Source organism: Mytilus trossulus, chromosome 2, assembly GCF_036588685.1.
Source record: "Mytilus trossulus isolate FHL-02 chromosome 2, PNRI_Mtr1.1.1.hap1, whole genome shotgun sequence".
Taxonomy (NCBI): Eukaryota; Metazoa; Mollusca; class Bivalvia; order Mytilida; family Mytilidae; genus Mytilus; species Mytilus trossulus.
The window spans coordinates 64,970,623-65,093,642 of NC_086374.1; the positions used below are offsets into that span (position 1 = coordinate 64,970,623).

The window sequence follows — 123,020 nt, forward strand, 5'->3', positions numbered from 1 at the left end:
AAGGACAATTTACAAAGTGTTACGTCCATAATTAATACCATAACATGCATGTTGGGAAAAACAACTTTTTATAAATGCATGCAAAGTATTTGATGCAGTATGATCTATTGTTATAGGTATCTAAAAATGGATCCCACCAGAACACAAAGACTAAGTCTATGAGGAAAATAAAGTTATAGATCAACGACTAAAAATTGTCATGAAGAGATAAAATATGAGATAGAGATAGAACTGGTATGAAAGGTGACAGTAGAACATTGAAATAATTTGAAAGGTAGGTATATATATAGTTTTACACTCAATTATGATTTTTTTAAAGTAAGTATTTGCAGTTATTCCTATAATTTTATTTCAATATCATGAAATGTTGTAGTGTGTTCATATGACAACAAACCAACAACGAGCAAGTTCAAAAAAATAAAGAGTAGAAATACAATTCTTCAACAATTGAAATATATCATTAAAGTTAACAAAGAAGTCTACGGGAAGTACATATCCGTACACACAACTTCTCATTTAACTGTTTCACAGATTGCATTGATATTGTGCTCGAATAATCAGATTATATTAATACATATGTGTTTTGTTGCCGATCCAAAGATGTCAGAGTGTTACAGCAGGACATAGTTGAACTTAGGAACCTAAAGGAAATATAAACAAAGATCTCCTTCTCTGTAACCGAATAACAGATTTAAAAGATAGTGTTTTATTATAATGAGAATTTCTACTGGTACTAATAATGAAAAAATTCACAAAAAGAATACTTTTATTTAATTTTTAAACTATTGCATATGTATAAAAAGATAAAAAGTTGTAGGATTGTCACGAAGACAACTATCAACCAAATTTGAGACGATGTGAATGTGAACAATAATATACAACTGTGCAGACTTCAACAATGAGAAAACCCATACCGTATTGTCGGCTACAAAAGACCATGACATAAACAATATATGAAACAATTTAATTCAGAAAAATTAACGACCTAATTTATAACAAAACAAATTAAAAATGTTAAAAGTGCAGCCCGTATTGAAAACATGGATATTTGCCATGAACCCAGACTTGGGACGCTAAAATTCTTCTCCAAATCGTATAAGATCAGACCCTGAAGTCATACAAAATTTTCTCAGTGCCAGGAGAAAAAAAATTGTGGTCGAAAATTGAAATCCAGCATTTTGATTGGTTGATTTGCTGATTTTGGAGTTTGCGTAAATAACTGACTCGAAAGTTTAATGACTTCAAGGCCAGTTTTCAAGTAGGTAAATCAAACATTGTTCCATTTTTTTTCTTTCATTTTTCTCCCTGTATAATATAAACCTTGTATAATTAACGTTATACCACCTTAAGCAATGCATGTACACTGATTCACATTATGTCATGGTTGACCTATGTTTAATCTTATTATTGGACTTTAACAAAATGAGAAATGAAAAATGTTATAATCCACTTTTTCCTTTCCAGAAACAAGTTGGCAAAGATATATATCACATGCATAGGAAGAGCAATGGGAAATAACATTGAAGCAGAATTATGAAACAGTTATTAAAAAAACCCATTAAATTGAGAGAGAGAAAACACATTTTTTTACTTTTTAATGCTGTTCATTCTTAAGATTACTGTTTATTGTATTTCGATAGAAGTTATTGCAGTTGATAAGAAGATAGAACAAAAATTTGAGTTCTTCAGCTTGTTTTATTCAGTCAATAAAAATTAATTTTGAAAAGCAAACCATATATGACCTCCGTCAGACATTAATCAGTCTGTTGGAAATCTTTCTTTAAATTTTCATGCTTATTTTACAAAATGAACTTTTGTTTGTATGTCTGTAAGATTCAAATCAATCAGAGATTTCTGAGGAACTACAAACCAAGAGTTTCTGAAAGTCATCAGTCCTCATGTGAACATGCTATACTGAGTAATGTAGTTCTCACCCTTTCAACTCCCCGTTAACGGGATGCCTAAATATTGAAGCACTAAATTTCATATATTCTTTTCGTAAAATACGCTCTGCAGTTTTATAGGAAAGAGTACAAGAGTTATGCATACATGTATTTAAGTTACTATTCACAATACACTCATTACAAGTGAATGAAATTGCAGCATGATTTATGTATACAAAAAAAAAAGAAATCTGTCAATAAATGTATTTAACCATTAAAAATCTTACATTGAGCATATGATTGGAAATTTATTTATGAGAAGTTAGACTAAAAAAAGTGGTCGTATTCTGAATATTCGCTCAGCTCACAGTAAAAGGAGAAAAACATACACTGTTCAGTCTGAAGGTACCTGTTCATGTAGGGGGACATGTCTTATAGCAGATTCTCTCCTTGTGGTGAACTAGCATGTTAAAAAGGAGCTCAGTGCATTATTGGTCTAGTTCTGTACAAAATATGTTAATTACATTGTATTTATATCTGAGTATCATGTCCTCTTCCTGCACTTAACTTGCCACTGGATCACATAACATCAATCCATCCACCCATCTTCTCAAAAGTAATATATCGAGTTCCAATGTTCAATATGTTCTGATTTGACTGAAGCAAGATATAAATACATGTAATATGGTATTGTCAAATAGAAGTATTAATAAGTATTAAAAACATAAACCTTGTAGACCACACAAGATGCAATTCTGACAATAAATATGACATAAAGCCAGAATATTTAAAAAAAAAAAGCTAAAGTAACTGTCGAGGAGCTGGATCTAAAGCTGAACCACTTCAGGACAACAAAAATCAGAGAAATAAAAAAAAACATAACGAAAACATTAACATGTCACGATAAAAAAAATAAATGGAAATGGGGTAAGTGTCAAAGAGAACAATTAACCCACCCCAAGTATACAAAACAACTAGGCATCACTATACAGATACAGTCTGATTTAAAAAGTGTTATAATGAAACAGTACTGAAGAAATTAGTAACGAAACACTACTTACAAAATCAGTACTGAATCATTACTGACGTAATCAGTACTGTCAAAATCAGTACTGAAACAGTACTGTCAACATCAGTACTGAAACAGTACTGACAAAATCAGTACTGAAACAGTACTGTCAAAATCAGTACTAAAACAGTACTGTCAAAATCAGTACTGAAACAGTACTGGCAAAATCAGTACTGAAACAGTACTGTCAAAATCATTACTGAAACAGTACTGACAAAATCAGTACTAAAACAGTACTGTCAAAATCATTACTAAAACAGTACTGTCAAAATCAGTACTAAAACAGTACTGACAAAATCAGTACTGATTTCATTGAAAGTATAACATTATAAGTTTTCAGTCTTTCCTAACAGTACTGATATGCACGAGGGTAGAAATGTACCAAAAAAGTATAGGTAAATTATTGGTAGTGTAGTATGATAAAGTGTTCATTTTATATCATCATAGTTCTCGTATAAGAGGAACACAACGATATAACAGAAACACTGAACTGCTACAAAAAAACACACGCCATCATACAAAGAAACAGAGTATTCGATACCAACTGTCATATGCCTGACTTGGTACAGGACATTTGAAGAAAAATGGTGGTTTAAACATGGTTCTAAACCAGAGTTCAAATGCAAAGTTGAAATCAGCCCTTTGAAAATTTCATGGACGCCACTACGAGTTGGTTGACAATTATAAGATATCTGTTTCGCCAGATGACGACTGATAAGTTCCATCGACGTAACCAAATTGCCGTCATCTCTGCCGTGAATTACACCAACCGAATAAGGCTTGGCACCGAGTTAGGAAATGAGCCACAAGACGGGTAAAAGAGAGCAGTGGTGTAGTGGTTAGTGCATCGAACTACTAACACAAAGGTTCCTGGTTCGATTCCCGTTCCGTGATGAAAATTTCAGGGACTGAATTTTCGGCTCTACTAGACACCATTTGTGAGTATGGTCTTAAAGAAACAATGAAAGTCCATCGGAAGGGGACGATAAATGGCTGACCCGTGTAAAGAGAGAGAGCCATATCTGTTGCACGTTAAACACACGTTTGTAGATTTCGAAAAAGAGCAAACTTATGCCGCTACAAGGTAGCACTTGCTCACGCAAAGTGAAAAAGAGATTAATTTAAGTTGCAAAACTTGTTTCCCAATCCACTATAAATAAATATGTTTAAAGTAAGACGGTTGTCACATGTGGAACATAATCTGCCTACCCTTTGGGAGCCCAGAGTTCACTCAAAATCTTTTGGGGAGATTGTGTTACTCAATCTGTAGCTTTATATGTTGTGTTTTGTATACTGTTGCTTGTCTTATTTGTTTGTTGCCCGGCTTTGTCAGTTCGTTTTTAATTATGAGTTTGATGTCCCTATAGTATATTTCGTCCTTATTCAAGTAGTGAAAGGTTTTAAATGATAGATTAGTGTAGCTAAATGTATCATGATAACGATTTGGTTCTATATATATATCACCGTGAGCAAATTAAGAACTTAGTATTTTCGCGGATATTTGTCTTATTGCGTTTATCTTCTTCACTTTACTTTGAGGAGATTTTTGGCCGATTTTCATTACTGCAACTTAATGTCTTTAAAGTAAAAAAAATACCAAAGGGACAATCAACATATAAAACCATGAATCAAATAAAGTTAATTAAAACCATGAACAAAATAAAGTTAAAGTCCAAGAGACGAACAACAGTCCACAAAACACAGTATACCATGAAAACGATCACTCCTAAAACAGCGAATGATCTTATAAGGTAAAAAAGAGTATTTAACTTTGTCACTTTGTTATTATACACTGATTATAGTGTTTTACATCCACAATGACATGCTTATGTATTTTAAAAGCTTATGTAGAAATTTCTCAAAGCATCTTTTATTCAAATAGTTAAAGCGAATAAACTTCTAAACACATTTAATATGATTTAATATATCACGATTTTAAACTAATTAAGAAACAGCCTCATTTTATTTAGTTCGTTTACATCACGCTCTAGACAACCAAGTGTTTCTAACCAAGGTTACTTATTTCAATGTTGCCTACGATTTAGTAGCAAAGTCATGTTTGCATTTAAACATAATTACAAAAAGTAAAAAAAATTGACTCAGTAAAAAACAGTTTAACCTCAATTACCTCGCATATATTATGTTCTAACTTTAAATATCCCTTCTTTTATTATGAAATCTCATTCTCCTCCATGATGTTCTCAATAAGCGATGTGCTATTTTAACATAAATTAACAAAATGATCGCTTTTTGAAGATGGTAGATTTTTGGGCAACTGCAAACACTTCAATAGAAGGCTGTTCCATGAACAAAAATAAATAATAACATCTTAAAATTACAAAACAAATATTCCTTGACCTAAAATATATACATGTGTCTATTTTTTAGCATACAAATATCGATTCCCCAAGCTATATTTTACTTTTTGAAAAAAAAATCTTTTTTTTAGGATTTGTGATAAATTTCAATTTTCGGGAAATTTTGCACATCGAATTTCTTATTTTTTCATTTGATTTGGAAATTATGTATCATGTTCTATAAAGTTCATATGATCTTTTGAAAAAATTTAGGGTACAAGAATAAGAAAATAGCGTTTTATTTAATAATCGTAAAAATTGGAATTTTTTTTCATGACCTTTGACCTTGATTTAACAGAAAATGCATCGAACGACTTTTTTACGACCGGGCAAAATAGAAAGTACAGATTATCAGCTTTCGAATGATATATAATACAGCCGTATGTTAGGTGGGTGCATTAAAGTCGTTAACTAAGCGTCTTTTTGAAATAAGTCACTCGCCTATATGTCATCACACAAGCAACACGATGGGTGCCACATGTGGAGCAGGACCTGCTTACCCTTCGGGAGCACATGCAATCCTCCCTCGTTTTTGGTTGGGTTCGTGTTGTTTATTCTTTAGTTTTCTATGCTGTGTCATGTGTACTATTGTTTGTCTGTTTGCCTTTTTCATTTTTAGCCATGGCGTTGTCAGTTTATTTTCGATTTATGAGTTTGACTGTCGTCCCTTTGGTATCTTTTGTCCGTCTTTTATAGCTTCCTTGTTAGCAGCAATCTTCTTTCAAGGAAATACTGATAGGAAATACAACTTCGGGAATATTGTTTCAATTGGAAGGTATATACTCTGTATGCAGGCGCTGCAGGAATGTAGCTACATAGAAATGAAAAGTTCACAATTGGAAAGCTAAAATAATCTCTTTTGTCGTAAAGTTTTGTTATTAACCGACCCTCATTGTCAATTTCTAGATGTGAGTCAAGATATGGGGCAGACTTCACTGTATCTGTAGTATCTTTTATCTCTAGTTCAACGAGATAGATTCGTTCAATAAGTCACCAAATTTTGAATTATATAGTGAGATAACATCATCTATAGCTAAACGTAAAGTAAAAGTTATTACTGACTTCTTATATTTCTTCCTAAGAAGTTCCGGTATAATGTCAGCCTTGTAATAATAAAGAAACAAGTCAGCTAGTAGAGGGGAACAACTGGTTCCCATTGGAATGCCAACAGTCCTTCAAAAGTAACAAATATGTTGTCAATCATCTTGATAATGTCAGTTTCAGAGAATTTTTTCAGAGTGATTCTTTACAAAGTAGGATTTATCCCTCCCTAAGACAAGATACTTGTATCTACATTCACCATTCTTTTAAATGAAACCAAGTTATAGCAACTCTTTCAATTAGTCTTGTAGTTTAGAATGGGAAATACTTTTGTAAAGTGTAGAAAAGTCAAATGTTTTAATACTATTGCAAGATGATAGCGTCTTAGAATTATTCTAAAATATCTTTGGATTTTTTTAGTATCCACATCTAATTCACATCTCCTCTAGAATATGCAGTTTTAAAATTTCAAATGTGACGTCCTTTGTTGCGTTGGGGTTTTTGGCTACCTCGGCTGTGTATATTTATGTGCTGGTTTATATTGTTTTGTGTTATGTATCCGTTTTTATTCTATAGTTAGTCACTTCGGTTTTGTCATGTATATCTATTATATAGTCTTTTTTTATAAAATTTACTGTTTGCAAAAGTGTGAATTATTCTAAATACATTTTAGTAAGGATGCTCTTATCCAGGCAGAGAACGCTAGCCGTATTGGGCCCAACTTCTTGAATATTTTGGTCCTCAGTGCTCTTCAACTTTGTTTTGGCTTTCGAACTTTTTTCATCTGAGCGTCACTGGTTAGTCATGACGAAACACACGGCTGGCGTATTAAATCTTAAACATTGTACCCTTTTGTTTGCTGTTATTCGTGTGTTTCTCTTTCTTATATGTTCTCCCATTTATTTGTACTGTAGTTTCTGTCATTTTAATTTTATATTCAACGTTGTCATAAAAGCCGGAGGTTTGACATGCCACAAAACCAGTTTCAACCCACCACTTTTTTTTCTTAAAATGCTCTATACCAAGTCAGACAAATGGACATTGTTATATCATAGTTCGTTTCTGTATGTGTTATATTTTAACGGTGTGTTTTTGTTGTGCCGTTGTTCTCACCTTATATTTGATGTGTTTCCCTCAGTTTTAGTTTGTAACCCGGATTTGTTTTTCCTCAATCGATTTGTGAGTTTCGAACAGCGGTATACTACTGTTGCCTTTATTTACAAAAACTTTGGAGCCCGTCTTTGATTGTGGATAAAATAGATGTTAAGCTGTACCCTATTTAATTGAGCAATCATAATTATTGAAGAAAAATTGTTGAGGTCTATGCGTTTTAAATACAAATAAAAAACGACTTATTCTCATTTAAAAAATCATTTAAATCAAGATTCTTCCGAGTAATGTAATATTTTAACTTTAACGAACAATATTTCCAAAAAGGAATTGAGTTTAGTACTGATTAACTGATTGGTTGGTGGAAACAAAGTTTAAGCATAAACATTTGGAGAATGTTAGAAAAATACACCAACGTTGTTAATAAATCCCCAGCCTGATAAGTTGTATTTGCAAAAAAGTTGACATTAATGCAATACTTATGATGCCAGTCATAATTATAAAATTCAAGGTCAGATGTTTCCGCTGTGATACTTAGACTCTCTGTGGTAAGTCAAGCCTAGTCTTTGTTGCTTTACTATTTTCGTTTAAACATTAAATTACATAACCATTTTCCTGTCCATTTGCTAAAGGTCGAAATTATAATTTATGTTGAAATTGAATGAGTTCTTATCACGATTCTTACTTAACTCTTCTTAAATTATCTGTTTATAATTTAAAAATTATGATATAACAAAACGAATTCACACTTTTCTTTGCGCAACAGTTTACTGTATACTAGGCCCGACTTTTGTAATTATTAAAATGAAGACCAGATTAATTCGTTTCTTTAAACGCAAACCAGTCCACCACCCTCTCACACTCCTGTAAAGGAAATTTATCGTGCCCTAGTACGATTCTAGTACGTGTAAGCTACTTTATTTTCAATGTGTCTACATCAAAGTACTCTTTTAAGCGGATAATAAAAATATTATTAACTCCATAGTATATTCAAAACAATGGGACCACATGCATATGACATTTGCAGGTCTTTACAACTTAATTAAGGCACCACTACTATTTGTCATATATATACATGTGAAATATCATGTATTCTAAAAGTAAAAAGGAATCTGTATTTACTTAAAGAGTGCACAATGATATATGCTACTGTAATGCGGTACGTTTTCCTATTTTTCATGTGATAAACAAATAAATAAAGCAAATTCACCTGAGTGTTACATGAAAGTTATTGATTTTGCATCGTTTTATTTTAGGTAATTTTACAAAACGTTTATAAATAGCCTATGCACACAGGCACTTGTCTCAAAAAAAAAAATTCCTATATACCTTAATATAACACAAGGTACTTAACTAAATTTTTAGAAAATGACACCCAGTCCCGAATTCACGTCATTTTTTTTATTTCTCAGTTTTCAAACCTACTTAAACTTAATATGCCGTAAATCTAAATTGAATTATCTTCACAATGGTATATGACACGACTATCACTGTTGTCGGGATCATTAGTAGCAGGCCTCATAAGTCGGTCAACGGGATGTTTTTTTGCATTCGTCTCAATTTTTGGCAACACCCGGTCCGCATGTAATTTTATACTGGTTTCTCATTGGTCAATCGTCTGGCTAAAAATAAATGTGGGAAATTTTGGTCAATTTATAACTCTACATTAGTGTCGTTGTGTACACGTGTGTTTCATAACAAAGTTATTTGGGTTTGTTTCACATAATCTGTAAAGAATTTACAATAAAGGTAATAATTCATAGTCAGAGGGAAGCTAACAGTTTTTATTTTAATATTTTTTTATAATAATTCAATCACTGCGGGCTGGGTGTTGCCAAAAATTGAGACGAATGCAAAAAACATCCCGTTGACCGACTTCGAAGGCCTGCTACCAATGATCCCGACAACAGTGATAGTCGTGTCATATACCATTGTGTAGATAAATCAATTTAGATTTACGGCATATTAACTTTAAGTAGGTTTGACAACCGAGAAATAAAAAAATAACGTGAATTCGGGAATGGGTGTCATTTTTCAAAAAAAATAGTTAAGTACCTTGTGTTATATTAAGGTATATAGGGGAAAAAAATTTGAGACAAGTGCCTGTGCCTATGCACAAGGATAATAGTTACGCTGAACGGTCATGAATCGTGACATAGGGCGGTCTATAGTCTCGATAACCCAGACGCATATTTATATATAGCGTCTGGGGTGATTAACCGGACTGGTCAGATATTTATAGGGGGCGTAACAAATAATTAAATATAGAACATATCTATAAATAGCCCTTCCGTTATCCCCATAATATTTAAAAACAATTAATACAAACGGTAAACAGTGTAATGTAACATGTATAAAAAATACTAGAACACACCCGCGAAATCGCGGGCATTCAGAGCGTAGTTTAAAGTATGCAAAGTGTTGTTGGAAGAATTTTGTAAAATATTGAATGACTGGAGAATTTCAGCAAAAGTATCATAAGTCATAGGTTATTGGGGACACAATGATTGGGGAGTGTAAATGCTCCTCCTTTATTTCCAATATTCCCATTTTTTTTTTGGTTTTCTATCAATTTCAATATGAACATACATTTAGTATGTTATGAACATTCAAGTAAGGAGCCTGTAATTCAGTGGTTGTTGTTTGTTTTATGTGTTACATATTTGAGGGAGGATAGGACCTCCGGGATCGGGTGTTTTAAAGCTCGGGATTTCGAGATTTACCTTTTCGGGATACGGGAATTCTTTTTTTCGGATTTCGGGACCTCGGGATTTCGTATTTTTAATTTCGGGATTTCGTGTTTTTAAGCCCGGGATTTCGGGATCCCGACCCCTCCTATCCCCCTCATATTTGTTTTTCGTTCATTTTTTTTAACATAAATAAGGCCGCTAGTTTGAATTGTTTTACATTGTCAGTTCGGGGCCTTTTAAAGCTGAGTAAGCGGTATGGGCTTTGCTCGGTGTTGAAGATCGTACGTTAACCTATAATTGTTAATATCTGTGTCAAATTGGTCTCTTGTGGAGAGTTGTCTCAACATGGCAATCATACCACATCTTCTTTTTTTTGTTATCAATGAATTTTGTAAAAGATTTAATGACTGGAGAATTTCAGAAAAGGTATCAAAAGTTCACATGAATATTTTTAGCGCTTATCTGTATATTATGAACATTCATTACTATATAAATATAGTGTATTTATTTTCAATTCTAAGTTTACTGCTGGTGGACGTTTCGTCCCCGAGGGTATCACCAGCCCAGTAGTCAACACTTCGGTGTTGAAATGAATATCAATAATGTGGTCATTTTTATAAATTTCCTGTATACAAAACTTTGAACTTTTTGAAAAACTAAGGATTTTCTTATCCCAGGCATACCTTAGCCGTATTTGACACAAACTTTTTGGAATTTTGGATCCTCAATGCTCTTCAACTTTGTATTTGTTTGGCTTTTTACTTTTTGGGTTTATAAATATATTTGATTTGAGCGTCACTGATGAGTCTTATGTAGACGAAACGCGCGTCTGGCGTACTAAATTATAATCCTGGTACCTTTGATAACTATTTACTTATCGATCCATAGTGGTCATTGATTTAGTATACAGACCCTCTCTATTTAATAAACTCTGTGACTACCGTGGATAGTAAACTTGAAGATGATAGCAGATAGAATTCTGAAAATACACTTTATTCTTTGTATATGTATGTTCAAAGTATACAGAAAAACGCAAACCGGAAGTATAATCTGACTTAAAATTTCGTCCAATAACGGGACAATATCCGGATGCCTTTTTTCTCGTTTTTCTCCAGAAATAACTCAATCTGAATAATCATATGAATGGATGACAAATGGCACTATGCACTGTACCTATAGGACACAGAGGCGTGTTGATCAATTAATTGTGGAAAGAAGAGAAGCGACACCCAAAATAAGGTCTTCTCGTTTAATAGTATAGATGTGATTATTAAAACTGACATTTTGTAGTTGACCCTATTTAGCCCAACTTGCAGATGGGCAATTTTAAAAGAACGATCAAAAACTGTAATTAGCGGTGGTCATTTTCCTGGATTTTGTGACACATGTGAAAAAAAATATTTAAGAATTCAGACAGGATTTTTTTTCGTGGGAAAAATTTTGTTGATTATGTTACTGTAGGGAAACAATGAAGCATGACTGTAGAGTGCCCTCCTTATAACAAGGCCTGGATCAGCCAATGTGTGTGTATAGGGGATACCACGCTCCACCGTGAGAGTATAAGGGATACCACGCTCCGCTGTGCGCCAAGTCCAGGGATCCGTATAGGTGGACCGTTGTACATAAAGCCATACAATATATGCCAAATTTCTGGTGATTTATAGTTCCTCCTATAATTTAGGACCTCATCTTTATATTTGTTGTATTTTTTCCCTCATGAACATTACCATTATTTACGACAAGGCGATAACAAGGCAACCCAAAATCAATCTATTTGTATAGTATAACACACCACGTTTAATATTATCTCATCTTCATACTATGAAATGCCATTTTTCTATATTTTTGTATCACAGCATACACTCTCTATTCTATGAAATATTAGCCACTTGCCGTTAAGCAACCAAAAGTCGGTATATTGATCTATATTGCATCCACATTAGTCTGTATTCTTTATTTTTTCCCTTTTTCTTAGTTTTGTATCGTTATTCTTATTTCTGTAAATCCTTGTTATGATTTATGCTTTCCTTTTTATATAATCTTTCAGATATCTGACGCACTTACCTTACTCGAAAAGCCCACATCAAGTTACGTTTATGGAAAGAAAACCAACTCATAAAAATACTAAGATTTCAATGTAGAAAATCATCCATAACAACTTATTACTGACAGATCAGTGAGATCATACAATGAGCCAACTCAAATTTTAATTACAAAATTAACTGATCTTAAAATTGCAAACGACAGAATAGTCTGAATGTTTGACAATAATCTATATCGCCTATTCCTTTTGGGAAGAAAACATTTAGGGACAAATCTTCACACAATATATACCACCTTGCCAGTCTTCGTGTCCATGAAGAAATACATAAGTTAACCAGTCATTCATGAAACCCAATTTAATACTCTTTGAATACATGTTTGAATCAATCACATGTACATGTGAACCTTTATATAAAATAAGGAGATTGATATGATTGCTGATGAGGCAACAACCTAGCAGAGTTCAAATGACATGGATGTTCGCAAATATAATCACTGCTAGGCCTTCAAAATTAAGAAAACTCCATACCATATAAATAACTGAGAAGGGCCAGACATGTAAATGAGATGCAATTCAAACGTGAAAACTGTTAAATTTCTTATATGATTTTTAATTTGTTTAATTCTCTGATATATCTGACAACAATGTGATTCTTGATTTTTGTTTTATTTACTTAATGAATGTCTGTGTACCTTTTTTCGCTTTATGGTTGCTGTCAGAATAATGTTTATACTGTGATTATAATGATTGCTGGCAGCTTCAGTAATTAAAAACAAATCTTTGAATCTTTTTTTCTTATAAAATTGGAGCTGTTTATGATACAATGAAAATTCAAGTAGTATAGATTTATTTTTAATTCTTTACATTTTACACATAATATCTGTGTCCAGAAATCTTCATTGGTTTGTCTACAAAAGAAAGTAAATGTTAAAATCATATTATTTTTTGGTCACCAGCATAGCATATATGAAAAACAAAATGTTTGAAAAAAATTTCATACATAAATATACATTTTAAAATGTGTTGGTGCAAGCTGAACCCTGCTTCGTCATGCGAGATTATCTCGCTGTGTTGATGACACACCCCTTTGGGTTGTTTCCTGTTCTTTTGTCGGGGTTGATGTCTCTTTGACACTTTCCCTGTTTGTATTCTCTATCAAAATCATGCATGAATTTTTATCATTATTGAAGACCATACAGTTGCCTATTATAATTGATCTCATCCACCTCGTTTGAACTTGGGATGGATAACTGTCTCATTGGTATTCATATTGCATCTTTTTGTATAATGTTGACTTTTTGGTACTTTTATTCTCAATTTTTGTATGACCTCTTAATCATGTTGATGTCTACTTTTGATAATGTATATCACTGGGATCACCGGTTGTTGCCTCATTGACACCTCCTTTCATTGATTGAAAGTTTGATGTGCTGTTATTTTCCTTCGCGGTGATGGAAGCCATGCTGTCTGGTGTTTTCCACGACTTGTATGTCGTCACAAAAAAATATAAATAGCTTTAAACAACAATCGGTACACTCGGACTTTTCAATACTATTATCGTAATGTAATTTCTTCAGAAGTCAATAACCCACTTCTTGGTTATTCGTCTTGGACATTATCTTTAGATACAAGCTAAAAAATCCGATACTATTCCGAATGTCATAAATTACCATTTTTATATCACTTGTCATCCAGACGCTCTACTTTGAAAAATAAAGCGGCTGGATGATCGAGACTAGGCGGTCTACGGAATCCCCACTTCCGCTAAAAAGCGAAAGTAAAAAAGCTTGGTTTCTAATCGGATAAAGAGGTCAGTATAATGGAATTATGATTGTTTTTTTTAGATAGTATCTTATCATTCAAATAAACTAAACATTGATTTGTTCATTGTGTCTTTAAGTGTCTGGATGTATATTTAAGTACCCGGAAACGTCCACTTGTATTTTTGTCCATCTGATGAGTTAAGCCTTTTTCAACAGCTTTTTATAGTTCGTTCTTATGATGTACTGTTATAATACTGATACTGTCCCAAGTAAGAGGAGGGTTGGGATCCCGCTTATATGTTTAACCCCGCCACATTATTTATGTATGTGCCTGTCCCAAGTCAGGAGCCTGTAATTCAGTGGTTGTCGTTTGTTTATGGGTTACATATTTGTTTTTCGTTCATTGTTTTTTTACATAAATAAGGCAGTTAGTTTTCTCGTTTGAATTCTTTTACATTGTCTTATCGGGGCCTTTTATAGCTGACTATGCGGTATGGGCTTTGCTCATTGTTGAAGGCCGTATGGTAACCCATAGTTGTTAATGTTTGTGTCATTTTGGTCTTTTGTGGATAGTTGTCTCATTGGCAATCATACCACATCTTCTTTTTTATACTAAATGATATTTAAACAAAAATTAAGGAGCGATTCTGTTTAGAATTTTTTCTTCTTTTTGTTTCAATGATATTTTTGTGATTCTAGATCAATCAAATTCAAACAAAACAGACAAAGACTCAAATTTCTAATTGTTATCAAAGGTACCAGGATTATAATTTAATACACCAGACGCGCGTTTCGTCTACTAGTCTAATCAAAATAGATGATTAATGTGGCCAACCTCAAAAAAAATGCAACATAATTTGTTTTGGTATTTTTCAATTCTAAAAGGCTTTCTTTGTAACATAATAAAAGTCTACTAAGATACCTAAGTGGGAAAATTGAATTTTTGGGTGAAAAATAGCAAAATTTGTCAAAAATAGTAAAAAACTGTGAAACTGTTGTTAAACATTTATTTTAAAAGATAATCATTTGAAACCAAAATTTTACATCAGTCCATATAGTGTTTATAAAATGACATCATTGAAAAAAAGTTAATTTTATAAACATGAAATTTTAGGTGAAAACAATAGATTTTTTTATATAATTTGAGAATCAGAAAGCGTAAGTTTATTACAAAAACAGACAGGAATTTTTTTTTTTAAAGTAATAGAAGTTCATTTGATATTTAAAAAAAAAACATTGTGATAATCATTTCAAATTTTTACAGCAATTCTCAGTTGGATAAATAATGTTTTTGGGTAAAATATAGCAAAATTATCCAAAAATTGTTAAAAACTGGAAAAAAAACAATTGGAGTTTTCACAGTTTTTTAAATCATTACAAAATAAAAAAAAATACAGCTCTTGATATAATAATAATCAGATCAAACAAAATTCTATGTAAAACAAATATGAAAAATAACTGATTTTTTGTGAATTTGTGGCTAGTAATGGTCAAAAACCGTTAAAAAAAATAAATTCATAGTTTTTCAGAAAATTACTAAAGATGTTGGTTAAAATCAATTTATATTCTTTAAATGAAAAGTACAATGCTTAAATTTATACTATTTCAACCAACATGATAGTTTAAGCGAAAATCAGAAATGTGTTGACCATGCATTATGAGAGGTAAAAAGTCTAATTGACCAAAATGGATGATGATCAAAAAGTAAATGACACAATATATGGGAACATTTTTTTAAAGACTGTTTCATAGTTTTCTACATACTACAAATTTCTATTCATCCGTAAAGTCAGATTTAGCAATGGGAAAAGAATTAAAACAATTCATACAATGACGTTCAACGCTTCCTAGGCTACCTACAACTAAAGACCATTTTTCTACATGCACATCATTTGATGTGGAAGTTTTGCCGACAGTTGTATATAATAATGTTAAGGCGTTCATCAGATGCAAGAGGAAGTTCCATCAAAATTGGACAAAGTGTTCTACGTTTGATATCCAAACCATAGTCTGCAGGATCTATTGTCAACTTATTCTGACATCCATTTTTGGCACTGATATTACACTCTGAGACTATTAAATTGCCCTGAATCTGATGTTGCTGGTGAACTTTTCACCTGAACCGATGTGATTCCAGTAACTCTTGATGTGAATTTTTTCCGGAGAAGAATTTGAAGTCCTTAAAGAGGAAGTCCTCCATATAAACACCTGAGCAATTCTTCTCCTGCTTCCCAATAATCCTTTAGTCTTGGACATTCCATATTTTCATTTTTTTTTTTTTTTACTGTCATATTATCAGATTTAGAAATAACTCTTTTGCATTGCTGATTCACATGATTAATAAATAAGACTTATAAGTCCGCATAGCTGTTAGCGCAAATAAAAAGATCTGCATCATCAGTTGCATTCTTACTTCTAATGTCATTACCTTAAGCTTATCACAAAGCATTTTAATATGAGCTTGTGTGTTAGGACTATGAACATGAAAAAGTCCTTTTTGGTTAAGGATAACAGATTTTTTTTCTTCATCAATACTTCATACTTAGTAGGACAGACCGTAAAACCAAGTACAGAGGAAGGGGCGAATCCCAACAAGCATAATCGGTACTATCTATGCCAGCTTGTGCAGACTATAACAGTGCCATTCACTGGTGTTTGATACTGTACTAGTAATCAGCACAAATAAGCTACTGATACAAGGAAAGAACGAGACAGGGTAGACACTCTTGCGATTCTTGAGTTCTCAGTAAAAGAAATCCTTTTACTTATGATGTTTTATTTATAAATGGAACAGGTGTTGAGGCAGAGCATAATGTTAACGTTGAAAAAACGGAAAGTATTGGAAATAAAACGTTAAAATTGATAAAAGCGATGTATTCCAGTATGAATTATCCAGCGCTCCTTCTTCTATGTTTGAATGCAACTGAGACATTACACAAACTATTTTGACTAGACTATACATAAGTATAAAGCCAAATAAGTACAAAGTTGATGAACATTGAGGACCCAAAAAGTCCAAAAAGTTGTGCCAAATACAGCTAAGGTAAAATATTCCTGGCATAAGAAAATCTTAAGTTTTTGCGAAAAATTCAAAGTTTTGTAACAGGAAATCTTTATCAGATTTTTCTTTGAAATTTTCTCAAATAGGAATTTTCCGGATGATAAAAAATTTGAATATCAATTTCATTTTTTTAGGACTGCCATTATTATTCACATATTTAGTTCTCTTTTCTGATAAATAAAAGCCTTTATAAATCACACAGCAATCAATTGTTTTAATATGATTAAAGTCATAAGAAACGAATGGTCGGTTAAAAAATAACGTTCTTCCAATTCTTGAACCAATGCATACAAACCTCATAAACTTAGTCTGCAGTACACGAATTTATATTTTTTTTCGTGTAAATTTCGTATAATCGTCTTTTTTTCAATCGGTCAGTGTTGTTGTGAAAATATGGCAGGTAATTAAAGTTCGTATTTTGAAGCTGAAGTCTAACGATTGTCACCTGTTTGATAACAATCGGCAAAAAATATATAAAAAGCATGGAAATTGAGCACGTGTTTAACATGTAAATTCAGATAAGAGTTTATTTTAAGGACATCCATGCGTATTGCGATCACCGGATTTTTACGAGATGGGTCACACTGAGGTCACTTTTGCATACGGAAAATATATGTCGGAGGAATTGCTTCCTATGAGAAAGCAATTGAAATAAAGCAAACTTTTTTCTAAATATGAATAAATTAAGGAATGTTCTTCAGAAAAAAGTATATGTACATCAGTTTTATAATGAAAACTATCCATTGAGGTATAAAAAAAACATATGCATTATTTTTTTTAATTTTAGGTTTCTTATGACTTTAAGTACATAATATTCAACATCTTCAATTTTGTATCCTATTACAAGATTTTTTTGACAGAAAACATGGTGACCAATATTAAGATACATAGATATTTTGTGTACTAATGTCCAATAATTTTTTGCCCATGTACATTCAAAGAAAATATGATTGTAGCTATCAGATTTAAAACATAGCATACAGTTTTCACTATTGATTACTTTACAGCGGTACAGATTATGGTTGATAGCTAAAATTTAATGCAGTAATTTCAATCTAAACATTTCTAATCTATTATATTTCAAAAAAAAGAGAAAAAAAAGAAAGGTAAAATATGGATTTTTTTAAATAAAACAAATAACATTTTCGCAAAATATTTTTTTTGGGTGTTTTTTTTTTCATGAGCAAAAACCTACTGGAAGCTCTTTGTTTGACCTGATTATAATATTACAAACAAAAGCAAACAAACAAATATTTTATTTGCCAATCACGGCGCCCAGAATGAGCAGAATAGTTATAATATAATTTTCAAACATAATGTAAAGTAAATTCAAAATAGGTTAAACAAAGTACATAATATGATTGATTTTGATTTAGTTGATTGATATAATATTAAAGAAAATGAAGTAGGCAATTTGTAAATAATAAACATATATAATACAATATGACCAATAGTCTGTTATTCTGGTCCCTTTATTGGACAGCACACCTCGTAGTATATACTAATAATTTATCAAATGTAAGAGAAATAACTTATGTAAATGCATATTTGATCATACATAATTTTATATAGAGAAATCTAATTTAATATTGTATTTCTGTTTATATTTAAAACCTCTAATAACTGACAAATTATTATCAAAATGTTTTATCTTCATTTCCCATTAGCCAAATAAAAAGAGATTTATTATCAAGTTTTGAAATATTTTTATTTTTACTATATATTTTGCTTAGAAAGGGATTTCTAACATTATCCAGAGTTTTACATGTTAAAAGAAAATGCATCTCATCTTCTATTTTCTCATTACAGAGTTTGCATATTCTATTTTCTAATTTAATATTAAAATAACGACCTTTTTCTATTTCAAGTTTGTGAGCTCCAATTTTAAATCTTGTTAAAACGCATCTTTGAATATATGGTAATTTCAATAAGTAAGGCAAATCTTAATCATTAATGAAATGCAAAAAAGTGAAATAATAACCGATTTTAGCAGCCAGTATGGTTCAATTTTGTCAAAATAAGCTAGAAAACATTTATTATGAACTTAGTAGCGACATTTCAACTGCAATCACCTACATCTTCCAAAAATCACTCGACACAGGAAAAATCCCAAAAGATTGGAAACATGCAAATGTCTGTCCTGTTTTTAAAAAAGGTGATAAACACAACGCAATAAACTATAGACCTATATCTCTCACATGCATACTTTGTAAAATCATGGAACACATAATAGCCAGCAGTATGATGGACCACCAAGAAAATAACAAAATCTTGTACGACCTTCAATACGGATTTCGAGCATCTAGATCATGTGATCCAAACCAGTATCATTCATCCAAGAACTAGCAAAAAAAAACAACAGTAACATCCAAACAGACATAATTGTGATGGACTTTGCCAAAGACTTTGACAAAGTTCCTCACAAAAGACTTCTCTACAAACTGAAACATTATGGCATTGATCACAACACTTTAAAATGGATAGAAGATTTTCTCACATCTCGGACACAAACAGTGATTATTGATGGTGTTCAGACAGACAAAATAAACGTAACATCTGGTGTTCCCCAAGGTACAGTTTTGGGTTCGATCCTGTTCCTTGTATATATAAATGACTCTAACTAATACATCAAACACAGTACCCTCAGATTATTTGCAGATGATAGCATACTTTATAAAACAATACGAAACAAAACAGACACACAAAATCTGCAAGAAGACATCACATCAGCAGCAAAATGGGAGAAGGGCTGACTCATGTCATTCCATCCAGACAAGTGTTCAGCCCTTCAGATAACAACCAAGAAAAACCCATTAAAATTTGACTATACTCTCCATCAACATGTACTTCAGAAAGAAACATCCCCAAAATATCTTGGAATAACTATACAAACTGATCTAAAATGGAACAAACATGTAAACAATATCACAGCTGCAGCCACACAAAAGCTGAACTTTATTAAAAGAAATTCAAAAGCAGTCAAAGAAAAAGCATACATTGCACTAGTAAGACCAAAGCTAGAATACAGCAGCCGCGTCTGGGACCCACACACCAAATCACAAACACACCAACTTGAGATGGTCCAGCACAAAGCAGCATGGTACACATGCAACATATACCATAACACAAGCTCAGTCACTGAAATGCTGCAAACACTTAATTGGGTCAAACATTTGAGAAAAGACGAATTAAAACCCGCATCATTTTCCTCTACAAAATAATACATCATCTTGTTGCCATATATCCGACAGACCTACTTACACAATCTGATATAAGAACACGACCATATTCACATATTTATTCTTTCAGACCCATAAGATAAGATTATTTACACTTCTGATATTCAGGCCGAGAGATACTTCTTTAAAAAACTGTTTAACACTGTATTGCATGTGATACAACTGAATTCGGATATTGTGTTCTTGTGTACAATTTGGAGTGAAGTATGGCGTTCATTATCATTGAACTAGTATATACATTTGTTTAGGGGGCAGCTGAAAGACGCCTCCAGGTGCGTGAATTTCTTGCTGCATTGAAGACGTGTTGGTGACCTTCTGTTGTTGTCTGTTCTATGGTTGGGTTGTTGTCTCTTTGATCCATTCCCCATTTTCATTCTCAATTTATTCTTATTCAGTTTGCCTTCATTCAACTCGGTCGTTAATAATTCAGTATATTTTAACTCCCATGCGATATGTACACCATGCAGGTGATTAAGCCCCTCCAACTGGGCTCTGCTCACCTGCGTTGACACATCCTTTCAATTCAAATAAGACCTCATACACGGGGGTAACTTCGATATTTTTTTGGTAGGGGTGTGCCATTTTTGCCTCAAAAAACGTACCCATTTTAATATAACATTCACTGAAATTCAGTACCTATAGTTATATAAATATTTAAGAAAGAATGACCTATACTTATATACAATATTTAAAATATACTAGAACACACCCGTGATATCGCGGGTCCGTGACTGAATTAAGGTATATAACTATGCGCAAGCCTTATTTTAGTATTAGTATTGTCATCTGATAGAGTCATGCCGATTATAAGATACACAGTATTTCTCTGCTTTCAAATCTTTCTGTTTGAACCCGTCTAACTGGAACGGATCACTTATTGGTAATATTAATTATTTGGGAAACAAAAGGTCCTGGAATGGAGTATTTTTTAATCAACAACATTGTCCTATATTAGTTATGAATAAAGATGAATTCTTTGATTCGCTGTTTTACGTCATGTATGCCCACTAAAAAATTGAAAACTGTCCCTCATTTTTAGTCTTGTTATCTTAGAAAGTCTTACTGTATAGGTAGCTATTTGACAATTAAGTAGTGTCAACCCTGTGACTATGACCCGTGTATATAGCATATTAACCCTGAATACACCGTTTGGTGGTGCGCCTGTCAGATGCGGAACGTACAGATTAGGTAATAGGTAACAGGTGAATATACTATTGGTATCGGTATCGGACTCGACCCGGAACTTCTTAATTATTGGCAATATTAATTACGTGGTAAACAAAAGGGCCTGGAGTGGTGTAATTTTCAATCTACACCCTTGTACTATATTAGTGATATATAAAGTTGAATTCTTTGATTCGTCGTTTTTACGTGATGACGGCTGAAAAAATGGACTTCGTAATTTTAGTATTATAGATATGATATTTTTAAATGTCAAATACTTCCATGCAGAAAGGTGCACATTCAATCAGATTTGCAGAAGAATAGATTGAATTTATATATGATATGTAGATCATACCCCAGATCAATATACAGTTATCAAACGTGAATGCATTTTAATATAGGATGTCATTAAAAAGGAGGGTCATTTTTATATAAAATCTCGCAAAATTATGACCCATATTTTTGGCACATCCCCGTATACCCAATAATAGGAAGTTACCCCCCCCCCCCGTGACCTCATAACTTAAATTAATTACGATCAAAGCACTATGATTGTCGTATGGTAGTATCGGTCAAATGTAAATTATTTATAAAACCGAAAGTGAGTTATCGATCTATATTTGACCGGAAGTGATGTTCTATTACTATAGCTAGACAAATAAACCTTCATTCAATTCACCTAGTAACTTTGTTTTATAAAATACAAGCAATATGTTTTGCAAAAGGGACCAAACATATAAAGTATTTTACATGGACACACGCCATTTTGAAAATCAAAGATGGCCGCCATGATCGAATAGATTTTTTTCATGGCTACCCCCTTTATATGATTAAGGGAGCTCGCGGGTCTAAATCAACATTTTTTTCTAATATAGGATTTCGCTAATTTTTTCTTTGATTAATCTGTAACTTATACCTAATAAAAATATAAAATAAAAATATGGGGTCACCGTTCATTTAAGCTCACAATCTGCCTCCGACAAAAGCATACATTTTTTTTAGTGTCCTTTTTTTCTGTTGAACTAATAGGAGAAATATTGGTAATATCGAAATAAAAAAAAACTTAATAATAAAGAAATCGCTTAAATTTTTAAATTATTTAGTTGATGCACAGCTTGTTTGAAAACAATGATAAAAATATAAAGGTCACCAATGAGTGAAAAATTATATTTCAATTTAAACGTAAAAAAATTACATTTTTGCATCAAAGGGAGATAATTTGGAGCTTTTTCAATGATATAAACATTTTTAAAGTCATCTGTGGCCAAACCAATGATTTGTCCGGGTGATATTCGTATCATAGCATAAAGTAGTAACTACTAAAAAGTGTGATAAATAAAATTTGTAATGAAAAAAAAATGTTTTAATTTTTAGCTGATATGTTTGTACCCGCGAGCCTTGTTAAATACAACTAAACACAGGCGCTTGGGTATATGATACATTTTTTTTTTTTTTTTAATTAAAATATTCAATTTTTTATATTTATAATGCATATCTATCACTTCTATGCATGTCTCCCCTAGTTTCGAGTAATTTAAACGACTTAGTGAAAATACCAAATTTTACTATCCATACTAAGAAATTTCTTAGAATGGATAGTAAAATTTGGTATCTTCTCCAAGTCGTTTAAATCACTTATAGTGTAATAGAAATAGAACAAATCATGAAAACTTGATATTGACCAACGAATAATGAAAAAGAGGTCGATAATTAGATGAACTCTGCCCGACAAAATTGTTCACCTAAACAGCATCCTATTTATCAAAGAAAATTAGCCTCGTTGCTAATAGTGTGTCTGTATCTGAGAAGAAACTTAATAGCTTAGCATTGACCAATGAACCATGAAAATAAGGTCAAGTTCAGAAGTATCATTCCATATTCCAAATATAGTTTACCTTCTGCTTACAGTATCCAAGAAACTGGCTTATCGTGTAACTTTAAACTTGATCACTGATCAATGAAATGAGGCTGAGGTCAGGCGAGCTTTGTCTACTGGACATAAAAACATTGCAAGGAACTATAACTTCAAATAGATTTATCGTATTATTCATAAGATTTTTTTTTTAAATGACGTAATAAAATATAAACTTTCATCTCATAAACATGCTTAACCCCGCCGTAATTTTGCGTCTGTCCCAAGTCAGGAGCCTTTGGCCTTTGATCATCTTCAGGGGCGGATCCAGGATATCCAGTTATGAGTGCGCAAAGTTTTATTTCGCCGATCGGATCGATGCGAAAGAATTTTGGAGTTTTTTTTAGGTAAAACTATTGAAATATTCTTCTAAAGGGGTGAAATGTAGATATCTCGAACTGTTGTGTGGTAAAATTAGCGAGAAATTAACAAGCTGAAACCGCCTTAATCCACACCTGACAACAATCTACAGATAGACAGGCGGACAGACGGACGCAAAGTGAGACGAGACAGATCACAATTGCTCACCTGACCAATATATTTTTCAAACGAAAATTTCTACTTTTACCAGCATTTTTTAATTGTCCTTTCATACTATCTGTTTTTTACTTTTTTGATTTTCGGAGGTCGTGTCAGACTTCACTGTGTTCACCACAAACAACTAAAATCAGAATGAGATGCATTTACGCAGTTATATTTATTTTCTTGGGATCCCAATCATACAGAAATACGGTACAGAATTCAGCTAAACATTTAGGTTGCAAGTGAGAAATAAATAATATAGACACAGAGAAAGTTCAAACAAATTAGTAAACTAACCTTTCGCTAGGAACAGAATTTCAATCTTTCATTACGGATATAATAAAAGAATCTCACTGTTTTCTTGACCGTGTCATGATGAAATTGTGAAAGTGAGTAAGGGATGTTTTGGAACTTCGATTATCAAACAAATTGATTATAAAAACCGCAAATACAATGTAACATTTGTTTTTACTTTAACTGCTAAAACCTATTATATTTGTCATCAAACGCAGCTACGCCTTTGACACCTTCCTTTGAAGTTATTTATTGAACTTTAATAAAGCGTAGGTCAGTTGATTAATAATCACGTTGATTATGTTAAACTGACTGCTTTATATCATACTTTGAATGTTAACAAAGATTGAATGGTCTCTTCTGATACTTAAATATGTTGAAGTCAACCCATGCTTTGCAAATTTAAGGGGGGGGGGGGGCACGCCCACCACGCCCCCGCCTAAATCCGCCCACTACAGTACATTGAAAACTAATTTTAAAAACACAAACCCATCCAAAATCCGGGGTTGAATTAAGGTGATTCGTAAATTAAAAAGATACTCTCTCAATGTTCCACCCGTCGTGTTGCTCCTGTCAAGAACATTAACTCGCTGTGTCCTGGGAATATCGGAATGAACAGTTGTGACGACGATATTCTATGATGGTCAACCAAATTATGATTGCTTCTGTAAAACTTTCCAAAGGGATGATTTCGATTTTGCCACCAGTAACCTATTGGTCGGTAAAATCTTTGAAGAATAAAGTAACAAGTAAGCAGGAGCCACAATTGGTTCTCATATGGATGCCAATTGATTTTTGAAAAACTCTTAATTTGAAAATAAAAGCCACATGCATCATGAGGGTGTCATTTACTTGAAATGTTGTTTGAATCAAAGTTTATGGTGAGTATTTGGCAGAAAAGCTATATGTATGTGTTGGTAGGGATATTAATTGGACAAAGGATGGTTTAGTATGCAACATGTGTGAAAAATAGTTGTATGCCCTTTTAAAGTTTGACTCTAGATATAAGTGCGTGAAAAGTAATTTGTCTTTAAACAAAACAATTTCATATTTATTTCAGATACAAATAATGATTGTAATGTGCAGCGACTCAATTTAACCCAACCACTTGAGGTGTTTGCTTCATCTGAATCGACAGCCAAGAACTGTAACTTAAATTCATATCTAAAGGAAATATTTTGCAAAAGAAGAACTTATACCAGATTATGCCATTCCTAATTTTATGGATCTTCAAGTAATACATCAAAATGTACGAAGTGTTTATTCTGTATGATGATACAGATGGATTTACTCAAAAAACTCTTTTTCCTATTTTCGATAACCAAAAGCTGGAATATTGTTCATTTAATCATTTTCCAGAAAAGACAAGAAGGGACAGCATAAAGACATTAGATTCCTTTCCTGATAAAATACTTATCATATTATCTGAGGAGTTATGTCAAAATGAAATTGAAAAATATGATATTCATAATGTTCTTATGTATGCCGTCGAAATATACGGGAATGCTAGTAAAGTTTCTAATCGGGTTATTACTTATAAAACTACTGGATCAATAACTAAAGAGAATGGTTTATTTCCACTGTTGAAAACTACTATCATTTGTAACATATCAGATGAATCCATCAAGGATCTTGTATTGGAGATCAGATTAAAGATCATGCCATTTTGTAACATTCTGGCTAAAAATGAACTTGTTGGAACTTTAGGTATGCATGGATTAAGCATAAAACATTTAGAATCACAAATATTTGGTCTTACAATTTCAACACAAAATCTCTGTTTACAAATAGACTTGGATGAATATTTCAGATATCGCAAAAAACACCTAGATCACAAAACCGTAGACGTTTTGGGACAAACGCAAGTTTTAAGAAGTCCTTATACTAAAGTATTGATAATAATAGATAATAATTTAGACAGATTCAAAGAAGCCGTGTCCGATATTTCTGATATATGTTCATCTTTAATTAGTTGTACAAGTGACTTTAAACCTATGAATTTAGTGTGTTCTGTTGCTGGAAAGTATGATTCTGCTGAAGAAAACTCTCTCAAGGGCATTTACCCAAATGCATGGTACGCTGTTTCACGAAAAGTTGTTGCTGATTTTGCACAGCCACGTTTTGAAAAATATAGTTGTGTTGAAGAAAGAAAGAATTCATTTCCTTCAGTATGGATTGAAAATGATCTAGACCAGGTTAGCAAAATAGCCAAAGCTGGTTTTTTCTACCCAGGAGATGGATTAAATGGACAATGTTTTTCTTGTAGTTGCAGGCTTACAAATGTAAAATTTTACACAAATCCGCTTACTAAACATGCTTCCCAACACCCAGACTGTAAATTCATCAAAGAAACTTTACCAGAGGAAGAAATACAGAATGCAATTTTGCAATTCAACGATGTTAATACCAAAAATTATTTTGCATCTCAACTTGAAAAAACGTATTGCACTTTAAAATCTAGAAAGGAAACCTTTAAAGGTAGTGTTTGTAATATAAGTGCATCGGATGTAGAACGATGGGCAGAAGCTGGATTTTATTGTGTTGCGTTGAATACTATTCAGTGCTTCAAATGTTGTGTTAGACTCTTTCACATTCCACAAAATGTAAACATTTGGACAATACATGCAAACATATCTCCAACATGTCCGTATGTATATGAAAAGAAGGGAAATGAATTCTTATCAGATTTGCGCCTTTCCAAAAAACTTTCAATTTGTCCAGAGCAAACAATCATAACGATTAAAGGAATGCATGACAGTACTCAAACTGACACTGAAGATGAGAATACCAAAACCGAGACTGGGGAATATCTTTTCAGACCATGGTAGTCACAACACAGGTCATAAGATAGCAGAGATATGTTTAGTTTTAGTTTGACTGTTTATAACGCTTAACGCTTACATACCATATAACTAAGATGTATAATGAAATTGAGAATGGATATGGGAAATGTGTCAAACAGACAACATCCCGACCATAGAAAAAACAACAGCAGAAGGTCACCAACAGGTCTTCAAAGTAGCGAGAAATTCCCGCACCCGGAGGCGTCCAATGAGTATGTTTGTGACTTTAAATACAATAGTAGGCTACAACCAAAACAGAGAACCTTATCAATCCACTTTCATCATAAAATGGAAGAGAAAAGATTATGCATATTGGATTAGGATGCATATATTGAACAGCAGTATACTACTGTTGCCTTTATTTACAACTATATGTTTCTATCCAACCTTCAAAATGAGACAAAACCATAACTTATTTGAAGCTTTTAAAAGCCCTGGCAAGACAAGTTTGCATCACATCAGCTTAATGGTTTCAGACAATTTGAAATGTTTGGAAAATGAGTAAATCATGTTTGAATCATTATACAAGATGTGTTATGAGAACTAACGATACAACTCTTCATCCCAGTCATAATGTGTAAAAAGAAAACAATTATATACATAAGATAACGTTTGATTAGAAAACTAAAGAAATTAAAGTATAATATGTCGTCCTTATTGAGCCTTATAAACAAAGCCGTGTTCTAATTGCACAAAATATGTTTGACGCATGTGAACAAACTTTCTGTTTATATTTGATTATTTTCATTGTTAGACAGTAAAATATATTTAGCAGCAGGTACTTCCGTACATTTCGACCTATTAGAATACTGCATTTGTCCTTTTAGAATCGAAATAATTCCGTCATGTTCTGTGCTCATTTTTTTAACATGGGTAGGCATTATATTTGTCGAGATTTTCTAAATAAAAAACATCATTATTTCAGTTGGATGAGCACCCCAGATTTTTTTTATTATGGTTTAATGCATTTTTTAATATGAAACTATTAAACTATTGTTATCATTCAACAATAAATAAACAGAAAACATAATATAACTGTATTTCAAACTTTACATATAATAACAAATCATACATATACATAAACTATTTTGTTAACAATGGCATTACTAGTCTCGATGCACCAGAGTTATCGTTCTTACAGCCAACATTACAGTAAAATGAAATAGATAGATAGAATGTCTCGAAAATCACCAATTTTATTATATCTGCACCAAATGTCAGTTCTGTGAACTCTTTACAATGATTGAAACTGAAAAATAGATAAAAGGAAACATGAATTTCAATCAATTGCAAAAACGAGTAAAAAAATAGAAAAACAATGGTGGTCTTCCTCTGTCGTTAAAATTGATCTACTATCAAGTGTAATATCTTAGATGTCACATTTGGATGACAGGTGGTCCCTGTAAGACATTTGTGTACAGCTTACAATGATTCATTAGAACAATTGAGGCTTGTTATTGTAACTGACTGTGTTGTTCACTGCTATTTCTTTTCTTTCTTATATTTTTTTTTCAATTAAATCAGCCAGGTATCAGTGGCTGGTGGTGCCAATTGAACTATCAAGTATGTTTAGTACTGCCAGTTATCCTTATATAGAAATTATTATAAATTAAGGAATGTATCTCCCTCATGCAAAGCTCTGATTCCTTTTAGGATTTGGCTATACTTTTTTGGGCCTTTTGGATGATAGCTCTTCATCTTTTATATGAGCTTTGGATTTCAAATAGTTTGACCACGAGCATCACTGAAGAGACATGTATTGTCGAAATGCGCATCTGGTGCAGAAAAATTGGTACCGTTAATGTTATTATAGATAGAGTTATCATTAACCGTCCATATATACTTATTTATATAAAAGTATAACTTTGCAATTTTTCCACCACATTTGTCTGTGTAAGCTTTTTAGTTCTTGATCTGACCATATCTGCATGGTCACTTTAGTTTTCTTTAAATAAAACTTTTTTTAAAGATTGATCTAACAAAGTTATAATTGTTATTGATGTAAAAGAAATCTTACCATGAATATTTTGTAAATGTGGTTTTGTCTACATGATCGCTCTCAGGGGCGGATCCACTCATTTGTAAAAGGGGGTTCCTAACCAAGGATGAATGGAGGTTCAACCCTACGTCCCCACTCGAATGCATTGGTCGTCCAAAAAGGGGATTCCAACTTCCAAACACCCTCCCCCCACTCCCTCCGGATCCGCCACTGGCTTTTTATCACAAATTTAATAAATTCTAAAACAACTTAAGAATAAATTGCTTTGACGAGAGCAGCTGAATACGACCACAGAGATCCAACCCTGAACAGTTGGGACAAACTTGGAAACAGTATTCGCGATTAATACAGGTCTGAATTATGATTGTTTTTAAATATTTGACACATAATAGGTTTCTGACAAAGAACAACTGTAGTTTTAAAAGTATAAAAAAATAGTTTTACCCCCTCTTTTTACCCCCCATTTTCTTTTTAATGTATGAAATCTTGAGAAAACCGGTCCCCCAATATTTTCTAACCTCAAATCCTTTTCAAAACAAACAACTTCCTTCAAGATATGGTCATTTGCCAACGTAAATTTCCAACGGAGTTTCAATTTAATACTGTTATGATTTATTTAAATGGGATTTTATTGTTGAAAACTTTTCAACCATAAAACCCCATTTAAATAAATCATAACAGTATTAAAATGAAATGACACACATAATCATAGCTAAAATTAATATACAGTTTGTACCTTCATCAGCATTTAATAGTAACTTTAAAAATAAACTGACAGCTAATCACCTCAAGACAATACAACATTTCTTTACAACAAAACCATTGTAAGGAAGGTAACTCGTAATGCCAAAAAAAATTATATTGATTACAAATAATGAAATTTATTACCACAGATAGTTATCAAAGGTACCAGGATTATAATTTAGTACGCCAGACGCGCGTTTCGTCTACATAAGACTCATCAGTGACGCTCATATCAAAATAGTTCTAAACCAAACAAATACAAAGTTGAAGAGCATTGAGGATCCGAAATTCCAAAAAGTTGTGCCAAATACGGCTAAGGTATCTAAGAAAATCCTTAGTTTTTCGAAAAATTCAAAGTTTTGTAAACAGGAAATTTATAAAAATGACCACATAATTGATATTCATGTCAACACCGAAGTGCTGACTACTGGGCTGGTGATACCCTCGGGGACGAAACGTCCACCAGCAGAGGCATCGACCCAGTGGTGTAAATAGTTATCAAAGGTACCAGGATTATAATTTAGTACGCCAGACGCGCGTTTCGTCTACATATGACTCATCAGTGACGCTCATATCAAAATAGTTATAAACCAAACAAATACAAAGTTGAAGAGCATTGAGGATCCAAAATTCCAAAAAGTTGTGCCAAATACGGCTTTCGAACCTTTCGATTTACACTATCATTATTATATAATATATACTTCCAACACAGTATTTGATTTTTTTTAGAAACAGCAGACAACTTTACCTAATTTAAAAGCAATGTAGGAGGAAGTAATTGAAATATAACATTGTAACTATCATTTTTTTCTAAATTTCATGTTAATTAAATCAAACAAAACAAATTATATAGCCTAAGGAACAAAATGTGGACCAGTTAGAAATTGAGGCCAACACCAAAATACACATTTAATTCAGCAAATGAAAAAAGGTAATACTAATAGCGTGAAAAATAGCAATACTTAATAGCAAAAAGTCCAAACATAAAGGAAGCTTTCTCAAAATCAACAAAGAGCAGTTATCCAAAAATATTGTTTTCTTCTATAGCTTAATTGTACAAAATCTATTTTATAAAGATCCAAAGACCAATACTTACGTAATACTAGTAGTCCATAAACTAGGAAACCCTTATTTTCCCCTTTTTTGCCCATAATCCCTACATAGTTGGAGCCATAACCCCCAAGGCCAATCCTAACCATCCGTATGTGGTATGGAAACTTATGGTACAATTTCAGAGAGATCCATACACTGTTCAACCAGTTATTGTCTGAAAACTAAAACAAAGGCTTATGTTGGCCCCTAATTCCTGTTAGGACCCTAATTCCTATTGGGACCATAACCCCAAAATCACTCTCAACCTTCCTTTTGTGGTTTCAAACCTTGTTTTTGAATTTCATAGATTGTTATCAGTGGCGGATCCAGAAATTTTCATAAGTGGAGGCCCACTGACTGACCTAAGAGGGGGCCCGCTCCATTCAGTGATTCCCCATATAAGCAACCAAATTTTTTTCCCAAAAAGGCCCCCCCCCCCCTAAATCCGCCTCTGGTTATTTACTTCATAATATACTCAAGTTATCAATCGGATGACGCTGATGCCGCCGACAACGACTACGTCTGGCAAAACAAGCGTTGGACGTCAGATAATCTCGGACTAGGTATTTATCAAATATGAGAATTTCAGACAAATCGATGTACATAAATTTGAAAACTAATTACCCTTTAAATCTCCATTCATTCAGTCAGTGATTTTTAAATTAAACTACCCGATATTTACGACCCAGTTTGTTATTGAACCGATTACGAATCCTTATAGTGCGGAGTTGGCCGACAATCATTGTTTGAATTAATCACTGCATTCTTTGAGGATAAGGTGAGTACTCCATGATGTAGTAAAAACGATATGATATTAGATAATTTATCTAATCAATTGAACGAAGCACTGGTATCTAATCAATTTCCAAAGAGGTCAAGCACTGACATGATTTTATTTGTTGTTTACGTAGTTACATTTCTGAACACTATTTATGTTTCGAACCCCGTATGTGTTAAATATATTTACAGTAGTATATATTCTCTATTTAGCTTGTTTATTCCTCTTTTAAAAGGATATAGCCAAATTAGTAATAAGACATTTTTTTTTAAATATTTCTAAAAGCGATATCGATTTATGACTTTGAACAGCGGTATACTACTGCTTTATCACATATTTTGTACTGATATGTACGTTTTTGCATGGCCAATAATAGCCGGAAGTCAAAATTGGTTATCAGCCCTCAAAATCCATATCAAGCCCCCGAGTTTAACTTCCGGTGACCTGTCAATCAAAGGCTACTTGTAAACAAGTTAAACACAATGGAAAGAAATTTAGAAAGTTACAAATGTGCTGTAGAAGAATTTGTAATGTAACACTTTAAAGTCGTTTAATATTTGCAATTCTTAGAATTAATATATTTATTGTTAATTTATTTCTAAAACTTTTCACAAAACGTTGTTAACCAACTGTGATACGAACTTTTTTTAACTCAACGGCACAGTGATACATTTATTCATTGTTTTCGTTAAATATCTTTTTGATTTTTGATGAAATATCAAACATAATTTGGTGTAAGCTATTTGTTTTCTCCTGCTTGAAAATATGTGATAAATAGATTATAACATGTCATTTTCCATATGGCTGCCATGTAATAATCTATAACTTCATCCCATCTCCCTTGTTCTAACAGTAAATCGGAGTCGGATCATCCCGACCAAATCACCCAACTTTGAGTTCTTCATACTTCTTTTGTTCTGTAAAATTTTGTCGGGAGTGTCAAACATACAATAGTTAATAAAAGTTTTCCGCAACTTTTGTCGGTCGCAGGCGTGATAAGAAACGAGAAACGACAGGAATGGAAACAATGGTGTACAAAACACTACATGTAAAATGATTACAAGTACAAACTCCATCAAAACCGGGGATGACAAAATGAGTACCGTAAGTAAAAGACGGTCATATCTCCAAGTCACACCCTTAGTGTTATACCTGAGACAATATCTTGGTGCTGTCAAAATTGAGGAATAAAGAGCGGGATTGATGCTACGACAGTTTTGACACAGATATTCCATCATGGTCAACCAATTCAAGATGGACAATTAATTCATAATGGCGTCCATAAATCTTACGAAGAAATAATTTCAATTTTACCACTAGCAACCAATGATTCAATAGCGTCCTATAGTAAATTTATAGCAAAAATATATACGTTGCATTATGCTAGAAAACTTAATCTCTAGAAAACCGTGTCCTGGAGATACATTCTTATATGCAAACGCTGCTGGATTGGTGCTTCATAGAAATGGAAAGTTCACATTCTTGAAAGCTGAAATCATTTTTGATCGAAGTTTAGTTTTCAACCGACTGTCATTATTAATTCTAACTGAAATTCTAAATATGATAGACTTAAATGTGTATCTGTGGTTTGGTGGGGAAATGCGTTCAACAGTCATAAAAATAGTCAGCTATAAAAGGCCCCGAAATGGCAAATGTAAACAATTCAAACAAGAAAACTGACGACCTAATTCATGAACAAAATAATGAACGAAAAAAAAAAAGTAACACAATGAATTACAGGCACCTGACAAGAGACATGCACATACAGAATGTGGTGGGTGGTTAATCATATTAGCGGGCGCCTAACCCTCCCCTGACCGGGGACAGTAGTGTTACCGTACAACTGAAGAACAAACTCTAAAAATCTGTTGAAAAGGATTATCTCATCATATCTTATCTTTTTCCGTTCCTAAACAAGATATACGAATCTACATTGGCAATCATTTTATAGGAAAGAAATAAAAAAAAATCGCCAAATCTTTCTTTAAATTTAGAATAAGGAACACTAATGTTAAGACTAGAGAAACAACTACTTCTATTGCACAAAAAAATGCTTAAATGTATGTGACATAGAGGGAAAGATACCAGTGAAAATTCAAACTCATGTCTAAAATAAATTAACATGGCTTGAAAAGAAAACTTTGACACAAACATACAAACAAAAAACAACATAGAAAACAAAAGGCTGAGCAACACAAACCCTACCAAAAACTGAGGAGATCTAGTGCTCTGGAAGGGTATGCAGTTCCTTCTCCACATGTGGATCTTTACAATTTTATCTGTTTCACTCATCTCTTGAGTATTATCTCACCATGCAGTACTCTCGCAACTAGTTTTGATAGATGTAACAAGACTTATAAAGACGTTGCGAGAGCATGTTGTGATGATATAATGGAATATTCGTCAAAATATATATATACATGTGCATTAAATCTTATTTGTCACTAAATAAATTAAATTCATTTTCTTTTTAGTCACAGAGAATACCGGATATCTGCGGTAACTCGACTCCGTTTAATCCAAATATATTATAAGGTGTTTGCTTCATCTGAATCTGGACGTAAATTTAAGCGATTATCAAACGATACACAAGAAAAAGAAATGTATGATGTGTTTATTGTATATGATGATAAAGATGTGTTTACTCAAGAAACTCTTGTTCCTGTTTTCGAAAACCAGAAGCTAGAATATTGTTCATTTTATGATTTTCCCGGAAAGACAAAACATAGCATCTTAGAATCATTAGACCCCTTTCCTGATAAAATACTTGTCGTTATATCGGACGAGTTATGCCAAAATGAAATGGAAAAATATGCTATTGCATATATTCTGTCGTATGCCTTCCATATTTACGGAAATGCCAGTAAAATGTTTAATCACGTTATTTCTTTTATAACTAGTGGATCAATAACTATAAAGAATGGTTTATTTCAACTGTTGGAAACTACTATCATTGATTACAATTCAACAGCTGCCATCAAGGATCTTGTATCAAAAATCAGATTAAAGCTAATGCCATTTTGTAACATTCTAGCTAAAAATGACATCGCTGGAACTTTAAGTTTGCATGGATTAAGCTTAAAAGTTTTACATTCACAAATATTTGGTCTAATAATTTCATCACAAAAGCTCTGTTTACAAATCGACTTGGATGAATATTTCAGATATCGACAAAAACATCAAGATCACAAAACTGTAGATGTTTTGGGACAAAGTGACGTTCTGAGAAGCCCTGAAACTAAAGTTTTTATCATACTTAACAACAGCTCGAATAAATTTAAGAAAGCTGTGTCTAATATTTCTAACATTTGTTCATCTTTAATTGGCTCATGCAGCGACTTTAAACGTTGGAAACTAGCATGTTCTGTTGCAGGAAAGTATGGTTCCGCCGAAGAAAACTTTTTGACGAATATTTACCCAAATGTGTGGTATGAAGTTACAAGAAACGCTGTTACTAATATTGTGCAACCACGTTTTGAAAAATACAGTAGTGATGAAGAAAGGAAGAATTCATTTCCAACAGCGTGGATTAAAAGTGATCTAGATCAGGTTAACAAAATAGCCCATGCTGGTTTTTTCTATCCAGGAGTTGGATCAAATGGACAGTGTTACTCTTGTGGCTGTTTCCTCTCTAATATACAATATCATACAAATCTTCAAACATATCATGCTTCCCAATATCCAGAGTGTAAGTTTATCCAGCAAACTTTATCAGAGGATGAAATACAGAATGCAATTTCACAGTTCAATAATGTTGATAAAAAATTGTCTATTGCTTCTAACCTTGAAAAAATATATTGTACTTATGAATCCAGATTGGAAACATTTAACAGATATAATATAAGTGTATTGGATGTAAATAGAATAGCAGAAGCTGGATTTTATTGTGTTGCTTTAAATATTATTCAGTGCTTTAAATGTTGTGTTAGACTCTTTCGCATTCCACAAAATGAAAACATTTGGGCAATACATGCAAATATATCTCCAAAATGTCTGTATATGTACGAAAAGAAGGGAAATGAATTCATATCAGGTATGCATGATTCTAAGAAACATTCAATTTGTCCAGAGGGAACAATTATAACAATTAAGGGAATGCATGACAGTACTCAAACAGGCACTGAAGAAGACAATACAAACACTGAGGAATATTTTTTCAGACCATGGTAGTCATAAAACAGGTCATTAGATAACAGAAACATGTGGGGATAGCATGGCAAATGCAACAATTTTATTTGGATAACCCGGTCCTTAACTTATGTTATTTTATGTATTGTTTGACTGTTTAAAACACTTTACCCTTATATAACATATAATTAATACGTATAATGAGTATGTGTTTGTAACTTTATACACACAACATCCAAAACAGAGGACCTTATATATAAACATTCTTCACAAAATGGAAAAAAGATTATGGATATTGGATAAGGATGTGGATGTTTTCGACTATAGGTCACTATACAGCCTTCCACAATGAGACAAACCCATATCTTATTCTAAGCTTTAAAATTCTGTGGCATGACCACTTTGCTTCACATCAGTTTAGCGGTTTCAGACAATTTTTGATGTTTTGAAAATGACCAGAGTATTTTGTGTTTGCATCATTATATGTTTAAGATTAATGTTCGTTGCTAGAAAATATAATAAAAATTTCATTTTTTTATCTTGATCCTTCTTAACTGGTATTTAGTTTTAGTTTCTGGTCATTTTTAATATTTTATATTAACAATGTTCATAAAAAAATTAATTAAATTTTTTAATCATGCTAACATTTTTTTAAAAGAGTTGGATAAGTATCAATTTTGTTTTGTTTAATATGGCCCATTGCATTTTTCAATATAAAACTATTGTTATAAATAAAACATAGTTAAGCATAAAACATAATATAACTGTATATTCAAAATTTACATATAATAACAAATCATACATATACATAAAATGTTTTGTTAACAATGGCATCACAGTAAAATGAAATAAATAAATAAAATGTCTCGAAAATCACCAATCTTATTATATCTGCACCAATGATCAGTTCTGTGAACTCTTCACAATGATTGGAACTGAAAAATAAATCATAAATTTTAATCAATAACAAAAAATAAATAGAAAATATGAAAATTCTGTCTGCAAGAGAGTAAGAAGAAGCAAATGTTTAAGATAATCTCTTATTATTTCTGAAGTGGTAATTCATTAAACTGATCCATTGAAGGAAATGTTTTCAGGTCTGTTGATATTGTATCTAAATAGAAAAAAAACATCTTATTCTCAATCAAAAAAAATCATTTTAAAAGTATGTAATAATTTAAATCAAGATAATTCAGAATTCAACAATGCAGTATTTTAACTTGAAATAAACTGTATTTTTCTAAAAACATTTAGTTTAGTACTAATCAACTGATTAGTTAGTGGAATCAAAGTACTTTTATAAGCAAACATAATGGAATAAAAAATGTTAGCAAATAATCCAACATTGTTAATAAATCCACAAATGATGCCTTTAAGTCTAATTATTTGAAATTTGGAAATGAGATGACTTGAATGCAACACTTCTTATACCTGCCATAATTTCGAAATTCTAGCCACGTTTCTGCTTATATACTTAGAATCTCTGTGGTAAGTCAAGCCTGGTCTTTGCCGCATTACTATTTTCTTTCAAACATTAATTTACATGACCACTTTACTGTCCATTGCTTAAAGGTCAAAATTTTGAATTTATGATGTCATTGCTTCAGTTCTAAAAATTATTCATAATATCATGGTTTCCGCTGGCGGTCGCCATCTTCGCAATTTGCGAAAAAATAATAATTGTGGCGATAAAAAATCGTCATTTGCGAAAGAATTTGGCGAAAAAAAATATATATAACAATTTATTTTCCTCCATCTTGTTTATTTACTTCTATTCCAGTATCTCAGACTTTACCTGATCAGACAATACTCGGCATTCACCTTGACCTCATTAAGATTTGGACAGAAAATCAATAATCAGCTGATTGCATTTTATAGCTATCGACAACAAAGGACTAATTAATAAAGGCATTGATTGAATTGTTTCGACAAATGATATGGTTAAATGGCTTCCACTAAATGTCACATACAGAATTTATTTAGCACTTTGCAACGCACCTGTTTGAAGCAAACTTTTGACGTTCCTCTCCTTTTAAAGATAGTTTAGAAAAGAAAGATGATGTTGTGACGGAAACAGTCCAAAAGCAAGAAAAATATCAGATTTAAGACTTTAATTATCCTTTGACTTTAATATAGGTAATTGATTAGGGAGACTACTTTAAAGTCGTTTGAGTGACACATGTGTTTCAAGCATAGTTTTACCCCTCAACTTTTTCATTTACGATGGTCAAGAAACGAAAACTGTCGTTATGAAGAAATCTATCCAAAAGGTTGGGAACAACCCCTGGAATGAGGGTTACTCTTCAATGTTATGTCTACACATGAAATGAGGGCTCAATTTCATGTGATAAAATCTTTTGTTTTGCTGTAAAAACCACTTCTTAACATGACACTTAGTATAAAAGGGCACATCAGTATTTTTCTTTTAAAGTAACTTTCTCTACAAACTATACTGGTATTATATGACTAAAACATGTCCATTAATTTTGTTATATTCCAGGACTTATATCTTCTTTATTATTAAAGTATAGTGGGCCCCTCATTAGGAAAGTTGTTTATAATACAATGAATATTTTTAACTTTTAAGTTAAAAAAAAATCTGTTGTTTAAAGTTTAGTGTTTATTAATTAAATTGTAGACTATAAAATAAGTTTGAGAGAATAGTCATAGACACAATGGCCTATGGGGCAAAATTATCTTATTTAAGAGAGGGGGGGGGGGAGAAAAAACGTAAATTCTAAACAAAAAATATATTTAAGTTACTTGGCAAAAAAAATAATAAAGTGGCGACAAATATATTGTTATGGCGAAAGAGGTGGGAAAAAAATGATTGACCCAGCGGAAAACCCTGATAATATTCTCTTCTTTTATTCTCTGATGATGATTTAGAAATTGTCAGAGAACAATAAGTTTACCTTAGATGAATTTGGCTACTTTTTAATTCACTTCTGGTCAATTTTTTTTAAAGCTTTTCTGGTGAAAGTCAAGAAAAGCACATGGAATAGAATGCATCATTCCTATAAACGATTGATTCAATTTTCTTGCCATGTCTAAAATACTAGAGTTTGAAGGTATGGCTTTTAAACAGCTTAAAAAAAGAGACCACAGATAGAACAGACTTTTATAAGTTGGAGGGTCACAACATAAATATAGGGTTTGAGTCTCGGGGTTTGAGTCAACCAAGGATAATATTTATATTTGTATTGCCTGTTTATCCTTCTTCATTTATGAATTGAATGCTTTTTTTGTAACTTCATTGGGTGTAAAAGTGTTGACCAAAGTACATTTTGTATGAAATTGCTGTTAGCCAATCAAAATAACTGTATCATAATGAAACATACATCTAATGTAATTATCCAGGTAATATAATCTTGTTTAAATTTCAATAAATACACAATATCTACTTACTGATTATGACTGCAAGTAAAATTAAAATCACCACAGCTATTATTATTTTCATCTAAAATTATAAAAAAAAATATAACATTTATTGGTTTTCATACATAATGCAGCACACTATGTAAAAAACAAAATGAAAAAAGAGATATGATGAAGAAAGTATTCATTGTTAATCAAAATGAATTGTCGATGTATTGTAACAATGAAAACTATGTCAAACATCTGATAACTTGACATAAATATGAGAGTTAGCAAAATAAAGTCAGGTGACCCTGTCAGACAATTATGAAGTATTCTTTTAGAACAAATTAGACTTGTCATAGTGTAACTGACTGTTTTGTTCATTATTATTTGTTTTCTTTTATACCTTTTATTTAATTTAGAAAAACCAGGGATCTGTGTCTGGCAGGGCTAATAGACAACTTTTGAGTTCAATATATTTCCATTGAAAAGTTTGTTTTTAGTGAACATCTTTTGTGTGGATAGGAGCATCGTCACTTCCATTCCCATGTTGGAAAAATATGATGCTATACTACATGAAGTATTCGGCAAAATAAATTCTTATAATTGACAATCAGCACTACTGTCGTTTAATAGGGAATTGTAATTTAGTACGTATGGAACACACATTATTTCTAGTTTATTCTGTATAATGACAATCACTTAAGTTGCTTGTTGTAGGTTAATAGTGCAGAGACTCAGACAACCCCCTCTATCTAGAAATGTTCTCATAAAGGTGTGCATAGTTGACGATTTTTTTCCTGTGAAGTACATAGCTCGAAATTGGTCTATTAAACTGTCAAGTATTTTTCATACTTCCTAATACTCTTTTGAAGGTGCAACTTTTATCATTTGACTTTCCTATCAATTCTTAGTTGTTACTTCTTATATAAAGTTCTTACCTTACAATTTTTCCACCACATTTGTCTGTGTAAGCCTTTAGCTCTTGATCTAAACATATCTGCATGGTCACTTAAATTTTCTATAAATAAAAAACTTCTTTACAAGTGGAATCAATTTGTAAAGCATATCATATGTATGCATCTATTTTTATTGAAATCATATGCATAAAAATTTTTTTTCTTCAAAATTTGTGAAATTTTTAAACAAAAAGTAAGTTTTTACACTATATAAGAATTAGGAATGACATTCTCTACTCATACATCAATTTTGGTTAAAATCAATGCATAAAAAGAGTTTATGAATTGTTTTTACCAAAACTGCATATATTTCTGATGTATTGTGTGACATGTGTTTGAAAAACATGATCAGATTTGAAACTTCACTTTTCTTCCTCTAATGTTTCAAAAGTTACCTTTTGTGCAAACATTAACATTTATACAAAATAAAGGTAAAACATTTCAAGCATTACCTGATTTATCCTGTAAATCTTCAAGATTGTCTCCCTTGTCAACAATTTTTACCTGATTTATCCTGTAAATCTTCAAGTTTGTCTCCCCTGTCAACAGTTTTATCTGATTTACCTTGTAAATCTTCAAGATTGTCTCCCCTGTCAACAAGTATACCTGATTTATCGTGTAAATCTTCAAGTTTGTCTCCCCTGTCAACAATTTAAGTTAAACATTTCAAGCATTACCTGATTTATCCTTTAAATCTTCAAGATTGTCTCCCTTGTCAACAATTTTACCTGATTTATCCTGTAAATCTTCAAGATTGTCTCCCCTGTCAACAATTATACCTGATTTATCGTGTAAATCTAAGTTTGTCTCCCCTGTCAACAATTTTACCTGGTTTATCCTGTAAATCTTCAATATTGTCTTGCTTGTCAACAATTTTTCCTGTAAATCTTCAATATTATCTTGCTTGTCAACAATTTTTACCTGATTTGTCCTCTAAATCTTCAAGATTGTCTCCCTTGTCAACAATTTTACCTGACTTATCCTGTAAATCTTCAAGATTGTCTCCCTTGTGAACAATTTTTACCTGGTTTATCCTGTAAATCTTCAAGATTGTCTCCCTTGTCAACAATTTTACCTGATTTATCCTGTAAATCTTCAAGATTGTCTCCCCTGTCAACAATTGTACCTGATTTATCCTGTAAATCTTCAAGTTTGTCTCCCCTGTAAACAATTTTACCTGATTTATCCTAAAATCTTCAAAATTGTCTCCCCTTTCAACAATTGTACCTGATTTATCCTGTAAATCTTCAAGCTTGTCTCCCCTGTCAACAATTTTAGCAACATTGTTTTGCATCACATCAATAACCTCATTTACTTGGCCCTGTAATCTGTAAAGTATATAAATTGTAATAGTTATACCACATCACATCAATAACCTCGTTTGTAATCTGTAAAGTATATATATATGGTAATAGTTATATGAAAACAAGACGATGTGGTTTGATTGAAAATGAGAGGAAAAAAGTTAACAATTACAGATTACAGGTGAAAAATATAACTTTTACCTGTAATTCCTTTGACCACTTATGGATTTGACATTTACCTGTTTACCTTTTGACCACTTATGAATTTGACATTTACCTGTTATTCTTTTGACTACCACTTATGGATTTGACATTTACCTGTGTATCTTCTGACCACCTATGAATATGACATTTACCTGTTAAATTTTGGGTAACAATTTAGTCTCACTTTTACCTGTTAATCTATGAATTTGTACTTTCATGTTAACCATTAGTGTACATTTTTTATCTGAACTTAGCTGTTAATTCTGTATAGCTTAAGCTAGCTTTTTGTTCAAACATGATTACCTGTTATTCTTATAGTTCTATAATCATCCTTTTATCCATTTTGTACAATGTATATTCCATTTGTTATTTTTGGACAATAAAATATGTTTAAACTACAATGTAGTTCGAAATTTACTAACTACTAATCTTTGAACTATTTCTTGATTTAAAAGATACCTGTTTATCTTTGGATCACTCCTTATATTCCCCGGTTTGACATTTGGTCCTCTACAAATAGAATCAAACATATAAAGGCATTTCCCACCATATGAATGCATAAAAAACTTACAGTACCTGTAAGCACGATAACAAAACCTCAAATACTTAATTACTAAAAACACTATAATCAAGCAGTTGTAATATACTTGCTATGTAAAAGTCAAAACTACATGGTATCCTACAAATTTCCATGAATGGTATAAAAAGTTATCATTTTGAATTTGTTCTTCATAACATCGAGCATGTTAAGAGCTTTAAAACATGATATCATGAATTAAAAAAAAGACAATGGAAAATAGAGCAAGACAAGCTGGGAATAATGTTTATATCACTGAAAATTCTACATTTTGATTCACATCAACATGACAAACTATGATCCACATTGATGATAAGAAGTTGTAAGTTTTTGTTTATATGATTACAGAAGGTACCAATGATCTTACTTTGCAATATTTATCAATTTGCTTCAGTGCCACTCATGGCTTTTCCAAAAAGCTCCACACTAAAAAGGACAACAAACCGAACAGTTACCAATAGTGTGTTTTCCATTCAAATACACAGTATATTTTATAGTTTTCGTTTGTGTATGCACTGAAGTGGTTCCAATATGTACTATTCATAAAATAAAGGAGAAAAAAAGTCTACAATCTTAAATACTGTATTCTTGAATGTGAACTGCACCATTGGTAACTGTGTTCTGCCATTGTCCTATATAGTGTGGAGCTGTTTGAAAAAGGTGGTACCAAAGCAAAATGAGGAATATTGCAAACTTAGATCATTGGTGCCGGTACAATGTATAAATAAAAAAAAAGGCCTTAATGTTCATGGTCCTTTGTTCATTAAGACATATAAATTCAATAGTTAACAGATAAATGCTACAGGTTAAAATACTCACTTCAAGAAGAAATCTTCTTCATCTGAATTTCCATCAAGAAGTGCTCTCTGCAAAATAAGTAATGGAATCATTCAATGGCATATAATATTACACATATACCTGATACATGTTGTGTAGAAGTTAAATTAAAGTGTGGTCCAAATGAGGACTGACCTGTTTTGGAGAAACACAAGACAACAAACCAATCTGTTTGATGATCAACCTTACATTGTATGGCTAATAAGGCTGAAATGTGTAAGTATATGTAATATTTTAGGGGCCAGCTGAAAGACACCTACGGGTGCGGGAATTCTCGCTACATTGAAGACCCATTGGTGGACTTCGGCTGTTGTCTGCTCTATAGTTGGGTTGTTGTCGCTTTGACACATTCCCCATTTCCTTTCTCAATTTTATTCTGTCACTGATAACCTTTTGATGAGGGAAGTAATCAAGGACCCAACCCTTATTCAGTAGATTCATTTTTATTTATGGGATATTAACTGAAATATTGTCAGTTTAATGTCTCAATACTGTATGCCATAACCATTTAATGTAAATGTGTTTGTGCTTTTAAATATTGTCCATTGTCTATTAATTTTGTTGAAATTTTTTGGTTTAGGTAAATAACGAAATTTGAAGTCCTACAAAGATCAAATTCTATATTAGGTCTATATGACATGTACACATGTATGGAGACTTTGGCTAAACATTGAATAAAATATCAATGAAATGCAATTTTTCCTTAATCCATGAAAATTAGTATTCAAGAAAATTAATGAATCCACAGTAGGTTTTAGAAATGTTATAGTGGTGATTATCATCTTACTTCATTTCACCTTCATTTTTTTACTCACTAAATTTAGTCCAGTGATGGTGGACAATTTGATATTATTTTGTTCACAGAAATGACTGATATTAATGCTATGACAAATTTCCATTTTCTTTTCAAGGTGTTGGCTTTAAAGGGAAAATTCACGATTTTTTACTTATGGTTTAAATATGTTCATTATGACATAATATATATATTCACAAAGTTTTATCGCTATATGTGCAGTAATAAAGGAGAAATTCAATATTTAATGAAAAAATATTAACTACTTCCTGTAGGTCGTGACGTTTTCTCCTGGTTTTTGCATACCGGGATTTAAAATACAATCATTAAAAGTCTTGGTTTTTAATCATATTTTAACGTAATCGTAAGCACGCCGATGACTTATGCTTTATCTAATAACCATCCGATAATAAGAAGATAAAACGCACATACGTTCAATTGTACATATTCATGAGATAAATTTTCTATGTTAAACGTATATATTCAAATTATTTTTGTAGACAACACAAAAAGTTATAAATTTATTTTTAATTAATGTATTTTCGGACTGATAAGGTGAACAAAGTAAAGTACAATAATCTGTAAAGACAATATGTTGGTGTACTCTTATTGACCTTTTACTATCTCTGCCATGACTAGGTTGATACGATGTGTGTATTCACGGTTCTGTGGCAATACTCGTAGATGGCTTGTTGAAAGGTAAATTGTTATTTGCACTTCGGTATTTAACCACGCCTCTCGGGCACACCTTGCCAGGTGTGACTGTCTATTCGGATCAGTGAATTATAAGACAAGGGAGCATTCAATACACATATTTAAAATATATATTCAAGTTGGTGACAAATAAAAATTGATCGCCGTGGAATTATTTAATTATGTTTGGTGCTATTATTTATTTGAATTCAAATAAGTTAATTTACTAAGAAATACACAATTTTCGGTTAAAGACGGGAAACTTAATTCATATGTCCGATTGAAATGATTTACACCTTTTGTCCTTGATTGATGTCTAATAAAAAGGAGAACTTAGAAATTATAAATAGCTTTACCAAAGTATTTTTATTTGTCTTTATTAGGCAAATAAATGAATGAGAACACTCAGATTTAGACTTTTTAAAAGCCACGTACAAATTAATAACTGGAACTCACTGAAGATAACTCTACCGAAGCGGAATATAATATGAACGAATAAAGAAAAAATACTTTTGTACTTGAGAAGTTTTAAAAAATTGACAGCAAATTTAAGGTCTTCTTGGAATGGAATCGAAAAATTACGAATAGATATTCTTTATCAAGTGTGAAAAACATCAACCAAATTTAATCATAATCGGGGACGTCCTTATTAAAATAGTCTTCGTCTCACAACGTATAATACTTAATAACTATTTGACCAAAGATGTTTAAAAACAAAAGACAACGAATTTAATGTCATCTTTCCCTATTTTTGAATGTAATTATAAGTCTGTTCAACTGGCAAGAATATCCCTAAAGCGGACAAATATCTGACAAGCAGTTTATTCTTTAAATTTGCTGTCATTGAATATCAAGAAAGAAAATAAATCCCGAAAATGATTTGAAACTTTAATACTCAATAGCTTTCCTAGAAAATATTCACATCCCTCGGGGATTATTAGTGTACGTCCAGTTGCATATGTCGGAAAATTTGTGGTGATGACCAATTTCTTTCTTTATTCGAGAACAATCTAATTGATATATAAATCTGTGATTTTACTATGTTCATAACTTCGATGAACCAAAGCAAGTTATAGATCGACCTGTATTTAAATCAAATTGGTCCTCTTCTTCTTCTTCTTTTGGTATACAATAGTCTATCGAATTGGATGATTACATACTGTGGTATATGTGGACTAGTCTATTTACAAAACTTTTACCCCAATTTGCACAAAATGTATGTTTCTTTCTTATGTTCAATGTATACATGTATATATTTTAAATTGCGCTGTAGTTCCGTAACTTTCTATCCGGGCGTATAAACGAATCGTCGACAAGTGCACACTTTTTTTTAATCAACATTTCTGGAATGATCCAACTATTGACAACGAGTAAATATTACATTTCCCCAGAGACATATAATACAATTATATGTCTCTGATTTTCCCAAATTAACCCTTGGAAAAAATACGTATATTTGTATATCTTTAATTTTTTTTTTTTTTTTTTTTTTTGGTATCATTTTTATTTTTTATAAATAATATTCTTTACACCAGAAATTTTATTTATAAACAAGCGTATGAGTTAAGTAATGACTAGTATATTATATCACTTTCGGACACGCAAGACAGAGATGTATATTATACATGCACCTGATAGTTCAAAATGGAAAGTTATAAGTTATCGGCCGTGTACACTGATCAATACCTACAGAGGTGAAACAATGCATGAACTTGCAAGCCCAACAGGAAATCGCTTGAATACCTGGACGTGTCACCTTACACCCCTCACAATACCTTTGGGAGAAATACCTTAAGCCATGCGGGTGATCAGTGGAGCGAAGATCCTAATTTAGTTGAATAAAGTATATTACTTAAAAGAATTATGAACGAATTAGATTTTCGAAAACAATTTTCACGGAACACTTATTTATGATTTGAACTTTGACTTTTTAACTAATTCCAATATTAACAGTTTAAAAATAACAGACTATATGGTTATTAAAAAAATAAGAACTTTTTCCGAATCAAGTTAGTTAGTCAGATAAAACAACCGTACGATTGACAAGATATCGACACGTAATTACGACTACATCGGTTACTGTAGTTTTGTTTCTTTGTGGTTTATAGACATATCGTGATTTTTATTTGGACAAGATAACAAAATGGCGGAACGCAAAGAACTGATACTCAAAATTTAAAATCGATGCTGATCTCTTATCTAGCGGAATAAAACTTTAATATTTATAAATTTGAGCATTTTTATACAGAATGGACATAATATCAATTTTTGATTTTTTTACGAAGTTTCCCTTTAAGGGAGTTCGCTTCTCAGTTTCAAAGTAATTAACTTTTTAATACACTAGTTTATATTGATAGGTGATTACTAAAGACATCCAAAGAGCAAAAAAAAATTAAAGGTCACCGTGCTTGTTTTTCGAGATATTAACCATTGAAATTTTGGCAAGAAAATATTCTCTCTTGACTTTTCATAGCTTTATCATCGACAAGTTAAAGTTCTGAAAAACTGTTAAAAAGTAATTAAAATTTTATAAGACTTTTACAGATGGCTTATCATTATGCATGTAAAAGAATTATAACAAGAAAAATGTGAGTCACCGGGGAAACTTTTACAAGGCATTCAAATGGATAAAACCAGAGGATTCCGAAAATTTGACAAAAAATCTAAAACATGACAAGCCAGCTCCCTTAAGCAAAATGATTCTACAAATACTAGTTTCCTGCTTTCTGTATATATATTTGTAATATTGTTTCCACAACCAATTCATAATTACCTACACATGAGGGTCTGGATGGAGTTTTCAGAATAGAGAATAATGGACCAAATCTACAGAAAAATAGAACTAAATTATAAAGAAAAGAGAGAAACAGAGTATAACTGGGGGGCTAATTAAGAAATATAACCAACAGAGAAAAACTAATTTAATACTTAAAGAATACAGAAATAAAAGACTGTCGTACATGTGTCATAAAATTGGAGAAATTTGTAAGTTACTAGTTCATGTAGTTCAGTAACTGAATTGGTGGAAAATACAAAATTATATTATAAAGTTACTTTTCTGTAATAGTCCCTGTTATCTGTTTAAAAGGCTACCTTTTTTTAGGAGGTGCTCCCAAACTGATTTGAGGGAGATTAGCACATTTTTTTTTATTAATTTTCTCTTACTAAATTATAAGCCTTTTTAATTTTCAAATCCTCGTCAAGAACATGTATACAATATTTGCTACTGTACATCAAGCAACCAGCAATCAATCATCTTAAAATTCTTTGATGATTTTTATTTTTAGACATTTACGTCTTAGATATAGAAGAAACATATATACATGTACGTGTGTTTATAGAACTAGACGTTCAATATAAACCTGGTAAGATTGAAGTCAGGTTGAGAAATTATTGATTAAATCATTAAAGTGTGACAGGTGGCCATTATACTTAGATGTTAAGCTCTTAATGATATTTTTTATGAATACATCATTTTATTTTCCTTCAATAAGATCTAAGCACACTTTAAAAGTCAATGAAACACTATACTATGGGAGCAACCATTCAACTCCAGAAAGAGGGGGGTATGGTTTTTAGTCCAAGTGCAAAATATTTTTTTAGTTTTTCAACGCTATCAATCAAATTAATTTTTTTAAATATTTAACACTATAAGATAAGGGGGAATCATATTAGGGATCAGATATTTTGTTAGAAAAAACGATACCCATTCCACCCTTTGACATGAAAAGGTAAGCTCAGTGAACACTTTAACCCAAACCCAACCAAAAATCATGTGTGATATCAGCTCAAAAAAGGGGAGTAGTTAATGTTCCATCAGTGAACACAGAATCGTTCATATATTTATATGTGTGCAAGAGGTCTGACTGGTCATTATAATAAATAAATAATTGAAGACTCTGTTGAGAGAGGGAGGATATGACCTTTATCATGACTCCGAGATCGGGTGTTTTTAAGCTAGGGATTTCAGGATTGACCTTTTAAGGATCTGGGAATTCTTTTATCTAATTTCAGGATTTAAATTTCGGGATCTCGAGATTATGTGTTTTTAAGTCGGGATTTCAGGATCAGGATCCTTCCTACACCCCCCCCCCCACCCCTGAGGCACCCATTAATTGTTCTGGTGATTCTTTGGATTGCTAAGAAATAATTGAGCAAAAAAGGGCTCATTAGGCATGTTAGGTTTGGTTCATCAAGAGAAAGTGAAAGCTTCCAAAGGGACTTTCAAACTCACAAAGTCAACAATAAACTGATGTCTTGGTTAAAACATCATCCAATGGTCAATAAAAGAAAAACATTTTGGATGTATGAACTTTAGTAGATAAATTGTATCATTGGCAATCATACCTCATCTCCTTATTTTTGTATTACATGTTAAACATGTTAAAACACTTTATCCATCAGTAGACCAAATATAAGATAAATCCTTTCTATTGAAGCTGAGAACTTTCTATGTGACAACCTGGCAAGAATTGTGCACATGAAATTGATTATATAACCAGACATGGAAAAACAAACAGTAGGATAGTCAGATAGATGCACGAAAATTTCATGTTCCCCCTACAACGCACAACAGGGTAGGTCTTTTCACCACTGAACACCACCAAACACAGCTGAACACCCCAAAAACCATCAACAACTAAGAAAAACTGTGATATCAGTATACATGTATTATACAATAAAACAAATTAAGTTATAGTATAATTTTATCAATTTTTAGATTTTTTTGGGCATCATTTTTATGTTAAAATCGATAATCACAGTAAGGAAAAACATCTCCGGATTCATGACTTTCCGGAATACATTGTGTGTGTTATTAAAATAATAAAATTTAAATACATATTCGTAATTAGTAATCAGTTCAAGTATCCTCGATCTCTGTTCTCAATTTGATTTTGATATTTGCCTCTTTTCTTATTATTGGTACAAATATTTTATAAAAGAGATGGATGAAAAAAAATGGAAAAACATAATATTTGAGGTGTCCATGGGGGTCTGTGGAGTTCAAAAAGTGGGGTGTTATAGACTCTCCCTTTCAGTTTTCTGTAGATATTTGAACTCTTAATCTTCTAATTTGTTGAATTAATAACTTGAATATTATATTTAAGTCACATGTATAAAGATAAAAGACAAAATAATAAACTTTTATGGTGTTGGGTGGTGAAAAGACGTACTGGGCACAACACATGGGGAACCAAAATAGCCAATTTGCAGAAAATGTTCTGTATTTTGACATTTAAATAAACTCAACAATAATTAACATAAATCACTGGGGCTAGGGCAAACTAAGGCGAAAGCAGTAGTCCCATAAAGCGCCCATTCCTAAATAATGTACGGTGCAGTCCGGTGTATCCGCGCACCTAAGACTTATGACTTCACTTCATTCAACTGATAAAACCAATAATTGGATAATTTTGTGTGAACACATTCATAACATACTTTTATTTCATAAAATCTTCTGTTTGTATGGTTTCATCCTTTAGATTTTGTGTAATGTGTGTCCAAAATTAGGAAAACCCCTGTTCTGAGAGTTCCTCCAATGTCCGGTGATTTCACGCATGTCTTCCAAAAATAGCTTATTTGAAATAAAGGAAAGATTTTATACTACGAAATATAGGTGAGATTGTACCAAACACACTTCCAAGGATGCAGAGCAAAAAATATTTCAATCTGATATTAATTTGACTTAAATAAAACAAAAATAATCTGATGATGTAATTTTTTTAATGGAAATTGGCCAAATATGGTAAATCACGGGATTGCAGTTATTAATTAATTCTTGAACTTATCAATTTTATTCTTTTTTATCTCTTGGGAAGGCTAAAACAATAACAAGAACGATTTTGTATGTGTCACTGTGTAGATAGGACGAAATCAGCTAATGCGCGATATCACGGGCCGTGCGGACACCGGGGACTCCACTGTACATTGAAAAAGCAAAATTAGGACTTCATCAACACATAAACAAGTGCTTGTACCCATTGTTTATGTGTATTTGATCTGTCCCCCCCCCCCGGTAAATGAACTTTTTCAGCATGAATATGTGTCTTTTATACTGTTGAATCTTTCTTTGCAAATATTTGAAGAGAAAGTGCTTTATTTTCCTCTTAGATGACATGGATGATGCTTGTGTGCAATACCGTTTCAGCGCTTCTAGCACGGTTAGAATCCATATTATCATGTTGTCTGACGAACTTTGGTGGCATTTTAAACAGTTGTTGACTTTTTATCAAATGACAGGACTCCTGTGGTGATTTACAGAGGTTTATCGAAATACATGTCAGATGTCAGGTTTGTTGTGTTTCAAACCGGAAACGTGTGAATAATGAGGCTAGACTTACTTCCAACAATAAGTAAATCCGGCGTACGCCAAAATCTAGCTCATCACCATTTAGATTTATCGAGACAAAAATCTGTAAAATCAAAGGATTGCGACACTCATCATCTTTCCATGTATTGAAATTTGAAAATGATATAAATAATGATGAGGACTGGAAAACAAGTTTGTTTCTATTGAAAATTTCCCCTGATTTTTTTGGTGGCATGTGATCATTTTGTGATAATATGTCAATTTGATGTTCATTTTGTGGCATGCTGTTTATTTTGTAATGTAATGTTCATTTTTGACACAATGTTCATTTATGACATGATGTTTATTTTATGACTTGGTGTTCATTGTGTGGCATCATGATTATGTTCATTTTGTGACCTGATGTTGACTATGAGGCATGATGTTCATTTTATAGTAGTGTTTATTTTATGATATAATGTTCATTTTGTGAAATTATGGTAACATTTTTATATAATGTGGTATGATGCTCACTTTGAGATGTTCATTTTGTGATATAATGTTCATTTTGTGGCATGATGTTCATTTTGTGGCATGATGTTCATTTTGTGGCATGATGTTCATTTTATGGTATGTTGAACATTTTGTGAAATGGTTTTCTTTTTTTGTGATATAATGTTTTGATTGTATTATTTTGTTGGTTGATGTCTACTATGTGATAATACATTGTATGTTCATTATAGAATATATATAGAATATCATACATTGTGTTATCTTAAAACAATATGATTTGTCAACCTGGTCATTATGAGTCACCAGTTCTGCAATCTTGGAGGTAAGATAGATCACATTTCCTATCCAAATTTATCATTGCCTACTATACTGGAGTTTATTTTGTGGCATGATGTTCATGCTAGACTGTTAAACTACCCAATTATTTTTTATTTATCTTTTATTTGGGATGAGGGGGTATAATCCTTTATTTTGTTTTTATAAAATTCATCAGGAAATTGTTTTCTCTTCAATTTTCCATATATCTATTTACAAGTAGCATAAGGGACGACATCAAAAGATCAATGTAAGATAGGGTGGGGAGTTGAACTGCTGCAAGATGTGGTTATCCGACATTGATTCCCTAATTTCTGTAAAAATAGTTGATCTTCTCATTATCTCACTGCTCAAAAACCTTGCATCCTTTGATATAGATTTCATTTAGTTTTTCCAACATTGTTGATGTATTTATATATTAAAAGAAAATTCTAGTTTAGCATATTCATGGTGAACTAGATTGTGCTATTTTTATACTAACAAAAAATATTTTGTAATCAGTATAAGCAAGGTAAATTCATTCTATTGATAGACGACACATCCATACCAAAATATTACCAAACATTTGCCTCAGTGGCCAAATGGTCTAAGTAGTTCTACTGTAATCTCTGAGGTTGTGAGGGTGCACTATCTTGTTTGATTAGGATTGTCAGTTTTCCTATCTAGGGTCGTGGTTCTCTGGGCACTCTGGCTTTTTCCACCAATAAAAACTGGCCACCAAATAATAGCCTGAGACAAATGAAAAAATTTGTAAGGGTTCCTAATTTTGCTGTTAGTCACAGGCACAACAAAAAGGTGGAAATAATTTAAAATGTAAAATACAGATCAACAGGATTTTTTTCTTGCAAAATTTACTTATTGATAACATCTTATGTTCCTGAACAAGCTTCTGTCCAGGTTTGGTAGAAATCCAGGATAGTTTAAGAAAGTTATTAGAATTTCAAACCAGGTGCTCAGCAGAGTGCAGCTTTATACGACCACAGTTGAACCCTGAACAGTTGGGGAAATTATATCTGGACACAACATTCAAGCTTGATACAGCTCTGAATTTGGATTGCGATAAATTTTTTGATATAATATGAGTTTCGGACACAAAACAAATGTCAAGATCTAACAAATCTATTGCTCAATATTGTGCAATTAAAGAATCTTAAATTGCACAATAATGAGCAATAGATTTGTAAAGATTTCTTCTTTAACTTTTAAAAAAGTTAGAATTTGAGAAATTTAAAAAATAATGATTGAAAACAACTACCCCATCCTTTTTTTTTTTTGCAATTAGTCCAAAATCTGACATTTCTTTATACATAATATATAAGTAGTGTAAGGGAGGTAAATCTGAACATACCCAACATTGTATGTTAAATGTTTTAGAATTACCTCCCTTACACTGCTTTTGTCTTAATTGTCCGTTAACCAGAAACACCTAGTTTTTCCCCTTTTTTGCCCCTAATTCTGAAACATATTAAGCCATTACTCCCCAATGTCAATACTAACCATCCCTTAATGGTATTGAAACTTGTGGTTCAATTTCAGAGAGATTCATCTTAAACATAAGTTTTTGTTTGAAAACTAAAAAAACGATAATTTTGGTCCCCCTTTTTGGTCCCTAATTCCTAAACCATTGGGACCACAACACCCAAAATCAATCCCAACCTTCCTTTAATGGTATTGAACCTTTTTGTAAAAAGATATAGAGATTCATACACTTTAAACACAAGTTATTGTCTGTAAACTAGAAAAATGCTTCTTTTGGGCCCCTTATTCCTACATGTTTGGAAAAATAAACCCCAAACTGATTCCCAGCCTTCCCTGTATTATATGAAAACTTGTGGTACAATGTCAGAGAGATCCATACAGTTACACACAAGTTATTGTCTTGAAACAAGAAAAATGATTATTTTGGCCCCTTTTTGGCCCTTAATTCCTAGATTGTTTGCCCAATAACCCTTTATAATAAATCCCAACCTTCTACTTATGGTATTAAACATTGTGGTACAATATCAGAACAATTGAAATACTAATACACAACTTTTTGTCCTGAAACTTGATAAATGCTGTTTTTGGCCCCTTTTGGGACCCCAATTCCTACACCTTTGGGACCATAACCTGAAAAAACAATCCCAAGCTTCCTTTTGTGGTAATAAACATTGTGTTAAAATTTTATTGATTTCTTTTCACTTATTTAAAAGTTATTATTCGGAAACAATCTTTCTATGGACGACGCTGACAACGTAATACCAATATATAACTAAAAAATTGTGTGGTCCTATAAAAACTTTAACCACAGAGGGAATACTTGTGGAGGCCAGTCCACAAAATGTGGAATCGCTGTCTCGCTTTGTGACAAAGTCGCAGGCTGGACAAAATATTTTTAAGAGATAAAGTGTTTTCATCATTAAATGTAAATGCATATATGTAAAGACAGACAAAGTAATAGAACACTGAGTGGTGTTATTTTTTTTAATAATATCAAATGTACAGCTGTCATAGAACATTTTTACAAATGGGACTATCTTAAAGAAAAGTACAACGATGATAAGTAGGTGGGATATCATGTCACATGACATGTCACATGACACAACAAATGTACTAAATACATGCTGACAAACTTACACTGACATCATCGAGTTACAAATAACCAATCAAAATTCATCTTGCATATGCTGTTTTAAACTTTATGTACAAAAATTTGAACGACAGAATCACAGCTGAAAAGATGTTGAATTATCTTTTGTGTTTTTTACCAAAATTCTTGCAAGTTAACAACTAGAAATTCAAAATAATCAAATCTAACTTTGAAGTTTAATTCAATTGACTTTGGACAATTCTATGATGCACTTTTTTTTTAAGATACATGTATTATAAAGTTTCTAAAAACAACCAATCAGAAAAGACATCAGAATGACTAACTTTTTTCTAATCACAAAATAAATTTGAAGAGAGTTACTCACAACAATACAGCACACAATAACAGCTATAAAACACTAATTCATATAAAACTGATGGATAAAAATAGTCTACCGGTATATATAAATACAATATTAAATGGTAAAGATCATGATTAAAAATATCTATACAAAATTTTATCTACATATAGCTACTAAAAATGTTTTTGTAAGTTTTGCATATATTTGGCACATAATTGTTGATGTATATGAAGTGAAAGAATATACTCCATAATGAACTGCTTAATATTCTGGGTGAAAATATAATTAACTTTGATTCTAATCAACCTTAAATAACCCTTTATATATTTTACTAACAATAATTTTCTTCCAAAGGAGAAAAAAATCAAATTCAAAGACTCCTGGTCTATTCAAATGTATATATAATAACCTAAAAATTGATACAACCTTCTTATAATAAAAGTTTTAATTGACATACAATTATATATGTAGTAATGGCTATTTAAGTTTATTAGAAAGGTCAAAAGATTCTTTGGAAAATTATAATTCATATTTAGCCTAAATGACCTGGTAACCAGTCCTGTGTATGGTGTATATTGACTACATATGGGGCCTTACAACCAGTGTGTATGGTGTATATTGACTACGTATGGGGCCTTACAACCAGTGTGTATGGTGTATATTGACTACATATGGGGCCTTACAACCAGTGTGTATGCTGTATATTGACTACATATGAGGCCTTACAACCAGTGTGTATGCTGTATATTGACTACATATGGGGCCTTACAACCAGTGTGTATGGTGTATATTGACTACATATGGGGCCTTACAACCAGTGTGTATGGTGTATATTGACTACGTATGGGGCCTTACAACCAGTGTGTATGGTGTATATTGACTACATATGGGGCCTTACAACCAGTGTGTATGGTGTATATTGACTACATATGGGGCCTTACAACCAGTGTGTATGGTGTATATTGACTACATATGGGGCCTTACAACCAGTGTGTATGGTGTATATTGACTACATATGGGGCCTTACAACCAGTGTGCATTGCACATCTTTTTCTTTTACTACATTTATGAATATAATTACAAAAGTGAAGTATAAATATCTGTACATTTAAATGAAAGAACTGATAGTCTTGCCCTTGAGTAAAACTTCATCACAATACAATGTAAAAAAATAGCACCATTGAAATTTTACATATTTAGAGTAAAGTGTTGATGACAAATATTCCATCATGCAACCTTTTACAATTAACTTTGCAGAATTATCAGATTTGATTAAAAAAAAAAGCATGTCACCTCAATGAATTCTTTAAATACATTGTAGCTTAAAATTACTAGACATGTATACCATAATATGTAAACAAAAAAGTCTATGAATGGAGAGGCAGGTTTAATTATTTTACAACCAATAAAAACATATAAACCTGGTTTAATAATCATACAGTTATTTTACAACCTGTAACACTATTAAGATTTCTTTTGTGTATTAACAACTTTATTTCAATTTGGATAACTTGATCTATGCTACAACTGATTGTAAAATAACTTGCTAAAATCAATGGTCTTTTACACATGACAAAGCAAGCAAGCGTTTGAATATCTAAGGGTTTATACTAAATGCTATGTGCCGTTATGACACATGTCGGAGGTTTTGTATATTCACATAACTAATTGTGGTATCTGTATCTGCAAAAAACTAATGCCAAAAATTAAAACTTCAAAACTGCAGAATATTTATCCAAATATAGAAATTCTATTTTTGTTTTAAGCATAGCAAAAATGATATATAAAAAAAGAAGCCTGTCTTTCTGAAATATCTTTATAATAACAAGAACAGAGTATTCCCACTTGAGGTATATATATTTATGACATATCATCGCAGTTCTCAATCTTAAGGCACTATATAATTATTTCTGTGTGGTCATGGTGGTTTTGTCAATAATTTTTTTAAACTGGTCAGTCTCGACACAGTTAAATGCTATCACACATAATACAATTTTCAGAACAAATTACATCAGTGAACCAACCATCTTACGACTGCAAATTCTGGTTGAGTTACCGAGATGGATACAGTGTTATATTGAGGTCGTATAAAAAAACAAAAAAACCTAAACATAAATGATTGTAATTTTATAATTATAAATTTCTACTTTTCAACTGTAAGAAAAAGAAAAAAATATATAACAGGCAAAATTGAAACTTGTCTTGATGTCAGATGGAAGGATTTCAAATGATGTATAATTTAACACACATAAAATTGAACTTTTAACACATTTTAGAATTTCCCTTTTTTTTTTTTAAATAAAATATATGTCAATTTGTTCATGGTTGGAATTTGGAGTTTATATATGGAGTTAAATTTCTTATCAATTATCCTGAATCAAGCTAACTGAGTTTTAATATTTGAGGTAATCAAAAGTCTAACTCCACAGTTGAGATATCTTGGCTAACAAATGAGAAGGATTTTCTGGATCAGGAATTAATCTAAAATGTGTCAAATGTTGTTTTATTAACTTGATTAAAATATAAATGATGTGCAAGTTTCTCAACCCTGAATTTATAAATTCAAGCAGTGTTAAGACAGATATTTAAATTGAGAATTCATAGATTTTAAATAATGAATGAATTTTGAATGAAATCCAAGTAATAATATAAATGAGATGTGATTATCTACAGGACAATGATTAACACTATTGCTACGAGATTCCACTGGCCTTGATTGTTAACACCACAATATTTGTCAACCTCTATTGTTGGAAAAAAATATAGTATATTATTTAAAATTATGAGGGAACAACAAATTTAAGAAAATGACTTAATACATTTTGTAAATTTTACAAGATATTATACAGGAATCAAATTTTTCCTAACAAATTTATAGCCAAGGCCTTTTTAATCTTAATGATTAGAAATTCTTAAATAATGTTACAAAGTAAAAAAAAAATCCAAGAGCCCAGGAAAACACTCTAAAAGAATCCCTGATCATAGGTGCAATCTCACAAATTTTACAAAAAATTCTGATTAAAAAACATAAATTAGAATACAAAATTTTATAGAAGACAGAAAAATAATTGATTTCTAAATATACATGAAAGATATAATACAAATGCAAATTGCCTGCAATTCACAAGCATATTGAGAAAATGATTAGAATTGACTAGAATATAAAAGGACCTTATAGATTTAACTGTTCATGAGAAAGCTAGCAAAATAGATAACTAGAAAATAATTCATATCAAACATTCGTTAAGTTTACATTAAAGGTAATATAAAATATAAGGATGCTTACTTATTTGTCATTTTTTAAATAAGAACGATTTATCGTAATTTTATTTTTTTTGTAGAATATACTTGTTCTCTTCCAAACAATGATTTTCATCTCAAAATTCTTCACATTCTCATTTCTTTCTAACATTTACAAACCAACAATCACTCAGATCTTGACTTCCAACTTGACAATCGCTACATAAAATAAGAATTAAGATTGAACAATAATTTAAGTACCAGGTGCTGTTTCTATTTCTATATTCTTGAAACAACCATCAGGTAGTGAATTCATTATTTGTTCTATATTTTCTACGTCCTTCTTCAGGTCATCATATTCTCGTTTACTCTTGAGAACAAGATCTATGACCTCATTGTTTGCATTCTCAAGGTCAACAAATTGTTTGTCTAAGTTATTTTCTCTTAATAGCTTCTCTGCATCATCAAGCTGCTTTTCTAAGTCGTCTAACTTAGCTGTGTCTACACTGTCAAGTTGATCTGAAATAGAAAAAAAAAATTATTTAAACAAGAATGTGTCCATAGTACATGGGTGCCCCACTCACACTATCATTTTCTATGTTTAGTGGACCGTAAAATTGGGGTAAAAACAATTGGCATTTAATTTACAAAGATCATATCATAACGAACATGTATGCTTAATTTCAAATTGATAGGACTTCAACTTCTTCAAAAAGTACCTTGACCAAAAACTTTTACCTGAAGTGGTACAGACGGATGAAAGGATGGGACAGATGGACGAACAAAAGAACACAAAGAACAGAAAACATAATGTACCTCTAATATTGTAGGTGGGGCATAAAAATATCAAATATAGAAACAGCAAATGTCATTTCAACTGAAGGCGTAATACTAATACCTCAATGTTGACATACACTTTGGATTTATATTTAATGAATTACAGGGGAAAAATCTAGTTAAACGATCATAAATGTCAATTTTAGTAATATTTCAATAATTGATTTCAAGTCAAGGTAGATTGGGAATTCAAATGACTCTGTCTGGCTTTACAAACAAGACTACTGTTAATTCAGAATTTAATGCGAGGTTTATATTATTGCTAAAAATGCGACTGAGTTGTAAACGCAATAATTAAAACTTGCATTTTGAAATATTTTATATGAATTTAACAGGATTTTTCTCAATATCATATAAATTAAAATCGCATTTAAGTCTAAAATGACAAAATCGCAATAATAAATGCACGCAATAATTTCTGAATTAACAGTATGTACTGTAGTCTGGGATCTTCAGTGAAATGAGGGTCAAATTGAATTGTGAGTTTATTTGTATTGTATTATCTTTCCTATATGACTGATCACCTACAGGGCTAACACTTCCACTATTTCTCCTGTACAAATTGTCTATTTTTTATCTAATCATGTGTCATAAGCAGTTCATCTAATACAACACTAGGCTGTCAACACTGAGGTTGTCAGTTTGAATCAAACACAAGGAAGGTGTATTCGACTTCAATTTTAATTGACTAGTCTTCCTTCCCAAGTTTGGTGGTTCTTTCTGGTTAATTTTGCTTCCTCCGCCCATAAATCTAGCCGCCATGATAGTTCTGAAAGTGGCTTTAAACTAACAATCAATCAATCATCTTTTTTTTTTCAAAATGAATTCATCCACTGTTATAGCATACATGTGACAGAGTTGTCAAGCCACAACTGGAGATTTGGAAATTTTCAGCTGGAGTTTGGGCCTCATAACTGGAGATTTTTTATCGACATATGCAAGATTTTTTTGTGTGTGTTTAAACTGCATATCTTCCTTTTTTGTTAAAACACAACAATGATTCCACACCTTCAAGCACCTACATAGCCATTTTTACTTAGTAAAATCAAGGATTTGTATAGATAGACTCTAACTTTGGTAAAATAGAAGATAAGGGGGGTTCAAATATTTGTTCATCATAATTTTATATCATGTATATAGTTCAAGATAAAGTAATCAGCCATCATACATTTTTGGCAATAAGTAAATATGCTTTGACCACATAGGCAACTTTTGTACCCCTACTGAACATGTTTGTAACAGAAGGTGTTGAATTGATAAAGTTGTGAGCTTTCTGTTGGGTAGCTGTCTCCAAATTTTTGGTAAAGTAATTAGGGACACCATAGTCAGCTTTGCATAAAGTGTAGTAAGCATGGTCATGACTCTTGGCACTGGACTTTCACATTTTTTTGTTTTGGCTAGATATATACTGTGTCTTCTTTAATTTGATGCTGGGGTACATGTATTTGGTGATAACATACAGTTTGCATTTTGTGAAATAATAAGACAAACACACTTATTTAGGTGTTCCATTGGACAAGATAGAAGACATATCATATTTGAGTTGATTTTATTGTCTTTGAGGTTTAATATAAACTAAGTCTGTTCCATGTTTTCAACAGCATCAAAATTTATGAAAGTCGATGTTTATATAACACTGTTCCATTGTCAGAATCACTTTTAATCATCCAGACATGTTTATTTAACTAGCTAGTTGATAACTAGGTAAATGCCAATCATCTTTTATTGTTGTATATACAGTCTAATCCTTAACACCTTCATTGATTACTCCAGGCTATTTTCTTATTTACCTTTTTGACACAAATTCCATTACAGGAAACTTCCGATTTTCTCGGACTTTTCCCATATCAATTTAGAGTTTCTCGGACTTTTTCCCTGTCTGTATCTATTTTGTAAACAGAAATGTCTACTGAAATTTTTTCGCGATTGACATTTTCAAAAAGCGGAAGATTTCAAATTTTAACGGGAGGGACGGAAGAGGGTCTGAAAAGCAGGAGATTTTAACTCCCGCCGGAAGAATCACATGTATGTTATAGTTACAAAGTTGTGTTTAACCATTACTTACTCAATAAATTAGAGATATTTTTAATTTCATTTAATGCTGTTGTAACTTTAGTCGACACATCTCTGGCTGTATTCTGTGCTTGACTAGCCTTTTTCAATGCCTGTTGAAAAAAGAAAAAAGAAAATCTAATTTTCATGTTTTTTTCAAAACTAATTCACAAAAAAAATATTGTATGGATCATTATATAAAGCATTGCATCTTCTAATTAAAAAAAACATCACAAATAATTTCATTTCTTGATATCTTTTTTCCATGCATGTACCTCAAAGAGTAATTTGGTTTTCTTCAACTTTTTTTTCAAAAGTACACATATTTGTCAGCCTTTGCTGATAAAATATCACTATGATAGCTTCAGTGGGTTTTTTCAACAAAATTTAACCTTTCGGTCATATCGAGTGAAGAATGTTGTGGGTTCAATTCCTGAACAGGTCAAATTAAAGACTTTAAAATTAGTATTTACTGACTTTCCATTAAGTAAGAGGGATTAACAAGTGAGAGCAAAGTCTGGTAAATTAGTGTCCAGTTTAATGTTTCTGAGTACGTTACATCTTTTTCTACATATACTGTTACCTTGTGAAGTAGCATAGAAGGTAACAACTAAAATACTTACATCGTTCGTAAGAGCTGAATCATCATCAGCCTGTTTTTCTCGTTGTGCAATGTCCTTTTCTAAGTTATTGACATCATCAGATAAGTTATCAGCCTCATCCTTCAGATAGGTAGCTTTCTCTTTTGTATCGTCAGCTTCCTGTCTGATTCTACTTGCCTCCTGTCAACAAATATGTAAACGCATGAACTTGTTATTTCACCATTAATTTAATAACCATTAGACAAAAACTTAAGATGTTTGTACATTATAACACAATATAATGAAGACTGCCTACAAAACTTCATTGTACAAAAAAAGGGTTGGAATCTTTCAAATTATTGGCAAAAAGGAAATGGGTATCTGAAATATTCAAAAAATACTCATAAGAAATCACTCCTTTAAATCGTGTGACAAAATTATATGTTGACCTATTGGACAGACTGACAGCAACATCGCCCCACTTCTACAGTGGGTAATTCAAATTAACTTGTTTCATTTAATAACTTACATTAGAAGCATTTTGAGCTGTACTTTGTGCCTGCTGGGCCAATTTCAGTGACATGTCAGCGTCAGACTCTGCTCCACTTAGAGCATCCTGAGCCTCCATGGTCTTCTTCTCTGCCTCTTCAATTATAGCTTCAATTTCTGGTATTCTCAGAAGAGCGTTATCTGCCTTGTCTTTGTTTTCCTGAACTTGTTGATTAAAGCCCAATAAAATTCTGAGAGTATCACTGGCTTCCTTCAGCGTTTGTTCAGCACGGCTTGTGGCATCTTTTGCCATCTGTCTGGCAGCATCTGCTTCAGCTAACAGCTCATCAACACGCTGAAAAGAGCATACTCATTTAGATATTCAATACATACATTTTTAAGTTCATAATTTTTTTTCATCTTTTGGTAAGCATTATAATCAATTCTGTAAATTCATTAAATTATTGCAATGTTTTCATTATTGCGAAAAAAATGAAAGTATTAATTTTGCAATAATAAAAACATATTCATAATTACAGTATGGATTTTCCATCATAAAACTTTTGCAATCATATAGATTTTATTTCACATTTTTACCAAAGGTGAAGGTGTCACAATAATAAATGAAAAAAATAATTTCTAAATTATAAGTACAAAAACATGTATTCTATATGAAGAAAATAAATAAACTACTTATTGAATTTTCACCTATACAAATCTTTTCTTAAAAGTTTAACCTCACAATTTGTGTGGTTTGATTTTGGTAAAAAGTATCCTAGTTCATAATGAGAAAAGCTGTTAAAAGAACACATTCTAGTAGAATTATAACTTACATTCTGCTGTTCATTTCCAATCTTTAACATTCCAGTAGCATCTCTGGTTTGATTAGAAACATCTTCTAAAAGTGCAGCATTGTCTCTCATCAATCTCATTGCTTCGTCTTTTATTTCCTGTGCCTAAAATTCAAAGATAACCACATTATTAAATATTTTGGATCGAAAACTATACAGAGTCAAAATTTAACCTGCCCATTTTGTCATCAATTAGGTAAAAAAAAAAGCCTACCTAAAAAAAACTGATATATGGTAAATGATCAATTAACTCTTGATATTGAGATATTCTTGACTCTGTGCCTGAATCACGAGGTTTGTTTAAGTCTGTGACGCCAGAAACAGCACACATAAGTCTCTATTCTGAGACTTTTGCACATGCAAGACAATTCTAAAGATGTGTCAGGGTACAAGTTTTGCCATGTGACAAAATATATCAACAATGCCAAATATAGTCTAACATATGACTCTTATACAAAATAATTACCTCTCTCTTTATCAGCATTGCATTACTTTTAAGAGCGGGAACATCTGTTCCAGGTAGCTGTATTGATGTGGCATCTGTGTATAACTTTAAAGCTTCGTCATAGGCATCAATTGCCCTTTGTTTAGCACTCTCTGCAAAGGTTCTGGTCTGGTTGTAAAGTCTATCAGCATCATTATACCTATAATGATTATTTTTTTATATTTGAAGATACTATTCAATAATAGTTAAAACAAACCCAAATTGAACATGGTTTTTGATTATCCAGTAATGGCATTGTGAAGACCAGAAGTTTACTTTAAACTTTTTTACAAAGGATAATAATAGGCCATAGGTTGAATACCCCAATTTCACTTACCTTTCATAGATTTGTAGGTCTTAAGTAATGAGCCATATCATGAATTTAACCAATAGGCGACTTTTCAAGCCAAATTCTGAATAAATATTAAAATTAAACAATCCTATACAATCACAATTATAGTAGATTTGATGCCATGATGTTCAAATCTACCAATCCCCTAGTTCCATAAATAGCCACCACATATCCACATTTAACCAATCACAATGGACTAATTTACCTGAATTTCGATAAAGGCTCTGGGGAATATAACATATTTTAAATCAATTAAAGGGTAGATATTTAGGATCAAATATTTTTGGTGTGTAAACTGAGCCAGGCTGTTGGTTTAATATGGTATTTTAGATATAGTAGATAACATACTGCTGTTTAAGTCTAGTAATGTCATCACTGGTTTTGTCGGGCATTCTCAATGTTTCTTCAGCAAGACGTTTGGCCTCTCGAGATGTGTTCAGAGCATTCTTGGCCAACATTTCAATTCTCTCTGCATCCTTCCATTGCCTTTTAATAAAAAATAAATGTTAAACTTCATGTTATACATGTAAGAGGTTTGGCTACTCACACTAGCTAATCCTTACATCTATGAAGTTTTATTATAGTCTAAATTATAAGAACATGTAAATAGATTTCTGTAAACTTAACATCTTGTTCATTGATGAGATTTTACTGTTTACTTTCTGGTACTGTAAAAAATTGTCCTTTTTCTAGTTGTCAATTTCACTATTTGTGTTGAGGACCTTTTTTGTGTAATTAGCAAAATAACCTTGCGTTCAATATCTAAATTTGAAGTATTTTGAAATAAACAATATTTTGCAAATACACCTGACAAATGGCCTTCTTCATCCATCCAGTTATTGTTTAAAAAGAGACCGAAAAAATTACCTATCAGCCTCTGTCTTAGCCCTAGAAGCAATCTGAGTCATCTGGTCTGATTTCTGTCCGAACTTTGCCAGGGCTTCCCTTGCTCTCTGAAGAGCTGCTCTACCTTCTGTATCAATGTAACTCTCTGCTGCTGTTAAGGCTTTTTCTGCCCTATCAATGGCCTCTCTGGCTAGTCGGAGGTCTCTTTCACTATTCTGTGATGCTGTTTCTGCAGCGGTCAATTTTCCACCAATCTGATAAGCTTTGGAGTTAACATCTTGAACTGCTTTCCTTAACGCTGCCAACTGTACCCCTAATGTTCCATTGTCAGCTAAACAAAATTAAACAATTGCTTTCTTTAGTTAAAGTGTATTCAATTTCCTTTCCTCCATTGAATTTTTTTTAGGATACTTGATTAGCATAGGATTTTTCAATAAAATGCTGAAAATATGCTATGAAGTATTAATGCATTGCGAAAAAAAAAGTATTTCATCAAATAAATTTAAGTTGGATATTCTTATGATATTCCTTTTCATATTGGATACAAATTGTATTCAGTCTACTGCAGACACTTTGCAGTCAAAGCGTTAAAACTGAGGTACTACACTGGCGCCAAAAGGTGTCATTATGGAGTAAAGGGGGTGGCGTCAAAGGGTCATTATGGAGGAAAGGGTTCAACTGCTATAATTAATACATTTTTAAAGAATATATTCTTTTCCATAGATTACATGTTCTTAATTAAACCATACTTCAAAAAAATGAAATTATTCAAGGATGCTGATTTTTAAATTTGTTCAAATTCACTATTAAACAGATATATCATGTTAAGGAGGGGTATTTGTGAAAAATACCAGTCGAGAGAATGTTAAATTTCACGGGGCCGTAAGGCAAGGGAAATTCATTCTCAAGACTGGTATTTTTCGCAAATACCCCTCAAGAACATGATATATCTGTTTAATTACATCGAATGTTAATGTTCTAAAACGCATCGATTATTGTGACGTTACAAGCGTCCAGTCGGATAGAGTATTTTTTGGCAAATACCACCGCTGAGAGGGTAAAAAAGGCAAATCCTTTTTGCAAATACCCCGGCGTCGTTGAAAAATGAACGATATTCGTTTGATTACAGTGAATTGGGGAAAAATACACTGGCTATCAACCAGTCAAATCCAGGATTCTTACATAAGGTGTAATTATTTGAGAAATTCTAAACTCATTTCACTAATTCTGGTTTAAGTTACATATGAACCAGTTGATGTCAAATTCCAAATACTGTGGATTCCTTTATTTTCATAGATACCAACTATTGTGAATCAACAACAAAAAATGAATTTCCTTGTATTTTCATTTACCAGTTGCCTGTAAAAAATTTGAACATGTTAAACATTGAAAATATATCCATTAAATCTACCAAAGTTGGTACCCTGTGAATAGAACAAAAGTGTATGATACTGTGTTTATTGTGATTTATGAGTTTAATACATACTGACTGCTCCTCTAGCTTCATCAAGTAACATTACAACAGAAGAGTTCACTTCATTCATATAAATTAAGAACTGTGTGTCATTGAAAGCACTGGGATTGTTGCCGATATTGATGATAAGATTTCGGAGATCATCCAACTTCATACGATGATTGTTAACACGTTCTTGGACAAGACTATAACATGGTGCACAATCTGAAATATAAAGGAGCATACAGAATATTTGATATAATAGATGCAGTTAATTAACTATAAACAGCTATCAAAGTGCTTTAAACATTTCTTCAACAATAACATCATTGATATCTTTAAAGCAGGTTCCAATTTCATACAGCTTGAACAATTCGCCGTTTCAGAATCTAATGCATCCTAGGTAGTATTTTCAAAAGTGTACACCAAAATGTCTTGATTGGTCTAGCATGACATAAACAATGGAAATTTAACCAATGGCGTGACGTTATTTTCATTTTGGGGTACAAACAATGAAATTACCCATGATGCTTTAGATTCTGAAACGGCCAATTCATGTAAATTTTTTACAAGTACTGTTATATAAAATTTTCTTCAACAATTTCCTAATGCTTGCAGTTTAAAATGTTTGGTTGGCTTGCTTGCTTTATTTGTATAAATGTTTGCTCAAGCATTGATATTTATTAGGATTGACATCAGCAGTCAAAAGATAGGTAGGTAGAGCTTTGGCTTGTTTATGGGCCTTTTTATAGCTAACTATGCAGTATGGGCTTTGCTCATTGCTGAAGGCCATATGGTGACCTATAATTGTTAATTTCTGTGTCATTGGGTCTCTTATGAATAACTGTCTCATTAGCAATCAGACCACATCTTCTTATTTATATTGTATACATTATACTTAAATGTTATTGGATGCTTAGTATAATACAGAGTATAAATGACATTTCTTACTGATTCACTTACCAAACCAACCAGCAGTCAGGTTATATTTGTTTTCTTGACACATGTCACATGACATTTCTTAATGATTCACTTACCAATACAACCAGCAGTCAGGTTATATTTGTTTTCTTGACACATGTCACATGACATTTCTTACTGATTCACTTACCAATACAACCAGCAGTCAACTCATATTTGTTTTCTTAACACATGTCACATGACATTTCTTACTGATCCACTTACCAATACAACCAGCAGTCAGGTTATATTTGTTTTCTTGACACATGTCACATGACATTTCTTAATGATTCACTTACCAATACAACCAGCAGTCAGGTTATATTTGTTTTCTTGACACATGTCACATGACATTTCTTACTGATTCACTTACCAATACAACCAGCAGTCAACTCATATTTGTTTTCTTAACACATGTCACATGACATTTCTTAATGATTCACTTACCAATACAACCAGCAGTCAGGTTATATTTGTTTTCTTGACACATGTCACATGACATTTCTTAATGATTCACTTACCAATACAACCAGCAGTCAGGTTATATTTGTTTTCTTGACACATGTCACATGACATTTCTTAATGATTCACTTACCAATACAACCAGCAGTCAGGTTATATTTGTTTTCTTGACACATGTCACATGACATTTCTTACTGATTCACTTACCAATACAACCAGCAGTCAACTCATATTTGTTTTCTTAACACATGTCACATGACATTTCTTACTGATCCACTTACCAATACAACCAGCAGTCAGGTTATATTTGTTTTCTTGACACATGTCACATGACATTTCTTACTGATTCACTTACCAATACAACCAGCAGTCAACTCATATTTGTTTTCTTGACACATTTCACATGACATTTCTTACTGATCCACTTACCAATACAACCAGCAGTCAACTTATATTTGTTTTCTTGACACATGTCACATGACATTTCTTAATGATTCACCTACCAATACAACCAGCAGTCAGGTTATATTTGTTTTCTTGACACATGTCACATGACATTTCTTACTGATTCACTTACCAATACAACCAGCAGTCAACTCATATTTGTTTTCTTAACACATGTCACATGACATTTCTTACTGATCCACTTACCAATACAACCAGCAGTCAGGTTATATTTGTTTTCTTGACACATGTCACATGACATTTCTTACTGATTCACTTACCAATACAACCAGCAGTCAGGTTATATTTGTTTTCTTGACACATGTCACATGACATTTCTTACTGATCCACTTACCAATACAACCAGCAGTCAGGTTATATTTGTTTTCTTGACACATGTCACATGACATTTCTTACTGAATCACTTACCAATACAACCAGCAGTCAGGTTATATTTGTTTTCTTGACACATGTCACATCTGGCTCCAACAACACCCACTTTACATGGACAATTACCATTTGGACCACACTGTAAGTCCAATGCTCCTTCAGGGTCACAATTACAGGCTAAAAATAAAATTAAAATAGTCAATTCTATTCCTCATCAATGCTTACATTTCGCTCTATTTGATGGTGCAAAGTATGCCCCTATATGTTCTTTTGTTTGGCCTTTTTCAACATTTTTTATATTGGAGCGTCACTGATGTAGACAAAATGCATATTTGGCTTACATAATTTGAAGCTTGATACCTACGATGAGTTATAGATATTATAAATAAATGCAATACTCTGATGGTACAATAATAATTCTTAATTTTATAAAACAAGAAGTGATTGCTTAGCAGATCTGAAAATAGCTCACATGATACAACTCAACTACATAAGTTTTAAGATTAATTATCAAATAAGTCCCCTAATCAAAGGTCGTGGTTTTCTCCAAACACTCTGGCTTCCTCCACCAATAAAAACTGGCCATCACACAATAGCCAAAATGCCAAGCTTAAAAGAGGCATTTTAAAAAACATAAAAAAATCAAATCAAATACGACCTTACCACAGAAGGTAAGTCATATGTTATTAAAGTTGTAAATAGATGAACATAAAAATACTATTGCATGAATTAAACATACCTGTACAGCCAGCAGAAGAGAATCCAAAGAAAAATCGCTGACATTGGTCACATTTCAGGCCAGTCACACCTACTTTACATTGACACTGACCAGAGCCCTGGTCACATGTATCGTCCAATGATCCAATTGGACTACAATTACATTCTTCACAACCTGAAATTAAAATGAAGTTATATTAAAAATTCAAAACATATTTCCAAATTTTGCAATTCACCTAATTATGATTTTGACAATTTCATCATTTTGGTAGGTTTTTTTGCTAATGTGCAGTCAAATCATTTCCTGACTGCTTATAAATTTTAAAGGCTTTTTACCTTTGTCTATATGGTGTGTCAAGCCAACAGTTATCATTATCCAATGGCAACACCAGTTGTTTTATAACCAATATGCTCCATTTAAATTTTTATGATTTTGCCAAACTTTAGTTAAAAAGATATTAATTTATTTAGTTAGTTATTACACTTTCTTGGGCATAAAATTTGTATTTATCTTGTGAGTAAAGGGGTGAATGTCTCAAATTGGATTATTTCTATATCTGTCTTTATAGATATCTACACTAGAGTAAAATATTTCTGTAGTTAAGGCTGAATAATGTACATAACACATAGGCCGAGTTCACTTGAGACTCTCGAGTTAACTTTACTAACTCAGGTTTCAACAAACCGATTTTACTTGAACCACTAGAGTTAACCCCTCTAACCCTGGTTCCAACCCTCAATGAGTCAGGGTTTTACTCGAGAAACTCTTGAATGACGTTAAACCCATGAGAATATTATTTTTTTTTATGCTTGGCCAGGGCCTTACCCTAGAGTTACATAGAGTTGTTCCGAATATCAACTCTAGTGCGTTCACGTGATAATCTATTAACTCTGAAGTCAATTGAAGAGTTTCAAGTGAACTCATCCATAGATAATTGTGCAATTAGAAGCAGCCACACAAAGTTGACAATTAAAAAACGCAAGAATCTTATAATTTCATATAATGCGTGAAGGATGCAAAAATCAGTGTATAGTCAAATATTTTTTCTGGTACTGTGGATTCATTATTATTCATGGGATACCAATTTTCGTGGCTTTCGTGGTATTGGCGAACCACGAAATTAAATGTTCAACAAATAACAATTTTTCTATAGGCTTGTATGTAGACCTCGGGAAAACCACGAAAATAAATATCCACGAACTTGCAAGTTTTCCATAATCCACGAAAATTGGTGCCAACGAAAATAAATGAATCCACAGTAATTGAGATGAAATGAATCAATTGTATTGGAAACATATCATCCCTATTTTCATTGAAGTCAACCAAATTTGTACAATTTCACTTGCCTGTTCCACTGTCTATATTCCAATAACCAGATTGACATTTATCACACTGACGACCTTCAACCTTGGGCAGACATGGACATGATCCAACCACTGGGTCACATGACAATACACCTGCACTGAGCGTGCCTGGAGGATAACAGCTACAAGCTGAATAAAAACACAGAAAATTAATATTAAAATTAATTACAAGATGGAAGTAAACAAACATCATTTTCTAAAATGTACAGACCCTAAGAATTCAAATTGAACATGCTGAACTGAAATAATATCGTAGACATTTCTATGAAACAGGAATATTATTATTCCTAACAATGTAATGTGTAAGATTTATTTCATTGATGAGTTAATAAAATATTTTGGGAAATATATCATAATTATTCAAGATCTTCTTACTCTATTAAATAGAACTGTGAAAACTATATGTATGTTAAAAAAAATCAATTTTAACCCTTTGTCATGTTAATAATGTGGAAAAAGATTATAATAATGATAATGAATTAACAAACCTTTACAATCTCCTTTGGTTGATGCTAGAGCATCGCCATAGTAATTAGGTAAACATTTATTACAATAAAATCCAGCACTATTATAAATACACTTCAGACATTCTCCAGTTGACCTGAAATATTATCAACATTACAGTTATATATTTTATTATTTCATAAACTATCTATTTTACTGTATCTTTATAATTTACAAATCTGTATAGAAATATTTGTAATCTATGATTTTAAAGTTCATCTTGTTGCAAAAGTTTCCTCTATGAACATATCAAAATAGTTATTCAGGAACAATACACCATTTACATTATGCTACTTAAAATATTTATCTGGTATACAATATAAGTAATAAAAAGTTCTACAGTTCTTCTTGTTCTCACTGATGGTTCAAAAAACAAATTTAGTTATCACTATTGTTATAACTTTTACTTTGAAGGGACTGAAAACTGTAAATTAACCAGCATTTTTGGAATTGTCTTTGTAACTGGTACCAGGTATGAAACCAGTCACAAAGACCATTCTCAAAATGCTGGTTATCATACAGGTAAGGGACGACATCAAAAGTTCAATGTAGGATAAAAACTTAATTCACATAGTTTTTTCACTGACCCCCACACCCCCCTCTTAACTTAATTTGGAAAAAAATTATTTACCAATAGGGATATATGTAAAAATCGATAAACAAAACTTGCAGAATTTTAACCCCCCACCCCAAACTATTTGATTTAAGTTTTTTATCCCACATTGATCTTTTGATGTCGTCCCTAAGAATTGCAATCTTAAATCTTTAATAAACTGTATCTGAAACAAAACATGTCCTACCTGTCACAGTTGCCAACTGCATTAGTATCAATATTTTCATTACATTTACATCTCTCACATGGTCTACCAGCTCCTTTCAATCCAGTTGGATCACCAAAATAACCATCAAGACAAAACTCACAAAGGTTTCCTGAAAATACACCAAATTATAATCAAATATAAAGCAAATTTACTTTCTTCTAAAACTATGAATCTTTTAGTATGTGTAATAAATATTTACTAGTTTCTCTGACAGTGGCTAGTAAAATTATTTTACATCCTTAATCTGTGATTGTTGTCCTTGTTTGCCATCAGAGATTATTAAAAGTTTTGAGGCTTGTTCAATATGATTTGTAGGCGAGAATGTCATGTCATAAGTTGTATTGATATTTGAAATAGTTAACAAAGCATTGTATATAATAATTGTTTGTTTTTTTAATTCCCTTGCATTTAAATAGTATAAACTGAGACCATACTATTTGATTAAAAAAAAAATCACACACTCAATTAATTGTCTATAACCACATATCCTTTTATACCTCCTTCTCCTTCTCTACATTGTGTACACACAACTTCTCCTCCAGGTAACAGTACACATGGTCCTCCATCAGGACAAGGACAAGGCTGACAGTCGTTAGATGTTCCTTCACGGGCATTGCCATAGTAACCAGTAACACAACGCTCACAAAAATTTCCCTCAGTATTGTGGTTACAGATACAACGACCTGAAATAGAATGAAAATCTATATTTTCAAAATACTTACTACAAAGGTTCCTCTTCAGAGCGCCAAAACCTAACACAGGACAAACCAGAAACCTTTCTTATTTCAGGTTATTAATGAATTTTGTAGAATATTGACCAAAGTAGATATATTGCAGGTATTATCATCATTCTTACTTCAAGATAACCAGTCAAAGACAAATACTGAGCAAATAAGCAATTTTGAGAAACTGAATTATTATATTAGAACATGCATAATTATTTTCTGATAATGTGTTTTAAGGTGGTACCTACCACTACAGGGAGATAACTCTGTAAAATCAGCTAAACATTTTAATTACAATGTATTGTTAAGGGAATATTAAGCTTCTCAATAATCAAAATTAGTGTTTGTCAAACTGCTATATAACCAGTGTAATTTTTCTGATGAATTGGTTGGTTCAAATGTTTTGAAATTTTTATAATTTTGTCAAAGGGTCAAAGTAAGTTCTTTGTCTAAATTTTATGAAAATTAAAAGAGCCAAAATAATTTTAGTGAAGGTGTTAAGTACCACCTTAACAATCTTCCATAAAAAAAATTCTGTAAACATACTTCTGTCTGATCAGAATAAAATTTGTACTCCTAAAGTAGTAAAGTTTTGACAGGTTTTCCTGTAGCAGTATATGTTCTACCATGAAACTAAAAATTGTTCATCAGTTATATTTACAGAATCTAATTATTCAAAAACGTATTGAATAAGTAAACTACTGATACTAATTTATTAAGATAACTTATTTTGTAGTGAATCAGCAAAATCACCAAATGTTAAACTTAAAATACGCAAAACAAGTCAATGTCCTACAAATACATTCCAACACTTAATTAAATGTTATTCATCTTCTTACATCTATTAAGTGTAAAACCTTAAATTCTGACTTATACAACTAGCATATCAATCTTACCACTATTTGGTTCACAACTATCAGAGTGATTAAAACATTCACATGGTACACAATTTGAGAATGGTCCACCATATACTGGGTCTCTCTTGTATCCTGCAGCACATGATTCACAAAATTGACCTACATAACCTTCCGGGCATGTGCACTGCTCGACCCAAGCAGCAACTTCTCCACCGTTTGACCCCAGTCTTGCTGTCTCCATGACAATGTTATCAATAAAACCAACACCTTTAATGAATAAAAAATAAGTTTACATGAATGCAAAAAAATACAAGGTTTCGTAAATAAAATATACATTTTTTTCTATACTGTACTTTATTTCAAGAATACTTTGGTTCTGATAACTGTGCCTAATTTAATTTAACTCATAAAAGTCTTGAATAATGTCAAGATATCTTCACAGACTTAGGATCAATTCAAAATATTCTGCACGAAATAATCAAACATATGGAAATTGTTACCCTACGTTAGGTTTTCATTGAGGTGGGAGGGGTCAAACTAGAACTTTGTGACTGAATTATCTGGAGAAAATTTATTGAAATCTTAATTCACCAGTAAAAAAATATAGGTATATTAACAGAAATATGTCATAAATTTTTTTTTCAATTGTCATTTACAGTATAAATATCATAAGTTGACTTCTAAATTAAAACAAAACTTGGTGATTATTTTCAAAGTAGTTTCTCATACCAACTTTTTCCTAATTCATAGACAACAAATGTGTCATATAGGTGAACATAACCTACCTCCATTGCTGTATGTAGCTCTGATTTTGATAGCAGTCAGGTTTGACAGAATTGTCAAGAAATCCTGAGCATTTATCCTTGGTGTCCATTGATAATTAGGGTGTTCATTCAAACGGAACTTGTAGTTGTGTGATTCTATTCCAGGCATTTTGTTACCCTGTGTAAAGATAGCTGACGATACTTTCTGTCCAGATCCCTCCAATACAATATCCACAACAGAGGCTCTTCCCTCTTCCTCCCCTGTACGCAGGTCAAAGGACAAGAACTGGTTGTAACTTAATCTCTGGTTTCCAAGGTAACGAGCTACAAAAAGTTTTAAAGAATTCTACATTATATAAAGTATTTCAGGGATCTCCATGGATGAAAATTGAACCATGGAGGAACTTTCACCATTATAAACCGTATCTACGCCCTACAGTGTATAGTCACCTGTTGGTGACCTTCTGCTGTTGTTTTTTTATTTGGTCGGGTTGTTGTCTCTTTGACACATTCCCCATTTCCATTCTCAATTTTATAATAATAATAATAATAATAATAATAATAATAATAAATTCTTTATTAAAAGAGGGTAAACACAGTTAGTTACAATCACTAATCTTCCCTGAGGCCCTCATATACATGTATGTAATACAAGTAAAAACAAAATGATAATAATAAGAGAAAAAAGCAAACATACAACATATAAACACAATTGTATAGACATAATAGTTCAATGTACATGTACCATGATTAAAAGATATGAAACAGTTACATATCGCATGTAGTAAATAGACCTAGTATATATATACAAATCATTAAAATCATACATTCTAAGAGTAATAGTTGCAATCATTTCAGACTGAATATTGGGACTGTCTCAAGTATTGTTTTATAATTTGTTTAAAAGAATAAGTGTTTTGCACGATAGCGCGATCGAAAGTATTACATTCCTCCACATAAGGAAAGGTGAACATGCAAATTCATTGCTTATTTAAATTATATTAATTTAAATTTTCATTATAAATTCTATATAGAAGTATATATATTTTCAATAATTGCCGTTTGTAACTCTTCTCATGCCCCCTCCCTTTCCCTTAGGCGAGACTGACCAATAGCTATCACGAAGGTCACCATGTAGTTTTCTTGCTATTTTTGTTATTGGGGTTAAAAATCATGTGGAGCTTATTTTTCACGGACACTGTCAAATTCAGAAGTCATGAAACCATTACCAGTATGGCTGATTTGCAGCAACGACAAAGGGAGTCGTACGGGTTATGTAAAAGGTTAAAAAAGATTTGTAAAGCAAACGTTGTCAAATGAAAAGGTTGTTAATGACTTTATTTAGCAAATCGTTGCTATGCAACATGCATCTTTCGAGTCTGAAGAGAAACCGGAAACGCGGATGTATCAAATTTATTGTAAACTACGAAATGAATTCGGAATTACGATACAATATTTCTTTACAGGATATATATTAAAGTTTATACTTTTAACTTTTAAAGTAATTATATATTATCGTTACAATACAGCAGTACTCGAGTTATTTGCGAAAAATAATAATAACTGTTTTATGTGTTATTTTGAACTTCTTAAAAAGGGGGATGCTGATTGCGCGAGTCAAAATAAACGCATGTGTTCGACTTGTTAAAACTTTGTAGCTGGAATATTAATTATATATTTAATCTGAATTGTCATAAGCATTTGCGGAAGCTTAGTTAAATAATTTGACAAATGAATCATCTAGATCTTCAGATAATATTCTACTGTCTAGTTTGTTGATCTACCTGTACAAGCTCAGGTACAAGTGATTAGCGGTCTTAATCCAAATATCCCTCAGGCCTTAGAACTGTATTGGATTAAACTATAAAAAAAGCCTGAGGGTTATGCAATTTAATACATGCATTTGATTATAATTGCTACAAAAATGGCGTCAGGCTATAAAACAACAACGATGCGGAAGGCAATTGAACGGTGGCGCAAGTCTTTTGACGATGGCGCAAGCCATTGTTAAACAGGCCATGGAGATCCCTGTATTTACATAGCAATAGTATATTTGCAGGCAGTTCTAATCTTCATCAAGTTTTTTTCATAGCTGAAAAATAGAATCTAATTCAAATAATCACATAAAAGAACTTTAAGTTAATAAATCAAGTCAAATCAAATAAATGATTGTTTTTTGTGTATGCTGAATTAACTGATGCTAAAACACTTTGTTAATGTATATTACCACATGTTTGATACAATTTTACTTGTATTTGTTTTTGTTTAAAAAAGGAAGGAATTTTCTTGAGGAGTGAATTTTTGTTCCCTCAATATATTTCTAACTTGCCTGGTGCTATGAAATACACATGTTCATATCCGGTGGAAGACACTCCCAGATTTTGTAAGAAAGCATTGTATTGAGTACTGACAACATTATTGGCTCTGTCTGAAGCAGTCCAACGTTGTTTCCCTGAAAAGTTAAAACAGTTTTATAAATTAATAACAGAAAATTAAATAGTTTATGAATCAACGTCTACAACAATAAAAATAAATTTGGTGGATGAAATCAAAATTTTGATTTATGTTGAAAATATATAATATACACAGTAAAACGGCTATGAACCAATCTAATAGAATTTACATAGTATCAATCACCTATTTGTTATATTATACTGCTATTTTTTGTAAATTAAAAAAAAATATTTAACAAATTTCCAATTCTATCTAGTTAAACTATGAGCTTGAGCTAACATATCTATAACCTGTGCTACACATTTCAGCATATATCCCTGTAAATCAATTGGAAATTAAATGTATTGTTGAGACCCTCTAGCATTGTCAGGTATCATACCAATCAATTTACTTTTATTACAATATTTGTTAATGGTCTTTACATAGTTACTATGTCAAAGTGGTAAATATTGTCTTCAATAAATATCTACATGATACATCTAACTATCAATCTTTAGGTTATATGTTTTGCTATTGTCCACTGTACTATTATTTAACATGGTGAGTAGGAAACAAAAGAAAAGGTGTTTTTTTCACACACTACAAACCTGTTTCAAAGTCTGTAACAATATTAGTAGCATAGTAGCCTGTAGAGCTGATACAGTCCTGGGAATGTCCAAAACAGAAACAGGAAACACATCCAAATGGATTCCTCTCACTCAAACCAAAATAGCCTATCTTACACCTAAAAATAAGGATGAATCTTATTACAAGTCTCTTGTGCAAATGTAATTTATATTAATAAACTATTGAATTCTCTCTGAAACTAATGCATAGAATGCTGTACCTCTAGAGGTACATATGTACAAATTCTAATGATATTTGATCTACAGTGAAAATTGTGGGATCAAACACTGTCTGGAGTTACTAATATACATAATAAAATGGAATTTAAAATCAGAGTTTTAAGAAATGAATTACAAATGTACAAATCTGATCAAATTTTTTCCAAAATTATTTCATCTTTGAACAAATATAATGTAAATAACTATGCATAATGTGTTATGCCTTATTGTTTGTTGTCCCAATGATTTTAAAATTGCCTTACAATACCATCATTGTCATATGAACTACCTAGCCATTCAACTATTCCATGCAAAATAAACTTGATGACATTGACCTTATATTGTTTTTATACTGTAGCTAAAAACGGCAACATTTATAGTTTTGAAAATGTTGATACAAAAATAGGTCTCATTTTCCATCCCATAACTAACCCCAAATATTGAAGCAAAGTCACATGACATGAAATCAACATTGCATGAAATATCTCTTTGTTACTTTATTTAGTATAAAAAGACAACAAATGCTCTAGCTGCTGTACAAAACATGTTTTTAAACCAATCTTTTCTTAAACTTACTGATCACATGCTCTGCCCTCAACATTTTGTTTACAGTCACATTTGCCATCAGATGGGTTACACCTTGCCACATTATTCTCACTGCCTGCAACTTCACAGTTACATGGTCTGAAAGAAAGCATTAAAGCATGTTACACTTATTATTTTAATTTGCGCCTTTAACATAAACCAGTGTAATTTTGTGCTTTTAAAAGAGTCACCAAAAAATATTAGTGAAATAGATATACTCTCATACTTTATTCATATGCGTTGCCTTTTTATGATGTGTTTTTCTTGGGTTAGATTGTAATGTAGTTTGTAATTTGACACTAGATATATAATTGTGGCTTCAAAGTATTGATTAAAAAACTTTTATGACAAAAATTAACAATGCTTTTTATATAGTATAAAAAATATTCTTTCTAACATTGTTAAACCTACCCAAGAAACCAATTGTTAGTATCTTATTCTATTTTCAGAATAAATATGAATACAAGTTTTAATATTGTCACAGATAGCACATGCAGTCATAGTTGTTGCATTTTCTTAAAGAAAGAAAATTTTGATATTGTGAAGTGCCTCAGGTTGTTGTTAGCCAATCAAAATTATAGATTCTAATTAAACAAACATAACATATTATTGTCATTTTGTTTATTTTCTGTGGTTACCGTTTCTAACATCATACTCGGACTTCTCTTGAACTGAATTTTAATGTGTGTATTGTTATGCTTTTACTTTTCTACATTGGCTAAAGGTATAGCGGGAGGGTTGAGATCTCATAAACATGTTTAACCCTGCCACATTTTTTAGCCTGTCCCAAGTCAGGAGCCTCTGGCCCTTGTTAGTCTTGTTTTAATTTTGTTTTTTTTAGTACAATTTGGAGTTTAGTATGGCGTTCATTATCCCTGAACTAGTATATATATTTGTTTAGGGGCCAGCTGAAGGACGCCTACCGGTGTGGGAATTTCTCGCTGCATTGAGGAGACCTGTTGGTGACCTTCTGCTGTTGTCTGTTTTATGGTCGGTTTGTTGTCTGTTTGGCACACTCCCCATTTCCATTCTCAATTTTATGTAATGTAACTATTGTAATAACTTACTGACATCCGTATGGACCAAAGTCATAGTGATTGGCATCACAGCGGTCACATTTATCTCCTATCACACCTGGCTTACATTGACATTTACCATTGTTTTCACACTGCAAATTCTCTGAGCCTAAAAAAACAATACAGTTTTAGCTAGATTATACAATAGTTATTGAAAATAACCACACAATCTTCCAGACACTTTCCATAAATCAAAGAATGTCTTTATCCTTATGCATATGAACCTTTAAACATGTTAAAGCTGGCTGAAATATTGTTGTACATTGCAATGCAGTTAAATCATTGAAGGGGTGCTAGATGTGCAATAGCATATAAAGTTTTTTCATTAAGTATGATAACACATTACAAAAGCCTGTTTTATACGAGAAAGATATTATAAGGGTGTCATCTCAAAACAAAAGCAAGTTTGCAGGCCACATTATGTTTTACTATCAGCTAACCTGTCTCCTAACTCTGCCATATGTCTTGTGCTGGCGGAGAAGAAGCAATTATTTATTTAATTTTTCTTGTGTGTATCCACCTTGGATTGAACTTCTAACCTCCAATATTTCGGAAGATGTGCTACTAAAAAAACATTGTCTCGATAATTGCAACAAGAAGATCACACTTTTTTTAATAAACAATTCAACATTTCCAATAAATCTATTAAAACTTTATTAAGTTTTAGATATCCTTACCTGTAGGGTTGCATTGACATGGTGTACAATATCTATCAGGACTTCTTTCATAATGATTTTCTTTACATCTCTGGCAGTTTGATCCATCAGTGTTGTCACGGCAATCTATACAATGACCTCCATGACCTGTCCTGTTATATTGCTCCTCATCAAAGTAACAAGTATCTGCTTTACCATTGCAATCACAGGCTGCAAGATAAAGGTGAAGGTCAGACAATGATTGAATATGGAAATTAAAACTTCAGATTTTTTAAGATAGCAAACTACCCTATCTCTTATTCTGAAAACATTTAACCAGGGTAACACAAGCTTTTTTGTCAGTAAACTAGTTAAATGTTAAATGATATACATAATCTGTTCTATAAATATATACGATATAAACTTAAGGTAAGTTGTAAATTTTTAAAAGATTACAAAATCATTTTCAGGTAAACCCACATTATGCATGTGATTATTTCTCGACTCTTGATCTTTCTTTAAATGGACAAATAAAATTAATTGCATTTAAATAACCCTTTAATTCTATTACATGTTTACAGAGACATTAAATTTCTAAAATAAGTTCACTTCATCCTTTAATGCAATAGTTTACCTTTTATGTTCCTACCATATATGTTTTGTCTGCCTTACAGAATCTATAAACTAACCCAATTAAGAACAAGTTTTCGTTTTTTATTTGCTTTATAAATCATACTATTATATGAAAGGAATTTTAAGATCAGGTACACTACAGATCATAAAGTTAAGTACACCAGCACCTTATTTCACAACCATGCTAACAAATTATGAGACTAAATAAAAATATTTTTCATATATGTATTATTATACCCATAAAGATCTAACTAGCACAGAACATACAAACATTATCAGATCACCTATTAGATTCATTGTTATGCTGAATGTTTTATAATTATATATCATTTATTTAAAAAGTACAGTGAAGTATGGTGTATAAAAAATTTTAACCACACAACTTAAATATTTTAACATCAAATTTTGACTCATTAATGAATATTCAAATGAAATATTTTAAATATTCTAATCTTTCTTTGTAAATGCAGAGCTGATAATCAGCATTTATCTCAATGTCAGTATGCCAACTTAAAAATAAAATATAAACATACAAAAATATAAGAAAAAAGTTTAATGAATTTTTAAACCATCTAAACTGGTTGCTTTAAAAACCAAAGAATCCCAGGAACCATACCTTTAACATGAAAGAGACTGATAAATATGTATACTATACCTTATCCATGTAATACATCTGATGGCATGAAAAGATGAAATAGAATCTAAGATAGAGAGAAATTCTACTATACAGAAAGATTTTAATGGATTGATAATTCCATATATGTTACTGGTTATGATAGATAAAGCACTACAAAGCATTAATTAAAATATTGATAAAAGATATAATCTATTCCAACCAATTTCCAAGTAGCATACTTTTTTCTTTCTTTCTAAATTATAATCCATGGAATCCTGGAATAAAAATCTAAATCGTCTTCTAGAATATGGCATTAGACTACCAACTATTTCCTACTAAAGATTTCATTTAAACTCTATTAAAACAAACATACTAGATTGTATATTAACATATCTCAGAATTAATATCCCTACCTAAACATTCAAAAGCAGCGTCTTGTGACGCTCTGTTCCATGGTCTGTCATTAAAGTTAGCTTCACATTTCTCACAATTGTCTCCGGTAGTGCGATGTTCACAGTTACACATCAAATCACCGTCAGTTTTAAATGAGCAGGACTTGGCGTGTCCATTACATTTACACCTGTAATAATGTGTATTGTTACATGTAGTTTATGATATGGTCAAATCAATATGTTATGATAAATGCCTCTTAAGCTATTTTTCATAGTAATTTTTTTTTATCGTTTATTTAATATTTTTATTGTAACTACGGAGATTAATGAGCTCAAAATCATGTCATGCCTCCTTCTGTGACTGTCTAAAGTCTGACAAGTTCATTAACAATAAAGTTTGCCTGGTTATCCAGATCAGTTTTTCTTTCCCCGAGTAAAATGGTAGTTTATTTTTTCTCACTGATGTGTGGAAAGAACTCATCCAAATCCCCTCTTGAATTTTGGGATTGATCTCTGATTTGTGGAAAGAGAATCTTGTACCTACTTTGAGGTTTGAGATTTATTTGTGATTTGTTGATAGAGACCAATTAGAACATGCTTTGGAGTTTGGGTTTTATATATATACAGATTTGGGACTATGAAGAATGGTCTATAGTTGTAAACTTTTGGGACTATGAAGAATGGTCTATAGTTGTAAACTTTTGAGTCATATGGTCTCCAGTGGAGTGTTGTCTTATTGACAATCATATTACATCTTATTTTAAGAAAGCAAACCCTTGCTGCTTCAATGAAAACTTACCTAGCACCAACAGCCAGATCTGATATAGCATAGAAATATGACTTGAGCACTCTGGCATCTCCAAACACTTCATCACCAAAGGTGTTCAATCTGGTAAGACTGATCTTTATTGATGATGCTGTTACCCAATCCTAAAAAATAAAATAAACACTGAGAACAAGTTATCATACATGTTTGAAGTACCGGTAACCATATTGAAAATCACTGACCACATGAAAACAAGCCTATTCAAGATGATAAATAGAGCAGTTAGTGATTTTGCAAATTTGGCCGACACTGGAAATTGGGGACTGTAGTTTGAAGGGTAGAATGTAGAAATAAACCAACTGAATTCTACTCATGAAGGTTGCTTGCCTGGTTGAAATCTTCAACATACATCATTTACTAATTACTAGTGAATTTGGGGATGTTCAAAATATATCTTTCAATAAAGAATTGCTTCTAACTTAAAATTCAATAACTATATATAACCACTTATGACTGCTATTTACACATTAGTCATGTTCAGAGATAAACAGCAGACTGTAACTGTGTTGAGTGGTGAACACTTGTAGTTGTATCTTATAAAACACTATATCCAATGTAGGAAAGAAAATAAATGTCAATTTACACAGGGGATACAAGTAAATTCTATGCATCAAAATTGGCGTGTGCACAATATATTTTTTCAAAAGGAATTAAATAGAAAAAAACATCAGATTGATAAGAGTAGGGGGGGAAACATTCATGAATGTTGATGTGAATATATGTTTGTTGCTGTAATAATTAAGATGTAAATAGAAAGAAATTATTGGAACAATCTTGATTTTTCATTTTTTTTCTACCTTGTATGCTAACTTTTTCAGCTTTTCCTGTCACAAAAACCATAACAATATATCTAGACTTGTTCAAAAGTTCTATCAGAATATTTGGATCTAATAGAAAAATTTACTCATCTGATGCCAACATAAACATTTATTTGATAAACCTACAAAAAATCCTACTGAACAATAACCTACTGGACTGAAACTGGCTCAATATATATAATTATAGGTCATTGCACTTCACAGCAAGTTATTATACCTAAAGTTTGCTTGGAATTCCTAGATATAAATGATCATAAAAAAAATATCTTTACAGTATTAGGGTTATATTTAAAAGGCTTGTACTGCTATAACACTGAAATTTAACCCTTCCATTGTTTGGATCCCTTTAAAATAGAAGTTTTGACATTTAAAATTGGAACTATACCAATGCAATTTGGTTACTTAATCTGATCAATTCTTCTATTGCTAATAGGGCAAAAGGAAAGGACTTTTAATAGTAATTTAATTTTCTTTTAAATTTAGAGGCAATATTTACTTTGCATGATTATGATAACTAAAGAGAAAAATACAATTCAACAAATTCCCGCGTTCCTATGCTACATTAAAACTTGATATGCTTAAAGTAAACAACTATTGCTTTTTGAAAACTTTGATTTTTTAATACTCGATAATCTCAAAATTGTTATCTAAAGTCAGTAAGAAACTTTGATGTAGCTATCAGGTATATTATGTAGGTAAAAGATCTTTGGTTAGGCAATTTCAAAATCTGGGACAGTCTTGATCACAATGATAATTTTGAAACTAAATCAGCTGTGAGAAAAAAATGTTTAAAGAAATATATTAAAATATGTTTCATGTAATTATAGATTATCGTTGGTTATCTCAACGAGATTGATTTTCTCGCTTGAGCTGGTACAGCGAAAGTGAGAAAAGCAATCGAGTTGAGATGACCAATGATAATCTGTTTATCGCTATTTTACCTATGACGACGTTGTCAATTTCAGTGTCAATTTCGTTAGCAACGCCACATGACCTCCTTAGTTTCTAGCGATAATTTTTCCATATCAAGCGAGAAGCATGATATGAAAATTATCACAAAAAAATGATCAAAGGAAAAATGCACAAAATAGCGATAAATGGAACATATACATCTATTGCAAATTTAAAAGTTATTATCAGGTTGAGTATACTTCAACATTTGATATAGTACATCATCATTGCAATTATAATAAATTCATTCTGTTGGAATATACACAGGAAGGTGAAAGTTATTATATAATCAGTGTTAAATCTGGTAACATCAGCTAATTATAATCACTGCTGATAAAACAATTCAAATTTGGCAACCTCAGCTTTTTTTCTACACATGTTGAAATGAAATAAGTAAACAATAATTATTTTAGCAGAAGTATGTTCAATACCGATATATATGTGAATGACCTTGATAAAATGATAAAACGAAAACTTTGTAGGCAGCGATTCTAACAACTGATTAAACATTCAATGTGGTGTAAGTAATACAATCATACAACCATTCAAAGTTGTGTAATAAATCTGAAACCGTTTATTCTAAATATTATCTGACATACAAATCATGTCAGACCCATTCATAACTTGCAAGACTGTAGAATTGACATAGGTGACACAATAACACAGACATTATTAATTTTACAGATCTTATTATGTCAAGGTTTCACATTTCTTTTACAAACTGTCTAACATGTCTAAAGATAAATTTTGAAATTCTTTATGCAATGCCAACTTTAAACTGTAAAATTTCAAATGAAAGATTTAATTCAAATCAAAGTGCAATAATATGACCTTGAATTAAAATTTGAATTGTGTATATAAGCCAGATGCACAATTAGTAATTTAAATGCATATACATGTACATATATATATATTGTCAGGGGGGAATTTATCACAGGTGTATGTATGATAAACATAGAATCAATGTACCAAAACAATGTAAAATGTTTACACAAATACAACAATGCTAAATATTTGTATGCGTTTGTCCCCCAAATAAGATTGATTTTTGGTGTTTCAATATCACTTTTAAGCTAATTAGTGGTGGTCCGTTTAATTGGTGGAAGAAGCTGGAGTGCCTAGAGGAAACCACTGACCTTCGATAGGAAAATTGGAATCAAGTGTACCCTTCCAACTAACAACCTCAGTATTGACTGGTTATTGATTACAGTAGTAACTACTTAGAACAAAAAGGAAACACTAATACTATGGTAGTGGTTGTCTTTAGTTATACAAATGTACAGTTGTGTATATACATGTATATATTTATTTAGTTTTTTGTCTTTTCATGTTTAAAATTAAGATGAATTGAGTTGTGGATGTTTGTTGATCTGGACTTGGGACACTGTAGAGCTTGGCATATATATAATAATGGTATCAATACTTTCATTAATGAAGACCATATGTTGACCTCAAGATGTCTAAACTGCTTTAATTATGATTTGGGTAAATTCATTGATGACTCAGAGATGTATACCCTACAACTATTTATTCTATACACAAAATTTTGAATATAAACCAGTATATATATATATGTACAATGTATAAGGGACAATGCTTTCTTGTTTTATACATTAGTATTGAGTTTGTATTTCAAATATGTTTTCATCCTGCATAATTTCTGTACACAAAGATACTAATATTTGAAGTATTTCAAATCATAATAAATAAAAAATTGTTCTACATCCAAACTGAAATGATGCATGTAACTTTGTTCTTCATATATCAAATATTATAACTTAAGCACATTTTTTTACAAATTTTGCGACCATCAAAAAAATTTAATACACAGCAATTTATGATAAAAAAAATTAAACAATCCGGTCTTAAGTTTTGTACAAAGTAACTAATGCAGGTCATAAATTTATATTTTCCATGTTTAACATGGATATTTTTATGCATATACAAGTAGCTGATGAATGTTATGTTTGATATTTACATTATAATTGATGTAAAAGAGATTTGTTTACGTTTGTCATTGTATGTTATTATGAGGTGATCATATGGTGTGATCCAAATTTATATACTGTGATGTAATCAATCTGACATTTAATGTTTTCACCACAAATCGAAAGTCAGTCTCAAATTATGTACCACATTTAAAATTTGACTTCTATATATTTCATGTATTTATAACCAATGTCATGTTTTGCCTCAGCTTATTATAACCCACAGAGTACATAGGATCAGAAGGCCTATCTAAAACTTCATCAGCCAAGTTTAAGCCTATCATCTTCAAATCAAAATCTACATTTATATGGATATGTAGTTGATCAACACATCATCCTATTTTTTAAACTTTTAAAATTTGTCGAGTTTAGCTTATCAAAACATTGACAATTTCTCAACATATTTATTATCTTCATCATGTCTCTAATTCTATATACAGGGGCGGATCCAGCCATTTTAAAAGGGGGGTTCCAACTATATGTCCCCATTCAAATGCATTGAACGACAAAAAAAGGGGGGTTCCACCCCTGGATCTGCTAATGATATACATTTTTATTTATACATGTTCATGTACAATCAATCTTCAAAATTTAGGTAAGTTTTTGATGGGTTTTGTGTTTCTCAGTCTTAAGTGATTTGTGTACTGTTGTTTGTCATGACATTCTCAGTTTGTTTTTCCTTTTTGTATTTTTGACCTCACTTTTGACATTATTCATATTTTTCAAAAATCTGGTGACATATATTCTCTCAATTTTAAAACACAACTTTGTCAATCTAACTTTCATTTGTTGGAAAAGAGCTATTTCATATTACCAAACTAGTAAAGGGTAAAAACTACAATAATTTTTTTACAATGTATGTCGGGGAAAATATTCACATTTGCCAACAAACCACTGACTGCCCACATTTAGTCTATCTTAAGAGTGTATAAGTGCAATCCACTCTGGGTGAAGTGAACCACAAAGATCTATGTAAGTTTTAATTTCCTCCAATACACAAAAGATAGATTGATGAGTCTGGCTTCTGGCATTTCCTTCACTTTATCTTAGACTTTATTAGCTGTGAATTCACAGAGAAGTACTGACATTTTTAACATGTTATGTGTGTCCTGTTAATAAAATCTTAATTATTTCATTTAATGATTAACTGGAATCTGACTAATAATAACCTATCAACATCATGTCAGTGTTTCCCAAGATATTACAAATAGCATGTTTAGTATCCTGATAAACGGGGAAAGAAGAATGTCCAGTAAGACCCCTTTTTGGCCCCAAAATACAAATGTATAGCAGTTTTACAAAATTATTAAAATGTAAACTTTTAGTTTTTCATTGGACAGAAGAATGCTTCTGCTACATAAATATTTTTGACAATACAATGCACATATCTCTGGTACAAGCACCATTAAGTCATGCTAAATTACTGAAATCTTCATAATTCTTACATTTTAGTTAAATTTTAGACGTTTTCAGGTGAAACGAAAGTGGCAGCATTCATGTTCATCCTTTAAATTGAAATGCAAGTTGCACTTGATGATAATGTATAAAGGTTGATGATGAGCATGGATGCGGCCACTTTCATTTTTGGCAAAAACCATCTGAAAAGGGACATTTTTCTGCATATTTGGTAGATTTTTCTTATTTGAGCTTCAATCAAATCGGTTTTAATGACTAAATCAGTTAAAATCTCCCACAAAAACTAATTGTTTCAAATGAAATAGACACTTAAGTGGTTAAAATCTTTCGTCAGAAGAACCTAAAATTTTAGGCCAAATCGGTCCTTACCGGACCTACTCCTTTGAAATACCATCTTGATTTTAAAAATAATACCATCACATCCATAACACAACCTAACAGAAAATCATTTCAGATAGCATCACATTTAAGAAATATAGCATTGACATATTACCATGATGCTAAAAGGCCTTAGGGAGAAAACTGCATGTTCTGTATCTGCAGAAGCTACAATTATTCAGACTCTACATGAATTTTCTAAAATATTTTTCTGCAAACCCCATGCTCCTGCAAAAAGATATGACCAAAATACCAAACTCCAAGGTAATTTGCATCTTCGCAAGCCAAGGGTTACGATCCACACCCGCTCTCTGCACCCTTGGCAGATTGAGCCATCATTTCGGAGACACAAGGTAAGGATTTTTATTGGTTGCAGTCAAAAATCGCTGCATCCAATCAAAAAGCGCCTATAACATGATCACATGTAAATGTATAAAGTGTTTGTAAACAATTACTACGTGTCTATTGTCCAACAAGTCTTTACATCCGTAAAAATACGACTATATTTAGTGACAATTTGAATGTTTTTTATCAACCAATAGAGATCCTGTGCGAGTTTCATGCACAAATGCACGAATGTTTGTTTCATGCACAAATGCACGAATGTTGACGTATATTATCATTTCCGGCCTTACCAAGTGTGTAGAATCTAGACGCTACCGTGTTTTTACCTCCAAATCGAAGAGTTCAAGTGCTACCATTGGTCAAGAATAATGTATGCGGAATGGGCATGATTTTTATCTTCTGATAGATGGCGCAACATTAGTATCACAAATAATGACTCAATCCGCCAAGGGTGAAGAGAGCGGGAGTGGATCGTAACCCTTGGCTTGCGAAGATGGGTAATTGATAAAGAGAAAATTCCATAAAAAACTTGACAAAACATTCAGACTTTATCAACTAAAGGAATGAATGGAAAACATAGGTCATATATATTACTGACTTGGTAAAATTACTTTACCATTAAACAAGGCAGCTAGGTTTAAAGTTCTTTATGAAGTTCAATAGTCGAATTTTTAAGAATTCTATTTATGGTTCTGGATCTTTTTAGTATGTCACTTTCCTATGATATTTGATAAGCTATAAATAATCTTTATTTAAAATGAGATTAATGTGTCTGTACAAACAAACCAAAGGATACTTGACACAGTCAACACAAAACTATTGTCAATAAAGAACACTTGTCATACCGCACAAATACTCAATGACAAACATGGGTGTATGGGGTGGAATATCATCTACAAGTTCACTGTTCCTACATCAATAATCATGGCGTAAACAGGGACTTTTCTATTTACAAGTGAAGCCCAGCAAGTATGAAAGTGTCAGCACAGTGTCAAAACCCTACTTGACTAACTACCAATAGTCAAAGAGACCTACTAATCAAAGAGCTGAATAGCTCTGAGGGGAAAGACGGCCCTTGTTTCTATTTAATTATGTTTTTGGAAGAGGGGGGGGGGGGGGGGTATCTTTTGATAGTTTTCATATGAAAAATGAAAAAGAGAATAGCTAGAACATGTAGAAAGGTTGACAATATTGAAATCAATTGTTGTTTATATAATTTCATTTCCTTAGTTTAGGATTCAATTTGGACCAATGGAAGAGATCTGCATCTTCTAAATCTAAACATTTGATTAAAGTTGATAGCTAATTATCTAAAACTCAACTGAATTCTGTCATTTCACAATAACTACAATATTTTTTGAAATCTTGATTGTGTACCACTGAACTGCAGGCTAGGGCCATTTTCCATTTTTTGTGACAGTACTCTTGGATTTTTAAGTTTTTTCTTTAGAAAGTGTGGACTGAAAAATCTATTCAGTTTTAAATTTCCATTTTTTAAGTTCCCAGTTACAACTCTCATCACAGGGAAACAGGTACTAATAAAAAAAAAACAATATGAGTGATGTAAACTGTGTGAAGCTTGTTTCCAAATCTTAATTTTGAAATATATGTAAATAATAAATATGTTTAAACTACAAAATGCAATTTTTTTTATTTTTTTTTACCATTACATTGATTAATGAAGGTACACACAAATTTAGTTTTAATAGAAGACTACTAATCCAATGAAATGTCACATTTGAAGTGTTTAAATACATTAACTTTTACTTTAGTGGATAATTACTCATCAATTGAGGTGCTCCTGAATTGGAGGAAGATTCTCAGAATTTTTACAGAAAAAAGTGGTCTCACTAATTAGCGACAAGAAGAATTTTAGCGACAAAAAGCAACAAGAAGAAGATTTTTTTCTTGTTGCTAAATAGTCTTCTTGACGCCTCTTGTCGCTTCTTGACGCTTTTTGTCTCTAATTAGTGAGACCCGAAAAAAAGTAATAAAATCGTTTCTTTCCCCTGTCTCATGTAACCCCACGATCTTTGTTTATTTTGAAAGTTGTTGTCCTACAAATTAAAGTATTGCATGTTGATGTTTAAATCATCTACAGTAAACAATATTATGTTTAGATTTAACAAATACAAATTTGTAATTAGTGCACGATCTCTAAGAATGATTTAAATAACCAGTGAACTGGTGGAGGATATCCCTGCTTCTTCCAAGAATGACGTCACTATAAAATACAATGTAGGTTGGATATATTTAGAATATCTCGTCATACTAATTCTTCCGGATTGTAAAATAAACGTAAATAGTGTAAAAGAGAGTTCAAGATCGATAATTTCGTGAGAAACAGAAGGGAAATGTGTAAAAAAGTGTTTAAAGTCAAACTATTCATTTCTAGGTCTCCTTCTCTTCAATCTAACTAAGATTTGTTGGGGGGTTTTCCACACTATAACATGTATAAAAACAAAATGAATGATGTGAGGGAGTGTCACTCTGGTCAACCCCATAGGGGATTGACGGCTTGAAGCCGTCTTTCCCCAAAAACAAAGGACAGATTCTATGTGTATTCTCTATCTGAACAAATTCAATCTATTCAAGAGGGTCTGGATGGGGTTTTCAGAATATAGAAAATAATACAAAAATAAAAGGACAAAAAACTAATGACATGTAACTATTAGTAGGGATACAAGAAACATCTGAACATACAATGTAGAGACCAAGAGTTAACATGGTTAAGATTTTTACCTGTAAAACAAGACTATTTTCATATTCAAAAGCACTGGGTCGTCCTTCCAGGGTACTAAATGGTACACTACCACCAGTTAATGGTGAAATATCGCTATACTCGTCTGTACAGATAGCATTAGCTTCATTTTCTGATGTTATTATTCCTCGTCTTGGTAGATTGTATGTCCTCTCACATGATGCACTGTAGAACTGCCATGGTACCCAAGGATCACTGTCGGTTTTTCTTTTATAAATAGCAAAACTTTCTGGTCTTGGAGAGTAGAATTTAAGTCTAATGTATGTAACTTCATATTGTTTTTCTACAAAAAGAAAAAAGAAAAATTAACTTTCAATGTTTCAAAGACATCTATAAACAATGTAACTCTCCTTGTTCTGAGGGGTATCTTATACAGTATCTACATTTTACATACAAATTTAGCATTATTGATCATGATGATCCTGGCATGACTATATTAGTACTGGATTAAGGAACTTGCAGAAATCTAAGCATTAATCATTTACATAGTTATATATGGGGGTAGGTCCTCTGTCCCCCTAAATCTACAATCAAAGCTGTTCAAAACTAATCATATTACATCGGTTTGATTTTATGATTTATTTCCTAGATAGACACTTTTTTGGCCCTAGATTCTGATCCCATATATACATGTACACACAAACATGTAAAGATAAAATTAAATGCCAAATACCTTATCATTAATAAATTAATAAATTTCTAAAACTTTGACAATAAATAACTGCAAGTGCAGAAGGACTCACCTTCAAATTTGAGATATCTATTACCTATATGTACATTGCACATGTACAGTGTACATAGATTATAAGAACAAATTTACAGTAAGTAAAGAATTAACCATCACAATAAGGTCAATGCCCTATGTCAGACAGAAAGTTTAGAATATATTGAGGACTATATAAGCCATCTAAATGCAAAGCATAGCTTTGATAAATGATAAAGCTCTTTGATACTACTAGTATTTCTAGCTTTAATTCACTACTGAACATGTACACTGAAACAGGTGCTGCTTCAGATTTAGTATACATGTACATGTACATATTAACATATATGTCTCTTATTTTGGGTCTTTTGTTGATGGCAAGACACATTATGTAAAATGTAATGAATATGCATTCTTGTTGCATCATTCAGTACTTATCAGCTACATGTAGCTGAAGTATTCAGTAATCTGTTACTTGCATTTTTATGTAATAATATTGCATGCATATATACCTTCAACCTTCACCTAATAACTCAACAACTATATATGAGGTCATACAATCATTTTGAAATAAATATGGGAAATAAACACAACTAGTTGCAGTATAAATTCAATGTTTATCTATTTTTTTTTATTTTTTTTCTAAAGGATATTTTTGAAGAATCGGGGGTGGGGGTTCAGTGGAAAAAAGGTTGGTCATGAATTTTGAAGGATTTTATGGAAGTTTAGAGTAGAAAACAGCATTTTTATAAGTATTGGTTATGGAATTATTGAATGGGGGTTCCAGGTGGGACCACTAATGATTATGCTGAAACTCTCTACCATGCGTCTATGGAAACACTGGTTTTCTTGTCTCTTAGTTTAATATAAAAAAGAAGATGTGGTATGATTGCCAATGATACAACTATCCACAAAAGACCAAAATGACACAGACAACTATAGGTAACCATACAGCCTTCAACAATGAGCGAAGCCCACACCGCATAGTCAGCTATAAAAGGCCCCAATAAGACAATGAAAAACAATTAGTCTGCCAAAATCATGATACAAATATATGGCATTAGTAATGCTTCTTAGGTACACAGTTGTTTGTTGAAGTTTTGTATGAAAAAAACAATATTAGGTCAATGTCAGCAAAATATAAACTTTTAGTATTCAGCACAAAACTAGGGAAGGGCTCCGTAAAACCTCACCCTTTACCAGTTTCTCACTGGCTCATACAAAAAAGTTATATTTTTCTCTGCCATTGACCTAATATTGTATGTGTACAATATGCATGTATCCCTGTATTCTCATGATCAAAATTTGTGATGTAACATAAAAATATTCTTTTGAACATAGAACTCACATGGTTTAACATTATTTATATGTACTGAAACAGCAGGTGTTCAGTTTGATCTTTTTTTTAAAGGTGTTTGGATTATCCATTACAGGGTAGGTCTTAACAGTGCAAACCTACTATCAATTTTTAATGGGATTATATGTACATGTATGCCGTTACTGCTGCATAAAGTTTGTTGTAATCCTTAATGGAAGTCCTGTTATTTGGTATCACTAATTTCAATTACTTGTACATGTGTATATGGAGTGGCAGATCCAGAAATTTTCATACATTTTTAAGTTTTTAAGTGGGAGCCCACTGACTGCCTAAGAGCGGGCCCGCTTCCGTCATGCTTCAATAATTCCCTATATAATCAACCAAATTTTTTCCAAGAAAAAAGGGGGGCCTCTAAATCCACCTCTAGTATGTACATGTACATGTACAAATCGATATAATAAATCCTCAAATTAATAAACTTATATGACAAAAAAAATAATATGTCTTTAAAATCTTTTTTCTATATTTACGCAATCTAACATTTATCTGAATGGCAATAGAAACAGAAATCAATGCTTTACTTTTGCAGTTTATGCTAGGATAGTGAACCATATATTTCTTTGCAATATTTCCTTCAATATTTGAGTATCTGCCAATCTACACAAGAATATGTAGCATCATTAATATACAGTGCTGATTACCTAACCACACCCCACAGACACAATTTTCTGATCATTACAAACATGAGGGTTATAAACAGGTGCTTACTCAGCAAACACCATAAGTATTTACACATGGACCTACATTTTGTAATTAAACATGTTAAATGTCAAATGTAGGTGACAAATAATTTTAGCTTACTATAACTTTCTGAATACAAAGAAGCTATAGATTATGCCTTTTAGCTTTTCTGTTTCATAATTGCTTTGAAGCATGCTTATTTTTGTTGAGGGCGGTTCCACAAATAACTATAAATAAATTATAACAAGTGACTTTTGGAAAATTTTGCTAAACAGATTAAATGCATTTTTTTGCATTTAATAGTCCAACTAAAGAGAGCATTTCTCTTCTTTTTGATGTAAACTATAAATAGGTTTCTAAAGCGGCAATTACATGTATAACGGTGGTTGCCAATCAGGGATTTTTAATTAAGAGTTTAAAAATAGTGTAGGATTCCTTATACAGCATGTATATTCATTTTACAAGCTTGTTTTCCACTAGCATACCCCGCGGTATGAAGAACTCGTGACAAGGGTTTCATATGAAATAAAATCCTCCCACCGCCCCATTTTTTCAAAAATTTGGATGAAAATCTACTAATTAATTTAAGTAGTGGCCTAACCATAATTTAAAAAAAAATAAAATAATAATAATCCTTATTCTAAAAATTTCAATAGGAAACATACTTAAATACGTTATTGTAGAATTAAACCAATTTTTTAAGAGGTTATGATTGAAAAAGAAAAAATGTCTGCCATGTAGTTGAGAAGAAAATAAAGAAACTGAAGGAGGCCAATGGCCCAAACGTGATTAATACTACATGAATAATAAAAAAAATAATGTAAAACAGAGTTTTCATCCATTAACTGCAATATTGCATAATTTTTCTGATTGTGTACAAAATTAAGACTGGCATAAGTAATTCCTTTCAACACTGATACACATAAATTCTACACAGTATTTCTCACTTTACAAGGTTCTTATCAGATAAATAAGAGGTATCTTTCTTGTTTAATCATAACAAAACTTGACTTCACATGCAGATGGATATGATTTGGGTTTCTTCTACAAAGGATGAATTGTAAGCTCAACACTTACTGTTCCCCATTATTCATTTTTCATTATACAATTATATAACAAAAATGGCAAACTGTTCCTTGTATATAAACATGTACATGTATAGTCCTAAATAAACTGGTTCACAAAGACAAATACAGTTTTTTGGCAATTTGCAACTATACTGAAAACAATTTTGATTTAATGACATGGGGAATAAGGAACAAAAAGAATGTTACATAAACAGTTACAGTATTCAAAATTCTTCTTTCTTGTCATCACAAAACATTTTTGTGCAGGTGACAAAGGTCAATATATACTTTAAATGAGTTTTTTCTATCAAGAGAAAATGGAAATTATCAGTGAGCATGTGGTAGTAAAATAGGAAATCAATTATAGAACTCTGAATAGTTACATGTACAAGAAAAAGTAACTTGTTATGAGCATTCTAATTCAATATTTTAAGGATTTCTGTATTATCTGATAAAGGTGAACTTGTAGAGGACACTTTAACAGGGAGGAACATACAGGAATGATTTTTTTTCATTTAATTGTGTATGTCAATCATTGGAATGTTGAAAATCTCCTTAATTTATCTTTAACAAAGTTTTTAATTGGGGTGAAAATACTGTCTACAATGTCACAAATAGCAGTGTTATTTTACAGATCAAATGACTTCTTTGTGTTAAATTAAGTGTCAACCCCCATAATTATAGCCCATAGAACACTGATTTGACAAATGAGAGCAATTTGGGTCAACAATTTAAAAACTGGTATTAGGTGGTTGTAAAACAAAACTACAACTAATAAAAGATAGGATTGTTTGGTTAATTCATCATTAACTTTTCTGAAAACCAGATGTGGGAATTGAACAGGATTTTATAATTATATTTAAACTTGCAAATAATGAAAGTGTCTGTGATTTAAATTTCATACACCATTTTTACTTACACATATAAAACATTTAATAACATTTTTGATTTATTGCAAAACAAATCCTGCTCAAAATATTGATATACATGTAAAGTGGGTTTAGTTATAAGCAAATGAAAGAGCTTTCTAAGAAAATTAGGGTACAATCCTCAATGGAAATACATTGATATTGTTTTGTTCCTGTGCCACATACATCAAACGTTTTAACACGATCACATATTCCTCTTTAATACATTATACATGTTATATGTTTACTTGCTATTAATGTACATGTACAGTTTAGAATGTATGTAGCAGTACTAGTGTACACATTTTTGTATGTGCATTAAGTGCTGAGTAAATCCTGAAATTTGTTTTCAAATTTTCTGGTTTTAAATAGTGACTAAGCATTTGCTAGGTGGATATATTTGACATCTGGTTTGGAAGATGGAAAATGCTTGTTTATCATATTTGTAGCTCCTGCTGTCTTTTTATTGGTTTTGCCCACCAGACCAATATACATTTTGTATATTTATTAAAATTATGAAATACATGTATATACATGTATATATGTTGTACTACAAATGCAAGATTTCTAAATTTGCAGAATTTAAAATATTGAATCTACAATATCATGAATATGTATGTATTTCAATAAAAAGATATGTTATTTTGTTGTAATACATGTATGTTAAATATTAGATTTTGCTATTCAGCAAAACAAATTACATAAATCTACTCGAAATGTACATGTGCATAAAAACTTGACTGTCATTACATATGCTAAGAAATAGTATAGAGTGAAACCATTCCACAAACAGATCTATATTTACACAAGATGTTTATTTTGTGATAATTTACTTTGTGGTGAAACATTAATTTGATATCAATGTTTGTGTTTTATCAGATAATTCAGCTATGAACATACATGTTATAACCCTGCCTGTTTTTTATTCATTTTTTTTTTTTCAGTGTTGCTGAAAACCAAGATAACCACTCCAAGGCTGTTGATTTTTGCAGTAGAGCGTTCGCTTTAATTTCGATCCATAATGATGGCCATATTGTGATTTTGATATGAAGAATAGCAATATATCAAGTGTATTCATTTACTTTTTGTTTTGCCCAGTGCCAAAATAGATTTAATTTTTGCATCATGAATTTATACTGATATTCGTTGCAACTTTGACATATATACATGTATATATATACTTTGTCAAGCTCATGTTTTTACACTCAGGCCAAAATTAAAACCTTACAGTCCAATTAAACCTTTTATCATGAAGTTGAAAAAGGGTAAAATTCAAATCAGTTACACAACTAATCATCATATCATTCATATGTAATTACCATGATTACCTTCTCTTTTGCTCCAAGCCTTTCAGCTGCTTCAACATGTTCAAGGCTTGACTTTTACCTTGATAAATATTATCTTATCATAATAAAATATTATCATCTGTGATACTGTAAGGCGATTTGCAATATAAAATATTTCAACAGCATTATTAAGCTTATACACACTTAATGTTTATAATTATAGGTTTATCAGATATTTATCTCGATAAATTTAGAATATATTACGGTACAGGCTTTATCTATAAATCTAAAAGTATAATTTTGTGTATCTACACATACTTACTTAAATTTAAGGTCAAGTTAACTACAATTGGATACTGAATTCCTTCTAACATGGTCTCTGACTGCCACCATGTCCAGTTGTTATTATTGTTAAAATCCGTTAAAAAATTAGTATTATGACCAAGCCCGGCGGTACGGGCATCACAGTAATGGCATTTCTTCCTTGCCCCTGTTACGCCCGTTTGCAAACAGTACTCTGTAACACGCTTGACACCACAAGTATTTGTTGCCTCTACGGGTAATCCAAATGCTGCATTTATAAATTCTGGCATGCAGCGCTGTGGCCGACCGTTAGCATCGTAACAGTCAGTATTTCTCCTAGAATCGTCCGATCTTTGTCCTAAAATTACTTGAGGTAGAATCCCAATATATAAAATTACTGTTAATAAATTCATTGTGACTTTAATTTGTTTAGATTTCTTACAAACACTTAATTTATCTGAGTGAGAAATAGTATCCTTCCCTTTGTCAGCCATCATTTATCTCACCGAGTTTACATAAATTGAATTGTGGGTATAAAACTTTTACCCGCGAGATTCAAAAACTTTGTATCGGTAAATAATGTTTAGATAACATTCATTTCTCAGACAAATTCAATCATTAATATGAAACACTAGAGACATATACAAGGATATGGCAAATGTTATCTCAGTTGATTTATCTCTTGTCACATCCTGTTGAATTATAATTTAACGTTGTCGAGCACTATCACCCAGGGTGCCTTCTTTGACGTCCGTGCTACTTTAGAATAAAGCCACACTTAAAAATATTTTGGTTTGCACAAACCCTACCCAAAGGTTGAGACAGTGGGTAGGTAGGTATGTAGGTATTTTTTTTTCAAAAAAAGAAATTGAAGTATCAAATGTTTATTAGTCTTCATGCCTATTTGATTAAAAAAAACTTCTTCAAATCAGGTCAAGAAAAGAATTTGAGTAGGCAGCTTTTTTCTGGGTAGGTAGCGTTTGGGCAAACCAACCTATTATTTATTATGGCCTAAAAATGATATATAAACTGAGATAGTCATTGTCCCTGCAGGTGTTACTGTAGATAGGGACGTATGAAAAAGTATTGCTGCTGTAGAATAATCACTTCAATGTACTTTTTATAAAGGTGTTCAGTATACAAAACATCAAATCCGACTAAGTTTATTAATCAGTGGCGGATCCAGAGGGGGGGGTTCCGGGGGTGCGCACCCCCCCTTTATTTTTGCCGATCAATGCATTTGTATCGGGACATATGTTTTGCACCCCCCCCCCCCCCCTTTTGCCCTGGGTTAGCACCCCCCTTTCGAAAATTCCTGCATCCGCCCCTGTTAATAGACCTTCCAATTGATATTTTATCGTGTGTTTTTCTATGTTGTGATGTTATACTATTGTTTCAGAAAAATGGAGAAGGTTTAGCACCATTAAAACGTTTAATTCCGCTGTAAATTTGTACACCTGTCCTACGTCAGGAATCTGATGTACGTGAGTAGTTGTTGTTTTTCATGTAATTTATACGTGTTTCTCGTTTTATATATAGATTAGATCGTTGCCTTGGTTTTCCCATTTGAATGGTTTTACACTAGTAATTTTGGGGCCCTTTATAGCTTGTTGTTCGGTGTGAGCCAAAGCTCCGTGTTGAAGGCTGTACATTGACCTATAATGGTTTACTTTTATAAATTGATTTTTGCATGGATGGAGAGTTGTCTCATTTGCACTCATACCACATCTTCATATATCTATATGAGATGATTTCACTGAGATCTTTGGATTGTGCATTGCTGTTCTGTAAAGCACAGAAGTAATATTCATACTTCATCTTCATCTACATTCTACGTTGATCTGTCAAACTTGACCACTGAATACTCAACGTTTCCGGTGGGCGCAAGAAAAAGAGTAACTTTGTAAGATAACCAAAGAATGTACATGCGAGTAAAAAGTATGACCGAAAAATTAATGAAATAACAATAAAGCAATGTATAGAAAAGGGGGGTCCGATTTGATTTTAGTTCATCTGGCCAAATCCAATCCGGCATCCGTGGAGGTACCAGGGATATAATCTCTGCAGGCACAGCGCCAGTCCATCATTTGACTTACTTGGCAAATGGGAACTGCACTGTTAAGATAGAAAGTATTGAAATCTCCCTCTTGAAAGATATTAAGGTGTAAGCCTCAGCTACACAGTCACGGTGTATAGTTGCTGGAGTGGTAATGAGTTCCAAACGGTCACTGTTCTTGTGAAAAACTGTATTTGTAGCCATTAGTCTTGGTTGAATATTGCCAGAACTTCTCGGTATGTGATAATCTTGATCTCGATGATACTGATGTTAAGTCAGTGTCGCATGGTATATCCACAAGATCACTTACCATGCACTTTGTACAGTAAGGTTAGCTGTAATTTAACCCTTCTGTTTTCAAAAGGTTCCCATGTAGTTCTTCTAACATGCTGCCCAAACTACTGGTGTTCCTATAGCGGTTGGTGGCATGACGGGCTGCACGACCCTGGACCATTTCAACCTTTTTCACTTGCTCTTTTTGGTATTGATTCCATACTGTTGCGCAGTAGTCTATGTTGGATCTGACCATTGCAACATATGCATTTGTCTTGGTTTCGCTGTTGGATGTTCTTAAGCTGCATTTTAGGAATCCTAGCATGCTGTTACTCTATTAATTTCTTGTTTCCATGACAGGTCTGGTTCAATGTCAACTCCAAGGTATTTGGTACTTCTTTTTTCTCTTTTTTTTAGCACTTGTACCTTAAGCGTGTATGAGTATATTATTGGTGAACGTGATCTGGTGGTATATTTATATCAGCAGAAGATGTTATCGTTCTGTATACTTTACAATCGTCTACAAATAGTCGTGTGTTGGCTGTTATGTTTTCAGGTAAGGCGTTGACGAATAGGAGGAATGGTAACGGTCCAAGTACAGTCCCATAGGAGCTCCCTTAGAAGCTCTGCTGACCACAGGCACTATCTCTGAATATCCCCCTCAACCATGTCTTGTTGGGTAAGTTTAGCTAGGAACGATTGAATCCACTTGTGTGTTTGTCCTGTAGCTCCATAATCCTATAGTTTGTTTAGCATCCGTTTATTTGTGACACGATCAAATGACTTAGAAAAGTCAAGGATTACCATTTTAATCTGCTCTCCTCTGTCTAGAGCTGATGCAAGTCATTACAAAGCGTGATGAGTTTCACAGATAAGTCTTGCTTTAAAACCATGCTAGCAGTTGGTGAGTATTTTGTGATTGTCTACATGTTTCAAGGTGTTACTGACAATGATGTGTCCAGAAATATACAGCATAGTCAGGTGAGGGAAACGCATCTATAGTTGCAAGAATCATATCTGCTTCCTTTCTGAACCATGGCAGTTACGTTTTGGCTTGTTTCCAATCTTCTGGCACTGTACTAACATTAAATACAATGCTTAAGAGGGTTGCTAGGTTGACAGCACATGCCCTTAAGATTCTGGCTGCATGGTATTTTATCTGGGCCACATGCTTTACTAGGATTGCATCTGTTCAATAGCTTCCTAACGCCCCCTGTTGTCACTGTAATCTCTGGCATTTGTGGATATTGTTTACCTAATGGCTTTGGTATGTCGTCGCTATTTTCCTTAGTAAAGACTGATTGGTATTGTCTGTTCAAGATATAAGCTTTGTCTATTACAGTATTAAATGATAGTCCGTTGTCTTTTAGAGGGGGCGATCCCTGTGCTTTTTTGTGATTTCATATAACTACAAAAGCGTTTCTGTTCGCTGGCTTGGTCCTGGTGTTCATCTCACAATTCTATGATGTTATATATGTAATTCCAGTATGAGTCACGCTGTTTCTTTTGTACACTTATGTTTGCTCTCTTTGTACTTCCTTATATCAGATGCTCCTTTCATTTTCTTCATTCGATTATATGATGTGTTTCTCCTTCTTATTCCGGCTTTAACTTTTGTATCTGTCCATGTTTTTTTTGGTTGTGTTACCTCTGATTGTCTTATTTGGTATATGCTACACAAATAGAATCACATAATGTGCATATATATATATATATAGATTGCCTAACAATGTAATTTTAACACACTATTTAGTATGTAAATATAAGAATGTTTAAAATATTTACAAAATGATGAAAATAAACGCAATATTTCGCTAGACCAACTAGCTTTATCAAGCGTGCATCTATCCAGGTGAAATCGGATGTAGATGATAAGAAACTTTTGCAGCTCAATGTATATGTTGAACTTAGCTGCCTTGAAAATAAGAAAATTTTGCAGCTCAATGTCTATGTTGAATTTGGATTGAGCTGCCTTAGAAATAGAAAAATATTGCAGCTCCATGTATATGATGCTCTTGGATTTAGCTGCCTTAAAAATACATAATTGGTAGTTGAAATAAGCAACGTCCATTGGCCGATATTACGGGATAAAAAGGACGATGCTTTGTTTTTAAATTATTCTTTATCTTTCCTGTATCTTTTCTCGTCTTTTTCGTTAAGACCATCAGGTTCTAAAGTGTGGAGTTGATGGGTCCAAAAGTTTTCTCTTCTCCTTCTCGCCGTGGTGTCCCACTCGGTGTTGACTTCTATAATTTGGAAAGTGACATTTTCAAAAGGATGTTTCGTTGAACGAAGATGTCTTGTGAGAGGACAGTTGTTGTTGGTTTTGTACGATGAACGATGGTTATTAAGCCGAATATTAAATTTGTCCATTGTTTCTCCCACATATTGAATGCCACAAGTGTCACAAGTTAATATATAAATTGAGTTCTCCGTTTTACAGTTGGAATTTGAGTAGATGGTATACTTTTGTTTAGTATAAACGGAGCTGATGAAAGAACTGCTTGTATTGGCAGCTTTACAACACAAACAATTCCTTCGACCACATTGTTTGTAGCAACCGGGCGATGGATTAGGCTGCTTTGCTAATACAGAAGTTAGTGACTTCTGTTAATACAGAAGTTAGTGACTTCTGTTAATACAGAAGTTAGTGACTTCTGTATGTAGAATTAGTGACTTCTGTATTAGCAAAGCAGCCTACTCCATCGCCCGGTTGCTACAAACAATGTGGTCGAAGGAATTGTTTGTGCCTTTTTAGATTTTATTGAACTCTTACATCTTAACCTATTATTATTTTAATACATAGATCTTTTTAAATAAAACCTCCCTTTAATGTACATTTTATGCATACTAAAAAGCAAATTTAAATGAAACATAATTTTAAATATAAATATTACTAAGTCACATACTTAAGTGAATATACTTGTATGGTAGAATACTTTGTAATAATAAGGTGGTCCATGTAAATATGCATTGCATGACATTCCTATTGTTAATTGTTTATTTATATGTGCTGTACATATGTTGGAAAATTTTTGTTTTATCATTTTAAAAACAAAATATATTTGGAGGTGCTCCTAATTAAAGGAGGCTTATACCAAGAAGAAGAAGAAGCTTCTCCATTTGATTTATAGGGTTTGTTTTGAATTTTGTCCAAATTATTTCCACTGGTTGGTTATTAGCTTCTATGTAGTTCTAAGAATTCCTTCTCCATGTTTTTAAGTGCAGTTTTTATCGCATCAAAGTAACCTTTTTTACTTCTTTAGGTGGGAGTTTGGATTTGATCGGTCTCAAACTAGACTCAAGGTTCACTAAGTCTGTTTCATGATCTGATATCCTAGGTATAACATGTACTTTATTTACTTATGAACTGTTATTGGTGAAAAGTAAATCAAATATGTTCTCGGATGTTTCTGTAATTCTTATGGGTTCTTCGACGACCTGCTTCAGGAAGTGATTTTTACTGATGTTGAGCAATTGATGTGCTGGACCTGATTTTGCTGCATATTGTCTTACGCTTTCATCCTCCCAGTTAATAGTCGGTTAATTTCGCCTAGATTAAATTCGCCCAAGCCATACATATGTGCTCCTTCTGGTATTCAACAGGCTGGTGTGGAGATGAGCAAGATATGCAGTTTCATCTGCATCTGGAGTTCGGTAAAATGATCCTTCATAAAGGTTGTTAGTGCCTGTTATTTCATTGTTGCTAAGGTAGCAACGGCTTTGTTTATTTCATTAAGTCTTTGAACTAGGGTGTCCTTTTGTGCGCTTTACGCCCAATAGTGTCCCGTATTTGATCGATATGGTTCAAATCCGGGCTACGGTGGGGCCAAGGAAAATGAACCGAATTCCTCTACGATGCTAATTTCCAACTTTGGCGAGCTCTGCACTACATTTGATACGGACAACTGTGTGTCTGTTCGTAAGCAAAGGTCCCCGAAATGGTCTTATCGCACGTACGATAATCAGGAGCGATGTGTCGATCTCGAACAGTTCTTGTTTAAAGATGGGACAAGGGGTTTAACTGTTATGCTGTTATGGGGCAATTTAATTCATTGTTATCTGTTATTTTGAAAATATATTTGCTGTTAGCTATTGTCTTATTCTTTGTTAGCTGTTATTGGGCTTTTAGTTTTTTTGTTATCTGTTATTGTGATAATGTATTTGCTGTTAACTGTTAACTGTTATTGAAAATTGGAATGTTAGCATTCTTTATGACAGTCAATCATTCGGTATAAATTGAAGATCAATGGACATTGAGGTCTACCACTACTGATAATGTTTGTACCGTATTCTGAGAGTGATTCCATTAACCGATATACCCATCACAGAAGTGAGGTCCAGGACAATTCAAGTATATCTTATATGATTATCCTTTGTAATAAATTCCTTTTTTTTTATGAATGTGTATTTAGAATTATCTATTTTTTTTGTATGAGAATAATGTTCCTTGTTTCCCCTATGAACATATTAAATTACAATTCTTAATATGACAAAAAAGAAAACATATGGCCAGGAATACCTGACAAGGATCTCAATTAAGGACTAGGTCCTAACAACCATTTAACCTTTTATGTAATATGGTACATAGACTCAGCGCTGTAATTCTTTTCAAAGCAAAACCAAATGCATTGTACAATGCAAGTTCCAACCATGTAATTGGGTCCGAAGCTGCACTTAACTCATTACAAACAAAGATTAATTTCGTTTCAAGCCATTGTTTCCCTACGAATCTATGTATTCTACTTACTAGTACACTTGATACAATCAAAAACCTGATAAAAAATGTTCAAATAAGGCCTTTGAAAATAATGGAATAAATTGCTTTTAGAGTGTCAAAATTCGTTCGAAGTACTTGATAAATTGTATACTTATAATTGGTGCTGTTGATTTTTCTACCGTTATATATATCTTTATTCTCATAAAACCCTATATACCACTTTGCCTCATAGTCTTATTAAAAAAAAATCACACACCTATTAAATGGTCATTTACAAAAAGTCAGAATATTCAAACTCTTTTAGGTCATTTTTTTATTAGCAAAAAACAAAGGGAGCTTCAGTCAATATATATAAACAATACACCAACGTTTCATGAGAACTGCTAAAAGCATTTGTGAGTCATTTTTGAAAACTAGAAAATACCACCTTTTTGTAATGAATACAGTGTAAAATCCCTTAACTCAATAACATAAAATCGAAAATTAATAAAAATCGAAAGGGAGTTTACAAAAATAGATATAAACATTTCAGCAAAGTTTCATGAGAACTGCTGAAAACATTTTTGTGTTAATGTCTGAAAACTGGAAAATCCTCCCTTTTTAATTAATAAAACCCGTTAACTCGGAGGTGTAAAATCTAAAATTTATAAAAATTGAAAGTGACCTCATGTTAATAGATATAAACAATTCATCAAAATTTCTTGCTTTGTGAAAGCATTTTTGAGATATTATCAGAAAACTGAAGAAAAAAACTTAAATAAAAACTCATTACCCAAAAAGAGCGTATAGAAATATTATAATATATATTGAGTAGTAATTTAAACACATTCTAGATACATAAATTAATACTATATTAAAAATCATAATCATAGAAAATGGAATGCATTACAAAGGATTATATCCGTAATAAGAAAAACTGATTTGTCAAAGACCGAATTATCTTCCTAAGAAGTCCCTGTATGATATCAGCCTCGTAATAATAAAGACAAGTCGGCAAGAAGAGTATTGTAAGACTGATACAAACTGCGAGTAAAGGTACCTGGATATGCGATTTGAACTATGTGGACAAGACCATGTGATCGGACTCACACAAAAAAAAACGACCTTAGTTGATCTAAGGACACTGAAATGTTTCTTATTATTTAATGTTAATATTTTCTAAATGTATATATCAACCATATATGTTCTGTAGCAACTAATTACATCTAGGATACATTAACTTTGTTCCTATCATTGGGCTTTGAAATATAGCTTCCAGTAACTATGAAAGTTTAAGCACACCACAATCTGCCCTGTCCCAAGTCAGAAGCCTGTAATTCAGTGGTTGGCGTTTTTGCTGTTTATCATGCCTTTTGTTTCGTTTGTTCTTTTACGCTTAAAATATACCATTGGGTTTTCGTTTGTTCTTTTACGCTTAAAATATACCATTGGGTTCTCGTTTATTCCGTTTTTACTTAATTTCATGCCAAGAACTATTGTAGCTTTCTCTAACTGCGGTGTATAGTTGTTTGTTCGTTGTAATTTATCGTTATAGGCCATACGGTTGGCAATAGTTGCCACATCCTCGTTTCTTTTTTGGTTTATGAGGGATAGTTATCTCATTAATTGGCAATATTATTATACACCACACCTCGTTATTTCATCTTGTAAATGTCTTAAATTTATTTATTTATTTATTTAAATTACTTTTACCAGTTCAGTTTCTTGTATATTCCTCCATTAAATGTGGAGCACTACCCAAAGGGTATAGTTTGAGCAACTATTTACACCTTAAAACATAGGGAAACAATTAATTAAATTATATACAGATGACTGAATTTGGTTATAATGATCACTAAATAATAGATATCATAATTAATTCATAGGATTGTCATCATAAAGTTTTTAAAAAATATATAATAATTTATATGTGCTAGGGTGTAGGAAAGTGTTAAAAAAACAACTGCATATACATGTATTTACAAGAATTAAAATGGTCAAAAGTTTAAAATTACTTATAATCATAGCTGAGAGTGCTATACATATATCAGGAATAATAATGAAAAATTTCCTGTAAGACTTATGTAAAGTGGTTGGGGTTTGGACAAAATTTAAGGTATAATATATACAAAAATTTTCTTTACAGTTTAATTTCTATATGGAGATCTTGTCATTACTCTTTTTAAATTATAACTGATATCTTACAATTTTAAAGTGAGGATTTATTTTTAAAAACTTATAAGCCGTAAAATAGTTGGATGGTATACTATTTGTAAGTAGCAATTTTAAGAAGTTTACTTATACTGTACTTGTGATCAGGTTTTTTATCCTTTTTGTGCGCAGCAAGTGCATCTCATAACACATATTTCTAGCAAGAGTTTCAATGTTTTCATACACAGTTGGGTAACAGTTTATGTCCTTGCTAGTACAGTCTATTATGAGCTGCAGTAAATTTCCTTGTTGTTTGATCTTCTTGTATGTTGACGTATCAATTTCATCCATTGTCTGTTCGATTTTTGAGCAGTATTTAGATCTTATTTGCTCTAGTTCTTTGCAGTGTAGAATAAAATGTTCTAGATCTTCATTTTCCTGTTCGCAAATTGTACACATAGGGTTAACTTTTGGATCGAACTTAGCTCTTTTGGCTTGGAATATGTACGTTTGAGTACTTATTCTTGCTTTTATTTCTCCTGCCTTTACATCTTTACTATTGTTTTTTACACTTTTCCATATATTGTGAGCTTCATTTAATGGATTGTTCTGTATCTCTATGTATTTAAGTGATGTTTTTTTCCATTTTTTCATTATGACATTCATTTTTCCAGTATTCCTTGATCTTTATTCCTACTAGTCTTTTCCATTCCATTTTATTCAGTGGATTTTCTATGTAGTAGCTACTGGATTTCAAATTGTATTTTGATAGAGTTTTTTCTACTCTGTTGATAAAGTCTTTTCCTCTTTGGTCTGAGAATACTATTTGTCGGCGCAGAATTTCACATTCTATGGTTCCTGGATTTCGAACAATATTCATGAAGAAGGTAAGTACATTTTTGTCTAATGTGATGGCAATAGGTTCTGCTCCTACCAGGGTATATACAGCCATATTTGCTGTATTATTTGGAAGTCCTTGAATTTAGTTTAAACAATATTTTATTTCAAGAAGTGCACAAAATATAATTATACAATATGAAATACAGGGATTCGGAAACAAGAAAAACTTATATAAATCCGTCTCCCTTTTAAAAAAAATGACAAAATTAGGAACATAGTATTAGAAACTCGTATAACGTAATTTTCAGTTCTTAGCTAACATGTTTATTCTGTGGTTTGCCCGTTACTCAGAAGTCAGTTTGATCGAAAAATGTGATCAACTCGTATTTAAATAATTATAGTGCATGTAACTGAGAAATATGTTAATGTTTCGAAAATAAGGTTACATCAAATAAAGTTTCGAAATCTTAATCGACATCGACATAAAAATAATTGTTACGGACCAAATCTCCCCGTTTCTAAAATAAATCTTTGTACAATTTTAAAAATATTTTCGTTTTCCTCATCACTGATTAGTTCACTACCTGATAATAATGTTTGTGTATTATATATTGGTAGTGTGGAAATGGTTTGTGTTCTGATGAGTCGATAATTATGACATTCTAGCAAATAGTGTGTGCTGCTCTCAACTTGCCCACATATACAGAGACTGGAAATAACAATATTTTTCTGGAAAATGTGTTCATTTAAGCCACTGCAGTTCAACCGGAGTCTGGCGTGAAGTATTTGGCCTTTTCTACAACCAGCATTATAATATGTGGGGACTTTCTTAGTATCTCGATTTATATAATTTTTAAGTGTAAATTTTGAAGGATTACATCTAACATCTTGTGGAAGCCTGTTCCAATCACGAATTACAGATGGTAGGAAAGAATTTTGATAAAAAGTAGTTCTACAGTTCATATTTTGAACATTAAATGCACTTCTAGTATTATAGTTATAGACCTGATATAGTTGTTGAGGTACGATACTACAAAGATAATTAGGAGCTTGATCGTGAAACATTTCGTGAAATTTAATAATTTTATGTCTGGATCTTCTTTCACTCAGAGAAACCCAACCAGTATCATTATAAAGATTAGATTTAGAGCAAAGCTTAGTGGCACCTGTGACTATACGAGCCGCTTCTATTTGAATGCTCTCTAGCTTGTCCTTTAAGTAAATTGGTATGTTATCCCACACAGTGTCTGCATATTCGAGAATGGGCCTGATGAAGCTGATATATATAACTTGTAGATTATTACGCGATAGCTTAAACTTTAAACTCCTCATAAGATTTAAGCGAGGCGTAGCTTTATCAATAATATAGTTTACATGACTTTCCCAACAACCGTTTTCTTGAAAAATTAACCCTAAATGTTTATGTTCTTCAACCTCTTGTATCAGTGTATCATTCATGTATATTGGTGGATAATGGGGTTTTGCTCTTTTTCTAGATATAGTCATGGTTTCAGTTTTTTTTGGATTAAAATTAACGAGCCATTGTTGAGACCATACGTGAATTTTTTCTATATCAGAGTTCATTAATTCAGCTGTAGCATTCTCGTTCTCAACAACTATATATAATGATGTATCGTCAGCAAAAAATCGGATATTGCATGATATGTCACAGACAATATCGTTTATGAATAATAAAAATAATACAGGGCCTAAAATTGAGCCCTGGGGGACACCTGCTTTAATGCTATACACATCAGATGTCTGTCCTCCTATGACAACTCTTTGTCTTCTCTCCGATAAGTAACTTTTAAACCATTTTAATAAGTCCCCCCTTATTCCATATTTTTCTAGTTTGTGAAGGAGGCCTTCATGCCAGACCCGGTCAAATGCTTTACTGATATCACAAAACACAACTCTTATTTCTTTTCCAAAATCAAGGGCTTTAGCAATATCGTTGGTAATATAAATAAGTTGATTAACAGTACTATCTCCAGGCATAAAACCTGACTGCAAGTTTGTAATTATTTTATAGCGAGAAAGAAAATTAAATAAATATTTAAAAACACATTTTTCCATCGTTTTACCAATAATAGATAACAGAGAGATTGGTCTATAGTTTGATAAAATTTCTTGAGAACCACTCTTGAAAACTGGTATTACATTTGCTATTTTCCATTCATAAGGATAAATGCATAACTGAAGTGATTTATTGAACAACAGAGCTAGGGGATAGCTTAATTCTAAAGCCGCATATTTGAGAAATCTTGGACTAATGCTATCGGGGCCTGTTGCCTTAGACACATCTAACAAGAGCAGTTGGTCATAAACTTGCTCTTGCGTTATAATTATATTATCTAAAGTATGTAAAATTTCGTCTAAATTTAGATCTGGGATATTTGCAGACGAGTCATCAACACTCGATTGATCACAAAAATAACGATTAAAGGCATTTGCTTTATCCTTATTATCGTCTAAGTAGGTATCATTTAATAAAATAGGGGGGTAGTCTGAGGATTTAGAAGGAAATCCAGCCAGGTTACGCAATTTCTTCCACCAATTCTTGATGGAATCTACTTGTGAATGTAATGATTCACATTGTTTTTCAAAATAATGGGTTTTTGCTAGTTTAATCATGTTAACACATTCATTCCTAATTTTTTTAAAGTTTGCCCAAGACACGGGAGTATTGTATTTTTTGGCTTTTTTGTGCGAACGTTTCCGTCTACGAATTTGTCTCCTTATAATTGACGTCATCCAGGGTGGATCTTTCGTGCGAACAACAATTAGTTTACTTGGTATATGCTTGTTAGCAGCGTCTAGAATTTTTGTGTAACAATGGAGACTGCATTATTTAAATTTGTATCTAGTAAACTATCCCAGTCAACTTGTCTTAACTCCTCACAGTAGAGATTGTAGTCCCCTTTTTCAAAATCCCAAACTTTACGTTTAAATTGGGTATATTTCGGTTTGTGCAAATTTAGTATTCCACTTACTGGACAATGGAACCTAGTATTTGCTTCTAAAATATTTTCACTCACTTCGTGATATGCAAGAATATTGATATCATTAACTATAAGGGGATCGAGGAGTGATGAGGAATTTTCACAATAAAATGTTGGCTCAGTAATTGCTTGGTGCATACCATTATCTAATAATATGTTTTTTAAATTATTACGGTTTGCCAGTAATAAATTTTCGTTAAAGTCGCCCATGACCACAATACTTTTTATAGCGGTGTTTACTGCGTTTTCAATTGACTGGTTTATATGATTCCAAATATGAAATGGTGAATCTGGAGGTCTGTAAAATAGGCCAAACAGTACTTTACAATCCTTAACCACTACTTCGACCCATAAACATTCGAGAGTATTGATTTCTAGATCATTTCGTCGCTTACTTGGGATGTTTTGTTTTACATACATCATGACTCCCCCTCCAAGCTTATCACCTTCTCTGTCGTTACGATAAGGAGCCTTAAAGTTTGATAATACAACTGAATTGTCGGATATGTTCGGCTTTAACCAAGATTCTGTTAACATAATTATATCTCTATCCCCAAGCTCTGCTTCCAAAATATCAAGTTTTGTTTTGACACTTTGGATATTAATGCAAGTAAATGTAATCAAATCGCGAAGATCTAAATTCGAAACTGAATCATTTAGGCTAAGATCATTTGCAAATGATGGCCCAGGATTTGTTTCAATATCACCAGAAAGCAAGATAGTAAAAACTACAAGAAATATCAAGTAACAAATAAGCTCAGTTTTCACAAAAAGACATCTGAATACTTCTTCTTCCTCTGTCTAGAGCTGATGCAAGTCATTACAAAGCGTGATGAGTTTCACAGATAAGTCTTGCTTTAAAACCATGCTAGCAGTTGGTGAGTATTTTGTGATTGTCTACATGTTTCAAGGTGTTACTGACAATGATGTGTCCAGAAATATACAGCATAGTCAGGTGAGGGAAACGCATCTATAGTTGCAAGAATCATATCTGCTTCCTTTCTGAACCATGGCAGTTACGTTTTGGCTTGTTTCCAATCTTCTGGCACTGTACTAACATTAAATACAATGCTTAAGAGGGTTGCTAGGTTGACAGCACATGCCCTTAAGATTCTGGCTGCATGGTATTTTATCTGGGCCACATGCTTTACTAGGATTGCATCTGTTCAATAGCTTCCTAACGCCCCCTGTTGTCACTGTAATCTCTGGCATTTGTGGATATTGTTTACCTAATGGCTTTGGTATGTCGTCGCTATTTTCCTTAGTAAAGACTGATTGGTATTGTCTGTTCAAGATATAAGCTTTGTCTATTACAGTATTAAATGATAGTCCGTTGTCTTTTAGAGGGGGCGATCCCTGTGCTTTTTTGTGATTTCATATAACTACAAAAGCGTTTCTGTTCGCTGGCTTGGTCCTGGTGTTCATCTCACAATTCTATGATGTTATATATGTAATTCCAGTATGAGTCACGCTGTTTCTTTTGTACACTTATGTTTGCTCTCTTTGTACTTCCTTATATCAGATGCTCCTTTCATTTTCTTCATTCGATTATATGATGTGTTTCTCCTTCTTATTCCGGCTTTAACTTTTGTATCTGTCCATGTTTTTTTTGGTTGTGTTACCTCTGATTGTCTTATTTGGTATATGCTACACAAATAGAATCACATAATGTGCATATATATATATATATAGATTGCCTAACAATGTAATTTTAACACACTATTTAGTATGTAAATATAAGAATGTTTAAAATATTTACAAAATGATGAAAATAAACGCAATATTTCGCTAGACCAACTAGCTTTATCAAGCGTGCATCTATCCAGGTGAAATCGGATGTAGATGATAAGAAACTTTTGCAGCTCAATGTATATGTTGAACTTAGCTGCCTTGAAAATAAGAAAATTTTGCAGCTCAATGTCTATGTTGAATTTGGATTGAGCTGCCTTAGAAATAGAAAAATATTGCAGCTCCATGTATATGATGCTCTTGGATTTAGCTGCCTTAAAAATACATAATTGGTAGTTGAAATAAGCAACGTCCATTGGCCGATATTACGGGATAAAAAGGACGATGCTTTGTTTTTAAATTATTCTTTATCTTTCCTGTATCTTTTCTCGTCTTTTTCGTTAAGACCATCAGGTTCTAAAGTGTGGAGTTGATGGGTCCAAAAGTTTTCTCTTCTCCTTCTCGCCGTGGTGTCCCACTCGGTGTTGACTTCTATAATTTGGAAAGTGACATTTTCAAAAGGATGTTTCGTTGAACGAAGATGTCTTGTGAGAGGACAGTTGTTGTTGGTTTTGTACGATGAACGATGGTTATTAAGCCGAATATTAAATTTGTCCATTGTTTCTCCCACATATTGAATGCCACAAGTGTCACAAGTTAATATATAAATTGAGTTCTCCGTTTTACAGTTGGAATTTGAGTAGATGGTATACTTTTGTTTAGTATAAACGGAGCTGATGAAAGAACTGCTTGTATTGGCAGCTTTACAACACAAACAATTCCTTCGACCACATTGTTTGTAGCAACCGGGCGATGGATTAGGCTGCTTTGCTAATACAGAAGTTAGTGACTTCTGTTAATACAGAAGTTAGTGACTTCTGTTAATACAGAAGTTAGTGACTTCTGTTAATACAGAAGTTAGTGACTTCTGTATGTAGAATTAGTGACTTCTGTATTAGCAAAGCAGCCTACTCCATCGCCCGGTTGCTACAAACAATGTGGTCGAAGGAATTGTTTGTGCCTTTTTAGATTTTATTGAACTCTTACATCTTAACCTATTATTATTTTAATACATAGATCTTTTTAAATAAAACCTCCCTTTAATGTACATTTTATGCATACTAAAAAGCAAATTTAAATGAAACATAATTTTAAATATAAATATTACTAAGTCACATACTTAAGTGAATATACTTGTATGGTAGAATACTTTGTAATAATAAGGTGGTCCATGTAAATATGCATTGCATGACATTCCTATTGTTAATTGTTTATTTATATGTGCTGTACATGTGTTGGAAAATTTTTGTTTTATCATTTTAAAAACAAAATATATTTGGAGGTGCTCCTAATTAAAGGAGGCTTATACCAAGAAGAAGAAGAAGCTTCTCCATTTGATTTATAGGGTTTGTTTTGAATTTTGTCCAAATTATTTCCACTGGTTGGTTATTAGCTTCTATGTAGTTCTAAGAATTCCTTCTCCATGTTTTTAAGTGCAGTTTTTATCGCATCAAAGTAACCTTTTTTACTTCTTTAGGTGGGAGTTTGGATTTGATCGGTCTCAAACTAGACTCAAGGTTCACTAAGTCTGTTTCATGATCTGATATCCTAGGTATAACATGTACTTTATTTACTTATGAACTGTTATTGGTGAAAAGTAAATCAAATATGTTCTCGGATGTTTCTGTAATTCTTATGGGTTCTTCGACGACCTGCTTCAGGAAGTGATTTTTACTGATGTTGAGCAATTGATGTGCTGGACCTGATTTTGCTGCATATTGTCTTACGCTTTCATCCTCCCAGTTAATAGTCGGTTAATTTCGCCTAGATTAAATTCGCCCAAGCCATACATATGTGCTCCTTCTGGTATTCAACAGGCTGGTGTGGAGATGAGCAAGATATGCAGTTTCATCTGCATCTGGAGGTCGGTAAAATGATCCTTCATAAAGGTTGTTAGTGCCTGTTATTTCATTGTTGCTAAGGTAGCAACGGCTTTGTTTATTTCATTAAGTCTTTGAACTAGGGTGTCCTTTTGTGCGCTTTACGCCCAATAGTGTCCCGTATTTGATCGATATGGTTCAAATCCGGGCTACGGTGGGGCCAAGGAAAATGAACCGAATTCCTCTACGATGCTAATTTCCAACTTTGGCGAGCTCTGCACTACATTTGATACGGACAACTGTGTGTCTGTTCGTAAGCAAAGGTCCCCGAAATGGTCTTATCGCACGTACGATAATCAGGAGCGATGTGTCGATCTCGAACAGTTCTTGTTTAAAGATGGGACAAGGGGTTTAACTGTTATGCTGTTATGGGGCAATTTAATTCATTGTTATCTGTTATTTTGAAAATATATTTGCTGTTAGCTATTGTCTTATTCTTTGTTAGCTGTTATTGGGCTTTTAGTTTTTTTGTTATCTGTTATTGTGATAATGTATTTGCTGTTAACTGTTAACTGTTATTGAAAATTGGAATGTTAGCATTCTTTATGACAGTCAATCATTCGGTATAAATTGAAGATCAATGGACATTGAGGTCTACCACTACTGATAATGTTTGTACCGTATTCTGAGAGTGATTCCATTAACCGATATACCCATCACAGAAGTGAGGTCCAGGACAATTCAAGTATATCTTATATGATTATCCTTTGTAATAAATTCCTTTTTTTTTATGAATGTGTATTTAGAATTATCTATTTTTTTTGTATGAGAATAATGTTCCTTGTTTCCCCTATGAACATATTAAATTACAATTCTTAATATGACAAAAAAGAAAACATATGGCCAGGAATACCTGACAAGGATCTCAATTAAGGACTAGGTCCTAACAACCATTTAACCTTTTATGTAATATGGTACATAGACTCAGCGCTGTAATTCTTTTCAAAGCAAAACCAAATGCATTGTACAATGCAAGTTCCAACCATGTAATTGGGTCCGAAGCTGCACTTAACTCATTACAAACAAAGATTAATTTCGTTTCAAGCCATTGTTTCCCTACGAATCTATGTATTCTACTTACTAGTACACTTGATACAATCAAAAACCTGATAAAAAATGTTCAAATAAGGCCTTTGAAAATAATGGAATAAATTGCTTTTAGAGTGTCAAAATTCGTTCGAAGTACTTGATAAATTGTATACTTATAATTGGTGCTGTTGATTTTTCTACCGTTATATATATCTTTATTCTCATAAAACCCTATATACCACTTTGCCTCATAGTCTTATTAAAAAAAAATCACACACCTATTAAATGGTCATTTACAAAAAGTCAGAATATTCAAACTCTTTTAGGTCATTTTTTTATTAGCAAAAAACAAAGGGAGCTTCAGTCAATATATATAAACAATACACCAACGTTTCATGAGAACTGCTAAAAGCATTTGTGAGTCATTTTTGAAAACTAGAAAATACCACCTTTTTGTAATGAATACAGTGTAAAATCCCTTAACTCAATAACATAAAATCGAAAATTAATAAAAATCGAAAGGGAGTTTACAAAAATAGATATAAACATTTCAGCAAAGTTTCATGAGAACTGCTGAAAACATTTTTGTGTTAATGTCTGAAAACTGGAAAATCCTCCCTTTTTAATTAATAAAACCCGTTAACTCGGAGGTGTAAAATCTAAAATTTATAAAAATTGAAAGTGACCTCATGTTAATAGATATAAACAATTCATCAAAATTTCTTGCTTTGTGAAAGCATTTTTGAGATATTATCAGAAAACTGAAGAAAAAAACTTAAATAAAAACTCATTACCCAAAAAGAGCGTATAGAAATATTATAATATATATTGAGTAGTAATTTAAACACATTCTAGATACATAAATTAATACTATATTAAAAATCATAATCATAGAAAATGGAATGCATTACAAAGGATTATATCCGTAATAAGAAAAACTGATTTGTCAAAGACCGAATTATCTTCCTAAGAAGTCCCTGTATGATATCAGCCTCGTAATAATAAAGACAAGTCGGCAAGAAGAGTATTGTAAGACTGATACAAACTGCGAGTAAAGGTACCTGGATATGCGATTTGAACTATGTGGACAAGACCATGTGATCGGACTCACACAAAAAAAAACGACCTTAGTTGATCTAAGGACACTGAAATGTTTCTTATTATTTAATGTTAATATTTTCTAAATGTATATATCAACCATATATGTTCTGTAGCAACTAATTACATCTAGGATACATTAACTTTGTTCCTATCATTGGGCTTTGAAATATAGCTTCCAGTAACTATGAAAGTTTAAGCACACCACAATCTGCCCTGTCCCAAGTCAGAAGCCTGTAATTCAGTGGTTGGCGTTTTTGCTGTTTATCATGCCTTTTGTTTCGTTTGTTCTTTTACGCTTAAAATATACCATTGGGTTTTCGTTTGTTCTTTTACGCTTAAAATATACCATTGGGTTCTCGTTTATTCCGTTTTTACTTAATTTCATGCCAAGAACTATTGTAGCTTTCTCTAACTGCGGTGTATAGTTGTTTGTTCGTTGTAATTTATCGTTATAGGCCATACGGTTGGCAATAGTTGCCACATCCTCGTTTCTTTTTTGGTTTATGAGGGATAGTTATCTCATTAATTGGCAATATTATTATACACCACACCTCGTTATTTCATCTTGTAAATGTCTTAAATTTATTTATTTATTTATTTAAATTACTTTTACCAGTTCAGTTTCTTGTATATTCCTCCATTAAATGTGGAGCACTACCCAAAGGGTATAGTTTGAGCAACTATTTACACCTTAAAACATAGGGAAACAATTAATTAAATTATATACAGATGACTGAATTTGGTTATAATGATCACTAAATAATAGATATCATAATTAATTCATAGGATTGTCATCATAAAGTTTTTAAAAAATATATAATAATTTATATGTGCTAGGGTGTAGGAAAGTGTTAAAAAAACAACTGCATATACATGTATTTACAAGAATTAAAATGGTCAAAAGTTTAAAATTACTTATAATCATAGCTGAGAGTGCTATACATATATCAGGAATAATAATGAAAAATTTCCTGTAAGACTTATGTAAAGTGGTTGGGGTTTGGACAAAATTTAAGGTATAATATATACAAAAATTTTCTTTACAGTTTAATTTCTATATGGAGATCTTGTCATTACTCTTTTTAAATTATAACTGATATCTTACAATTTTAAAGTGAGGATTTATTTTTAAAAACTTATAAGCCGTAAAATAGTTGGATGGTATACTATTTGTAAGTAGCAATTTTAAGAAGTTTACTTATACTGTACTTGTGATCAGGTTTTTTATCCTTTTTGTGCGCAGCAAGTGCATCTCATAACACATATTTCTAGCAAGAGTTTCAATGTTTTCATACACAGTTGGGTAACAGTTTATGTCCTTGCTAGTACAGTCTATTATGAGCTGCAGTAAATTTCCTTGTTGTTTGATCTTCTTGTATGTTGACGTATCAATTTCATCCATTGTCTGTTCGATTTTTGAGCAGTATTTAGATCTTATTTGCTCTAGTTCTTTGCAGTGTAGAATAAAATGTTCTAGATCTTCATTTTCCTGTTCGCAAATTGTACACATAGGGTTAACTTTTGGATCGAACTTAGCTCTTTTGGCTTGGAATATGTACGTTTGAGTACTTATTCTTGCTTTTATTTCTCCTGCCTTTACATCTTTACTATTGTTTTTTACACTTTTCCATATATTGTGAGCTTCATTTAATGGATTGTTCTGTATCTCTATGTATTTAAGTGATGTTTTTTTCCATTTTTTCATTATGACATTCATTTTTCCAGTATTCCTTGATCTTTATTCCTACTAGTCTTTTCCATTCCATTTTATTCAGTGGATTTTCTATGTAGTAGCTACTGGATTTCAAATTGTATTTTGATAGAGTTTTTTCTACTCTGTTGATAAAGTCTTTTCCTCTTTGGTCTGAGAATACTATTTGTCGGCGCAGAATTTCACATTCTATGGTTCCTGGATTTCGAACAATATTCATGAAGAAGGTAAGTACATTTTTGTCTAATGTGATGGCAATAGGTTCTGCTCCTACCAGGGTATATACAGCCATATTTGCTGTATTATTTGGAAGTCCTTGAATTTAGTTTAAACAATATTTTATTTCAAGAAGTGCACAAAATATAATTATACAATATGAAATACAGGGATTCGGAAACAAGAAAAACTTATATAAATCCGTCTCCCTTTTAAAAAAAATGACAAAATTAGGAACATAGTATTAGAAACTCGTATAACGTAATTTTCAGTTCTTAGCTAACATGTTTATTCTGTGGTTTGCCCGTTACTCAGAAGTCAGTTTGATCGAAAAATGTGATCAACTCGTATTTAAATAATTATAGTGCATGTAACTGAGAAATATGTTAATGTTTCGAAAATAAGGTTACATCAAATAAAGTTTCGAAATCTTAATCGACATCGACATAAAAATAATTGTTACGGACCAAATCTCCCCGTTTCTAAAATAAATCTTTGTACAATTTTAAAAATATTTTCGTTTTCCTCATCACTGATTAGTTCACTACCTGATAATAATGTTTGTGTATTATATATTGGTAGTGTGGAAATGGTTTGTGTTCTGATGAGTCGATAATTATGACATTCTAGCAAATAGTGTGTGCTGCTCTCAACTTGCCCACATATACAGAGACTGGAAATAACAATATTTTTCTGGAAAAGGTGTTCATTTAAGCCACTGCAGTTCAACCGGAGTCTGGCGTGAAGTATTTGGCCTTTTCTACAACCAGCATTATAATATGTGGGGACTTTCTTAGTATCTCGATTTATATAATTTTTAAGTGTAAATTTTGAAGGATTACATCTAACATCTTGTGGAAGCCTGTTCCAATCACGAATTACAGATGGTAGGAAAGAATTTTGATAAAAAGTAGTTCTACAGTTCATATTTTGAACATTAAATGCACTTCTAGTATTATAGTTATAGACCTGATATAGTTGTTGAGGTACGATACTACAAAGATAATTAGGAGCTTGATCGTGAAACATTTCGTGAAATTTAATAATTTTATGTCTGGATCTTCTTTCACTCAGAGAAACCCAACCAGTATCATTATAAAGATTAGATTTAGAGCAAAGCTTAGTGGCACCTGTGACTATACGAGCCGCTTCTATTTGAATGCTCTCTAGCTTGTCCTTTAAGTAAATTGGTATGTTATCCCACACAGTGTCTGCATATTCGAGAATGGGCCTGATGAAGCTGATATATATAACTTGTAGATTATTACGCGATAGCTTAAACTTTAAACTCCTCATAAGATTTAAGCGAGGCGTAGCTTTATCAATAATATAGTTTACATGACTTTCCCAACAACCGTTTTCTTGAAAAATTAACCCTAAATGTTTATTTTCTTCAACCTCTTGTATCAGTGTATCATTCATGTATATTGGTGGATTATGGGGTTTTGCTCTTTTTCTAGATATAGTCATGGTTTCAGTTTTTTTTGGATTAAAATTAACGAGCCATTGTTGAGACCATACGTGAATTTTTTCTATATCAGAGTTCATTAATTCAGCTGTAGCATACTCGTTCTCAACAACTATATATAATGATGTATCGTCAGCAAAAAGTCGGATATTGCATGATATGTCACAGACAATATCGTTTATGAATAATAAAAATAATACAGGGCCTAAAATTGAGCCCTGGGGGACACCTGCTTTAATGCTATACACATCAGATGTCTGTCCTCCTATGACAACTCTTTGTCTTCTCTCCGATAAGTAACTTTTAAACCATTTTAATAAGTCCCCCCTTATTCCATATTTTTCTAGTTTGTGAAGGAGGCCTTCATGCCAGACCCGGTCAAATGCTTTACTGATATCACAAAACACAACTCTTATTTCTTTTCCAAAATCAAGGGCTTTAGCAATATCGTTGGTAATATAAATAAGTTGATTAACAGTACTATCTCCAGGCATAAAACCTGACTGCAAGTTTGTAATTATTTTATAGCGAGAAAGAAAATTAAATAAATATTTAAAAACACATTTTTCCATCGTTTTACCAATAATAGATAACAGAGAGATTGGTCTATAGTTTGATAAAATTTCTTGAGAACCACTCTTGAAAACTGGTATTACATTTGCTATTTTCCATTCATAAGGATAAATGCATAACTGAAGTGATTTATTGAACAACAGAGCTAGGGGATAGCTTAATTCTAAAGCCGCATATTTGAGAAATCTTGGACTAATGCTATCGGGGCCTGTTGCCTTAGACACATCTAACAAGAGCAGTTGGTCATAAACTTGCTCTTGCGTTATAATTATATTATCTAAAGTATGTAAAATTTCGTCTAAATTTAGATCTGGGATATTTGCAGACGAGTCATCAACACTCGATTGATCACAAAAATAACGATTAAAGGCATTTGCTTTATCCTTATTATCGTCTAAGTAGGTATCATTTAATAAAATAGGGGGGTAGTCTGAGGATTTAGAAGGAAATCCAGCCAGGTTACGCAATTTCTTCCACCAATTCTTGATGGAATCTACTTGTGAATGTAATGATTCACATTGTTTTTCAAAATAATGGGTTTTTGCTAGTTTAATCATGTTAACACATTCATTCCTAATTTTTTTAAAGTTTGCCCAAGACACGGGAGTATTGTATTTTTTGGCTTTTTTGTGCGAACGTTTCCGTCTACGAATTTGTCTCCTTATAATTGACGTCATCCAGGGTGGATCTTTCGTGCGAACAACAATTAGTTTACTTGGTATATGCTTGTTAGCAGCGTCTAGAATTTTTTGTGTAACAATGGAGACTGCATTATTTAAATTTGTATCTAGTAAACTATCCCAGTCAACTTGTCTTAACTCCTCACAGTAGAGATTGTAGTCCCCTTTTTCAAAATCCCAAACTTTACGTTTAAATTGGGTATATTTCGGTTTGTGCAAATTTAGTATTCCACTTACTGGACAATGGAACCTAGTATTTGCTTCTAAAATATTTTCACTCACTTCGTGATATGCAAGAATATTGATATCATTAACTATAAGGGGATCGAGGAGTGATGAGGAATTTTCACAATAAAATGTTGGCTCAGTAATTGCTTGGTGCATACCATTATCTAATAATATGTTTTTTAAATTATTACGGTTTGCCAGTAATAAATTTTCGTTAAAGTCGCCCATGACCACAATACTTTTTATAGCGGTGTTTACTGCGTTTTCAATTGACTGGTTTATATGATTCCAAATATGAAATGGTGAATCTGGAGGTCTGTAAAATAGGCCAAACAGTACTTTACAATCCTTAACCACTACTTCGACCCATAAACATTCGAGAGTATTGATTTCTAGATCATTTCGTCGCTTACTTGGGATGTTTTGTTTTACATACATCATGACTCCCCCTCCAAGCTTATCACCTTCTCTGTCGTTACGATAAGGAGCCTTAAAGTTTGATAATACAACTGAATTGTCGGATATGTTCGGCTTTAACCAAGATTCTGTTAACATAATTATATCTCTATCCCCAAGCTCTGCTTCCAAAATATCAAGTTTTGTTTTGACACTTTGGATATTAATGCAAGTAAATGTAATCAAATCGCGAAGATCTAAATTCGAAACTGAATCATTTAGGCTAAGATCATTTGCAAATGATGGCCCAGGATTTGTTTCAATATCACCAGAAAGCAAGATAGTAAAAACTACAAGAAATATCAAGTAACAAATAAGCTCAGTTTTCACAAAAAGACATCTGAATACTTCTTTAAACACTTTGGTAGTTAATCGTGTACTTGAAAATGGTGTTCTTGGAAGTTAATCTAATTCAAAAATAACAGTATATAATAGAGCAATTGTGATCCCTAAATAACCATATCGAAGCATAAGTGAAACAAGAACAACAGTATTCATGTCAATACATTTTTTACGATGCAGTCGAGTTGACCTAGAATAATTTAACCCCACCCTTATTCTGTAAGTAGTTATATCAGTAGACATATATAGTTATATAAAAAAAGGTATACAAAGTACAAGGGTGGGGCTTCAACAATATAATAAACAATTTCAAACAGACAGAAAGCATGGCAAACCACAGAACAGGCATATAAAACAAAATAAAATAAAAAGAACAAGATAAACATATATACACAAATTGTTTAGTTGTTGGTTAAGGCCTTCCAATGTGACTTTAATTATATAGATCAAAATTAGTAAAGGATCTTTCCTTATGTTTTAGTTTATGTGCTGGAAGAAAAAAAGTTTTCTTTTTGAATCAATATGGACAAAGTATTTACAATTCAAATGTAACTATAATAAAATTTAAAAAAACAAACAAAACAAGCAAAAAACAAAACCCAAGGAATTTAAAATAAAAAAAAAGACGAAATAGTTCATGTAATTGGTATGCTTCGATTTGAAATCAAGATAAAAATGTTAATGAATACAGAGAAATCTGTTAGCTTAATCTGTTTATATTTTCCTTCATCTAAAAGTACCATGATATGTACTTTATGAGAATATCTTTTCAAACGTTTTAGCAGTGAATAATATTTTCAGAATACTGCCTTATAGTATTATCTGAGAAGACAACTTTTCATAACATATTGAGATTAAAATAAATGTAGAAAATGAACTAGTTCTTGGCAATAAATCAAGTAAAGACATTCGAACAGACCCTATATTACAGTTACAGATATTTCAAAAATAAAAAATAATACATATATTTTTTTTTTAATCAAAACAGTTTCAAATTCCTATTTCAGACTTTGTTACAAGTATTATCTTATATGTGTTGACAGCGGTTTGCAAAAAAAACCAAACACGTTCTAGATAGATTCAGTTCCCGTTTCCCATCACTACTTCATCAGATACAGGTTGTTTTTCAGGAGTAGATTCATCATCCGAAATGTCTGTGTCGATATGGCACACACTCAGCATCTTGGAGAATTCAATTTCGTTCCGGATAACATGTCTAGTTTCTGATAAGTCATATACATAAATTTTACCATCTACCACAAAAGTTGACTTGATTTTCTTTCTTCTAAGTTACTGTCGTGCCTCGTAAGCTAGACCACTTCTGGCTACGGTGAGATCTTGATTTATTGAAATACCTTGTAGATCAGGTCTGTCTTTAAGTTGTTTGGATGCCTTCTTGAGCAGTTTCCTTTTAAGATTATGGTTTGGTATTCGAGCAATAATTTGTCTAGGTTTAGCTCTCTCTGTACGATGACTAATCAGTATGTCATTTGGCTGCATTTCAACACCTAATTTATTGGCGATTTCTATAATTTTGTAATCAGTATTTTCACCTATAGTATACGATACTCCACTTAGCCTAACACATTGCTTCCTGCTGTGCTGTTCTAGCTCGTCACATTTAATTTTTAGATAGTCTATGTGGTTTTTAAAGTTTTTGACATCTTCTCCATAGGATAATTCTAATTCAGATTGCTTTTGTTTAATTTCGGCTAGTTCAAAGAGAATAGGCCTCTGTTTTTCTTCAATAAGGGCTTTGAAATCATCAGTCAAAATTTGCTTTACTGCTATAGCTATTTTAG

At 32.1% G+C, this 123,020-nt stretch overlaps 4 protein-coding genes and 1 long non-coding RNA gene across 5 annotated transcripts in view; 3 read left to right on the forward strand and 2 right to left on the reverse strand.

Annotated features, from left to right (window-relative positions):
• LOC134707787 (uncharacterized) overlaps nucleotides 1–1,575 on the forward strand; it is a 3,915-nt gene extending 2,340 nt beyond the window's left edge. Inside the window, exons 2-3 of the long non-coding RNA XR_010105765.1 lie at nucleotides 117–274; nucleotides 1,465–1,575. This is a non-coding gene — a long non-coding RNA (uncharacterized LOC134707787). The remainder of the gene's footprint in view (nucleotides 1–116; nucleotides 275–1,464) is intronic.
• A 12,272-nt stretch (nucleotides 1,576–13,847) lies between these two features.
• Nucleotides 13,848–28,215, forward strand: LOC134707788 (uncharacterized). Its single transcript, XM_063567832.1, has 2 exons — nucleotides 13,848–14,004; nucleotides 25,210–28,215. The coding sequence occupies exon 2, from the start codon at nucleotides 25,397–25,399 to the stop codon at nucleotides 26,975–26,977; it is 1,581 nt and encodes a 526-aa protein (XP_063423902.1). The 5' UTR covers nucleotides 13,848–14,004; nucleotides 25,210–25,396; the 3' UTR covers nucleotides 26,978–28,215.
• A 3,300-nt stretch (nucleotides 28,216–31,515) lies between these two features.
• LOC134707789 (uncharacterized) lies at nucleotides 31,516–36,274 on the forward strand. The gene is made up of 2 exons (XM_063567833.1): nucleotides 31,516–31,605; nucleotides 34,080–36,274. The coding sequence occupies exon 2, from the start codon at nucleotides 34,207–34,209 to the stop codon at nucleotides 35,773–35,775; it is 1,569 nt and encodes a 522-aa protein (XP_063423903.1). The 5' UTR covers nucleotides 31,516–31,605; nucleotides 34,080–34,206; the 3' UTR covers nucleotides 35,776–36,274.
• Nucleotides 36,275–36,487: 213 nt separating this feature from the next.
• Nucleotides 36,488–50,794, reverse strand: LOC134707790 (vesicle-associated membrane protein 4-like). Its single transcript, XM_063567834.1, has 7 exons — nucleotides 50,601–50,794; nucleotides 42,957–43,003; nucleotides 42,020–42,070; nucleotides 41,280–41,380; nucleotides 40,035–40,114; nucleotides 39,142–39,193; nucleotides 36,488–36,668 (listed from the first exon to the last, which is right to left on the reverse strand). The coding sequence occupies exons 1-7, from the start codon at nucleotides 50,664–50,666 to the stop codon at nucleotides 36,637–36,639; spliced, it is 429 nt and encodes a 142-aa protein (XP_063423904.1). The 5' UTR covers nucleotides 50,667–50,794; the 3' UTR covers nucleotides 36,488–36,636.
• Nucleotides 50,795–54,026: 3,232 nt separating this feature from the next.
• Nucleotides 54,027–97,243, reverse strand: LOC134707791 (laminin subunit gamma-1-like). The gene is made up of 26 exons (XM_063567835.1): nucleotides 96,745–97,243; nucleotides 90,381–90,682; nucleotides 81,716–81,846; nucleotides 80,938–81,104; nucleotides 79,318–79,506; nucleotides 78,632–78,749; nucleotides 77,556–77,663; nucleotides 76,743–76,879; nucleotides 76,031–76,153; nucleotides 73,723–74,025; nucleotides 72,977–73,204; nucleotides 71,853–72,038; nucleotides 71,335–71,464; nucleotides 70,519–70,631; nucleotides 70,013–70,159; nucleotides 68,688–68,840; nucleotides 67,988–68,125; nucleotides 65,726–65,917; nucleotides 64,261–64,570; nucleotides 63,742–63,879; nucleotides 63,024–63,201; nucleotides 62,540–62,662; nucleotides 61,747–62,061; nucleotides 61,260–61,418; nucleotides 60,650–60,749; nucleotides 54,027–58,266 (listed from the first exon to the last, which is right to left on the reverse strand). The coding sequence occupies exons 1-26, from the start codon at nucleotides 97,220–97,222 to the stop codon at nucleotides 58,001–58,003; spliced, it is 4,932 nt and encodes a 1,643-aa protein (XP_063423905.1). The 5' UTR covers nucleotides 97,223–97,243; the 3' UTR covers nucleotides 54,027–58,000.
• Nucleotides 97,244–123,020: the final 25,777 nt, after the last annotated feature.

What these genes read in the sequence shown, in the direction of transcription:
- LOC134707788 (XM_063567832.1), top strand. Translation starts at nt 25,397, where the DNA reads ATGTACGAAGTGTTTATTCTGTATGATGATACAGATGGATTTACTCAA.
- LOC134707789 (XM_063567833.1), top strand. Translation starts at nt 34,207, where the DNA reads ATGTATGATGTGTTTATTGTATATGATGATAAAGATGTGTTTACTCAA.
- LOC134707790 (XM_063567834.1), bottom strand. Translation starts at nt 50,666, where the DNA reads ATGCCACCAAAGTTCGTCAGACAACATGATAATATGGATTCTAACCGT. An exon ending in GTGCTAGAAGCGCTGAAACG is followed by an intron (nt 43,004 to 50,600) that starts GTATTGCACACA and finishes CTTATTTTGCAG; the next exon opens with AGAGCACTTCTTGATGGAAA. An exon ending in TTTACTTGCAGTCATAATCA is followed by an intron (nt 36,669 to 39,141) that starts GTAAGTAGATAT and finishes TTTATTTTTCAG; the next exon opens with TTCCAATCATTGTGAAGAGT.
- LOC134707791 (XM_063567835.1), bottom strand. Translation starts at nt 97,222, where the DNA reads ATGATGGCTGACAAAGGGAAGGATACTATTTCTCACTCAGATAAATTA. An exon ending in ATGTCAATGCAACCCTACAG is followed by an intron (nt 78,750 to 79,317) that starts GTAAGGATATCT and finishes TTGTTTTTTTAG; the next exon opens with GCTCAGAGAATTTGCAGTGT. An exon ending in GCAGTTGGCAACTGTGACAG is followed by an intron (nt 70,632 to 71,334) that starts GTAGGACATGTT and finishes ATAATATTTCAG; the next exon opens with GTCAACTGGAGAATGTCTGA.